Source organism: Gobius niger (genome assembly GCF_951799975.1).
Source record: "Gobius niger genome assembly, chromosome: 2".
Classification (NCBI taxonomy): domain Eukaryota; kingdom Metazoa; phylum Chordata; class Actinopteri; order Gobiiformes; family Gobiidae; genus Gobius; species Gobius niger.
The window spans coordinates 25,704,368-25,819,062 of NC_136853.1; the positions used below are offsets into that span (position 1 = coordinate 25,704,368).

Below are 114,695 nucleotides of genomic sequence, written 5' to 3' on the forward strand. Positions count from 1 at the left end.
CGGTTGAGGCATTGACTTGGTTCATATGGCTGGTAATAATGTATTAGTGGAGCTTGGTGGTGTGCATCCCTGCCTAACATTCACGGAGGTGGATCATGTAGGAGTTTGACGAGGTGTTGGAGGAAAATAAACAAGCTACGTCAGAAGAAATAAGCAGCACCAGATGTGTGCATAACCAGAAACATTATAATTGCTGGACTTTTTCACTGCTCACGTTATACTTTCATCACATTTTGTTAATGAATCTAATGAATATATTTTGCCTGTTTTGTTTTGTTTGTTGATCTAACAGTTGATCCCTTACAGAGTAGTGGGAGCTTTCTGAAGTTGGGCTGCCTGACGGATAATGTAACTGTGAAAGCCTTGAGTGTGTGAAAACGAATCCATCCTCACCCAACTGCCTGGCATAGTTCACAATCCACAGCATGTCTCTAGGCATTCCCCGCTCACATCCGAGTCCAGTCCATGTCCATGTGCTGGTCAGACTGGCATATTTGAGCTGGCCACTAGAGAAAGGGGACTTGTGGATGATAAAAGTACAAATACATCTGAAACCAAAAGGAAGTTTCGAATAAAAGTATTTAGCATAAAGTCAGTCATGTGTTATGGACCTCCTCAAATAGTTGAAGTGATGAAGCTTCTTGGATATGAGGCGTCCAACACTTCAACGAGTGTATAGATGATGACTCGAAAACCTTTGTCTATGTATTTTTTCTTTAATTGTGTGATGGTTGTGCTTTGAGTGCCACCAATAGCAACATTAGCTTACTGTTTTTAGGCCTAAATGTTCCTCATGTAACTTTTAGAAGATACATTTAAAACAAATTACAAAGATATAAATGATTTTTTAAAAGAAATGCTGCCAATGAACATTTCTGTCACCTCATAGGCCTTCCAGGTCACAGCCATCATTATGGGAGGGGTTAAAGGTGAGGGCCCCCACCTGGACGCCGCTGTCTCCCTCCCAGCTGACAGCTCATAAAAATCTGTCAAACTAGACAAATATTTCCCCAAATCAAAACCCAGAAAACTCAGTTTACCGGATTACTAATGTCAGTATTTATTTTGGATGAAGTCTTTATGATGGTGCTTGGAAAATATCTATCCTAGCACAGTGGTAAATGGCCCAATGTTGTCCCCCCCTTGGTGCCCTTGTCCCTCGGGTCAGGGGGGTAAGTGTTGTCACATGGTCAGCATAGCTCTCCTAATGACTGACAGGTGAGAGGCACAAGAGCTGAACTCTGACTCTGGTTACCAGTGAGCCACTCCTCTGGCGCTACACAATGTAAATGTAATGATATGTAGAAGATATGACAAACTTTATTTCTGTATTACATTTTACAAACAAAACATTTCCAAAGTGATGCACATTTATGTCAAATGTAAAAACAATGATTAAAGCACTGATTAAAACTACAATAAAACCAAATAAAAATGTGACATTAAGATAATAAATAGCCTTACATTTAAAAGAATGGAACAAATCAACACATTTCATCATTTCGTCATTTTAGATGATTGAGTGACAACAAAAGAAATAGGCCAATTTAAAAGCCCATATTTACATTGGTGTTTAGGCATGAGATTAGTTTAAAAGGAATTGAAGACATTTTGTAACTGTTCCTGATTCATACCTTTTATGTTTAAGAGCAGCCGCCTGGATCCGCTGCACGTTTCCCAGTGCATGATGGGAAAATGCCCTCCTGTCCGCAGCTCACAGGTGATTAGATATGAGTCTGCAGTTCTCTGCATGTGGAGAGGCTTCTCACCGATCATCCAGGGGATGCACTGCCCCAGCTGCAACAAGCCTATTTTGTGATGTGTATTGGCTTGAAAGTCTTTTTTTTAAAAACAAGTATCTATAAACTCTGCTCCCGGGGGAGATCTGTCAGGGCTTATATAAAGAGCAGAGCATGCAGTTATGGTGCAACAAGGCCCAGTCTCAATTCTATCCTTTAGCCCTCCCCCTCTGTTTTGCCCGTTCAGGAGAGAAGAAGAGTGTCACAGTTCTGTTTTGCAGCGAGGGGCAGAGTTAAGGGGAAGGGATTTATATTATATAGATTGGCTGCCTTCCGTCAGTCTAAACGTCAGTGCAGACTTAAAATGGAGGAGTAGGAGATGCTTGACAAAACTCGGAGCCCTGACATGATACACGCCTACTGCCTAATGAAACTCACGGCACGCCATGAGCGCTTGGCAGCACAAATGAACCAGCTGCTGAGAGACGGAAATCACCCTGTATGGTTAACCGAGGGGCGCACAATCCTGATCCTGAACGATCCCTCAAAGGGTACAGTCCCATCCAACTATCGGCCAATAACCGGCCTCTCCACAACGTGGAAGCTCATGTCCGGCATCATGGCAGCTAAGATAAGTAAGCACATGGATCAATACATGAGCACAGCTCAGAAGGGAATCGGTAAAGATACCAGAGGTGCCAAACACCAGCTCCTGGTAGACAGAACAGTTGCTCGAGACTGCAGAACCCAAAACGCTAACCTGAGCACTGCCTGGATTGATTACAAGAAAGCCTACGACTCAATGCCACACACTTGGATCATTGAATGCTTGAAGCTATACAACATCAACAGGACTCTAAGAGCCTTCATTGCAAACTCGTTGAGTTTGTGGAAAACCAGGCCAATGGCAAGCGCCTTGCACAAGTCTCCATCAAATGTGGCCTATACCAAGGAGACGCCCTGTCCCCACTGCTGTTCTGCATAGGTCTGAACAGCACAGACATTGGGATGTCATTCGGACTAGAGACGTGTGGTCGGATGGTGACTATGAGAGGGAGGGTAGTCTCACTCTTTGAAGGAACAATAGCAGACATTGAGGACAGTTATAATAACCTCAGAATACCACAAGCAAATGGCAACCTCAAAGAGGTGACAAGGAAAGCGGCCACGGCCAAACACCTCCAATGAGTAAGGCAGGTCCTAAGAAGCAGCTCAATGGCAAGAACAAGTCCCGGGCAATAAACAGCTACGCCCTGCCAGTAATCAGATACCCTGCAGGAATAATAAGCTGGCCAAAGGAAGAGGTACAGACCACGGATGTTAAGACGCGAACGCTCCTAACCATCCACTCCAAAACCCAGCACCCTGAGACTGAACGCTAGCCGTACAGTCTCGCTCACTAGGACTAGTGAGCATGAGAGCCACTATCCCGGATGAAACATCCAAGATTCATAAGTACATTAAGGACAAGGCTCCGACAGATGACGTGCTCAGTGAATGTGTCAGACAATGGGGAACAGAAGATGAGGTGCTGGAGGTCCCGTCATGGGAGGACAAGCCCCTACACGGCATGTACCACCGAAACATAACTGAAGTGGCGGATATACAGAAATCCTACCAATGGCTAGACAGAGCCGGACTAAAGGACAGCACAGAGGCTCATCATTGCTGCACAGGAGCAGGCCTTGAGCACCAGAGCAATAGAGGCCCAGATCTATCACACCAGACAAGACCCCAGGTGTTGACTGTGCAAAGAGGCCAATGAGACAATCCAGCACATAACTGGATGCTGGCAGGGAAAGCTTACATGGAGCGCCATAACCAAGTGGCTGGTATAGTGTACAGGGACATCTGTGCAGAGTATGGGCTGGAAACCCCATGGTCAAAGTGGGAAACACCTCCAAAGGTGGTAGAGAATGACCGAGCCAAGATCCTGTGGGACTTTCAGATACAGACGGATAGAATGGTAATGAACCAACCAGACATTGTGGTGGTGGACAAACAGCAGAGGAAAGCCGTTGTGGTCGACATAGCTGTACCAAGTGATTGCAACATCAGGAAAAAAAAGAAACTAGAGAAATACCAGGGGCTCAGAGAAGAGCTGGAGAAGGCCTGGAGGGTGAAGGCATCAGTGGTGCCCGTGGTCGTTGGGGCACTCGGGGCAGTGACCCCCAAACTGGAGGAGTGGCTCCAGCAGATCCCAGGAAATACATCAGACATCTCGGTCCAGAAAAGTGCAGTTCTAGCAACAGCAAAGATACTGCGCAGAACCCTCAAGCTCCCAGGCCTCTGGTAGAGGACCCGAGCAGGAGGAAAAAGAGACCGCCCGCGGTGGGTGAGGAAGAGTTTATAGTCGGTAAGATGGCTAACTAAACGGTGGTCTGTAATAAGAAGCCATTATGTGCACAGTTTGTTCAGCCCAAGCTAGCCCATGCTAATAGCTACTCCTACACTAAAGTGAATCAGCCAGACTCATGTATTTTTAGGTTTCTCATCAACAAAGATGATTGCAGCCAATACAAAGAGTGCATATAGCCTACATTTGTGTTCTTGTGCACACTGATAGAGTGGAAACCAAGGGAGGTGGAGGTTGTAACTGGGGAGGAACGAGACCAGTTTATTTCTGGACCATGTGTTGCTCTGGTCTAGGCTCCAACAGCTGAGCATGTGCCAAAGCAAGGGCAAATCATGTCTATCCCGGCACTAATGACTATGCAGGTCGAATGAACATCACTACAGCAGACAATCATAGACTAACCTTTAAATACAGTAGAACTTCACTTTGTTTATGAAACTACAAACTTTTAGGGCTGGGACGATCCACTTTTGTCACGTTCCGATATGCGTCACGATCCGATATGTATTGCAATACAGTAACTAATTATGATAAGTAAAAAAAAATTGTAGAAAGTCTATAAATGAAATTCAATTTGACCTCAAAAAGACTCAATGCGGGATGGGGGTGAGTGCATCAGAGGATCCTTTAAAATGATGATCAGGTGCTTTTTGAGGACTATACCCTCCAGAACATTTAAATGGAAGAAAAATGTAATGTCCGATGCACTCTGATAAAATTAAAAGTAAAATAAAGGACTTCTAACTTCTAATTAAAGTGTCAAGATTGAAAAGTGCATCTGATATTTTGTCACAGCCCTTCAAACTTCTCTACTATGTTCTCTATGACACTGTATGACTGGTTCAAGTTATGAACAAACAAATTGGGTTGGCTCACCACAGTCCACTTAATCATAAGTTCTCAGGGTGCGAGTGAGATGAAAAGTAAAGCGAGACATTTTTTGAACCATCTCACGAGCAAGTCATTCATCTTAATCACATTTGTGGCTGTGGAGAGCCAAATAACAGGGCAAGAAGGGGACCCGCCTATAGGCTTTGTGGTCTTCATACATCGTAGTAGAATAGAGCAAAAGAAACAAACTGCATATCTAAATGACTAATACAGTAAAACGACTACATGTACAATCTAAAATACTGTTGCTTTAATCTTTACATAATGGATACAGCGAAATTCAACATGTCTTTAACCTTTAACTGGAAACTTTGTCCATTTCACCATCTAAACTGCCTTCATTAAAATGCAAGCACCATTTTGTTTATCATTGTTTTGTATTCTTTCATGGGAAAAATTAACAATAGTAAAAACATTTAAACACAGACTCCAAGACATCATAAGTGAAACTCAAACTAGATTCATGTCAAACAAGTAAATAAATTCTAACATATGATTGCTAGAGCGCTGATCTTGTTTTGGAACTTTTCAAAGAATATCAACACTAGGCTATACAGCAGGGGTGGGGTATTCATTTTCATAAGGGGCCACATGAAAACGCTGAATTGTGTCGGAGGGCTGCACCAACAATAACTGCCCAGGGGCACACTGTCCATTTCCCACTTGACTACAATGTGTTGTTTATATCCTGATCTTTCATTGTGTCAGTGCCCTCTGCTGGACACCTGTGGAATTCTTTCCTTTTATTTTTATTTAAGCTACCCCCTAGTAGCTGGATTGAGCATTCTGGTAATTTCTTAAAATGTTTTTTTTTAACATACTTATGAACTTATGAATTGCCCTACAAGTCGAGGGCCGGACTGAACTGCTAGCATTATTTCCTACTTACATTACATTGCTTTGGCCCCAATGTCGTCAGCTCAAATGCTTTATAAAAACAAGATTCCCTTTCTGTTCTGGCCAACAGTTGAACTCCTGTCTATTAATATTAAAAACAGCTTAATTAAAGACATCGTTTATATTTTGATAAGGAATAATTAAATGATAAGATAATTAAACTCACTCATTAACCAATGACATGGCTCTATTTCTTTCAGAGAAACATAAGGTTGGAAGTCATGGTTCTCCGATGCTTCTGGGTTGCAACTGCAATTTTCATAATGTAATATTGTAAAATTATTCTAGTGTTATGTACCTGGACACTAGAATGCCCATGCCCACAGCCCTCTACAAAGTGTGAGAGGACTGCCCTGAGAGTTGATGGCCGGGAGGGACCATAAGAGGGACGGACTTTAGAGAGAGAGGGCTCCGTTCTTGAGGTTCATAAGTGTGTTCAGAATGAGCTGTGGCCGAAACAGCAGCTCCTGGACTTTTGGCAGCTTGTTAATAAAGCACCTCGATGTCACACGTCGGCTGGTTACTTGTATGTGCGGGCATTAGGCTACACAGTATGTATTTTTCAAATTATTATATCGATGGTATTTCTCAATCAATGTAACGCTGGTGAAGTACAAATAAAATAATACTAAATATAATAATAATAATAATAATAATAATAATAATAATAATTAAAGCCGCAAGCGGCATTTAGAGGCCCTCGCGAGCAGCGTTGGCCGGTTGGCGCACGCCGTCGCACGCTACCGCAACAACCGAGGGGCGCTGCCGCGCCCTACGTGGTTTTGCTATCGCTGCCACCCTCGGTCGAGTTTATAAAAGAGCAAAGGCAAGAAATGCGCCTTCGGCGCCAGATCACGTGATATTTCCCAAAATGGCCGACTTTGTGGGGGTTGCCTAGCAACCACATAATGTACTTTTTTGTTCGGAAAGTCATGACGAAGGTGTGTACCAATTTTGGTTTGGCTACGCCAAACTTTATTTCGGGTCGTTACCATGGCAACACGGTGGTAAAATGGGCGTGGCCATAATTTACTTTTTGATCGAGGTCACGTGACGGATGTCTGTGCCAAATTTTTTTTGTCTACGACAAAGTTTACTTTTTTTCTCCATTCATTTTTATTCGGCGCTCTGCAGGGGGCGCTATTGCGCCCATTTTCAAATTTCCTATATCAAAACATCCGGGGCCGAGGACTCGACCAACGATTCAAGTTACGGTAAAATCGGCCACAGTATTTGCGAGTTATGACTCTTCGAAGGTGACGGCGAACGCCGAAAATGAACGCCAAATTATTGGCGTTGCCATGACAAAACCGGAAATCCTATTAGAAAGTTTTTAATAACTTTTAATGCCCCACATGTGTAGATGATCTGGAGCGACCGGGGAGTCGCTGCGTTCAACGCCCTAGGACGAGTTCGTTCAAATGCGAGGGCACGAAATGGCGCCTTTGGCGCCAGGTCGCTCTTCTGGCCAAGATGGCCGCCATACAGATGGTTGCCTAGCAACCGCGTAATATGTTTTTTTGTTTGGCTTCACGTGACCAATCACTGTACCGAATTTTTGTCGTCTACGACGAACTTACGTTTTTGGGTTTCTCTATAGGCGCAATGTAATCCTGATTTCCAGGGGGCGCTGACGCGCCATCTTTTTGAATTTTGAAATTTGGGAATAGCAAATTTTGAACCATTAACATTTTTGAATTTTGGGCAAAAATTCAGGACTTTTCGTCAGAGGGAAATGGCACTTTGTGGGGGGAGAGGAAAAATAATAATAATAATAAGAAAAACCCTTACAATAACAATATAGCGCCGCCTCCGGCGGCCCATATTTATATCGTCGGAAAGGTCTCACGTCCAGTAACCCACCCGTAAGGTCCATTGTCAAATACGAGCGCGTTGCGCTCGTATTTTACCACTTCTTTGTCAATATTTCTTAATGCGTTTTTTTTTTCAGATTTTTATGCGAGCAACTACAAATATGCCGCTTTCGCGGCAAATACCTATATCATTGGATAGGCCTCATTGCCCTGAGTCTCTATAGTAGGGTTTTAGGGACTGTTTTAGGGCCATAGTCGATGACGAGCGCGTTGCGCTCGTCATCGACTACTTTCTTGTCAATGTTGCGCCTTCACTGGATTTTTCACCTTTTTTCACACGAGCAGTTACAAATGTGCCGCTTTCGCGGCACACGCCTATTTCACCGGACAGGGCGTGGTGCCGGGAGTCCCCCCATTACTGTCTAATGCATGGGGAGCGCTCCGCGCTCTGTTTCTTGAGCGCTGCGCGCTCTTTTCGGGACGTGCGCTACGCGCACGTCTTTCTTCAGTGCGCTCCGCGCACTGCCGTACAATTACAATAGGCCCGAGCCCTGCCAGGCCGCTCGGGCCTAATAATAATAATAATAAAATCCTGTATGTTGTTATGCAGATGATGTCACCATAGCGTTTTTTTTAATTCACACCAACCTAGTTTGATTTGCGCATAGACCAACAATAAACTGGTCCAACATGTTGCAAACTAAATCTGAATGTCTCCCTCTTGTGGATATCTAGAACATGGACATAAAACTAAAACTTCAATTTCATTATGAAGATTGCTTTATGTAAAAAAAACACAACAACAACAACAACAACAACAACAACAACCATAAAAACATTAATTTTCACAGATAATAGACCATCTTAGTCCATTGAACCAGAGATGATACACAAACAAGTACAGTTTAGACCCACTGGAGTCAGGAGGAATGCACATGTTTGAAGACAAGATTAAAAGAGCTGTAGTTAAGTTATGCAAATGTGTGTCAGTCTTTACAATTTATTTACATTTCTCAAATATTTATTGGCGATCCCGGAAAGATCCTCAGTGTTTATCAGTGAAGAATTAGGTTTCTCCGACCATGATTGCAAGAAACTCATCCTGATTAACTGATAGAGACAAAAAAAAAGGATTAGTAACGTGGACGAGCATTAAATGGGATTTGCTCCATCAACAATATCTTTAAAAGTTAAGTCTGTGATCATTTCATCTTATAAATATAAGGTGTGTTAATAGGGTAACTTACTTTCTCCATCTCCATCAGTGTCAAACTCATCAATCATGCTCCGCAGCTCTTCGTCACTAATGCTTTCCCCAAGTTCCCGTGCAACTCGTCTCAAGTTCCTCAGACTGATTTTCCCTGATTCATCATCATCAAACAATTTGAAAGCTTTTAAGATCTCTTCCTTTGGGTCTCTTTCCAGTATACGATCTGTTACTATAGGGACAAGTTTTATTTACAAATGTAATCCACTTTCAAAAATATCAAGACTTTTTGAGGAGAACAAAACTGAAATACTTGCCAACTTCATTAAAATCATCAAACGAGATCTTTCCATTCCCCTCCCTGTCATAGTCTTTTAATATTTTCAGCACATCCACTTTCTTTACTTCAAATCCAAGTGCTCGCATTGCAACCTGCAACAACAAGATGCATAACATTTTTTGGATAGATTACTGAAGCAGGTTATGTTGAATACAATAAGGACACAAGTGATAAAGTCAGGCGTACAAATGAATGTGAAGCAAAAATCTACATACTGAAATTCACAAAAGTAAGTGGACCCATAACATCTCTGCAAATATTTCATTATATCTTTTTATGAGACCATGTGCTACTCAAACCGCTGTCGAGGGACATGCTTCAGCAGGGGAGTCGCTTTCTTGGGGGTACGTTTGGGGCCGTTATCATATTCATATCATACAAAATATGTTCACCGTCAGACAGAGCCGGTATGAGCTCAGAGGAGTGGAGATGTTTGTAAAGAAAACATTTCAAACAAACACCATGAGATTTTGTGTTTCCATTAAAGGGGTCGATCTCTGGAATAACTGTACAGAGGATCTCAAATTATGTCCCTCTATCTTCCACCTAAAGAGAATGTATAAAAGTATTATACTTGAAAAATACCTTAATTCTGTTTACTAGTTTGTTTAAGACTGTCAACTTACTTTAAAATGTGTATATGTATATATGTATGTATGTGTGTATGTGTATATATATACACATATATATATATATATATATATAATAAAATCCTTTTGAATGTCTGTTATGTTGGAAAGTTAACAAAAACACGTGCTGTAAGTTTAAAAAGACAAGGGTAGGCAAAATAAGCATTAGCTTCAGCCTATACCTTTTCGGTCATTTTTGTATGTTATGTTATGAAGAAGTTTACTTAACTGAATGTAAATCTTATGTCATAATTTTGACCGAATAAACTGAAAACTGATATTGGAGTACGCCCCTGTAGCCCAGTTATCAAAGGGAGGGGATCACGCTCGGCACAGAACATGTTGGTATCCACGATTCTCAATAAGGGAACCATGAATGCCGAGGGGTGACGTGTCAGATTGGCCTGCATCCTACAGATGATGCACAAGAGCCATGTCCTGTGGTCTGATGAATCCAAGATAAGCTTTTGCGCTCAGATAATGTCAAGCATGTGTGGAGGCAACAGGTGAGGAGGAACAAAGGCAAAAGTTGCAACAAAGAGCTGCAGTTCATGAAGGGAACCATGAATGCCAACCTGATCACCTTCAATATGATAGTGACTCCAAATGCACAAGACGACGACTGCCCTGCCGAAGAAGCTGAGGATATGGGTGACAGACTGGCCAAGCATGTCCCCCCGATCTAAATCCTACCGAGTACCTGTGGGGCATTCGAAACAAGAGGCTGGAGGAGCACAAGGTCTCCGACATCCACCCGGCCCATGATATTGTTATGGAGCAGTGATCCAGTAGTGACCTGTGAAGCTCTCGTTAGTTAACTCTATGGCCAGGGTGTTTAAGACGGAGCTGGAACATTCTGGTGGCAACACAAACTATTGAAATTTTGATTCCAATTTGAACATTGTCTTTGAAAGGTGTACTCACTTTTGGTACTACTAGTTTTTACGTTAATGGCTGTGCCTGTGTGTTGAGATATTTTTTATGGGACATCCGGATCACACTGTTATTTCTGTTGTACCAAAGTGTCATTACTTCAGTGTTGGCCCATGAAAATAAATAATAAAGATTTGCAGAAATGTTGGGGGCTACCTTGTGCCTTTACTTTAATAATCAATTCATCAACAGACAATCTTTATTTTAATCAATAAATCGCTTGGCTGTGAAAGGTGTATGTAAATGTTTTATTTTTACATTATGAAGCAATGTTTGTAGGAGGCTATTAGTGCTAATTGTGTGTGTGTGGGTATGGGGGTGCGGGGGCAAGGTCTGTGGGTATGGGAATGCGGGTGTGTGTAGGTGTAAAGTGTGTGGGTTTTAGAAGGTATAGGACTGTGTGAGTGAGTGCAGGGGTGAATGTGCAGAACAAATGTTAAGGACTGATTGATGCTCTGCAGAGTGAGTGGTGTGTGGTGTAGCCGGGCCTGGTCCGGTTGGGGACAGAGGATGGAAATTAGCTTGAGCTATAATCCTGCATTTTAAGTATACTGTACTTTGTGTAAATGCATTGTCCCTTTTAAATAAATAAATACAAAATACAAATAATTCTGCTTTCTGTTTGGATGAGACACATATGAATCTGACAAGGTACAAACACTACATACCCAATCAAAATGGTAAACAAAAATACTACATTTTCATGACACTTTTGCCCTACGTGAGTCTGCTTTGATCAAAAAACGATTAATCAACTACTACAGAAGTTGTCAACTATTCAAATAATCGATTAATTGATTAGTTGTTTCAGCCCTACTACCTTGAGTTCATGGTAGTCAATTTCTTTGTCTTTGTCCGTGTCAAACAGCTCAAACGCCTCTTTGATTTCGTGTTTCTGCTCCTCAGAGAGCTCTCTCCTTTTCTTGCGTTTGGTTTTGTCCACAGCAAGCTCAGATCTGAAACAGAAGAAAAACGGTATTCAAGCAATGTAAAATACTGTACAGGCTTAAAATATGACAAGCATTAACTGCAACTCAAATCGTGTAACAGTTCCACACATTGATATTATTCGAAAAACATCAATAGCAATGCAATGAATCTATTTGATCCGAACACATTTGCCTCTGTTCCGCTTTGTAGAAACAAAAGGGGTAGTGTTATGTTAAAGCGTTAGCATAGAGACAGTACTAACCAACTGGCAAAAATTACAACAAAAAAGTAAAAATAGCTTCGTGCATTGAATCGATTCAAGTCAAAATTTAAGTGACGGGTTTACCTTAAGGACACACTCATTCTAGATAGGTTTGCCGACAGTATTTTACACAGAGCCGATCTACGGTGGCCAGAAATCCAAAACACACAACAAATCTTTTTATCCGCGCGCACAAAGATTTCCAATTGGCCAGCGCCGTTACCAGGCAGCAGTAACGGATCCGCTGATTGGTCATTCGTCTTACCGCGAATAAAACACCATTAAAATGTTTTGTTTTGTTTTTTATATTCTGGTCTATAAAAGAGCATACTTTCGCGTTTAGTATTCATGCTTACTATTCAATTATTTGTTTTTCCTCAAATACAGAACATCCAGTGCAGTGGCTTCTCGCGAGAGCAAATCAGCTAGTGACCTCTAGTGACCTCTAGTGGAGGCGAAGTGGCACTTCTGCTGCGACAGATGAGTTCTCAATAAATAAATAAATACATTTAATTAAATAACGCCTAACAAACAAAAACAAAACATCAATCCGTTCATCCGCCATATTGATGCCAAGTGTGGCACCTTATTGATTAGTCATTGATACCATGAACTAAATTGAAACAGTGGTTTCAGGATGCATGTGATGCTAGTTAAGTTGAACAAATTTAACTCAGCCAGCAAACCAATGAGGACAGCATTTGTAGCACCTGGGTGGCACTCTTGATTATGGGTTAAGTATTCTACTATTCTACTAGCCTACAACATATATTTTCTAGAATAAAAACATAAGTGATTTTTGAGTTGAAGTCAAATAACAAAATAAACCATTTGAATACAAATTAGGCTGTTTATGAGTTATCCTCCGCCTATTCTTGCTATGCTGTTATGACAGTTACTCTGTTTGCAGCCCAAATAAACCAAATAATCTAAAATAATAATAATAATAATAATAATCAAAAATGACATGTTTGGCTGCTTGTAATTGTTCTTCAATAGGGTGCTTTATAGTTTTGGGTTGTTCAATGGGGACTGAGGGCTATTGTCGCCTGAAAAGTGGGAACCCACTAACACTCAGTCGCTCCTTATCTACAAGTGTCTCCTGCCCTACGTCTGTGAGCTCTGATAGAGATTGGGACACAAGTCCTATCTTAGTCTCAGGGCACACCCAGGATTCCCACACGGTGATATTCTTTGTCAACAAAAATGTGACTTTAGACATTTATCTAAGCCATTGTAGGTCACCTAAATCTTTTAACCACACCTCAGTTTAAGGACTTCTCTTAATCACAAAAAGGTTTGGAAAGGTTGGACAGGACAGTACAGAAAGGAGGTGAAAAGTGGAGAGTTTTTGCACCACAGATGTGCATATTATGCAGCAGGGCAGGCTTTCAGATACGTGACCATCCAAAGTAATAGCCATGGATAACGCTTGTACAAGCTTCAGTTAACGGGTTTCTTCAGGGCATACCTGATGCTGGTAAGCTATCAGATACAGTATGCCCTGATTGAATGCCCAAGGACAGAAACAGTCTGCACCAACTAGAGCCAGGATTCGAACCGCCAACCTTATGGATCACAAGACAACACGCTCTACCATCCAAGCCACAAAGTCATAAATAATAATAAATGATTGCAAGCCAGTCATTTCACTAATCTGCCCTTTACCTCATATGCTCAGAGAATGGGGCGGCATAACAGAAAAATGTCCTGCTGTCCTGTGTTTGACCTCTAGCCTGTTTTAGATTTAATGTGACATTTGAGATCCTTCTCTCCCAACAGAGGTCTGGTTGAGTAGCTAGATGTAGGGGGGCCTAATGAGCAGGGCTTTGACCTGATCCAGAATCAGTGGCTCACACAGAGGCATCTTTCTGAAGAAACCACATGTGAGAGCCACTGCATAGGCTACTTGAGGGTATAAACACAAGGCTGGACATTTATGTGTCCACATCCGGGCGCTGGAGGGTGATGACGGGGCAGGGTGGGGTGAGACCAGACCTGCCTCAGAAAGCACCTTCTGTGTTGGACTTTTTTATACTTTTCACTACTTACCACAAACTGAAATGGTTGAAAACAGCAAACTTCTAGGTTTGGGCTCAGCTTTCTCTCTGGAATGTCTGTCAGTATTTATTTCCCTCGGTTGATGTCTCCTTGAATTGTGAATGGTTCTTCATAGAGTTTTGGGGTGTGGTGGTTACTCCAAGCATATTAAATCCTTAGTGTTAGGCAACTATGTGTTCATGTCATTAAACTAAATTCCCCCCCCCCAACCCCACCCCTTTTGCTTGTACAGAGACCCCCTGTTCCCACTCCTCGACCTCGGACACAGTCTCTCCTTTAGCTGGTGGAAAACAATAAAGGCAAAGGCATAAACAATTTTATAGACCGTTGCTGTCACAATGGAAGCTGTCGAAGCTGTAAACCCTTTTCCCTGCAGAGTCTGTTACATGACAGCAGTATATTCTATTAGGGCTTATTGTTGGAAGACCAATCGTCTTTTTGAGAACAACACCGTTTTGATTGCTGACCTTTTCAACTTTAAACAGCTCCAACTGTGTGATGGGGAAGCTCAGTGACCGCAACAATAGCGGAGTTAATGGGGCAGATTTCAGTGTGCACAATGAGGTATAACTTTACAGCCTCTCGGACTTCCTATGTGAACACAATTTGTTTTTCTATTGAACTTTCACTCTTTGACTTTTGACTGCATGCCAAGCAGTAGTAAAATGACCCTCAACACTTTTTACACATAATGACTCTATGGCATGAAGGTTGTTGTACATAATAGCCAGGGTTTGCTCTTATCCTGTATATTTAGAGGTACAGTTTGTATTATGTCCGCATTGCATTAAGCTATGTTTCCCCAACTTGTACTAAATTTGGTAAGTAACGGTAGTACAGTTATCCCAAATAGGGAAGGTGGTTAAAGAAACTCTTCATGTTGTGCAATAGAGGTTCAACCTTGATTAAAGTCCAGACGTCACTGGAGGGCGTGGATGTAAACTATGTTCCCCATCACAAACTTTTTTTTTTTGAGCAACTTCCATGCTTCTTAATCTGCCACAGTAATGCCCAACAGATGACTCTTACTTCAACTCTGGTCATTTCGTCAAAAGAGCCTGTGCGAATTGCGACGGTACTTTCTCTAAAGTCTGTGAAAAGTGGCCACTGTGAGGATCACCTGCCCAGACCCTCACCCTGGCATGCGGGCGCGCGCGCGAGGAGGAGCGTGAGTGCGCTGCAAACCGCATGTTGCAGTGAACTCATTTGTTGGACCTGTTACACGAGGGTGAACATCTCTGTCTGGTGGACCTGCGGAATCAGACCTTGTTGTGGGACGTTACCGCCGTATCCTAAGCTGAGGTAACGCATGCTCAAAGCGTCAAATAGGTCTTAGTTCCTGGGGGGGAAACAAAACAAAGCTATTGGCAAATTTAACTTAAGGAGCTTAGTCTAAATAACAAAGAATTTTGAGATGTGGTATTCAGGCAATTCAAAAAGCACAATGTTATTTACATTGATGCTCATGCATAATCGATATAAGTCTATTGCCTAATTATGATCAAACCACGTTACAGAGATTCGCAGGGATGTATTATAGCCTTATGTATTTATGTATTTATGTTTTCACCAGTTTACCAGCGGGTTTGTTACGTTTGTGAAACTTTACAAAGCGGTAGAGCAGCAGAGACCAAGTGATTTAGAGGTGACTGTGATTTAGAGGTGATTTAGAGCGAATTTTACTCCCCAAATCTCTTTCTGTGCATTGGCTTAGACATGGTGGCTCCACCCTGACCCCTGCCTATAGTGTCCTGTCCCCTTTCATCGGCCTGTGTCAACTCACTCAGATAAAGACTGGCTGTCTTTGTCAGAAAGCCATGCACAGTCATTTGGTTTTTGGATAAAGATGACTTTGTTGCATTTTGTGTCTCCTTGCAATGTAGTGTTTGGATTAATAATCACACCCCCTCTTACTCTTAGAGTCTAAATGATGGAGTTCAAACCTTAACCTCCTGGTCTTGTAATAAAAGGCAGATTTGCTTTACACCGCTTCACATCTGAAAACTCTTACATTACTGAAACATTGGTGAATATTGGTTATTTACCACCTGGTAATATCATTTTCCGTGACCTTTGATGATCCTTGACCGCTGGAATTCACCTCTGACACTTTAAGCAGCCATACAAAAGAGATAAAACCTTCAGCAGCGTCTTTAAAAGCATAAAGTCGCGCTGGCATGAAGAACCATCACTTTTAACGGTGTAGCTTCATAAAGGTCCGTGGCCGTTAACAGAGATAGGAAAGAGCATCATAAATTACCAACCACAGTGGGGGACTGGGGAGGCTCTGAGGTGAAGGAGGAGGATCATAAAGCAACATTCAGCTTAAACATGATGCTTATGCATGTTTTTAAGTGAGCCACAGACCATGAACTAAGGTTCTTTCTCAGTTTTAAAGTTCTCACTTTTTTCTATCTGTGAAAGTCGAAATATAGCAAGACTGACCATAATGTTTATGAAATAGAATTGGTACATTATATTCCCAACACAGTCCTATAAGGAGTCCTCGACTCTTTCATGAGCTTTTTGCAGTTGTTTGGTACTATCACTGTTGCTGTAGTGAAGCTGTGATGCATGTTTGTGTGTGACCTTTGACGATGCTCTGTTATGAAGGGATTAGCTTTGCAAGAGATCAGAAGGTAAATAAAAAGCACTTTCTTGTTACGCAAAGCTGAGGTCACGGCAATAAGAATAGTCACTGTGGAAGATGCAAAGATTATTCAAACATGTGCGAATGGCTCAGAACACAACTCTTAGGTATGGTGTTAATGAGGGAACAACGTTGTAACATATTAAAAATCTCTAAAAGGTAACTTTGCATACAACCCCCCTCGAAACAGGTACAGTCTGGTAGTCCCTGGATTTTGCACAGGAAATTGTAATGTGTTTTTTTCCACCCAGTTCGTGTCATAGCATCGTATGCTCTGACTGAGGCCCCTATGTAGCAGGTGGTGTTACAGTGACGTCTAAAGTTTAGTTTACAGCAGTGGGGAAAGACCAGTGTGTTGAACATTAGTACATGGAGTGGTTCTAGATAAATTGTAGTTGCTCTAAAACAGGGGTGTCGAACTCATTTGGGTCGTGGGCCGGATATACTGTCAGGACGGTGGCCTAATAAATAACACTTTTTGCACATGTTTCTCAAAGTGCTACATAAAGTCATTATTCAGTCACTCCACACTCAAAGGTGGTAAGTTACGATTGAAGCCACAGCCGCCCTGGGGCAGACAGATCATTTACCACATGGCTACAATATGCTGTTTATATCCTGATCTATCATGTCAGTGCCTTCTGCTGGACTTTTTTTTTTACATACTCATAAATTCACGATCTAGGGGCTGGATTAAGTCATCTCGAGGGCCGGATCTGGCTCGCGGGCCTTGTGTTTGACACATGTGCTCTAAAACATGTGAAGTGGATTCCATACATACTAACTCAAGAGCAGAGAATGCGACATTAGTCACAATATTTATCCTCTGTATCAAGTTACAGCCGTACCCAAGTTAATTTGAAACACACAGCATCCACAGATTTATGAAGACACCACACTACAAAGTCTCAGCTTTGGTCGACTTTTAAGGTTTCAGGCATCTCGTTTTTCTTCAGTAATTATACAGATTGTGTAAAAAGTTCACATAATGTTTTGTTCTATCCTGACCTTAGTGTAGCTTCTTTGTCCATCAAAAGAGCTCTTAAATCAGTCACTCATTGTTCTAGTGGTGGCTGTGTATTTTGAAGAAATGCATAAAGACCTGCTGATCCAGATATTGTAGGCTACTAAACAGTATGTAGATTTATTATGTGTTTTTAGAGAGAGAGAGAGATGTCCCAACTCTAACCTCAGAAATTACAATTATGAAATCGTTTCAGAGCGCTTGATGATTGTGTTGTTTTTCTTAGCAGGAACAACCAAACAGTATCATGACCCTACATTTTAAAACGTTTTGAGGCTCAAAGGTAGTATTCGAGTGTAAAATTAAATGTAGCTTGTAGTATTTGTACTTTTGTCTTTTTTTCAGTGTAATGTCCAAAATATGGCCCCTCATCTATACAGTATGATTTACTATGACTTTGTCTCACTTAAGAAAACACTTTTGGACTAAGTGATACAGACAAATCCCAGTGGAGAGACAGACAGAAGTGTTAGGGGAGAGATTTAGATTTCATTAAAAAAAAGAAGAAAAAAAGTCATATTGAAGTCATGTTTGAGAAATAAAAGCCATAACCTCTCTGGAATTTCTTTTTCCACTATACATAGTTTAATTATATTTCCTAACAGTAATGTTTATATTATTGAAATGGGCTGAAGTGGCAACATGTGCTTCATGGTAAACATTGTTCTAATGGAATACTTTACTGCAGAAATGTAAATACAGAACTAAGAGCTACTAAAAGTCTGACCAAACATGGAGAAAACTGTGTTCAAGCTAAACTAACTCTAAACCAGTAATGTCTCTGTGTTTTGCAGAACACTGGTATAACAGTGGAGTTCTGACTCCTGTGAATGGAGTTGTGTATGTGGGCACATAGGCGCACACCTGGCCTGAAGAGACCTCACCTTGTTTACCCTCTACAGAAGGAGCTGTTTCAGTCAGTATAAGGACACACACAGACCACAGTGTGCTGTAGTTTATCTGTGATCTTTTTCACAGATCACAGACCACACGACTAGACGGGACTCTAGTCGTGCTTTATAGTTGTCACATGCTAATGGTACGAAGCATCAGCACAGGCTGTTTTTGCACATACATCTCCATTCTTTCTTACTAATTTCACACACCAACGACTCCTGCCGAAAACGCCCAATAGCGGACAGTTTTCCCAATGGCCATTGCACACATGAGCCCCTGAATACACAAGTATTTAACAGGAGAGTGTGTAATGGGATGGCACAGTCGATGTGTGCTGCAGCATCTTTCTGCTGACTGCAGATCTCACAGTGGCAGCACATCAGCAGTATAAGAGTGAATGAAGACAAAGAGGGTGGGGGCATCTTGAACAGCACATCCAGACTGCTGCTAATAGACATATCTGAACATGAGGATGTCACAACAATGGACTGTACTTAATGAAACAATTGAATCCCTGTTTGGCTGTGTGTTTTAGAGCATTCTGTGGGATTAACATGGGCTGTACAAAGCCACCTTTACTACACTGAGCTAAGTAACCATTGGAGGAAAAAGTGCAGCACTCGTCTTATATATGAATAAGTGCAAATGAAGACATTTTGATACACCACAAGATATGAAAGTTTATGTTTCTTTTACCTCAAGTGAAGACCCTTGAGGTTAAAGTTTCTATTCTATACTTTTCTCTGGTAATATAGGATTTTTCATTATAGGATGTTTTGTGGTGCCCTGATCCAATAAAAGACACAAAAACCTCATTGAGCTGTAACCATGAGTTACAGTCATGACTGTAAATGTTTTGTGACATGACGATCGGTATTATCAGTAGAACCATGGTGGTGGTATCATTGGTGAATAACCAGTGGAAGGAGAATAGTGAAACCCCCTTATTGGCTGTGTGTGTGGTAGTGAGTGTGGCGGCAGAGGGATGTGTGTGTGTAGATGAATGCGCTCAGTGGGGAAATGCTGCACAGTGGCAGAGTCACTGTGAAGTTGGACTTTGAGCGCTCGGTGCCATGCTTTACAGAATGCTGTGTCCTTGTGCTGCTGGATGACACACTACCTGCTCAGTATGTATATATTGTTATACTTGTAATGTGCTGAACAGTAAAGGCTTTTGTTTTAGTTGGGTTCACTGCCTTAGATGTGCAGTGTGAGAGGATGCAGGCTGCACTCATATGCACTGAGTTCTTGCAGAAAGGAACAGCATTGCAGATAGAAACTGTCCTGAGGATAGAAAGGCATACTGCAGTATAATTTAACTAATTATTCTGTGTTTCTCTGCAGCTAACCAACTTCCACTTCAACAAAAGATGATTTTTGTGCTGATCTTTGCCCTGGTCTCTGAGGCTGTAGCTGACAGATCAGCCCTCCAGACTCTCAGACAGTTAGATGCACTGTATCCAGAACTGGAACACACCAGGACCATCTATGTTGTTGGTGAGTTATTTCATTACATGATGCAGCCTCTGTCCCCACAGTCACTCTGCTGTGTCCTCTGCTAATCACAGCATTGTGACACTACGTCCTGCCACCATCGTCTTAAGCTCAGAGAGGACGTATCTCACTCAACCATCTGCACTCACTGACCGAAATGTCTACAAATACAATGCTAATCTTGAATGCTTTTGCAGGACTCAACAACAGTAAGAGGCTTTTTATTGCCAAAGAAATGGTGATATGACCTATAGGCATATTAACTGCGGGACTCAGCTGAAAAAAAGCATGCTCTGCCCTCCAAGCACATGCAATCAATGTGCTATTAACAAATGGCTTATGCGGCAGCGTGGTCAGATACTATGTAAGAACACAGCTAATTTAAATAGTGTGTGGTGGTAAGGAAATTATGGACTCCTATGTATATTAGTCTTTTCTTAAAGCGCTGTTTGCTTTGTTTTAAGGACATTACACAATGTTAGATTTCATGTCAGAAGTTAAAAACAACAAGTTCAAAGATGTAAAGAAATGTTAATGTCTTACAGAAAATGGGCCCCGGCTCTCGGTGCTGGCAGAACCATCCAAAGTGATAACTCGAAGAGGTGGGAATGTTACTTTACCATGTAAGATTCACAGAGATGAAGGTCTAGCACCTAATCGAAAGATGAGGATCAAATGGACAAAGCTGACTTCTGACTATCTCAGAGAGGTTAGTTCCACCAACACTGACAACATAGTGAGTGCACTGGGTACTGGAAGTTTTCAGACGTGCTTTAATTCTTTCCATTTTGCTATGGTGCAACTGGAAACTAAATATGATTCTACAGTCAATACCTGTCATTGAAAATTACAAGCTTAAACCTTACACTCACGACAATGACTGTGATCGCTCCCATTTCACTCAGTCGTAGTTGTGATGGTTGTGATGGTTGTGAACCTTCACTGAAGCCACTTATGGTACATTGCACTGGCCCTGATTTGGAAAGGTACAGGCTTTGCATCAAAGCCCTTGATTCTCAATTGGAAGGATTCTGAAACAATGAGAGCTGGATATCCAACTGAAATGGCACAGAGAGGAGGAGTGATAAGAGAGCGAAGCAGGAGTCCAATGGTGATCCCGACTGAGAACAAAGTTATTGAAGGACACACATTAATAATGCTGCATTCCCCTTTAAAATCGGTTTGAGTGGCACCATTAAGTTATTATTTCATTTCGCCACTCAGTTTGGAATGATAGGGTTGACGTCATATTATTCTAAAGAATCTATGGTTTAATTCTAGGGCTGGGACGATCCAATACGTATCACAATACAAAGGGCCCGCTACGATACATATTGCGTTAATAATTTATAATTTGTAATTTAATAAGAAAGCACTAATGGAGTTTCCAAAATGTATACATTGAATATAAATCAGTCTGATATTGATTAAAACATTTTAAAAAGTACAAATGGCAGAAGCATTTTAAAAGTATTTTGTTTAAACCAATCAGCACCAACTCTGGTCTTACAGCCCGGTTCACTATGTTTAGATTTCCACTATTATGGGATTTTTGTGGTGAGTATGAAAACGATATATTTTTGAATGAGAAAAACAACATTCACATTTGCCCTTGTCATTTGGTAAAATTGTCCATTCGAGGAAATGGGGAATTCTGGTCATCGCTATGGCAACACTATGAAGCATATGACAAGGGTTTCATTTACTTTTTTGATTAGAACGACCACATTTTCTGCCAAATTTCGTAAATTTCCGGCAAACTACGTTTTTTACTAAATGTTATTACCGCACTTTAAAAAAAAAAAAATCACATATCAGAGCAACTCCCCAAAAACGTCGAAATTACATTGTGAACCTGACTATTAACAAAATTATCTTTGAGTCAAAAACGCTTTCTTCCTATAGCTGAGTTGAGTATCAAAAGTATTGCGATACATGGTTTCCGATGTGATACACGTGTCGCAATAAACGACATATTGTGATATATTGCAAAATGTTTTTTTTTGTCCCAGCCCTTGTGATTACTAAGGCAACTGTCTAAATCCACATGTTTTGACCACCGTTTTTCCATTCTGAGATATGTTCTGAGCTGAGCTTAGACGAGTTGATGCGTAGCTGTCTGTTTTTTCTGCGTGTGCTCAGTCATGCATTTAGCCTCTCCTCCTCGCCTTACAATATATAATGTAATATAGTATATCCTTGGATCGTGTAACTACTCACGTAACCGTATTTAAATATGGGGAAAACGTGGAAGCTTCTAACTTCCCCCGTTTGGCCCCATAGAGGAGAGGAGGAGAGGCTAAATGCTAACAACATCTTTGGTCTATTTGCGTGACTGAGCGCACGCACAAAGACCAGACAGGTACACGTCAACTCGTCTAAGCTCAGGTAAGAACATATCTCAGTATGGAAAAAACGGTTGCCTGTTCCTTTAAAGACAAGGCAGGTTTAGGGACCCTTATCGCCAATCGTTCAGGTATTTGTGCCTTCACTGTTTTGAGATTTCTTTCAAAAACAGTGAATCCCCCATGTCTAGAATGTGGACATAACCCTCTGTGATTATGGCTGCATTCAGGGAGCTTACGTACTGCGTTACTGGGAATGGTTCATCCTCCAGAGTTCAATAAAAAAAAGAAAAGCTGATTACATTTTGCTGTGGATCTGGATTACTCTCTGCACGAAGACGCACCTGGATAAGAGAATGTTTTACACGGCACTGTGGGATTATACTGTGGGATTGCTATGTTGTGGTGAAGGTCTGATCAACCAACCATGTGTCTTGGTTGATCTTGTCTCAGGTTGATGTCTTTGTCGCGATGGATTTTCACAAAAGAAGCTACGGTCGCTTTCATGGGCGTGTCCATTTACTCAACTCCTCTCCGTCTGACGCCTCTCTCGTCATCACAGAAATGACTCTTGAAGATTACGGGAAGTATAAATGTGAAGTTATTGATGGTTTGGAGGATGCAACAGTGGTAGTGGCTCTTGACCTGGAAGGTATTTAAGTTCCACGTAACCTAGGGAGATGTGAATGCTCCGATTTGATGTACATTTTTAAACCCGACTCGGTCCTTAGGTGTGGTGTTCCCCTACTTCCCCCGCCTCGGTCGCTACAACCTGAACTACTACGACGCGGAGAGGGCGTGCCGTGACCAGGACGCCATCGTGGCCTCCTTCGATCAGCTTTATGATGCTTGGAGAGGAGGGATGGACTGGTGCAATGCTGGATGGCTGAGCGACGGTTCAGTGCAGTATCCCATCTCTACACCCAGAGAACCTTGTGGAGGCAAGAACACTGTGCCGGGCATACGCAACTATGGACTGAGGGAGAAGGAGAAGAACCACTATGATGTCTTCTGCTTCACATCTCACTACAAAGGTAAGGCAGAGAAAATGACGTTTATTTGGAATTACCGCCCCTCCAGAGCGTTCCCTGCCTCATTCTAATGCTTTGCTCATTCAGGCCGTTTCTACTACCTGGTACAACGCTCCAAACTGACCTACGATGAGGCCGTCAGGGCTTGCCAAAAGGATGGTGCTGAGATTGCCAAAGTGGGCCAGATGTTTGCTGCCTGGAAGCTCCTGGGCTATGACCGCTGTGATGCAGGCTGGTTGGCTGATGGCAGTGTGCGGTACCCCATATCCCACCCCCGACGCCGCTGCAGTCCCACTGAGGCAGCGGTCCGCTTTAACGGCTTCCCCGACAAAAAGCACAAGCTCTATGGGGTTTACTGCTTCAAAGGCCCCAATTGAGACCGGAGCAAACTAGAGAAGAAGAGACTGAATGAATAATGAAGGCCATACGAACTTAAGTGTACCGTGATGCTTATTTTTGATTGAAATCGAGTTTCTGTTGCTTTGTAATCTGATGTTTTGAGGGATAGTTTACACATATTTAAGGTCTTATTTAATCTGTCTTTGATGGATGATAAGGGAACTTGGGCTTTGGAAAGTAATCACATCCATATCCACTGTTACTGGTAAACAGATACAGATATAAGGGAGCCTCACTGTAACCAGTCTTATGGTTGCACTAAAATTGGCACTTAACAGAACTTCAAGTACAACAAAGCCATGGTTTAGCTGCTGACAACATTAAAGGGAGGCCAAGATTACGGTCGAGCTCAGCGATCTTGAGGTCTGTATGAACAAGGTGCTACAGTTGGTACTTTGTATTGAATCTATACTCATGTATTTTTTTTTTTGTATACAAATGTGTTGGACCAAATATAAAAGTAAAATTTTTAAATTGACAAGCATTTAGCTGTTAGTATAGACACAGTGTCAATTACCTTTAATACTATTTTAATGTAGTTATATTAACATTATTGTTACGTCATCATGGTAAAACCTTTAATGTCTTTGTTTACATAAACACAAGTTTCACAGCCCTTGACAAAACTGCACAGAACACATGGAAGGACTAAAGGAAGCTTTTTGGTAGATGGAGTCGTTCTTGTTAAATAGCAATACAACATGCCTGGCAATCTTAGATTGTGTCGAACTAGTGTTAAGAAATGCTAAAACTAGAGAGTAAATGCAACACTGAAAATATAGGCTTGTGTGGCCGCATCTATGAATAGCCTTGTGCATGGAAAAGCACACAGCAATGTAGAGCTCCTGCTATTTTTGATAAAAATAAGTTTATTTTAGTGAAACATAAAAGCCAAGTGTAGCCTTTGACGATTTGCCGTGACCTTTATATGTATAAAATAACTGTAACAACCAATCACAGAGAAAACACTGTTTATGCCAATGTCTGAAATGCTGTGATCTTAGCAATGTATACCGATGGTCAACAAAAATAAGCCAATTAGAGTCCGGAATTTGGCTTCTAAAGTATAAGATTGGTGCTCTGCATTGTAGGAGGTTGCTAGTCCCTGCTGGCCCTGCAAGTGTTTAGATCATCTACTTTGGCTTTGATTAAGTTTTACTTGGCTTTATCCGAGAAACGCCAAGGATCAGGCGAACACAGTGGTAACGCTTTTCTTATCATTGTTATCATAGCACAAGTGCAGGACGAGGTCAGAAAATATAATGCAAGAGATAACATGGTGATCTAATTGAACAAACAAATCAAGATATTTTTATGATATAGGGGAAAGAACTGGCTGGCTCAAAATGAATGCTTTTGTATCTGATGTCAGTTCTTAAAACATGCAAGGATCTCATTGACAATAAAACATGAGCCATGATTCAGTCTGTGTTTTTTGGGCTTTCTCAGCTTGTTAGTGCGTTCATAAACTTGGAAAGAACAACAGTGAAGCCGCTCTGGTCTGAGGCAGGACTGTGTCTCTGACGCAGTAATGTGTGTCTTGCGTGTTTTCAAATGAAGAGCAGGGTCTTGCACAACTGTTTATTCCTTCAGAACACCCAGGCCATTCATGCTCCTATGCACACTACATTTGGACAAAAAATAGAAACAGATGACACGTTAATAAGTTGTTTTTGAGGTGAACGCTGACTCCGTGTTGAAGGAGCTTGTGAATCAGTTAAGTCAACAGTATTCTCCATTGTACAAGGGAAATGACATGAAGCTTTTCCATAAAAAAACAAAAACATTTATATAAAAAAATAGAAGGTTAGTGTTGTAAATTAACTTTTTTTTATTGCACACATATCAGTCAGTGACAAAAGACAAAGGTAAGTGGACGCAGAGTGACTCGAGCATGATTGTGTCAACATACAAGTTCATGCTCAGCAATAAAAATGTCACTCTTGCAAATTTGCACATTCATCAACAAAATATACAAATTTGTAAAAGCCGAGAAACTGTCACCAAACCTCAAGTGACGGATTTGTCTGTACATGGAATCATTTCACAGCCCACACAGTAGATCGTGTTGGTATTGTTACAACTGAACAGATTCCAGATCTGCAGGATGAAGGGAAAAAAGACACTTGTATGGGGTTTGTATCAAATGCAGATTCTGCACAATGATTCTGTAAACAGTAAAGAGTCTCACAGTCTCACATTCATAGTTTGAAGAATATAATAATTTAAATTAATATGGCCTCATATTTTATTAGAGATCTCCCGAACGCTGCCTGTAGAGAACACAGCACATACACACAATAATTACATAGACTCCCGTGCAGAGCGCTTACAAAACACAAGATAAAAACCATAGATTTGATTTGTATCACCTAAAAACAAAATACACTTCAGCTGCGCCGTTAATGTTGCCCTTTAATGTGGTCATTATAAAACTCCATTCTTTGTTTCATAACATTTTTGTGTAGGATTTTGTATAAAATTTGTATAAAAATTATATAAACTATAAAATAAAAAAAATAAAAAATCAACATAATAGAAAGTCCCGTGGTTAAAATTTATAGTTAATGCGTTTTGTATTCATCTATAAACAATACACAGCTATGACAGTTTTAATATTAGGACTCTATTTCAAAGAAGGCACTGAAGTTCACATCCTCAATGGAGGTGTTTTGCGCAGAAGTATGAGTGTAAAGTGAGATCGTTCACAAGCAAAATATCTCACAGATGTGCTTAAAAGAACCGGACTGAAGTAAAACAACCCATGTAGTGAAGCAATGACACGCAGACAGGAGAGCATCCCTGTGTCCATGCAAGCGCTAAACCAACTCCAACCTCAGTCAAGGTCCCATGTGCTCATTCTGCGGCTGGTTGTGAGGAGGCTGTTTGTTAAGAAGCTGCTGAAAGGGATTCCAGATTCGCTGAAAAATGCCATCGCTGCTCTGCTGATCCGGGCTGTGTTTCCCATGGGTCTTTGCGAGGTGGACGTGGCGGTTAAAGTGCTTGTTTGGTTGATGATGGTTTTCGGTGTTGCGGTTCCTGATAGTTAAAGCCCTGTGATACGTGGCAGCTAGAAAACAAAAGTGAAAATGAGATCAAAGTTATTCTGTGGAGTGTTCTGTCCGACTAAAAGATACTCACGGCTCATGCAGGTGACTCTCGGGGTGTCCCACTGTCCATTGGCCCGGCAGCGTATTGTGGGGGGGTGTCTCTGGATGAAGCCTTGGTTGCAGTGATACCGGACCAGTGTGTTGATCTCATAGCGGGGCTTCAGTGCTCCAAACACCCGGGCGTCCTTTACCACTGGAGGCTGGTCGCATGACACTGCAGTGGAGCAGATGGGCGTCATATTAAAATGTATTTTCATGTAATTAGGGATTTATGTTTGTACCTGTTCCCTTCTTGCATGTGAAAGTGAGGTGGTAGTTGCAGGGCACGTCGTTCCACTGCCCCCCTTCATGCCAAATCATCACCACACAGTCCTCTCCCGACTGGAAAAAGCTGTCTGGCTGGTTGGGCCTCCAGTGATCATATTGCTGTCAGAATAAACCATGTTATATGATTATACATAATGCGGATTCCTCAACAGGATTATTGGCAACTTTGGCACTGATTTTTGCACCACTTTAAACATCCTCCCAACAAGATACGGCTTCATTTTCAGACAGATTCATGTTACTCCTGCTTAAAGGAACAGACCACCATTTTTGAATACTAGATATGTTCTTACCTGAGCTTAGACGAGTTGATGTGTACCTGTCTGGTCTTTATGCGTGCGCTCAGTCATGCAAAAACACCAAACATATTGTTTGCATTTAACCTCTCCTCCTCTCCTCTATGGGGCCAAATGGGGGTGACGTTAGAAGCGACCAAGCTCTTCCATGTTCGACTTTACTGTGCGGACGTCGAAGTACTCCTAAGGTATTGTTACGCCTTACAATATAGTACAACTTTTTATCCGCTTAGAAAACCGACCTGTTTGATTTTGAGTAACTATACTTGGATTGTGTAACCCCTCACGTAATTGTATTTAAATAGGGAAAACGTGATTGCTTCTAACTTCACTCCCGTTTGGCCCCATAGAGGAGAGGAGGAGAGGCTAAATGCTAACAACATCTTTTGCGTGACTGAGCGCACGCATAAAGACCAGACAGTTACACATCAACTCGTCTAAGCTCAAGTAAGAACATATCTCAGTATGAAAAAACTGTCCTGTTCCTTTAATAATTGCTTTGACATTTGACATCCTGGTGAATAGAAAGTTGTAAATTAGCACCAATAATTGAGGCACGTATATTCATCACACTTAATATGCTTTGGAACATCGATGACAAACTCATTTGGTTTCATTCTTTCAGTGAGAACAAGTTTCTGCAACAAGGCTCGAATACAGCATTCATTAAAGAGTATAATCATATTATATATTCAGTGTTGTTTTATATGTTATTTTCACATGTTATCTTCACAAACTAGGAGTGATGAAATCTTTCATGATTTGTCATTGCTCTCATGGTTCTACATAATAAGCATCAAGGTTATGCAGCCTCCACCTATTCCCATGAGAGGGGACTCGGTTCAGGGATGGAGCACAGAACTGTGTAATTCACATTCATACCAGAGGGAGGTGCTACAGTCTCAAACTCCGAGCATTTGAAAACCACAAACAATATTTATGTGACTGGAGTGAAATAAAGTGTTTAACGATAAAATGTTTGCGGTTCAATATCTCCAGCTTATGCAGACAGACTCATACAGCAGGGGTGTGCCTCTGTTCTGTAAAATAACACAACTCCAGAGTCCCCACAGTCTCTGGTTTCTCACTGAATCCATCTCGAACAGCTGATGGTTCCCGAAGGGCGCAGTGAATACGTCATTGTGGAGACAAAGAGCAGAGGTGACTTCAGACTGTGCAGCATTAGCCACAGGACTGATTACGCCATCGAAGTTACAAGTTATCAAGGACTTTTAGGGATTTGAATGTGCAGCATGTTTGTAGTGGAAAGCTGAAGAATTCTCCCTTTTAGTATCAGTCATTATAACCACATACAGGACCGGCACCTAACAGTATAAAGGAGCATGAAGTGGTAAAGTTCATGCTGACAAAAAAAAGGTAATTAACCTCTTAACCCCCATCTTTACCCAAATCTAAAGGGTTATTGAAAAAAAGTGTCAAAATAGCAACAAAAACATGACGAAAACAAGGATGAAAATGCAACAAAAGAAGAACAGAAAAGTGACAAAAAGCAGTGACAATGTGGCAAAAATATGTGACGAAAAACATGAAAAAAGTGATGGAAAAAAATGTCCAAAAAATGATGACAACGCAGCAACAACGAGGTCTTAGCTTTCAAATGTGGCCTTACACTGGCCTATTGGTTGTAACCTTATGGATTTGGGTAAAGCTGAACTGGAGAAAAAGCACTTGGTTAAGGCGGGAAGATTTACTGCAAACAAATCAAACATCGGAAAGTGGTGTTTGGAGGTTCTCCCAAAGTCTCTCTCAGTTTCCTTTGTGTTCTCTAGTTCCTCTATCTTAAAACTTGTACAACAGGTTCGTCTCTGGATTAGGACTCTCTTGAAAAAGAGATTCTGAATCTGAGCGGGATTTTTCTGTTCCTCTTTAGAGGAATAAGTAAAAATACATTTTGGCGAATCAATCAAAAACGTAGTTTCGCGGGAATTCCATTTGGCCGTTCCAATCAAAAAAGTCATATTTTCATGGTGTTACCGTAGAACCAGAACTCCCCATTTACTCTTGGAAAAATGTTATAATTGCACAATTTTACCAAATGACCAGGGCAAATGGAAACACTGTTATTCTCATTGCTTATACCATAAGGTTTCCAAAAATATACAGTTTTCATACTCTCTACAAAAATCCCACGACAGTGGAAATCTAAACACAGTGAGTCGGACTAATATGTGAAATGTTGAATTAGCATAGCATTTAATTTATTTATTTTTACAGCAATTTATTTAACACAAACTGACTGTGATTGAAAATGATGGCAATGGTATTGGTGTAGTGATACCAGCACTGGTAGTAATGTGAAAATGTAGCTTACATTTCATTATATACATTGTTTTCCGTGAATATCTATTGCTGTGTGTAATAATGCCAGTGGTAAATCACCCTTAACATTTCATCAGTAATTGATATTATGGATAATTATCAGCTGTGTCTACTAATAAATAAGAGATGCTCTTTTACCATTGTTCTGCCATCAGTCCATCTGAAGTCTCTCTCAAACATTTTGTCATTGAGGCCGATCCACTGGTAATCACTGCCCAGTCCTGCAGGTGAAAACAACATGTGTCAAAACCCATCGCCTGCCCGCACCTTTAAAAACAACGCGCTATGAAATAAACCACTGCGATGGAAGGTGCACTGACTGACCAGAATTATGAACAACTTCAGACTAAGGTTTCATTTTGGTCAGACGTTTTCGCTAACAATGTAAACCAAGAGAGGAACTGGCTGCCAGCAAACAAGTTTAACTAGATTCATCCCCATAACATGACTGGAGCTTACGGTTTACAAACAGCTGCTCTTCGTGGGACAGGATGCTGGCGAGGTGGGCACCATGGATTCGACACTCTCTTTCAGCAGAGTCCCAGGTCCGGCGGTGAGTGAAGTATTTGTAGCAATGAGACTGGAATTTCTGCCAACCAAATCCACACTCCTCAGTGTCTACAGAACAGAGTGAAACAGGACAAATGTGGAACCATTTTACTGAAAATCCCTTTGATTGTTTTTTATCAGATGATGAAAAAATAATGTAACTGCGGCTAGAATGATAGTTTTACACAGTGAAGTGGCAATTTAATGAGGGTAAATTGAAAATAAAAGGTTTTTGTTCTAGAGTGTCCTATAGAACTTAGCCTGGCTAACACCAGACTAAAATCACAAGTTCGAAATAATTCGAGCGCACACTGCAGCCTGGTGTTAGCCAGGTTATATAGAACTCACATATCATGTCACTTCCTGATAAATAATAAAGTCAAACCTGAGAAAACTAAAAACTTTTAGCAAAATCTTACATCTAACTTTTGTCTTCTCCATGCTGCTAATTAATATGCAGGTATTTTTTTGTTTACATAATTAACATAAGCTGTACATAATGCATTTTAGTCACTTTTAAAATCCACTCATAGATGGTCATTATAACCATCTGTGTATGGTTAAACTAATGACTTTTTAAAAATGTTTCCTTGCACTTGACTTAATGTCTGTTTCACTTTTTGACTTGTGTCATTGCTGGTTTGTAAAGTCAATAATATTTGTGCAACTGTATGAGGAAACTGCTGTTATGATTTTAGGCTGTACAAAAACAACTTGTTTTTATTTTTTAATGAATATACTTCAACATAATGCATGTTTAAATGTTATAAAGCCTCATAAACAGTATTAGGCATCGTAAAACTAGCTGGCTTACATTCATATTCCACGTTGCTCTGTAACAGTCTGTTGACTCTATGTACATTGCTGTAATGTCCGTACATTACATCATACAATGACTCAAGCTATTTGACTGTGTTTATTTTATCAGGCAAAGCAAACAATGCCTGTGTTGTATGAGTGATGTGTTTGCTGAACTGGATGTGGATCTAGTAAAGCTTGTAATGGTCTGCATGACCCTTTACTGTGTCCAGTCCCAGTTGATGCTCGTGGCTCCCTGTGGCAACAATCACTAATTTAACAATATCTAATATAATGGCTTCAGTGGAGAAACTAGGGACTATATGCAGTATTGTTCAAGTGCCACACAGCTGCAAAAGCTTTCTGCTAAAAAATAATAAGGACAATGATCTATTTACTAGCAGTTTCCAGAGGCAGCAACAAGAAGAAGCTGTTCTTTATCTGACAGAGCATGGACTATGTTAGGCCTGGCAAACAGCTCTGATACTGTTTTGTGTACTGGTTTAACCAAATCAAAAATAGAAACAGGGCAGAGAATTATCTCAGAATAAGCATCTAACTAAAAATAGTTCAGATAACAATGACCGCAGTATCCCCAAATATGCTCTGTATACAGGAGTATATACTCAGCTTGTAAAACATTTAACAGACCCTGACTGTATGTTCTCACTCTTTAAAAATCTGACGGTAAAACCCTTTTCTATAAGCATCTCTGCAAGGGGGTAAACTTGGGTAACACTTTACATTAAGGGTGCTTTAATTAATGATGAATTCATGCTTTAATACTGTACATCATAAACCAGCGTGAGTTCGAGAGTTTCCAAGAATAAATATTCATGGCATTCAGGCAATGAACTAAGTAATGATAATGAGTAATAAACTAGCATAATCAAACACATCATTGAGTTTATCATGACTGTGCCCCAGTCATGATAAACGAGCAACTAACTAAATCAACAAGTTTAACACTGAAAATGAGTGCACTCATACAAAGCAGCAGCAAAGGAGTAAGTTTATCCAAAGCTTGGTCCTGATGATTGCCTGTTTGTTCTGCATCATAATCGGAATTAATTATTTATTACTCACGATCATTGATGATTTCATGGCCTTAATTAACTGTGTTAATTCATGAATATTTATTCATGAAAACTCATGTTGACACATGATGAAGTCATGCATAAAGTATGTTTAATTAATGCATGAAGTCATGATGAAATAAGTATTAATGAATGTACTTTTATTGTAAAGCGTTACTGAAACAAACAGCAATAATAAAAACATCGTCGTTAATATGACAGATCTATTGAATCAAATGCAGGAGTGCATGTGCTTTTCAACCCTCAACTCTATTGTGAAAAGTCGTGACCTAAACAAAAAATAATAATTTCCACTTATTTCAAAAACAATTTGATGTTTTGCTTTGTTTTAATATTTCACCTTCGTTAGGGTCACAACCACTGCTTCAACACTAAATACAAGAGGACCAAGCCGCATGCTACTACTATCATTAAAACCGTTTGCCTCTGTTATTCCATACCCTTCCATAGAGAAACACTGACCTCGCTCACACGTCTCCCCTGCATAGCTGGGCAGGCAGAGGCAGGTGAAGGAGTTGACCCCATCCAGACAGGTGGCTCCGTTCAAACAAGGGTTGGACTGGCACTCATCAACATCTGCACACACAGGCCTATATTAGTCCCCATTCATCTGTCAGTATCAGGTCAGTGTGACGTGCTCACTAAAGAACATGGGGTCTGTCTGTACCAGTTTCACAGTGCCGTCCATGGTATCCCGGCGCACACACACACAGGTTTTCTGACCCTTTTTTGTAGCAAGAGCCGCCATTGTGACAGACGCTTTCAGCACATGGCAGCAGATCTAAAGAGGACAGATTAAACACAGAACAATGTAATTATAGCTTTTATAATGAACCTGTCAATACATTATAATAGATGGAGGAACTCAAAGTATTGCAATCAACAATGTTGATTCTGTAATAGATCTTTAGCTTGAAGTTACATTTTAACTGTACTTAATGTATGTTTGTGATGACACTACAGTATTCAGGTGCAGTATGTTCATGAACAGACGATGGTACCTCTGACATTGACTGTACTGGCTTCCACAGAAAATGCTGGGAAGGTGACCGCCTCTGGTTGCTCTGTAGTTGGCGTTTGGGACGGTATCTTATGCTGGGACTCCAAGGGCGGCACTATTTCCCGGTCATAGTCGATCCATTCGTCTGGTAGAGGAGTGGCATGTGGATCAGGAATGAGAGCCCACTCAGGGACTGAATTGGTGCGTTGGTCAAAGGTGTACCATGGAGTCGTTGTGGAGTTTAAGACTTTGGTTGTACTTGAAGACATCAGTGTTTGGTCTTCATCTGTGATCCTTTTAGGTGCTGCTTCTAAATTAGCCGGAGTAGTGTCAGAATTGGTTGCAACAGCAGATCGAGTGACTAGATATTTTGAGGCAAGGGAAGGCACTGGGGTCAGTTTTTGCAATCGAGGCTCCACTGCTGTGGTTTGTTCCTCAGGAAAAGAGGCTGTAGACACCAAAGATGAATGTGTAGAGGCTTCCTTTGGTTCTGTAGTTGAAAATGGTCCTGATCCTGTTGTCATCACAGAAGAAAGTTGAACGAAAGGCACTTGGGTTACATCCCCCTGCATTTTGGGTTGCTGTGTAGAGAAAATGGGTGGAAAGGTGCTTGTGAAAATAGGAATCTCTTGGGGATAACCATCCTGACCAGAAGCCTCATCTTCTCCCGAGGAGGACCCTTCAAATTCCTCCGTTTGAATCTTGATGCTGGAGGTGGTAGTTGTCAAATCGGGGAGATAAGTGGACATTTCAGTCCCACCTATTTCTGCCTCCTCGGTCCGAGCATCGGATATACTGGCAGTGGGAAACGCACCACTCCCGGATCCTTCAAGAGAGGTTTCATCTGCACCCCTGCTGCCGGATGCTTCCATGTCTTCATACGTGGAGAGGCTTTCAGTGTCAGGGTGGCGGGATGAGACCAAACGTTGAGATGTGATTGGGGTTGCCGTGTAAGCCTGTGTCACTGTGTTGGTAGTCTCAGTAGGATGTTGTCTAGCATTTTTCTCATGCATCGTTGTTGGCTGCACAAACGTGTCTGTGGCATCAGCATCAGTAGAGTGAGGATCAGCATCAGTAGAGAGAGGATCAGCACCAGTAGAGTGAGGATCAGCATCAGTAGAGAGAGGATCAGCATCAGTAGAGTGAGGATCAGCATCAGTAGAGTGAGGATCAGCACCAGTAGAGTGAGGATCAGCACCAGTAGAGTGAGGATCAGCATCAGTAGAGTGAGGATCAGCACCAGAAGAGTGAGGATCAGCATCAGTAGAGAGATGGAGGACATGGTCAGTCGGTGCCTCCTCTGTGTGAAATTCGATGGCACCATAGTCGAAAAGCGCTACAGTCTCTCTCTCTTGTCCTTCTTCCGCATGGATAGGGGTGGCTGTTTCGAACTGGTCTCCCCGGGCCTCTTCAGGAAGGCCTGGTTCAAATGTCACCTGGTGGGATTAAAAGTAAGTTAGATCACCAAATCAAGTTACAAGCAATATTGCTGTTTCCAAGAAAAGTGTAAGTTTTAAGGAAAAATACTTAAAATACAGTGGGAAGAAAAGGTGAGTACGCCATTTCTCACATTTCTACCTAAATTGGTCATAAAATGTGGTCTGACCATCAAAAACAGTGTCTGCTTAAACTAATACCATCCAAACATTCACATTTGATCATATTTTTATTGGCCTTAACATGTAAACATTCACAGGACAGGGGACTGAACTGCAGCAGTTTTGTAAAGATGAATGGTCCAAGATTCATCCTGATCGTTGTGAGCGTCTAATCTGCAACTACAGAAAAGCAGTTATTGCTACAAAAGAAGGATCAGCAGCTGTTTAATACAGGGGTTTACTTACTTATTCCATGCATGTTGTGAATGTTTTTCTGCAAAATATCTTGATAAACTTGTGAATTATTTTTTCTATTGATGATGACACGCTGTCCAGGCCCTGAGGCAACAAAACAGACCCACACCATGAATCTCCTGCTCCAGACTTCACAGTGGGGATAGTGTTTTGATGTTGATGTGCTGTTCCATTTTTCCTCCATACATTACCATGTGTGTTTCTCCCAAACAATTCAACTTTGGTTTGCGAAAGAGCACTTGGATATACTGTGGACTGATTAACCCAAAGTTGAATAGTTGCAGATTGAAAATTAGACGCTCACAACCATTATGAATCTTGGACCATTCCTCTTTACAAAACTGCTGCAGTTCAGTGAGATTCTTGGGGTGTACTTACTTATTCCACCCTCTCCTGTGAATGTTTACATGTTATGGACAATAAAAATATGAAAAATGTAAATGTTTGGTTGGCATTAGTTTAAGCAGACACCGTTTACTCATTCTTATGATTTTAATGAAGATCAGACCACATTTTATGACCAATTTAGGTAGAAATGTGAGAATTCCAAATTGTGTACTTACTTTTTCTTCCCACTGTACGTGATGTGGTATACTTTCCACAAGTTATACATGTTACGGTACATTTAAAAAAAATAACTGCAGTGCCAACAAAAACATACTGTAACTGAAATTAGTGATTATTAAATGTGACAATGAATACCTCATGTTTTCCATTAACAAAACTTATTGTTGAGGGCAAGCTGATCGGAGATGCTTCAAAGGGGTCACTGAAACCACTGCCCAGCACAGCCTCACCGCTCTGGGACAGGTCAGGGATCTGGGGGAGAAGAAGCTGTGGTCCACCCTCCACACCCAAAGGCTGGTTCAGGAACTTCAGGACATCATCAACTACGGTCAAACAAGAGCAACATTTACCACAGGCACGGGCAACAACACAGTGCCACACAAAACCTTCTGATAAAAGTGTAAGTGTGTCTGCAGTTGATTAAAAAAGCCAAAGAGTGTATCTGGATGGGTCCCAGTCAGTGGTCTGTGTTGCTTATGATTAAGGTCAGTCGCTCAGTGCCAAAGGCTGCAGATAGACAATGAACACTTGTGTCTTCTCATTAGGACTTTACGGTACACATGGAAGCAATATCGTGGGAAGCGGAGTAAAAAACGTGAAAAAAAAGTTGGAGAGGGGCACATGGTAAACTAGACATATATTATGCAGTTAAACTACTTAGCTGCAGCATGTGGCTCAAAGTCAAACACGCCTGCAATTCTGACATTGATATGGCTTGTAACAGAAAGACGTTTCATCATAGAGCTCAGTGCTTCAAGTTTTCCTAATTTCCTCAAGACGTGGAAACAGTGAGTGGTGGGGCCCCGTAGATGATAAATCTATATGCAACATAATACGCCTTTAATATTTCAACAACAAACACAGACGATGGAGAAACAATGATGTTAAGAAAGTAAGTGAACGCATGTGAGAGGCTAATGTGAAAAAAGAAGTGCTGAGAAACTCAAAGAAAATGAAATACAGGCTTTAGACAGTTGTTTCAGAGCGATCCCTGGAGAGAGGGCAATTAAGGTCATCCAGTTGTGGGGTTGTTTTGGAATCACACAACCAAAAAGTGAGGAAAAGCTGTCATTTTACATGTTTGATTAATACACAAGCATGTTTTTTTTTTAAGGATACATAGTGATGGCTTTGTAAAATGTTTAACTTAGACTCAGTCGAGCAGAGATGACTTCAAAACCTTCCACATCTGGCTTTACTACCAGTGTGTTTGTGTGCGCTGATCACCACCGCGCTACACAATGCAACAAAAAGTAAGACAATCAGTTATTGTCCATGCAACAAACTGAATCCAGTCAGGTTCCCACTAAAACAGGACGGTAAACACAGGAGGAGATCTTGAAGGAGTTTAGATGGAGTATGTGCATTACAACTTGTGGCAGAGGAGATGAGTTATGAAAATAAAATGACGTTTGTTTGAGGTTCGAGATCAAACTTCAGCAGCCCACTATCTGGAAGTAATCTTATTCTGATCCCCCAAACATCTTCTGGGCATCAAAAAAAGATTCATCCAACCACGGACCAGAATGCATTTCCCTATCTCACTCAATTTAGAAATAAAAGCAAAGAGAACAAAAGGTAGAATAAAACAGTGAGGTGTGTGTTGTGTATGTATTATGGACACAATGGAAAAATATCCCAAATATCCCTGTGGGAGGGAGCAACTGAAGAGATTATAATCCAAATTCATCTCCAAAATAATGTATATGTGTCACATTTACTACTACATAATAACAGATGTGGTTTTCAATAATGTCATATAGTATTAAATGTCCGGTTGACAACATGATCACTTACCAGACTGGTTCTGACTGTGCACATTGACGACGAAAATGTGAAGTGGAGGTTTGTCTGACGACTCTCCATCTACAGCGACGGACGCGGACTGGTCAAACATCCCGGGCGTGATGGCCTCTTTGAACACGACTGCCGGCTGTCCCAGGTCCCCGCTGCCCACCGGGCCACGTGGATCTGCCGTGACCAGCTCTGGAGTTGCGCCTCTCACTTCCTGCGTGTGGTCCATTCCCATATTTGGATCGGTAGAACCCCACCCCTGTTCTGGAGCGACCACCACTTTATCATCAAAAAAACTGTTATCCTTCACTTGTTCCCCACTGGCACTGCCCTGGCCTACTCCCAGCCCTGAATGACTTCTGTCCTGGCCTGTCTGTGTGGTGTCTAGATGACTGGGCAGAGTGGGGGGAGTCTCTAATGGGGGCAATACATCTCCTCTGATAGGTATGGACTCCAGATAAGTCCCCTTTTCGAAATCCTCAATATCATAATCATCTGTAATAGGGGTGGTGGTCACATGGACTGTGGAGTGAGAAGTTGTGCGACTTGCTTCTGAGTAAGGTTTTGCAGTTGTGTAATCAGGACTGTGAGTGGTAGCTGTGTGGGGTACTGGCTCAGGCTCATTTGTTTGGACTTGGACCCTCTCAGAGTCTACAGGCGCTGTAGCACTGACGGCTGAACTGTCAAACTCCGGTGTGTATGAGGGGGGCACAGAAGGAGCTGCAGTGGTTGGCTCTGGTAGTTTAGCTGAGGGAAAGACATGAAAGAATATGTCAAATACACATGCTGTTTATGCCCATTGTTTGGTTAAAGCCATAAATATGACTCCATGAAAACAACAACAGCTTTTTTGTGGGACTATTATTATAGGTTTTATAAAGATGCTACGTGACTTGATAAAAATGGGCACAATTACCGTCAGTGTGTAAATCTAGTAAATCTATAGACAATAAATGTACTGTTTTTGGTAGCACTTTACTTTACAGCATGGTAATAGCATAGTAGCAAGATGGAAATAGCATAATAATAAATGCTAATTATGGTTCTATTCAATGATTTGTGGTAACTAATGACTACCGTATTTTCCGAACTATAAGTCGCACCAGCTGAAAAATGCATAATGAAGAAGAAAAAACATATATAAGTTGCTCCGTAGTATAAGTCGCACCAGCCTTGGCAACTACCTGGGTATGGAGGTGTAACTTCACCGTTTTACAAGCCTCTCCCGGCAGCACGTTGTTCAAGCTCTCGACTGCGAACTCGTTCCTCTAACTGTGGCCCTCTAGCTTTAAGCCCACGATTAGATTTTTGGGGTTTTCAACATTGCAGTATGAGCAACTTCCGCTTTTCTCCAGTCCCTCACAAGTTTCTCGCTCACTCCAAACTTTCTTTCTGCTGCTCGATTACCGCTTTTTAAATCTTCCGCGGTATAGGAGATAATGGTAAACAAGCCTGGAGCGCCCTCTAGGGGCTGTCAGTGTGGAAATAACAAACATGTGAAATTATAGATTTTAATATATAAGTTGCATCTGAGTATAAGTCGCACCCCCAGCCAAACTATGAAAAAAAGTGTGATTTATAGTCCGGAAAATACGGTAATGCTAATTCTTACCCTAACCCAGTAACCACTGCCAATTACCAGAAAACACCGACAGTATTTTCTTGGTACTAGTGTAAAAACATTGCTGCAAAATCCATTATCTCGTATTATTCCTAGTTACCGTGATGTTTCCGTCCAATTACCTTGTTATTACTGAGCTGTAAGGGAACGTGCAGCCACATTCTATTCCCCAACAATTGACTATTTCCAATTAAACTAAACCTGCATTATTTAGATATATTATATTATATATAGATATTTAAAGGACAAATACAGATATGCTGTTGGAGGTGAATGTTTTGAGAGCAAGCAGCAGCCTTTGAGCATCACTATCGTAACTCTTAAACAAAATAGTGTGCATCCCCCCCTCCTCCTCTGGGTCGTCCTGGATAAGTGCACAGACTGGGAGTGGGGTGTTCTCTTTTTTTCCACCTCTCTCGCCTTTGAGCATTTTTCCACAGTCACATAACAAAGGTGTTTATAGCCAAGTGGCCTACAGACCCTGGAGACTGCAGCTCTAGTCTGGCAGGGTCTTTTTAAATCCATGACGGAGAGAGGCTACAAGCTCATGGTTAAGTTTATGCCCAAATATGAAGTCATATGTTTGTTGAGCAATGGCCATCTGGCTGGGCTGGTGTCTGTCCACAAACAGTGATTTAAGAAGCATTGCTCTCACTCTCTCGCTCTCCTTGCCACCTCTCACAATTTGGCAAGACATGCTGAACAATTTAAGAACGAGCTTGGAGAAGAATGCTCTCTTAAATGTTCTATGCATCGGAGGTTATCTGATTTCATATTCTGCAGGTCCGCAAGCCTTTCCTAATCATGATGTTACATATGGGAGAAGTTTGCTCCGAGTTTCCTCCCTCTGTCTGTCGGTCGTTTTTGGGGATAGTCCAGCTGTGAAACATTAGAGACATGTACAGTGTTGTGCAGAATCCGTGTCAGACTGTGTTGGGGTTTTCCCCTTGTAAAAATCTGCCCCACCATATAAGGGGCACGAGAAGTTTATTCTTTTGTTGTTTGTGTTTTAAGTACTTTCAGTAAATTTGTCTCCTGTCATCCAGTGTCCTGTCACCTTTCTTTTTCTTCCTTATGTGCACTGTGCAATGTTTGTGGTAGTAATGCCTAATCCAGCAATTATAGCCATAGGCGGGTTGCACCAAGGCAAGTAAAAAGACACAGTGGGCTTGGAATGACAGAAACAACATACTTGCACTTTAAAGAAAAGAGTCAATCAAAAATAATACCCTTAATCTGCAAGTCTTACCTTTAAAACAGTAGGCCCCGTGTTTATCTGTGGGCTCGGGGAAGCCTGATTGGTTCTCATACTTGTAGAGAGTGCGCACCCCCAGCAGGCCCCGTCCACACTGGGGTCTGGGGACGTTGATGGGGTAGCGAACACTGCCGTCAGAGAGCCATCCGTTGTCACAGCGGTTAAGGCCCGCCCTCCAGGCTGCAAACAACTGACCAGGGGAGGCCAGAACGGTGCCGAGCTTCTCACATTCAGCCGCGGCCTGCTCAAACGTCACCTTCTCTCTCAGCGGTGGATAGAAAACTTCACCTTTAGGAATAATACATACAGCGTGTTCAGAAAGTTGTCAGGCCTTTTTTTTATTTCTATTTTGTTACGGAGCAGTGCCTAAATCGTCTGTAAAAATGCTACAGACGCTCAAAGTCGCTTTACTATTTCGTGCATTATTGATTCACTCCATACTCTGTGATGGTAAGCGATAATGAGCCTCATGATCACCGCTAGAAACAACAGAACTCTGTGGAGAAGTACTATTCTAAATTACACTGAAACAGGGTCAAATTGCAAATAGTTATTAGAACTTATGAGTTGTCGTAATGAAACCATTTGAGAACCTCTACCCCATACATAATCAATCAATAAATATAATCAATCAATCAGACCCAATCCATTGTTCGTCACAAACTTTTTGATCATTCTTGAAGGAACAGGACACCTGAGCTTAGACGAGTTGATATGCAAAAAGACCAGAGTTGTTAGCATTTAGCCTCTCCTCCTCTCCTCTATGGGGCCAAAGGGGAGTGAAGTTACGTGAGTAGTTACATGATCCAAGTCTAGTCACAAAATTAAACATGTTGATTTTCTAAGCGGATAAAAAGGGGAGCTATATTGTAAGGCGTAATAACACCTTAAGTTAACACCTTTACGTATTCCATTCATTATTCATGTGTATTATGATGGTTTTAAGAATAAAATATCTATTAGTACATTTTCAGTGACAGATTCCATAATAACATAAATACTTTCTGAAAACAACTGCAAGTGTTATGGAGAGAAAACTATGAAACACGTGACAGCTCTTAACTAAATACTTGATTCAACTCGTAAAACAACTGATGCTCAGATTTGCTTTGAGTAATTACAAAGTGTTAGAGACTGTACCGAGTAATTTGTCAACAAAGCAGTACACATCATATTCCTCCGTGGGTTCTCGGACTCCATATGTTCTCACTCCTGGTTTAGCCATCAGGTTGCCTGCACAGCCCGGTCGAGGCACCGTGATTGGATATCTGGAAGAACATGCACAGCTTACACCCTTTGTTCAATTACACATCCAGGAGAAGAAGCTTAGGACACACACCTCACGGACTGATCAGCGAGCCAGCCAGCATCACACTGGTCAAGACCATCTTCGTAAGCGGCAGAAAGTTGTTCAGGTGTGGCAATAGCAGCACCAGCTGAGAGGCACGCTTCAACAGCTCTAGGAAAATCCAGAGAGTAGCGACTGCTTTTAGCCCGGTAATGGAAAACAACACCTGCAAGAGTTGTAAAACCAATTAGATGCACTCTTTAAAAGTACAATAAAAATGACATTACATTTTTATCTTCTCTGGTAAAAGTTATCCACTGATTTCAAGCCTATGCCAGTGGTTATGTAAATGACCAGTAAGTAACAAAACCCCAACATAATGGACCACAAACCAAGTATTTTAGCTAAACATACTGCACTGTTTGGTAATTAGGTCCCAGATCCTCTTGTGTATGGGTGGATTATGTATCTGATGAGCGAGGATATCCTGGCAGAGCTACAAGAGGACGTGAATAGAGGACTGAGTGTGAAATGACCAGTTGTGTGTTGTTCATAGGGAACGTCTTTGTCTGCAGACCACAAAGCACCCTGTTCAGTATTAATGTGGAATCTGTAAAGTCTGAGACCCCGGGTTCACACAGTTAATGCTGTGTCACAAAGTACAGAGTCGACTGGGAGTTCTGTAAACTCGCTGGAACACTGACTTCCTAAATGTGAGCAGCATCAGTATAAAGACAAACACCACAGATAATGGTAAAGCTGATGAGGATGAAATGGCTCAAAAGGCCTGTGATAGAACTTTTACTAATGGGTCAAAAATATCACACACCGTGATCATCTCAATACATGTTTCGAGGCAGGAGGGTTCACAGTCACACCTCAGCATCGTTTTGAATTATTTCAAAGGGAGAAACAGTTGTCCATCAATATGTGGCCCAATACTGTAAATCCATTTCAACATGTGAACCCCTCCAAAGAACAAAAATGTACATCCTTGTCCTAAATACACAGAACAATAATTTAAATTAACTCAGGTATTAAAGGGACAAGACGGAATTTTAAAAAGTTGAAATTATGTATTTTCCAAACCCTGAAATGCTCCAGCAATGTCCTAATGTGTCGAAAAAAGTTGATATTTCGGGCCGAAATACAAAATAAATCATGCACCGTCATGCACAAGCTTAACATAGAGACTGCAGTTACGCGTAAGACCTGAGGTGGCAGTAGTTGTAACAAAATGACAACTTCCATCTAGTTCTTTTAAAGGGGCAAGATGGCCATTTTATATTCACTACTGCCATCTCAGGTCATACGTGTAACTGCACCGTCTATATTACCTATATTACCTAGACCTTGGAAGCTAAGCAGGGAAGGGCCTGGTCGGTACTTGGATGGGAGACCGTTTAGTAACACCAGGAAGCCTAGCGAATGTAGTGTGTGAGTGAGTGGTTGGTGGTGGTCGGAGGGGCCGATGGCGCAGACTGGTTGCCTCGCTTCCGTCAGTCTACCCCAGGGCAACTGTGGCTACAATAGTAGCTTACCACCACCGAGTATGGAGTGAATGAATAGTGCAATGTAAAGCGTCTTTGAGTGTCCAGAAAAGCGCTATATAAAACAGATGCATTATATTATAATTATTATTATATTAATTTGGACCCGAAGTAACAACTTTTTGAGTGACAGTGCAGGACAGCGCAGGATTTTCGAGGCAGTTGTGGTGAATGGGCTCATTCTACACATGAGGACATTGCTAGAACATGTAGGGGGAGGAAGTAATAGAGTGACCAGAGGCTCCATCAATCACAACTGTACCATTGCATACCGTAAAACTGCATTTGGTCAGTCTGCCATTTCGTTCTCTGGTCCGAAGCTGTGGAACTCACTACCCAGAGAACTTAAAACCATATCTGAGTTTAAAATGTTCACTTCTAGGGTTAAGTCCTGGCTAAAAACAAACCAAAGCTGCACCCATTTGTAAATAGCACTGAGTCTGTGTGAACGTAGGTGTGAGTGCATACAGTGTGTATGAGTGTGACTGACAAAGTTTTATACAAATGTTGTATTTATGTATTTTATTATTGTAAACTGTGTAGAAAGGCCCAACCAGGGACATGAGCTGCGAATTAGCACTAGCTACAAGCTCTTCATGCATCGCATCAGCTGCAAATATTAATTGTAACTATGTTGATTGTATCGTCCCTGATAAATAAATTTAAAAAAAAAGAAAAGAAAAGAAAATACATAATTTAACATTTTTATATAGGTCCCTTTAATATAAGTATTAAAAGTGCATATGACGCATTAGACAATGTTTTTGCTGAAACTTAACACAATCATATTTACCCAGCTTGCTTTAGTTTGGCGTTTTACTTCCTTATTGGACATACATGAAGGCAAACAATTTTAAACTGTTGCTGTGCAACCATGTGATGTAAATGGGAAATTAGTGAATCAAACTGCTCTGGAACTTTATCTATGCCACTTCCTGTCAGAGGCTTTAAAATTCTCTAAAAATAACTTCTCTGTCCAACATTTCTGCATTAAAATTGCAGCTTCACTGAAATTAGATGATGACGAAATTGCAACTAATGTTATCCGTCAATAAGTAATATTTTCAAAAGCATTAAACCTTTCATATGCCGTTTAAGTTAATACAAGTAATTACAAAGTTTTTTGCATATTAATCCCTATTTTCGGTTAGTTTGTTTAAACTCAATATGTGCTTTTATTAATATTGTTAATAAACAAGAAGCTCTTCACACCAGCGGCATATTTAACATAAAAATGTCCATTTCATTCCTCCAGAGTCTGATCCCGTCCAAACAAAGTGCTGTTACGGCCTCAAAATAAGCTGTACACACAAAATCAAGCACCATGCCGATTATTACCGTCTGCAATCAATCTGACCTCTATTTGATTAAAATGTGATTAACAGCACAGCCCTACTGTCAACTCACCAAGAGGCTGAATGACGAGTCGCTGAGCCTGTACATAGTAGTTCTAAATGCCGTATCATATACTTGCACAGGTAATTGTACTCTGGTGCGAAAAGTTCACTGGAATTTGGGCATAGAAAGCTGAATCCATTATAAATGTCTTCATTATTTATGTTAGTACCATTGCATTTGGTGAACTAAAGCAAATGCAAAGAAAGATCCCAACAGAGAAGGGCACAGGCATTCAGCTCTTCAATGTGCTGCATATTTGTCAACGTGTAAAGGCATTTGTGAAGATGTTGACCACAACAACTTTATAAGGTCATAAAATGTTAATGCTATACTCTTTACAGCTGAGTAAACATGACCATTTACAAAAGAAAAGCAGCCGAGTCCACAAATATCGGGTGTCTTTAAAACAGAAACACTAAATAGGGTTTACGAACTACAGTTTATTGTTTCCACAGCACACTGACAATACGAACAATAACACTGCTTTTATTGCTGGGTTTAATTGTTATACTACCAGTTAATTACACTGGACTGGGCATCTGAGACTTTCTGTGGTTCATCAAGTGACTTACACACCGTACATCTGAGAGTACGTGCTGCTGCCGGTTGTAGATCAAACAGAAGTGTGCACAAAGTGATCAGTGCAACTCACCAGTGACGTTGAGTCTGACAGTGCCCTGAATGTTGTCCATGTCAAGCATGAGCTCACAGCGGTACGTCCCCGCATCACTGGCTCGGAGTTTTTCCATCATCAAAGAGCCGTCCTTCAAGAGCAGTGGAGAGTCGGGCAGCTTCACTCTGTCGCTGTACTCTTGCCCCACTTTCTTCATCCCTCCAGTAGCGACCACAATCAGTTTGTCCCCATCGTCCTCCAGCTTTGTCCACTTAATCCTCAACGGATCCTCAGTGCTCGGGATGGGGCTGTATGTGGGAGTGCTAAGAGAGTCTGAGGTTATGGAGAAGAGACATGGCAGCACAGCGTGGCTTGCTAGTGACGCACTGACAGGTGAGGCTGCCTCCATCTTCATATGGTGAGAGGGAGCTAGAATACAATAACAAGTTAGTAAATAAATCAGTGACCTATATGTGTGATACTTACAGTAAACTGAAAATCACTGATTTTCTCCTTTTACAAAAACAAAAAAAGTTGAAGATGAAAATTCTTATATGGGTTTCAGTGGTAATAATTTTATAAAGTATGTTGTAAATATATCATGTGAAAACAAACAACAAATGCTGCAGTTATCACCGGGCTCTCGTCCGACACCCTTTTGGGTAGAGGTGCAACCAACTTTTTCCTTAAGTGCACCAGTGCATTCTGTAGATCTTTGTCATATGAGTAGTATGTATACAGAAGAAGCTGTTATAATGCACACATTTACATTGCATTATTCAGTCACCCTGTGGTGGCAAGCTGCCCCGGGGTGGACTGCTGGAAGTGAGGCTGTATTTCTGTGCCATTAGCCGAAACATGGGCGTGGTGGGTGAATGACATGACAGTCTGAGCCTGCAGGAGCCAAACCACCAGACTTCTGTTTATACGACTATCTGAGCCACTGTGTGTGCCTCTATATACAGTATTAATAAGTAATCTTGCAGCGAATCTATGGGGGAGCATGATAACTTAAATAACAATACAAGCCTATACACTTATTTTTAAAATTGCTTTATGACTATCATGATAATCGTTAATTTGAACAGTGTAAGTTATAGAAAACGTATTGAAATATTCTTTGGTAGCCATCACCAGGCCCAGTGTAGCGCACACTGACACAGACAGACAGACAGACAGACAGACAGACAGACAGACAGACAGACAGACAGACAGACAGACAGACAGACAGACAGACAGACAGACTCACCTTTAGGAAGGCCATAGCACAAACACACCAAGCAGAGCAGGTGTGTGATGTTCGGAATCATCTCAAAACTAAGGATAGAAACAACATAACTTAGGCGACTGAAGAGGCTCAGGGGAATAGGAAGGCCTTTTATTGGCTGAAGTGTCATTCATTTTCAGCATCGGACCAAAAGACTGATAAGACGAGCTAAGAGGAGCGCTCAGCTGTAGCGAGAGAAAGCCCAGCTGTGGAGATAGCGCTATCTAAACATCATGGTGATAAACTTGTGGACACTTAAGTGACCCCGTGAACTTATCAGTGTGGGAACATAGAGACCACAAAGTACCATTAGCAAACTTATTTAATGGCCTCCAGGAGCAAAAAATAAAGTCCATGTCTTACCTTTACGACTTTTCTTCTCAACTTCACTTTGCTCCCCCAGTTTAGTAGAAGAAATCTCTTAAACGGTAAAATCCTTAAAAAGGTGAATTAGCGCCTTCAGCAGTTGCACAAACAGCTGGTGGTTGTGCTGCTCCGAGTTGTCTGCCTCTCAGCTCTAGCTGCAAGTTCAAATGCACTTTACACCCCGTATTATCCCAACATTAGGACGAGGAGGGGCACTCTCGTCTTTGCACCCCATTACACCGCCCCGTGCAGCACCGAGGGAGACGCGTCATTACGCACACTCCCCTCTAGTCATTCTTGAGTAGAGGAAGAGCACCCACCCAGAAAGAAATGAGGAATCACCATGGATGTACAGTATTAGGCCATCAGAGGAGCTCAGACTCGTTTTGAACATTTATTTGAAATTAACACACATTGGGGAGATTTGCATTGAAAATCATTTTATTACAATGAGAAAAAGTCACAATGTATAATTTAAAAAAAAGTTAATGTTCTGTAATCTATAGGAACAGAAAACACATTTAAAAAGAACGGGCTGACAAGAGCCTGCTGGGCATATTTCATTAATACATTTCATTTTTAAAAGCATGTTTTACATAAATAAATCATAAAATCTTATCTCAACTACAAAAAATACAAGTTATCTATTTACGATTAAGACATAAGATCAAACAATTAAGCATTTCAATTTCCATTGAAGTTACTCTTCATGTGTTTTGGGCATACAGTAGTTTCATTAGCCCTGACTCACACAGCACATCGGACCACAGTGCATGAATCCACGTATTTGAAGTGCATCAGTGAGGGGTCAGAAGTCCTCAAACAGGTTCTCCGCGTCTGAAGTTGCTGCTGCAGCATCTGTTGAGCGATGGGGCGTCTGCTCCTTACTGAGAGCTGCAGGCGACACGCTCCTGTATCAAACACAGAGACACAGAGAGTGGGGTCACTGGGCTAATGAGGCTGGTTTACTGCAGTTTTCCTGTTGAGACGGAAGTCCACGAGGAGCCAGACTAGAACCACATGGGGATACACTTTTATACCTGTGTGTGCGTGTTTGTGCCCAGATCACGGCGTGGGTCTATGTAATTGTAGGTCAGCAGCGACCCCCACTTTAAGTGCTCTATATCCAAAGTCACTCTATGTGGGGGGGCTTTCTCTGGTCTAACACTGTATATTTCTCTTTAAGTTAAACACTGATATGTTTGTATTAACTTAAACACAGCACTTTACTTTACTTCACTTTACTTGAAATCTGGTTCGGACAGGGTCTTTGCTACACATTAAGACACCAAAACTACTTGACATATAGTGAATAAAATGTCCAACTAGTGTGTTGAGAGCAGAGGGGGAGCCGGTTGAGGCTCCAGGTAACAAGTTGAATACATGGTTCAGAGTGATGAAAGAGGTGTTCAACCCTGAGGGATGAAGTTATGACCATATGTACTTCTGTTCTGGTGACACGTTTCAAAGATGATCAAATGTTAAAAAGGGATAGACGGTTTCATCAAGGAAGAGCATCCATATATAGAGTTTGAACACACAGTTGGATTTAATGTTTGTGAAAGAAACTATGCAGCACTGTATAATTGGCACTGAGAACAAAAGTTAATTAGACAAAGAAAAGAACAGTCCTTGGTCTTGATCTGATTACTTGTAATAAGTCCTTGTTTGTCTCAAAGGGAAACCGAAAACCAAGAGGGTCATGTACCAATCGTCCGCTCATGTGCAAAACAAGCTGATCAGCAGCAGAGTCATTTGTACATTTTCAGTTTAGGGCCCTTTTTCTGTCACACAAGTGTACAAACATCTCAGTACAAAGAAATAAAACTGCACTAACACAAACCAAGTATTATTTACAAAACGGTAAATACTGCCTGAGCTGAGCAAACAGGGCAAATGAAAGTGTTATAAAATGAGTGGCAGCATTCCTGTATTGACACCGTTCCAGGATGTGCATCGTATTCTGAGCTAAACCCTTCCCTGAGGAGCCTTTTTTCACCTCCTCTTTTTTAGTACTCTTCTCTTTCCCTCTACTCTCCCTGCGGACGACCTGCACAGAAACACAAGAAGGTGAAAGAGTTAAGCAACTGCAAGGAAAATACAATGGTTGGGTGTAGTGCTGCCAGAAGCGCAGTACCCCCCACACAAGCACAGACAAAAGGCCCCTCTGCAGCAGCCGATTCAGGCCGCTGTTTGCCAGCTCAGAGGGGGTCTGCGTCTGGAGGCAGCTATTGCGCTGATCAAACACGCAGCCAGAGAGACGCAGCTGCTCCTCGACCCACCGCTCCTTCTCGGAGTGGGCTGAGTAGAGCTCAGTAGTAAAGTCCGAGAAGGAACAGGAATCACTGTCAACAACAGACAAACAGCCGGGGATGGACATCTGCACGTGGCACAGTTTACAGTGACCGGCACTTAGACGCAATCCAATTCATGTAAAGAGAGAGGCTTTCAACATAGGAACGTCGTCTAGATTGAACTGACTTAGTGATGCACTGAAACTAGGTGAAACACATTTTCTGATGTTTTTGATGTTCTCCTCATTGTAACTGCAAGTCAAGTCCAAATAGATGTGGATATATTTTCGACACACCCTCTCAAGCGTTTGAAGAGACGTAACTTCCCATCAATGGAAAGAGGAGATTTGGTAGCAGCTGGTGTGCCCGAAGCAAAGTGTTACTGTGTATGTGTGGAAAAAAAGAGTTAAGCACAACCAGCAGGACAGAGCTGTTTAGACCCAATCATGACGAGGGTGGGTACCGTTAAACAATACCAGTTTGGTATCGGAAGAAAAAGGTTTAGGTATTTCTGGAATCGAAAAAATAAAAGTTGAGAGCAGGTACTGAAAAGAAATAGAGAATCTTTGTTTGCAAGTTTTGATGATGAAATTTAAAAGAAAAAAAAATGTGAGAAAATTTGCGGCAAAATTGGGGGGGGGAATTTGAGTTTTTGTCTTTTTTTAAATGTGGATTAAATTGTGGAAAAAATGTGCATGTTTTTGGAAAATTGGAAGGAAAAAAAATGGGAAAATTTGGGGGAATATTTTGTAAAAAACTGAAAAAAAAGGGAAATTTGGGGGAAAAATGGTTAACCTCTTAACTCCTACCTGAACCGAGCACATTTTCTCCAGTTTGACATCAAAATCTTCAAAAAAATCTTCAAAATGGCGACGAAAACGAGGAAGTGACAAAAAAGCAACAAAAACATGGCATAAACATGACAAAAAAGCAACAAAAAAAGCGGACATGTGACACAAAAACGTCATCACTTTTGTAGGTCTTCTCTTTCAAATAAGACATTGCCTTGGTCTATAGAAAATGTGCTCAGTAAGAGGTTAAAAATGGGGGAAAAAATAAGAAAAACTTGAAGTGTTTTTTCTTCCCTTTTGTTGTTAAAGGAAGTTTCTTGTTTCTTTTTTCACTTCAAACAAATGATACAAATGCGAAAGAAATTCAATGGAAGGAAAAGGAATAAATTAACTGGTTTCTATATGACAGATTAGCTGGCATAGGTATCGGAAAAAGTATCGGAAAACCAAGTATTTTTAAAGCACCGGTATTGACCAGATGAAACGAGAAAAAAAGAGATTAATTAGTATAAACGTGTGAGTAGCCACCAGGGTTCCTCTCTTGTCAAGACGTTTTTCTGAACAGCAGCAGCCTCACAGCCAACCCAATCTGAAAATCCCACTCTATAAACTCACTAGTACCGAGCTCTGTCAATATCAACGGCACAAAATAAATGGCACGACTTTGTGTGTGTGGTTAAATGTTTAGTCTAGCACTGCCTCCCAAGACTCTCCAAGAATTTAAAGACCAAAGTCAAAGGCCATGTCAACATCTGGTCTTCAGAGGGCATGAAAAGACATCCCTCAAGTTATCTTTCTAATACTGAAGAACCAAAAAATGTTCATATTCAAACACCACTTTTATGTTTGTTGTCAAAACAAGAGTGTGAAATATAACAACATGCAATTACACTATATTGCTATTTTGCCCAATGGGAGCTTCAATTCAGCCAGAACTGTGCAAATGCCCAGGTCAGGTGGTTAAAATTGTAAAACGCTCCTGAAGTTTGGGCGTCAGGGCCGATCATAAAGAAAGGACTTGACAGGGAGGCTTAATGATATTTGATTTTCCCATTCAAGTGAATACCAGGCCGAGAGTCAGAAGGTGAAGCGGAGGAATTGGCAAACACGAAGGACAACCACAATAAACAGCTCTAGCTTGAGATGACAAGTGTATGCATTTGACTAAAAACATCTCAACAAACACAGATATAGTTGTTACTGTAAAGCAATATACAGATACCAGACGCACATGAATAATGACATGTTTTTGCCATATCCCCCACACCTGTTCTTCAGACCTGAAAACCAGGAGCGGGACATCACCAGCTCGTCTCCATGGAGATGTTGCTGCTTTGCTTCGACTACAGGAAGCCAAACATGAGGTTTAAGTGCAATATGTCCTCTTACGAATGCTTTAATTCGATAACCCTTTGCATGAATAGCATTGCTGGTGTTGAACTAAGAACTAGGCTGGTAATGCACGCCTTTTATATTATGTTATGATCATTTAATCAAAAATAGTACCTTCTCTTCTTATAGGTTTGTGGTTTCTGTGATCGGGACGCTGGTGCTTCCAGGTGACGAACGCGCCGTTTGCGACAGGGGGCCACGTCCGTGAGGTCACTGAGGCTGTCGTCCAGAGGGCTTGGGGATGTGCGTCCTGATGAGGCAAAAATGACGCCACATTTCAAATCATTGAACAACACGTTTGGCCTCATTTCCAGAGGATTTGCTCATTCATCATCAAACAGAGCAAAAGTTTCACTTCCCTCACTGACGACTGTTGTGCAACTCAGGATTTCTACTGTAGTAATGAATCAATTCATTTGAAATTGATTACACATTTTATCTGGAAATATCACAATTAGCAAATCACAAAAACGTCCGCTTTCACGATTTGTAATGTGATGATGTCATAATGTCATGTGAAGGGCAGGGGCCAATACAACTCTATGGGAGAAATACCGTTTTTGTAAGAAATGTCCAAAACCAAAATTAACAAATGTTTTTCCTCATCAGTATCAGTACATTTTTTTATCTGAAAGGCCAACATCACGCTCATGTTTTCGAATATTGTCAACACTTTTGGACACCTTTCAGAGAAAATAATTAGACGTTAGTTCATATGTGCTGACAGAGAAGAGAATGAACTTCGAGACAGTTTTTGCTTCATGTGGATTCTTCCAGTAATGACTGAGATATTAACCAAAAACTAAGACAAAAAAAATCAGCCACATGCCAGTTACCACAGTTACCATCATAGAATTTTCAGTTGTTCCACCTCCATTTTAAACTATACAGACGGCATCTCGTCATTGAAGGGGGCGTGGCCTGGCCAAGGGGTGAAATAGAATCTTTTGGGAAACAACATTTTTCACTATTTTTAGTCATTTTCTGGTGGAATATGAAGTTATTTATCACGTTATTTTTCCCCTTAACGGTTTTCAAACATGACCATATATGGGCGATTCCAGAGACGCCGTCTGTGAACCCATAGGTTGCTATTTAGATGAAGTAAATAGCAACCTAATTACTTCATACAATTTTCTTCTGCCAACAACAGAATATCTCGTCTCCGTGGGGTCTTTTTATGTGTAGCACATCATGTATCTTATGCATCTTAGACAAATTATGATATTCAGGAGATTTTTTTATATTTGTCTAGCCGTTCTAGTTCATAATTCAGTCTTCTCTCAAAATTGTGGAGGCTTATACCACAAATAAATGTATGATAAACCAACAAACAAACTGGTGCCAAGTAATAATAATAATTTCTTTTAGCAAATCCACAAGAATAAAGTTGAAAAAAAAAAAAAAGGATGCGAAAGCACAGGAGACATAAACTCTTACTTTAAATGAGTATTGAGTAAGAGCTGGCTTTAAATGATGTCTACGGGCAAACAGACGATTACGTAACCCACACAGGTTTTCAACAGTCCACTTTTTTCCATTCCTCTGCAGTCTGAGATACGACATCCGTCCATGGCTTCTTTCCTAAGCCTCAACTGTCCTTTCGTCACCTCCGCGTCCTCCTCTGTCCTTACAGGTTGTCAAGTCAGAGGAAAACACGAAAAGGTGACGGATGAAACGGCAAGTTCAAAGATGAAAGAGCAGCGCCACAAAGCAAATACTATAAAAAACACAACTTTATAAAGAATCTACAGATCCTTTTTTTTTTATGAGTCAATCCTACAGTTACACAGATGACATATATGACAGGGCGAAACTGTCGAAAATGTGATCAATTTAATCCGAGAACCTCAGTTTATGAACGTATCAAATGCTGCAACACACCGACAGTCCAGAACCGATATCCATCAATGTAAGGGCCGTAGATGCTCAGCCACATTACACAATAACATCAAGTAAGTTTGCGAAAGTCACGGTTCCCCTTCCCCTATTGCTCTCCAGGCTGTTGGCAAAACACTTTAGACGGGAGTTAATGTTGTAGCAACTAAAATATTTCCTCATCAGAGGCAGAGGGGGAAAGTCCAGCGAGTCGAGCACCTACAAGAAAACCCCTGAATGCCTAATTTAAGGTGTGGACAGTGGAAAATGGTGAACACGGTTTTAAATAGTCACATTTAGATGCTTTCATTTCTACACTGAGTCCATGCAGATTGGTTTAACATCAGTCACTTTCAGCATATTGGGAACCAACACATTACATAACGGTGATGAGGTCATCTTAAGTGACAGTGCACAGAAAACTACATGGATGTATGTTGTAAACGCAGTTGGTTACCACGGTAACAGCTATGACGTCAAGGTACTTTAGTTACGGTCGTGTTTCAGGTCAGGATCACAGGCAGCGTGGACACAGAGTAAAATGTACAAATATTGCTTTCAGATGTATTTTTGAAAACGTGAAGAAGACATTAACCTCTTACGTTAAACGAGTGAGTTTTCTCCAGTTTGGCTTTACCCAAATCTACAAGCTTCTCGACTGGAAAGCAACAGCGTGATGTCTAATTGAAAAGCAAAGGCCTACAAAACTGATCCTAACTTTTCTTGCCACCGCGTTTTTGTTGCTTGTTCATTTTTTGCTGTTGTGTTTTTTGTTGCTCTTCTGTTGCTTTGTCGTCACTTTTTTTTACGTTGCTTTTTCGTCAAGTTTTTCTCACTCGTTTGTTGCTTTTTTTTTGTCCCATTGTTGCATTTTCATCCACTGTCGAAAATGTCCTCGGTTCAGGTGGGGGTTAAGGGATGAAATGATGTAGAGCTGTACCATTTAGGGCTGCAGGGATTTGGAAAAATATCTAACTGTGATTTTTCTCAGTATTGTTTATTGTGATTTACAGTCAAACAAACCCAAAAGCCTTACCATTTGACGATGTGAGGAAGAGATACAAACTGCTAAACCAACACCAGAAACACGTGCATCTTGGAACATGTTTTTCCCATGGGACAGCCCGGACAGCCGATATCTTGTAGCTAGAGAGGGATATTGGACTGCCTAAATAATCGCATCTTCTTCATTTTGCGACTGAGATGAATTGTACAGCCCTGGCACAGCCCTTTTTGAAGCCTCACACTAAATTGATGTGGATTGTGTCTCACCCTCTGTTGGGCTCCTGGTCTCAGGCTTGGGCTCCGACGCCTCATTTTCGTCCTCAGTGCTTCCTCCATACTCATCCTCGTCAGCATTCTCTTGGAGTCCAGCTTGGTCAGGTTTTCCATAAGAAGTCCTGAGAAGAGAGAAGAGCTTGGTGGAGAGGAGAGGCTACATGCTAACAACATCTTTGGTCTTTTTGTGTGACTGAGCGCACGCATTAAGGCCAGACAGGTACACATCAACTCGTCTAAGCTCAGGTAAGAACATATCTGAGAAACGGTGGCCTGTTCCTTTAATATAGAGACTGCAGTTACGCTAAGCCCTGATACAACTTCCATCTAAAGCATGAAACCAGTGAATTCAAGATTTGTCAGATGTAAATTGAAAACAACTTGTACACCCTAAAGTTGAGTGCCATCTACCTTAAAGCAACAAGAAATAAGGAAATGACTTTTGGGGACATCATTTCACAGCCTAAAGTCATCCTGTCCGATCCCTGATTTAGAACTTTCTCTTCTATGTGCAAAATTTAAAGACATCACACAGTGGACTTCAGTAACCTTCCCAAAAAGAGGAAACGACTGTGGTGAAACGTACTGCTCATCCTGCAGATCGCTCAGAGTTTGCATCAGGCTTCGGATCTTGCCTTTCTTCTCATTGAGCACGAGGACAAATCGAGAGTACAGCTCTGATTCTAATTCTTTTTTATCCTTTGAGTACTGCTCCAGCCTAGAAGACAATCACAAGAAAATAACAAGATTATATGTAGTCGGTAGTAAATAAATACAGACATTTAAGGTTCAAGGTGCATATGACACATTAGACACAATTATTGCAAAAACATAGTTAACATAATTATACTGAAGATTTAGTTTGGCCATTTTTGTGTTTATGGTTCCACTTCCTTATTAGACACTGACAGGATGGGACATAGCTAGTGGTCAACACCAAAGCCCTATGCTCACTGTGAAGTCTGTAGCAGGAGAATCATGGTGTGGGGCTGTTTTGTTGCCTCAGGGCCTGGACAACGTGACATTATCAATAGAATAAAGATTTTTCAGAAAAAACCTGAGAAATTCACAACAGCGTGGAATAAGTAAGTGAACCCCTGTATTAAATAGCTGCTGACTCTTCTTTTGCAATAATAACTGCTTTTCTGTTGTTGCAGATTAGACGCTCACCACGATCAGGATGAATCTTGGACCATTCCTCTTTACAAAACTGCTGCAGTTCAGTGAGAATCATGGGTTCACTTACTTTTTCTTCCCTGTCCTGTGAATGTTTACATGTTATGGCCTTTAAAAATATGATAACATGTAATTGTTTGGGTGGTATTAATTGAATCATGTTTACTCATTCTTAAGATTTTAATGAAGATCAGACCACATTATGACCAATTTAGGCAGAAAAGTGTTCACATACATTTTCCTCCCACTGTAAATAAGTCATATATTCAAAAGCATAAAAAATCTGTCATATGCACTTAAAAACATGACACTGACTTGCTGATAGAGTGAAAATAGACTGTGTGAAAGAAGGTGAAAGTAACAGATAATTCATGAATGAACTGCATCCTGTTGTAGTAAGTCATTAGGAGGGAGCTCTGACTCACTCCGCACGAGGTCTGCTGAGTTACACACATACGCAGCTGTGACGTACATTCATTGCTCAGTTTATAGTAAGACAGAAACTTCTCAGAAATTGTGTGAGTTTGGTCATACAGTACAGACTGGTTTTGCTTTAATCAAGGATTTTGCCAAGTTGTGTTTGTATAAAGAGGGCAAACCATAATAACCAGGTGTCGACAGTACTTTGAATTATCCACAAGGTGATAGTTTTGTGTGATAGGTATTTACTGTGCAGTGATGCGCTGATGCTCGTTCCTCAATCGTTGGTTCTGCTGCTCTACTTTGTTGTTCTGCCGTTCCAGTGAGTTTCCTTTTGCCATGCTGTAGATTAGAAGGTCTCTCACTGCCTCCGCCGGATTTGAGAGCGGCGTCAGTGCAACAGACCCCAACCTGAACTGGACAAAACACAGGCAGCGTGGGCGGACGCTGAATAACTGGTCATTCTGTGCATGCTTCTTTAAATAACATTCACAACATGCTGCATACTTCTGTGCCGCGATTTTATTTAGATGGTTTCTCAGCAGGTCTGTTCTCCAGTCTCTCAGCCTCAAGAAGAATTTTCCATTTTCCCACACTCCCCATTGTATGTTGCAAGTGCCAGCTATTACTTCATCACTTTTAAGAAAATAAACAACAACAGGCGCAGCAGACTAAAATGCATCATGAAATTGAATTGCCTCCAGAGTAACTGTACTCAAGTAAATTCAAAAAAATATTACTCAAGTAGCTGTAAAAAGTACTATGTAATAAAAGTACAGCAGTTCCAGCTATGACTTTTAAGACTAACCTGGTGTTACCTGAGTCTACACTGCGTTCCAAATTATTATGCAAATTGGATTTTTGTGTCAAAAAGGTAAAAAAAATAATAATAATAATGAAACTCATGGATGGTATCGTGTCTTGGGGCTCTATGAATCACTGACATTAATCTCAGAGACCTGGGATGATTAGTGTTCAGGTTAAGCCCAGTTAAGGGAAAAACTGCTGAAAAGGGTGTTCCACTTTATTATGCAGATCATCATTTTCAAGCAATATGGTAAAGAAAAAGGGTCTCTCTGCTGATGAAAAGCGTGAAATAGTTAAATGCCTTGGTTTATGTATAAAAACCTTCGATATTTCATGAAAGATTAAGTGTAATCATCGTACTGATAAGAGATTTGTGGATGATTCAGAGCACACTCCGTTTTGTGCAGATAAAGGCACAATATGGACGGTTTCTGCCAGACAAACACATCAGATTAGGAGAACAGATGCCACAAAGCAGCAGACAGGTATTTGAAGCTGCTGGTGCCTCTGGAGTCTCCCGAACATCAAGGTGTAGGACCCTCCAGAGGCTGCAGTTGTGCATAAACCTTCTATCCGGGCCTCCCCTAAACGGTTAATTGAATGCTGATGAACAGAAATGGCTTCAGTGGCTCAGAAATACATGAGGACTCATTTTCAAACAGTCTTGTTCACTGATGAGCGCCGTGTAGCCCTGGATGGTCAAATCAATGGAGTAGTAGATAGTTGGCGAATGGCCACAATGTCCCAACAAGGCTGTGACGGCAGTAAGGAGGTGGCGGAGTCATGTTTTGGGCCAGAATCATGGTGAGAGAGCTGGTCAGCCCCATTAGGCCCTTTTAGGCTCCCTGAAGGTGTGAAAATGACCTTTGAAAAATATGTGGAGTTTCTGACTGACAACTGAAGAGCCGTGCTTTCCCTAACAAAATCCTCTTCATGCATGACAACGCACCATGTCCTGCTGTAAAGAAAACCTCTGCATCACTGGCTGCTATGGACATAAAAGGAGAGACACTCATGATGTGGACCCCCTCCCCCCCTGACCTCAACCCTGTTGAGAACCTTTGGAGCCTCAACAAAAAAAACTTCTATGAGGGTGGGAGGCAGTTTTCATCCAAACTGCAGCTCTGGGAGGCTATTCTAACATCCTGCAAAGAAATCCAAGCAGAAACTGTCCAAAAACTCACAATTTTAATCGATTTAAGAATTTTGAAGCTGCTATCACAGAAGGGCTCCTATGGTAAAATATAACTTGACCTGTTAATATTTCTTTGATTGAAATAGCTTCTGATTTCAGTAAATATGACCTCCTAATGCTACAAATACAACAAATGACCATTTTCAGCTAATTACAAGCTTTAAAATGTATTGAAACGATGAGTTGCATAATAATTTGGAACAGTGGATTTTGAGGTTTATACTATATTTATTTTTGAAAAAAATACTGTTATCACTAGGAATTTTTTTCCACCACATTTAAATGATCCTCTACCAGGTAAAGACTTGAAAATTATGCTGACTCTCATTTGAGTTGACGATTTAGAAAATCAGAGAAAAATGTCATTTGCATAATAATTTGGAACGCAGTGTATGTGTGTAATGTCCACTCCTCCCAGACATTAGAGACCGTCTGTACAGTATTTTTTTGTCAAACCACAGAAGTATGCGAAGGTTTCTCATGAAGTCATGAAGAGTCCATAGTTTCAGAAACAACCCATTTAAAAAACAAAACAAGAGATCTCATCTTTAAAATAAGGAGCACAATGACAAGCATGAATTAATTTGATCTTTTCCAGGTTATTATTTGGGGGGACACCTGGGGCACGTTTCCATGAGCTGCTGACTTAGACATTAACTTTGTTTGCTATTAAATTATTAATGTTTGGTGCAGCCCTGCCAGGTAGCTCCCGTTGTGATATTGGGTTAAAGGGGCTCGATGCAAGTTAGTCTTCTTTCACAAACATGTGATGATCTATCTGATTGTGGTCATGAGTTCTTGCACTACAGAGCTACATTTTCATCCAAATAAAAGAAGTTTGTGATCCATTCCATATGAATATGTCAGATGGTGAGACAGTAAGTACCATGTTATTGAAATGTCAAACTCTCAAATCCCTGGTATGCTGCTAATCACCACACCACCACAAGTAACAGCTGCACATCGATCTAAAAAGCAAGCTCCAGTTCGCTGCTATTAGACGGGAATGACCAGGTAGCAACCTCCAGCCTCTCATTATGACCGGTAACACTCTGACGTAAGAAACACTTTTTAACAAAAGCTTTCAAACAACTCTGAATGTTATTTTAGTTGCAGTAAGCTTGTAATTCTCCAACTTATCAAAAAACATTAGGCCCGACCGCCTTCAAGGCTGGGGCTCTTATAATCGTACAGCAGTGCAGCGTGTGACGCCATTATCGTTCCTCTCTTGTATATTCCTTGTCTCCAAAGACACCATTGACCTTTGAGGAATATGCTGTCCAAGATATAGTTCTAAAGATCCAGTTGTGAAAGGAGAGCAGGTCTTGAAAATTATCAACTCAGCCTTGCAGGCTAAAGCCCTTGCTACAATGAAGAAGCCGGCTCCACAATCTTCACACATGCTCTTCATGCAGCCAAGTAACAGAGGAAGTCTGTGTTGATCAAGGCATGCCACACAGATAGGGTTTTTGCTACTCTTCAAAAAGGTTTGGGTAGAAAGTGCCTGCGCATGGGGACAGGCAACAGTGTGCAATATGCAAACTGAAAGCCCTGGCAACTGGGGCTGGAAAAACATGGTGAGGTCTGGCAAGTTCTTTGGACCACCCTGACACCCATTGCCCAGACTTGTGAGCAGGTGAGAAGATGGAGCTGCAAGACTGAAAATAATGCCGAGGATGATGCAAATGCTATCGCTTCATCCTGAAGGCTACACAGTTGTGTACCAGCAAATGTAAGACTAAAAGAAGAACTACTTTAAAGGGACTGGATGCAAGTTGGTCATTCTATACTCACTGCTGCCACCTCAGGTCATATTCGTAACTGCAGCTTGTTCTATATTAAGCTTGTGCATGACGGCACTACGGACCCGAAGTAACAGCTTTTTGAGTGACAGTGCAGGATTTAAGAGGCAGTTGTGGTGAACAGGTCTGTGCTCATTCTACACATTAGGACATGGCTGGAACATGTAGGGGGAGGAAGATGCATAATTTCAACATTTTTAAGTCCCTTTAAGCTGTGCATCATCCAAAAAATGTATATATACACACTTATACATAAATAAAAAAGCATTTGAATGTCGTCCTCCATAGAAGGGTGGTGGTGGCAGGTCAAAAAAAGAGAATAATGGTAAATGGACTCAACTTTTATAGCACTTTTATCAGGCCCAAAGCACTTTACAATGAGGAACCACTCACCCATTCACTTTCTCATTCATACACCAATGTACAGACATTGGAGGCAAGTAGGGTGAAGTGGACACAACGACAGTGTGCATTGTTGTATTCAATCATCTTGCTTTTACTAATGAAGAATTTGATTTGTCATTGTCAAAAACATATATATTTTGTTGTCGAAATAGAATTATTCAATATTTATATAGTCCAAACCCAATTCAAAACCGCGTCAAATGAATAATGGTGGATATTGCACTTTCAAGAGATCATTTGTGCCAAATTTGGTGCTTATATCACAAAGCAAACGATTATGTAACTAATCTGCTTCACCAAGACTGATGATGATGAGCTTAATATGGTTAGATTCACTTACAGAGATGTCCTTTTGCACCTTTTCAAAGGTCAGAGAAACACTAGCGCCGCTGTTGATCAGGCTGAAGCTGTAGGTGGTAGAGCACTCTGTCCCACTCAGTGCCTGGTGCAGGTCCTGGAGGTACCTTTCATTCTCCATCTCCAGCTCTTTTGCCTCCTCACACAGGTCTTTCTGAGTAACTGTGACGACAAAGATGCTGCACTAAGAGGGAGATGATGTTGCAGAAAACTCAATGTCAAAGGAAGCTTCAGCAATAATGAGTTTGCAAAGCATTTCAACTTCGCAAATGTTAAGTCGTATGTCCCCAGCAAACATCAAGGTGCTGGAGACATACATCTTTGAGTTTGTCATTAAAATATGAGGAAAAAGGTGAAGACATGCTGGACAGTGTTGTACTACCTTCCCCTTTCCAAGCATCCTCTGTATCTGTGAGCAGCAGCTGGAACCCGGAGCCCAGGTCTGGCCCACTCCAGTCTAGTCGCAGGAAATAAGAAGACCCTGAGATACTGATCTGCCGGACTGAAGTGTGCATCCCTTCAGACACCAATACAAAACACAAGAACACAAAAACACACACCAGGATGAATACAGTGATTCGATTGAGGAAAAAAAACAATATGTGGCAAAGGTTTGGAAGTGAAAATCCTAATAACTTAAAGTGTGTTCACAAGTAAACTTCTGAATGTGTGTGGCTGTTGTTTTCTCTAACCAGGACAGTCATAAAATTAAAAATCGACACAGTGTTAGTGAAAACACTCACATACAGATGACCTGGACTGACCTCTCCAGAGACTTGAATAATTCAATTCTATGCTATCTCAGTCCTGAAATCATTATTATCACGCTTACACGCGCAGAGCCTCTTATTATTGCTTAAAGTACAGACCAAGCTGGTAACCCACACCTTCCCTGACTAATAACCAGCCTGCAGACCAGTGCCTCATGCTTACAAACCCAGCGCATGTTGAAGCAAAACGCAACATCCTTTTCAACATCTGCTTCACGTATGTACACGCGTAGAAATCAGACTGAATCTGTGTTTTTCGTGAGCTCAACAGCAGAGCCAGACAACCTTAAGTATGTGACATGGAGCAACTTTGTTTGTAAACCGCAAATCAAACCGCGTGGTCAGAAGCACAGACAAAAGCTGCACGTGCGTAGACTTAAAAACATAAAAACAATAAATAAATAAAATGCACTACCTGACACAGTGAAACAACTAAACCATTAAAAACTAAACACACACTGAACGACTTACCGAATCCGATTCACTGAACTTGCCGGATGTAAACGTCATCATTCAGCGACGGTCATGTGTTTATGTTTTTTTTTTCTATTATTATTTTTATCATTATTATCATTATTATCATTATTATTATTATTATTATTTTGATTAAACATAATTCAGAAACAGTCAAGAGGGTAATAATAATTAGTATTGAGGTATACAGAGATTATGTTTTAAAAGTTATACATACACACATCTGTGGGCGGGTGAGTGAGTGCTTTTAAAAGAAAAGAAAGACTGTGAGATAAATAGTCTCATAGATTAATGCACTTTAAGTAGACTAATTCAATATTCTTCAAGCCAGAGGCATGAAAGCACCACAACAGAACTTACCAGACGTCTGTGTAAACATTGAATGTGTTATTGTTTAATTAGCAAACAGGATTTGCTGGGTTGGTGGGGGAGAATAAGGGGAGAATAAAGTGACCAGATTTTCACTCTTAAGAGCACAAGTTTGGAATTTTTGCAGGGTGCAAATTTGGACTCTAGCCATACTGAATGATAAAACTGTTAATGTAGTAATGACATGCTACAATCAGAATTGGAGCATGTCATTACATCCACATGGCCCAAAACATTCATTTTCAAGGGATGTGTGCCATTTTAAGGATCGTATTGGCCAAAAAACTTTGGGGACACAGGACAAAGGCCTCAAAACTGGGACTGTCCCAAGTATGGGAATATGTCTGGTCACTCTATTGGAGAAGTTGAAAGGAAGAGAAAAGCATTTAAATTTTTCATTCAACTTAAATGTTATGCCAGATATTTCAATTCACAGTTGAATTTTGGACATTAACACAAGCTTATGCATTACAAGTTGTTGTGTTTAAATTACATTATGTTTTAGTTTTGTTGCCATTCAGCAATAGATGCCCGGCCTGCTGTGTCTGTGTGCTAGACTTAAAAATATGTATTCTAATACCTTTATCATTATTTAACAAAGTTACATTATTTGTGTATTACAAGCCGCCTCATAAACAGAAACTGTAGCTTGAAGCCTAGCCTGAGGATGTGGACAGACAGCACTGTCCAATTAGCCTCAATAGAGACAGAATCTAATAGGGCCTTTTGCTTTCTGATCTGCTCTGCTCAGTCATTAACTGTAGCCCCTCACTTTCATCTCCCTCTGAGTGCGACTTAGGGATCCTTCCTTCCGCCTGTGCCGTCTTGTAACAGCGCTAACACACACATTCAGGAACTTTTGGCAAAAAACAAGTAGGTTAATCACTTCCAGCTCAACCTATAAAGCAAGCAGTTGCTTCTTCAATTCCATTTGTTTGATTGCTATTTCATATGAAAGAATTATGGCTCCTTCATTTGTTGATGGATGGAAGAAAGTCAAATCCAGACAATGTTACACGAGTTTTCATATAGCTAATTTGTGTGCACTGTTCTGACTGCACTGAGATCTTTCATTAGGTCAACCCATTCCCATTAGAAAATGCTGTAGTTCCTCTTTGAAAGGAATCAGTCGAGAAAGACAGGTCTGTGCTGCTGTTGTTAAGACAGGCGTTCCCAAAGTGAGGGTTGGGAGGCCTTAGGTGGGGATCTTAAGATCGTGTCATGCTGAAAAATTCATTTTTTTTCTATCTAGGGGAGAGTTTGGTGAGTCACATAAGAGATTACGTTTCTTCGATTTACTTCCAACATTAGTGCCAATATACTAAGTATGCACAGTCTCCAGAACAAAGAGTAGATACCTCTAAAAATCATGAGGCTTTAATATAAAAAAATAATTGAAACAGAATAATACCAATTTTAATTATTGCAGGTTAGTCCAAGGAGAGGATTGGGTCGACACACTAAGATTTATCTATGACAGGATGACATTGAACAATTTTTCTTGTTTATTTGGTAAATGTTCACAGCAGGGCTGCAAAAAGAATATTTAATTTTTGATAAATTAATTTGATTTTAGAACATGCAAAACGATCAAATGTGGATTATAATTTTTTTTTTTCATTATGCAGATACTTTTTAAAATGAAATAGAAACAATCGCAGGTAATAGGTTCAGTCAAGTAAACATGTTTGTTTACCGATTTTTTTTTAAAGCTTTCGCGCTCATTTGTCAAGTAAAGTAAGTAAACTTAGTGTTTATGCAGCTGCCTGAAAGTTGAGTAAACCAGAGCAAAAACACACATACCAACTTTTGTAAACTTTTGGTTATCAAGTGTATTTTACACAAAAAAACAATTCTCAGAACATTTGAGAATAGTTTATATACAGCAGTTTAACTGCAATGATTCATGTTCAAATATTTTATTGTAGGTTGCATTTACATTTGGAAAAGCGGACGTACACTCGCTCAAAACTGTAATTTAGTTTAAATCTGAGTAAATTCAGAGTGCCTACCATGTATCATATGACCACAATACACACTTTACAGTGTCCAGAGAGTGACCTTTGATGGTCAAGTTGATTGTGGCTACGGGAGCAGTCTGTTCACATTAGAATACCACAATCTTGGTCTGCTTGGGCTGCGCTTTCTTCACTGGCACATGCACATCTTCATGGTCAGCACTCATGTTGTTGGATAACCACTTTAGTGTCATGGTGTTGGCTAAAATAAATAGATCAATCTAGTTAACAATAGTTTTATTCTGGTTGAAAGAGGATGCGATAATTGAAGTACTTACTTGATGCTTGGTGCTCTGGACAATCTTTCTGAAAATGTTCCACAGAGCCACAAATGCGACAGCATCCTCCTGCATAGACACAAATTAAAAGTGCTGTTTAACAAGATATTCATTCACAAACAAAACTAAATTTAATCTGATTACCGTCTGCATATAATCCTTTTGGATTGTCTGGGCAGGAGCGTGACAAGTGGCCAGTCTTTCCACAGATGAAGCACTTTGCAAACGGATATTCACCTACAAAACATACAAGTGCATAGGTTGGCATATCAGTTGGCTTAATATTGACATTAGCCAAAAAACCAAACAGAAGTAAACTCTATTCGGCAAGTAACCTTTTTGCTCACGCTGGCTACTTTGGCCATTTGAGCTTAATTTGATTTCGTACAAAAATTACAAACATTGTAAACCTATTATAGGTTTATTTATAAAAGATGAATATAACCTTTAATGGACTATTACTACCTTTTCTGAATACAATATTAACAGAAAAGATAACTTTCCGACTAGTAAAAATATTAAGTGGCTCGTGCCATTTGAAAAAAGACCAGTGAATAAACAAGTTGTCAACCTGCGAGTACAATGACTCCAATGTGCAGGTTTGAGAAATGCTCACCTAAAGCAGGGTCTACTTTCGCTTTGCACTTTTGGATTTCATGTTCAGTTGAGCCGCAGCGGTAGCAAATGCCTCTGCCCATCTCCTCATCTCTATCAGCCTCTGGACAATCTGCAAAGCCATGGCCTGGTTTTCTACAGTTAAAACAAAACTGAAAAAAAAAAAAAGATTTCAGGGTCATTTGCTAAAAGCCAAGTTAAGAAAAATACTTGTTAATATAATCAGATCCAGATGACTTTATGTATTGTACTATAATACTATTATAATCATTAGAAACAATTATATTTACCATTTTGTTTTTCTTGTCATCTTGTCGTTTAATCCTTCGATGTTCTCTCCTTTGGTCTTTTTTCAAAGCAGTTTCCACCTCCTCTGTGATCTCCACTTCATGAGGCCGCACTCCTTTATCAGTGTTGGGCTGCAGATGTCCACTCTGCTGGAGATACTCCATGAAGCCATTTACATCCTCACCGACATACTCCTTTTTACGATATACTTTCTTTGCAGCAGTGCCCTGGGGCTGAGTCCTCCTCAGGTGTTCTTTCTGACCTCCTTGCTCCAAGCTTGACGACTTTGTGGAGCCGTTAGTGTAATGTCTTCCCGCTACAGCTGCTCCTCGTCCTCCTTTTCTCAACTGGCTCCATGGTGTGGCCTCAGATGGCTTGTTCCTGTGGATGTTGTTAGCTCGGGCCCACCGTGTCATGGCTAAACTATCCAGATGGAAAAAATAAATAAAATCACGTCATTTTCACAGCAGTATCATAACACAATACATATTCCAATAACCATTTAATGAACAAGAGTTTATACAATAGAGTTCGGGAATGTGACGTCATATCGCTAAGCATTATGGGATTAGCAGCAATTGTAAACTAATGGAGATTTTAGAAGTTAAAATACTGGAGTTATTGTTCACATTAAAACACTTGGACACCACAGTGTGTTAGATGTATTTACCAGCAGAAACTCAGCAGCTAACGGAGCTGTTCCACGGCTATTTCCTCCACTTTATAAACTGTTTTAGCTAATGTTAGTCAATGGAAATGTATGCTAACAGCTGCAAAGATGGCCGATCTCCATGGTAACTGTAGACTTTCCCGAACTCTATACATGCATGACAAAAGGCATTCCTATTATTCTGATACATATGACCAAATTAGTTGGATCAACGGTGAGCATATATATTGCATTATTACGGCTTTGAACACACATTTGGTGATTTTTTAATAATTTAAAATAATCGACAGTATATTCTATGCAAATCACGTTGTAGTAAGTAATGCAGTCCACATTTCAGTGCGCGCGCCGAAAAACAGCTGTTGCCGTAGGGGGCACAGATTTAACACATTAACTTCCTTATCCCAAGTTATGATTTATAGTAAATTCTAATTGAGCACTGATCAAAATATATTGATCAGTGCTCAATATACCACTGACTTGCTAGCTGTGTGTACGTTTGGATCGAACGCCGCTGCTTCTCCTTTTTATTTCGCTCTCCACAGTAAAAAAAAAAAAAAAAGTGTTCCCAGCTACAAGCAAATAATTGTTTGCGTGGCTTGAACTACAGTAGCTACTAGCTACTGAGCCAATGAAGATTGATACCTCCGCTGATTCCGTCCATAACGATTTATTTCAAGTAAAACAGTTTGATTCTAGAGTGGTACAATAGTGCAGATGATTCATAGATACCTGAATAAAGTATACACAGTTTTAAAGTACATACCTGTAAGCTTTCTACAAAACCATGTAAGCCATGCGTTGTTTTCACGGAAGTTACGTTCTTCTTCTACGTCTGCCCCAAACCCGGAAGTGCTACAGTGACCCCTGCCGATGTGTTCTCGTAAATACGGTTAATATTTACTTCAAACTTACAAATCTTCATTTTGACGCGTAAAACATGTATTACTTGTTTTGTTTACTTTTGTTTACTGCTTACTACTTCACAATCTTTTCTTCTTTTTATCTAATTTATGGTATTTTCTTTGGAAATATTCAAATGTTCACTTTCTCATAAATCTGTCTTTTACGCTCAGTTACTCATAGGCTAAGTACTACTCAACATTTTCTCCAAATAGGCCTACTTTTTTGCTCTTACTTGAGTAATTATTTGGGCCTCCACTTTTTAAGTCTACTTGAGTAAAATCATTTTAAAGTACCGTTACTCTTACTTGAGTAAAGATTCTGGCTACTCTACCCACCTCTGTTGATACACGAGGTTCCGAGGTTAGATAATCCATCCATCCTTTGAGTAACGTGACCAAATATTTTTTTTTACACAAGTAGAGACAGAGGCAAGTTGTACTCAGTTACATTTACAAGTGGGCCTACATAAAAGCCTACATGAGTAACGTTTTGAAGTAGCCTACTTCATACTTGAGTAATATTATAAGAGCTTTAAAAATGTGACTTGTTCCACAGTGAGTAAATCTTTAAGATGCAAAAGCTTCACGTGACACAAATACATATATAAATGTAGTTTGTATTTCATCTAGGCCCTATATGTCTGTATATTTTTTCTATTTTTGCTTCAATTCACGTTTTGTTTCTCATGATTTAGGTTATGTCACTGAATCAAACAGTTCCTCAGTACACACAGGTGTAGCAGCCTAGCATTTTCCCCAAGTAGGATTACTTTTTTACTGTAGTCTACTTTTTAAAATAGAGGCTCTTTTTGTGTGAGAGAGGTTGTGCCTGTAGAGCATTTTCCATGCCAGACCTGTTTATGGAAGTCAGCCAATATAATATAGGCTAATGTAATATAATGTCATCATCAAGAGAGGAATAAGAACACAATTTGAATAAAATTCGATAGAAAATAATCATTTTTTAAAGGTGTGCTACACCAGCTTGTTCTTAATACATTATTTAGGGTGGAAGGGCATCAGACTCTTTCAGTTCGCAGTCGAGCGGCCGACGTGACACCTGTCAATCTCACACGACGCACAATTTGATTGGAGATCGATCCAAGGGCACCATCATAGCGTCGCCCAGTGGCCTTTAAAAGCCGGATAAGACGCTCGCTGAAACTTGACTTTATTAATCTCTTTCCTTGAACTGTGTTTATTTTAATATTTGTTTGTCAGTCGTGGCGCGAGTCTTTCAAAGTAAACGTGGTGAATCACGGCTGAAGATACTGCGCGTGACGCACAGGTGAAGCTCGTTAGCTGAGATTGTGAGAGAAACTGTCCTGCTTTGCCTGCTCCAGGACAGACTTTTCTAAAATGCACTTTTGGGTCGTGAGTCTACTTGTAATTCTTTGGTGGCCTTCTGATGGTAAGAAACAACCGCTCAAACAACCGCTTACGGTCTAGTCTATTTAATGACACATTTGTCTCTGTTACAGTCAAATCAGACCCTATAATCCAAGCGGATAGAAAAGGTATGTAATATGTATATTTTTAGTATTTTGTCTCTTGCATTAACACGCTTACATCTTGTAGGACTCCATCTGGATGCTCAGAATACCTCGCATTATTTAGAAGAAAACCCTGAGACCATTGAAGGTAAACTGTCATGCTACAGAATATAGGCAAATTGATAAATGCAATGATTTAATCTAATCAAACTTAACTTTTCAATCTATTGTAGATGACGGGGACATAATGCCACGAGTAAGTGTTTCTATGATGCCACATGTAGTGAGATATGAAATGAAAAAGAGGAGGTCCGAGGCACTTCCGGCTTATTAAAGTCCTCTGAATGGGATCTGGCACTAATGTGTTTCAACCTCATTCAGGTCTTCTTCGAGGTAGAGCCTCCGTCTGTCCCTCGATCTGCCCTGATGAAGACCTTTCATGAGCTTGAAACACATTGTCCTCTTCGCAATAAAGGGCTTCCTAAGTCAGAAGTGCCTCGGACTTCCTCTTTTTCCAAATGCAGCGTTACATAGATCCTTGAAGAGCACTTGACCTTTTGTTAGATGCACCGCCCACTGAAGCACTCTTTGTCTCAATAGTAGACTATCAAGAAGTACCCTAACTCTTCTCTTCTGTTGTGCAGATTGAGAGAAATGCAGTGGAGCGTATCTGGAAGACACACGTAATACCATATGTGATAGATGATGAGATCAGTAAGCACTGTGTTACACTTATAACAATAGATATAACTATAGCGTGTGCTCAATAACTGTAGCTTTTCTTTATTCACAGGTCATCGCACCCATGACATCCTTAAAGCAACAAAAATGATTTCCGATCCCACTTGTTTGACATTTCAGCAGCGCAAAACTGAGATGGACTACCTCTTTTTCAGAAATAGTAAAGGGTATATAATGGCTATCACATAGTCATGACTTTTATATTTGTTTGTATACTGTATTTTAGTGACTCATTTTGTTTAGGTGTGCATCTTATGTGGGCTGGATTGGTGGAAAGCAACCAGTTTACGTTGGGCCTTTATGCCGTGTGGGAAATATAGTGCATGAAATTTTACATGCTCTTGGCTTCCATCATGAGCACACTCGGCTGGACCGTGACGAGTACGTTGAAGTACTCAACGAAAACATTAGAAAAGGTAAGTTTATGGCTGCATTTGGTTCTCCTGACAGCTGTACTTTTTTTTTATTTTTTTTTATTTTTTTTATATATATAAGCTAATGTTTTCCCATCCTTTCCCAATCCATCCCTGTCATCCTTTATCTCCAAAAGGTTGTGCTTGTAATCTGACTTTTTCCCTCATTCCCAAACCAGATGAGGACATTAGGACATTTGTTTCTTTGTTGTGACTGATCCTCATACTCATTACAGTGCATTCTTAGGTCTACAGTGTACTAGAGTTGTTTTAGGTTGATTGCCTCTTGTGCTTTAGGAGCACAAAAGAACTTTGCAAAGCAATCTGGCTACACTGGAAATACCCCTTATGATGCTGAATCCATACTGCACTATGGGAGGTAATGTATGAATGGGTTTCTATCTGTAACTGTGATATTTCACATACTTATTTATTATTGTTAGCCAATATTTTTCATCCAATGGTAAACCCACCATCAAATCTTACCATCCAACACCGGACATGGGCCAGAGACGGAAGCTGACGACGTCGGACATTCAGAAAATACGGTCACTTTACAACTGTGGTATGTAATGCAAAGTTTTGGAGCAGGGCCTGACATGAACTTTTTTTTTTTTTTTTTTTTTTTTTTTGTCATTGTGAATATAGTCTTTCCAAAGTTACAAGACTCTGGTCACAGACTCATCATTGGATCAATTTAAGTTTTATCATGTTAAGTTTGGAATGTCTAGACAGGAATTTTTCAAATTAACAAATGTTTACGCACACCCTCATGTCTCATCTGTTCGGCTGTAATTATTTACAACTTGCAGATCAGCAGAAATTGGGACTAAATATGTTGCAAAATATAACTCTTCCTCGTATGTTCATTTTTTTTCCATTGCAGATTCATTAAAAAAAAGACTTTTGTCTGGAAGGAATGACGGTCAGACTGATGACGCTGTGCCAAACGCTACCCCGTCCCCGCCTGTCTCACCATAGTATTAACCTGAGCCTACCACCAGGCGGCGCTGAAACACAATGTAAAGACCTGGGATATTACCAACAAGCTTTTAAATAAAAGTCCGAATTCTTGATTGTGTTTTTTGCTGTGACACCAAGTAATCTGACACGTGGAAGTTTATAAAGTATACTATTTTTACACAAGTTAACATAAAAAGCAATTTCACCATAATCTCAGCAAAGGGTAAGTAAAATAGCGAGGCCACATGACATCCGCAGTATAAAATACAGGAGAAACTCGGAAAATTTGAATATCGTGAAAAGTTCATTTATTTTTGTAATACAACTTAAAATGTCAAGCTTTTGTTTTAATTTGGATGATTTTGGCTTGCAGCTTGTAAAAGATAAAAATATAATACAAAAGCCCAAATTCAAAATCTCATTGATTAGAATATTACATGAAATAAATGTTCGCCCTCTACCATGCATATGGTTTGGGCCCCTTTTACTTAATGCGGTTGCGATCAGCCATCAGTGGCACTGCTGAGGTGTTCTGGAAGACCGGGATGCTTCAACAGGAATATGACATTTGAAGCCCATGTCAAGGATCCGTCTGTGTGTGGCAGCTCTTGATGACTGACTCCAGCCTCAGTCCACTCCTTGTGTGAATGGCCTTTTCTTGACAATCCTCTCCATCCCTCTTTTTAATCCATGCACTAAAATGTTTTATGCTTTAAGAGTAGCAAAGACCATTCTTAAAACCCTCAGCCATTTGTGATTTATCAACAAACCAGAAATATAAGTTTTTTTTAATGCCAATTCTGTATTCTGCTGTAGCCACTCCTCCAGTTTGGGGGTTACTGCCCCGAGTGCCCCAACGACCACGGGCACCACTGATGCCTTCACCCTCCAGGTTTTCTCCAGCTCTTCTCTGAGCCCCTGGTATTTCTCTAGTTTCTCGTGTTCCTTTTTCCTGATGTTGAAGTCGCTTGGTATTGCTCTGTCAACCACAATGGCTTTCCTCTGCTCTTTGTCCACCACCACAATGTCTGGTTGGTTCATTACCATTCTGTCCATCTGTATCTGGAAGTCCCACAGGATCTTGGCTCGGTCATTCTCGACCACCTTTGGAGGTGTTTCCCACTTTGACCTTGGGGTTTCCAGCCCATACTCTGCACAGATGTTCCTGTACACTATGTTATGGCGCTCCATGTAAGCTTTCCCTGCAGCATCTTACACCCTGCAGTTATGTGCTGGATTGTCTCATTGGCCTCTTTGCACAGTCTACACCTGGGGTCTTGTCTGGTGTGATAGATCTGGGCCTCGATTGCTCTGGTGCTCAAGGCCTGCTCCTGTGCAGCAATGATGAGCCTCTGTGCTGTCCTTTAGTCCGGCTCTGTCTAGCCATTGGTAGGATTTCTTGATATCCACCACATCAGTTATGTTTCAGTGGTACATCCAGTGTAGGGGCTTGTCCTCCCATAACGGGACCTCCAGCACCTCATCTTCTGTTCCCCATTGTCTGAGACATTCACTGAGCACGTCATCTGTTAGAGCCTTATCCTTGATGGATCTTGGATGTTTCATCCTGGATAGTGGCTCTCACACTCATTAGTCCTCGGCCTCATGCTTTACGGCCAGCGTACAGTCTCAGGGTGCTGGATTTGGGGAACCCTCTGTTCATGGTTGGGAGCTTTCGCGTCTTAACATCTGTGGTCTGTATCTCATCTTTTGGCCAGCTTATTATTCCTGCAGGGTATCTGATTACTGGCAGGGCGTAACTGTTTATTGCCCAGAACTTGTTCTTGTCATTGAGCTGCTTCTTAGGACCTGCTTTACATGTTGGAGGTGTTTGGCCACTTCCTTTGTTACTTCTTCAAGGTTGCCATTTATTCCAATGGGTTTCAATACAAAAGATCAATGTTTCTCCCAGTCATCTCTGTAAATCATGTCCTAGACCCAGACCCCCTCCCCCCACACCCCCCCCCCCACCCTCCGAGGTCATGTTCTTAGTCTTTCACACTCGTAGCGATCTGCACTTAGCACACTCTTAACTTCACTGTTTATTTGATGGCCCATATCCAGTTTAAATGTCAGAGTAATTTTCCTCCACTTAACCCACTGACACAATACATTAAAATAACCAGTACATAAACACTGCAGCAGCAAAATGTGTATGAGCCTTTGGAAATTCTACTGACAAGGAATTATTTAAAGGATGGCAGTTTTTTGTGAACAGGTGACGCTTTGGGTAGATTGTTTAAAAAAGTGTATAATTTTATAAGTGGGCCATTACTTCGATGACGGATGCTGATATACGGTATATCCCTTGGACTAGGGAAACGGGGCCCAGGCTGATATATTAATTTATGCCTATATGGCCTAAGCCTATACCCCATCAGGACAGATTATACTATTGCTGCATGATACACACTTAATATTTCGACATTTTTCACTTATTACTGTTGCTGTGCCACATTTGAAACACATTGCAGCTCTTTGTGATGCATACACTAATATCATAGCAACACAAAGAAACCAAATATTTATGATTATTTTATTACAGACCAACATTTCAACCAATTTACTTTAAACCTTGTCTGCTGCACCATTGAAGGGGCAGTTTCATGAGAAGTTGGGCAAAGGGATGCCATTGTGCTGAATTAGGTACTGGGGCTGCGATCGGAGGAGGGAAGGGTTCCATATTCCAAAGGAAAGGACTTTAAAGTCACGCTGCCTAGTTCCAATTATAGTAGAGTAAAGTGGGGTAGGGGACTAAGGAAACTAAGGAAACTAAAAACCTTTCAGCTAAATTTGAGACACAGTATTATTATGTTCACTCTGTTCTGATGAAATGGCCTATGACGTAAGCTGGTTTTCATGCACCGCATCATGTATGTGAAAACATTATTGCACATATTTTCCACATTTTGACGTGACCCATTTAATGCACTGCAAAATCAGAAGAACGGAAAAGGGGGAAAGTAATTTAGTGAGTCAGATTAAAGTGAGGGGCAGTTTAGGTCCACAGCAGTCATGTGTAACGCACGTCCTCGTTGATCCTCTAGCGTCCGCAGTAACTCTTTTCTCTCTCGCTCTCTCCTGCACGCACATTTCCTCTCCCCTCTCATCTCACTGCCGACAGCAGAGACTGTCTCCAGAGTCCGAAGAGAATGACAAACCGGAAGAAGCACAGATGCGGATTTACACAAATATTGATTTTGATCATTTACAGCCTTGTGACCTGAAGAAGAAAAATAATTTGCTCTTTTTGCTTTAACTCTGATTTCATGCATGATACACTATTCCATTTTTTTTTTTTTTTGGCACCTCTTGTTCTGCTTATTTTAAGGAGAAAAGGGGAGACATTTATCTTTCATGGACAGTTGACCCTTGACTTTGATTTTTGAAATTAAATCACAATGGAAATGGAAAGTTGATGCCTGCTAATTTCACATTGCACAGTGAGTATTGGTGCTTTTCTTTTTTCAAACCCTGAATATACTGATGCTTGATTTTTTAATTATTTTTTTCTCTGATGTCATATTTCGAACAGAAGTTTTTTATCTGACTTTGCCTTTGGATATTTATACTGCATTCACAACTAGTGTTCTAATTCTCAACTTTTTTTTTTGTCCAAAGAAACCCGCTTGGTTTTCTGGATCACTACCTGTAAGGACCAGTGTTTTTGACCATGGCAGCTGTCCCAGACACGCCCTGCCTTTCTGAGCTCCGGGAGCTCCTCTTCAGGAACACAAGCGTCATCTCTGGCACCCAACCCTGTAACCAGAGCACAACGAAAAGCCCTCCCTACTCGCCACAGGCCACCGCTGCTTTTGCCATTTCCATCACTTTTATGATGATGGTAACTATTGTGGGTAACATTTTAGTCATTATTGCTGTGCTCACATCTCGGTCCTTAAAAGGAGCCCAGAACCTGTTCCTGGTGTCTCTGGCAGCTGCAGATATCTTGGTGGCGACTCTAATAATCCCATTCTCTTTGGCTAATGAGTTGCAGGGACGCTGGGCCTTCAGCTCACTTTGGTGCGAGATCTACTTGGCCTTAGACGTTCTCTTCTGCACATCCTCCATTGTGCATCTGTGCGCCATTGCACTTGACCGCTACTTGTCCATCTCTAAGCCTGTGTCCTATGGCACCAAACGTACCCCTAAGCGAATCAAGGCTGCAATCGTTATTGTTTGGCTCATATCTGCGGTAATATCATTTCCACCGTTGCTGACGCTGGACAAGAGTGAAGGAGGAGAAGAAGCGTGTGAACTAAACGGCGAGCGCTGGTATATACTTTACTCCACCATTGGTTCGTTCTTTGCGCCTTGTGTCATCATGATTCTGGTCTATATTAGAATCTACCAGATCGCCAAGAAGCACACTCGCTGTCCACCGGGCCAAAATCATGAGCCAATGCGAGAAAATGTGAGCATTGCAACCCCCGAACGTGTGCCGAAGACTGTAGATGAAGAAGATAAAGAGGAGGTAAATGTGAGCCAACAGCAGAATGTCCCGTGCAAGACGACTCATTTAAATTCTGTCCAGTCATCACAAACTAAAATGCTTGAGAAAAAAGCGAATTTGGATGCTCAGCACAATCCAAATGTAAGTAACGTCACAGACCAGGAATCCTCCTCCACTCCTTCAGCCCCACAGCGTGGCAGCCAAATCCTTGCAACTGTTCCACCCAAAGATACTGAGAGCGGGGCCCGACAGGCTGACAACATGTCCAGCTCTGGCTCTGAGGAGGAATTACAGATGGGAGTGAGAGGTAACGTAAAAGAAGTGATAAAAGAAACAAAGAAGAAGAAGGAGCAGACTCTGGTATTTTCCAAACACAGAGGCTTCAAAGTGCAGGTCTTGGACTTGGCGTGCCGATACAAACACACCATCGCCCCACAAGCTGGATCCAAACTGGCAGCGGAGGAAAGCCCTAAGATCCAAGGGACTTCGATGTCACGCCGCAAAGCTATGGTCAACAGAGAGAAGCGATTCACCTTCGTTCTCGCTGTGGTCATGGGAGTGTTTGTCATCTGTTGGTTCCCGTTCTTTTTCACGTATTCTCTGCAGGCTGTGTGTCCAGAGACGTGCAGTATCCCGAACCCATTGTTCAAGTTTTTCTTTTGGATAGGCTACTGCAACTCCTGCCTTAACCCTGTCATTTACACCATATTTAACAAAGACTTCAGACGGGCCTTTAAGAGGATACTGTGCAGAGACACAAAGGGCACGTTCTTCTAGAGGAAAGTGCATACAACAACTGTCACAACTAACTGGACACGTTACTCATAAAATAACCAAGATATGCTTTTGTCGTTGCTTCACAAACACATTTCAGAAAGCAGAGGTTAAGCTGCTGAATCAATTTCCTTTCATGTTATTTCAGGAGAGCTTGTAATTATATATACAACAACTGGAGAAAAAATGATTTGATTATGTTTTGAAAATGAAGCCAAATGGATACAGGGTCTGTGTTCAGTCACTTGAAGACTATAAAACTGTGCACTGTTTGTGTGGCAGGAGAAAACAGTGGCCTGCGGGGCTTATTGGAAGAGAGCAAATATCACTAAGTGTTCCTGGTGGCAGAGAAAACTGTCTCAGAAGAACACGAGACTGCATGGGGAAATGGGAGTTCAGCTCTGCTTTGTGTGCCTTCACCTGCAGCTGGAGACATGAAAGTTGATGGATTGAGTTTTAACTGTATTATCTAGTCTCTCTGAAGCCTGCGATGTTACATTTCTCTCTGGGTACCGCTCATTAAGGTGATAGCCGGAGGCCTTTGCATCAAAAGTAGAGCAAAAATGTAGGAAAAAAAGCCACTGTTGCAGGATTGGATTCTGTAGTATGTTCACACACTGAACACTCACTGCGCTGTGGCTGTTGTGCCTCCTCCCGGGCAAAACCAAATGTCTGAAGCGAGACGTGTCGGACAGCAGATTGCCTCTTGTGGATGTGCAATATTCAATAAATAAGGACAGTGACCTGTGCCATCTTCAATAATCCACTGAAACCTTGACATGATCCTGGCTGACAGGACACTACTGTTTCTGTTCGTAGTGTGTTTTGTGCCGTCCTGTGAGGCGACTCCCGCTGTGATATTAGGCTTCACAAAACCATTGGTTGATTGAACTGAATTATAGAACTGCCTCTCTGTATTATTCTTCATCGGTGTAAAACCTCTACCAGCCTTGTATGATTGACCTGATTTACTGAATCACACCAAAGTTACGTTCAAATTTTACACAATTCAACATCGCCTCAAATCTGTGCATCTTACTATTTTTTATCTGCTTTGTATTTACAGTTTTATGTACTGAAATGTGAACTGAACTGATACACAAGTACTGACAATATTTTTTATGTTTGATTCAGAATGGAGCACAAAATTCTGAAGCTGAAGTGCACTTTCTTTGTAAGATATGTAGATTTTAAGGTGGGAGACCGATGTGGCCATCTTATCTTTTGTATCTAAGTTAAAATGCATGTCGCTGAAATCTAATTGGATCTTAATGATTTTATTCAAGAATGCAAGCACAATTAAATGTTGCATGTTATTTGGAAACAAGTAAACGGCATTATCAACTTTCAGGGAGTTTTATCATAGTTTTTAAGCAAAACATGAAAGCATAGAGTCAAGCTTTCTTACACAACTGACCATTCAGCATTTTAAAGACGACACACACAGGAATATACAGTATGTTTGAAGATCTCGGTTATCAAGCCTTTTAACTTTTTGGTTAAACTTACTCACTGGTTTTGTGTGTTGTTCTTTTATTTTGAAACGTACAAACATAAGTCTGAATAAAGAAGACCGTGATTTGACAAAGCTGTGGTAGCGCTGTTCTCTTGTGAGGAGAGTGGGTGGGAGAGCACTTTAGAGCAAAGAATAATGGAATCATGTTATTTACTGCCTTCTGCAGGGATGTTTTCAAATATATATATAAAGCTTTAAAAAGAGTTGTGGACTCTTACAAATATGTAACTCTAATAACTGTGTCGAAGGCTTTTGATAAATGATGATAAATGAGTCAGTGATGTACATTTGTATGTTCATTTTTACTGACAGATTTATACCTTTGAGGCATTATTTCTAATGTCTTTTTTACGATGTGATATTAAGCTGCTGCCATGTCATTTCATTCATCAGTCACGGCGAACAGCAGGGGTTGACTTCGCTCTTCTTTAAGAGCTTTCACAAACTTCTTTCTTCACACACTCACATGCCACGGAGTATGTGAAACATTTACACCCAAAGAGCCAGCACCTGGTCCTGGGCCGTACACATCTGTGTTCGTATCATCTTATAATAGCTCAGTGTTTGAGCGTGAGAGTTTACAGCAAGCGAAGGAGAGGTGCTGTAAATAATTTACCACAATTACATATTAATGTGACCATTGAAGTGATAAATAGATATGTCAATAATGTAAGTACATAAACATGCAGAAACACTGATTTTCTTTTATGTGATGGTTCTTTGGACTTAAAGTAAGGGTTGCAGTTGCTCTGTGGTGTTTACCAGCTGATCGAAACCTCAGTGATTCATACTGTTGTCTTGTCTTTGGGCACGACACTTGTCAGCTCCACTCGTACTGAAGGAAATAAACACATGTTTCACACTCCACCTTGAAATCAAATCAAAGCTCTATTTGGAGCAAAACCGGATTGTCTAGAATAGTTTTTATTGGTCAGCGTCACGATAAAAGAAATACTAACATCCTAATAAGGATTCCAAACTGCAAAATTGCCCATTGACCGTAAGTTAGAATTTATGCTTTTGTAGGTCCTGGTTTGAAATGATCCATTGAAATGCTGGTCCTGAACTTTATATATACAGCCTATGGTCCTGAAGCGACACCACTTGAGAACTACAGAGAACAACTACAGAAGAACTTTAACAATCATTTCACTTTGTTTGTTATGATGAATGAGTCGCTGCAGCAGGTCTTAAGTTTGATTCCTTTGTGAAAGGTTTTCTGATGTGAACTCAGAAATATCTGCCATAATGTAGTTCAAGATATTTTTTTTCTCTTTTTTACCCCCTCAACCCTTACTGATACTGAAATGCCTGTGTTTACCTTAGCTTATCCTTTTTGCTGTTTCATCATGCAGCTTCTCCAGGTAGAAAAACAGACAGCATTCGAGGTTTTATTTGCCATATCTATACAAAGCAGATTTCTATTTTATTTGGCCAAAATGATGTGGCGATGTTGTGTGTAGCGTGTCAATTGCAAACGTGTGTTTGTGTAGGAATGATTGAGTTTGGTTAAAACAAATGTTATCCCATTTGAAAGTAGCCATTGTGCTGCAGGCTCTGCACTGACATGGTGAAATGTCAGAGCAGATCTCGGCAGAAACTAATGGGATGTGAGTGAAGGGACGTACGAAAACACGGCCAAACACGTCCAACCAAACACATGGGGTCATTCACCAAGCGTTTGCACACGCGCAAAAAACATTGTGCACTGAGGAAGAGCAAAAAGCAAGTGCAGCTGAGAGTTGTGCCTCTGTAGGCCAGAGAAAAAGCAAATGATATCGTATAGCTACTGTCGAATTTACAGCTACTTTTTTTGATCAAAATGTTTTCAAATGTTTGTATTTGGCTCATTTATATATAGCAATGATAGAAGATGATAATATATGATAATTGTGATGTTTTGACGGTGTACAGAGTTACATAAAGAAGTATCTACGATACTTGGGCCTTGGCCTCTGCCTATATTCCATTGAACTGGTTCACAGCAGCTCCATCAGGCGCCTGTCCCACGTCCTTTTAACGGATTATAGTCCTGATGAAGGTTAGTGCATGATGATACACGAGGAGGCAAGGAATCAGTATTTGAGCGAGACAGACACAAATCACAGGCAGCTAAGCTATTTCTTTAAAGGGACTAGATGCAAGTTGGTCATTTTTATACTCACTACTGCCACCTCAGGTCTTACGCGTAACTGCAGGTTCTATATTAAGCTTGTGCTGACGGCACTTCAGACCCGAAGTAACACCTTTTTGAGTGACAGTGCAGGACATGGCTGGAACATGTAAGGGGATGAAAATACTTAATTTTAACATTTTTAATCTCTGTATAGTCCTTTTAATGACAAATATGAAGAAGATTGATTTGTAATTAATTATTGATTAGTAATTATTGTTATCATTTTATCAGTAACAAGTAGGCATCTGTCATTTGTCCTTCATAACTTTTATATGTGGTTGTTCTCTCAAAAGTGCTCGGTCGTCTGAGAGCAACCAGGGCAACCAGGGCAAGTACAAACAAAAACGCCGAACAGACAATGAAACCAGTACGTTGATTAGTAACCCCCTGTGAATGTATTGAACACTGCCAATATCAGAGTGTCACCCTCATACTTAAGCCCTTCAGAGACTCAAGTGCACTGTCAGGCATAGTGAAAAAGTACCCAGGAAATGCATAGTGCTGGAGACTATTTTTGGTTGAACAATGAGGCCCTTACATGACGAGTGTTTTGAGAGAATGAGTGTTGTTTTGGAGTGGCACATTATTGATTTTCGGATGAGTTCCCGAGGGAATGTTTTCATGAGTGACTCTCGCTGAGGGCTCAAGGTTACAGCTGTTACTCATGCATTTATGCTGTTGTGAGTCGGGTAATCTTTCTGAAATTGTGCATTGTGCTTACGGTGCATGTGGTCATGCAAACACACTTTGCATATACTTAAACCCCATGGGTTTGGGCACTTTTCAACTTGAGTGGTTATAATGGCGCATGTCCAGAGCGCTTCCCGCAGCCATCTGTCCAAATAAACAACTCAAATTAACTTTCTATTTACATCACAAAAACATTTTCTTTAACCTTAAATGTACTGCTTGTTTTAATTAACATAAACATTTATTGTGAGAGCATTATTGACAAGCTTTTTCATCATTTATGCTACATGTTACCATTTTCAGATCCAGCTCTTTAGCCACTCCTTTTCTTTTTGAAGAAGGCAATCACATGTGATGGTGCTTCTCAACACTGCCTTCTCTCCATTCTCACTACTTTCATAAAACCCTGCTGCCCACTCAGAGGTACAGTGCCAGTCCACTTCGCTCAAGTCTTCTGGTCATTTTCTTGGCCCTGATTTTGTATTGGAAAGCTGCTTGTTTCTTTTGTGTTATAGTATTGCTCCAAAGAATTAGTTGTAATTATGATACAGTGTAGGACCAGGAACACAAAGTCCATAAAAGACTGTGATGAAATGGACTATTTAAGAGAAGGTCAGGTTTACTTTGTTGATCCCCTTAGGGAAATTCCTCCCAGAATGGCCCTGCCGGGTCTTGAACCTAGGACCTTCCATCTGTGAAGCACAAGTGCAAACCACTGTGTGCTACCCTGCCACATTGGTGTATATACTTTGAACTTTGAGGTTTCTTTAAAAATGAAACAATCTAAAAAAAAAATGTTTTCATTTATGACAAGCTATGTTTGCTTTTTCCATCTCTTCTTCATATCAGCAGGCATTACCCTTTTTTTTGATGAATTTTGATGTTTTTTCAAATGCAGCAGTAAATGACGGCACTCTGTGAAATGCATTCTTGATGGGTCTGATTTGCTCTTCTTGATGTGTTGCAATCTCCTGAACTTTGAAATCAGACTTGAATTTTGACTGAACAAATAATTTTATGCATTTTTTGTTGTTGAAGAAAATGTGTCATTATTCTGCCACCATCTACTTATTCTTACTGCTTCTTTTAGGACCAACCAATTATTTGACATAGTGTGGAGCCTGCAGACCCATAGTCTCTACTTCAACACAATGGCTCTTTATGTGAATCTTAGCTTTCATCAAGTGTTTTTCACATCTTCTGTCGTCTTGCCGGTTACCATCCTCTACCGGCTGGCCAGAGCTCCTGTGTGCGGCATCACAGCTCCCGTAAGTTTTCACCTTCAGCTGCACAGTGGCTCAGCACATCTGTCCACTGAAGCCTCCATTAGACGTAAAATCACGCCCAGCTCCATGCTGCTGCTGCACTCACACAGTTATCTCTGAGCAGGCTACTTGCATCATTTTTGTTGATTGCTGATTATTAATTATTTGTCTTGATATCTATTTTGCATGTCATGTTTATGTATGTTCAAGTTGACATTTTGTGTGTGATACACTGAGAGATGTGCTCTCTCGATGAGCCAGAAAAAGTGAAAATAGAAATATACCCACAGTGATTCCCATACACCTGCGCAGAGAACGTGGAGTGAAAGGCTGTTTGATGGGTCTTATCTTGGCAAGTGCGAGCTGATTCAGTTCAAGGTTCAAGATTTATGAAGTGGACCATCTATATAGCCTCTGCAAAAGAGATCAAGCCCGCATGCTCTATAAATATCTAGCTACAGTTTCTTGTAAAGTGCGTCTGAATTACTAATGCTTTCCTAAACGTGGTTACTGTTTAATGTCGTTTCATGCGATGTAAGACAACTACACACATTTAGTTCAGTAAGATTCACTGAGCCTTATAGCCAGGGTGTCTGGGCTATGAATGAACTGGCACAATGCCTTGTATGTATATGGAAGAAACAGAGTGGAATGTTCTTATACATAAAGCTGTAAACAAATATGCTGTTTCATGTAAAATGGCAGCAGTTAGAGCTGGATGTAGCAGGACATAAGGTGTGGAGGATATGCTGCGGGGCATCAAACAGACAGCTCTTAGATGTGTTCGGAAGTTGTGTTTGAGGTCAGAAGGATGGACTGAAATGACAAATGCAACTACCAAACAGGAGGCCTTTGGGAAGATGAAACTTAGGCTACAAACGTAGTGAAAAGGGACGCGAAATTTAATGGCATGTGAGAGAAGGTTAGCTGGAAGCAAAAAATGTTCTACATGCTGATTTCTAAAAGAAATGGTCACATTTATATGGTGCTTTTCTACTAGGGATGCACCGATACCACTTTTTCTAAAACTGATACAAGTATGAGTACTTGCCGATACCGAATACCAATACATGTACAAGGCATTTTTTTCATCATACTTACTTTTTCACAGCAGATTGGTTTGTAAGTAGTTAATTTACTCATCTACATTTACAGTAAAGTAGGCTACACTTTTACACTTTCTATCAAAATTGTACAAATGCCCTTTTTTTCATTTAATGTAATTTTAACATTTTTATTGTACTGTCCATCATAGACAGAACACCCCATGTCCAAAAGCTCCCCAATGCCTGTGCTTTATTCATTTGTGTATTTTTATATAAACATAGTATTGAGATGGTTACTTAGAGAGCTCAACAGTCCCCCCCACTCCCGGTCACGTGTCGAGGTCCAACATAAAAAATCCCATGTATTATTAACATTAAGAGTTTAAAAGATTTGTCTAAAACGTTATAAACTGCAAGATTATAAAAGTAATTTCATCATATTTTTAAGCTTTGTTTGTTTCTTTCTTGTAAAACACCCGCGCAAGTGTCGGTAGTTAGCACATAGCTGATTAGCCGCCGTCGTTCCATTAAACTCTTAATAATTGACTTTTTCGAAAAATCAACAGTAAAAATACATGGGATTTTTTGTGTGGACCCCGACACGTGACCAGGAGTGAGTGGGACTGTGGAGCTCTATTACTGCAGCTTTACTACAGCTCCGTGTAGATTTTCTCGTGTGTTCATAGCAACTTAGCGAGTAGCCAACAGCATTTTGATTGTTTTTGCTGCAGCTCATTTGTGCTCAATGTGGACATGCTGTATCTCTTTAAGTTGGATTTTCTGAGGACTTTTTAAGCGCTGGGTTAGTTTTTTCAGATGAATAAGCCCCTGGACATTAAACGGCGTAAGAATTTCCAAAACTGCTAGCTGCTAGTTAGTGGCTAATTTAGCAACATTAGCAACATTAGCCTTTATCTTGTAAACGCTGCAGCACTAACAACATTTAGCTCAAGCTAAATCCAGCTCAGACTCTGATTTAGGGAGTGTAGTAATAAAGTCAGTGCTATGTGGAATATTGTATTTCCACTAAAGAATTCTCCAGTTTGTTGCTATTTTCTCTCCTCAGTGGAGGGCTGCAAGTGGTGTCAGTTTCTGTTATCGGGACCTCATTAATGAGTACGAGTATGAGTACAAACATGTGGCATCGGCTACTACCTGCATACTCCTCCGTGTATGTGAGCTTGAGAGCTCATCGTCTCCTGAAGCCTCACAACAACAATAAACTCTTTGCCTATGATTGTAGTTTTTTGATAACTAAATATATAGTTCACTCCATTGTGTTTTTAAAGCAGTACTAAGTAACTCATGCCCCTAGAGGCCATAAGCGCCACTGCAGGTGTCGTAGCATGTTGCGTTTTTTTACTTATTAATTGTCTGTGAGAGTAAATACTACGCTGACAGAAAAGACAAAGGGAGTGAGGGATATTGTACATCCAATTACACAATGGATCAAATTTTTTTCACTCAAACTTGGCTGTAAACATTGTTTAAGTGGCGCTAGACCGCAGTTAGCTTTGCCGGTAAGTCTGTTAGCTTCTTCTTTGTGTGTATTGGTGGCTCCAACCCGGTGCAGGGAAGTTGCAATTGTATAAAATAAAGCCTGTTTTCTGGCTGGCCAGAGACACAGGGGGAGATGAAAGACCCTCCAATCATCCCATTAACACTTGTATTACCCCCAGAGGGACTACGAAAAGGATTTATTAAGGTAAACAAGTTACTTAGTGCTGCCTGAGGGAAAGCCCTCTGGCTTTATTTGGACAGCTCAGAGTGGGAGGGTGTAAAGAGCGGGAAGAGACATTCAGCAAATTGTTGGAGCAGAGGCTCAAACCCTGATCACTGATCAGGGTTTGAACACTGATCACAAAACTGGACTATCGGCTGCACCATTTCACTGAGGTTGTGGTCCTTGCTTTTAAAACTTCTAAAATGGTCACCTTTGTAAAAATGCCAAAATCTCTTGCAAAAAAAAAAAAGGCATATTTTTGTGGGAACATGGTTGCCGTCACATTTTTCAGGTGACCCTTACAGTACAGTTTGAGCTGTGAGGAACATGAGCTGAATTTCATCAGGTTTATACTGAACAGCATGCATCAAGGCACTTTTGGGGGATGGAATTGAGCTATTTTGTGTGAGTAATTGCCTTGGACCCATACAAAACCTCAACCACTCAGAATGGTAATTACCACAATGAATGTTTGTGAAACACACCGACGCAAATATTATCATGTCCCTCCGCAGGAACACTAAAAGCAACTGGAAATTCATTACCTAATGATGGCCATTCATCTGAGATAAAGGAACATATAAAAGTCATCCATTAATGTCAACCAACAGCAAGGAAATGAATGTGGTCAACACTTCCATCATGAAACAGAGAGCAGAAAAATGCCAGCTCTGAAAAAACACATATTCAACACAATAAAGTGTGTGTTTGTAAATGATCAGGAAATGTGACTTTTCTGTTACTGATATGTCATTTTGTGACAAGTTACTGTAAAACATGACACAAAGAAGACAGGCAGACAGACATTTAATTTAATTTAATTTATTGGTTTATCAGGACAAAGTACAATTACATTAAGCTCGTGAGCAAAGATGAGTGTACCAGACTGTAGCTTTTTCAAGCAAGTTTCCATCTGTTGTCTTAAAAGACAAAAGCAGATTATAAAATGCAATACTGTATATGTGGATAATCATTCAGTCATCACCATCACATCCATAACTGAGGGTAAAACACATCATTCCTTGGTTTCTTCATGCTTATAGAATAGAATACAATAATAAAATCGATGCATTTGTGATTCAGTCAAATTAGCATTTACGAATTGTAAATACTTCGTTGCGGCTCCGAATACTCCTGTTGTGTGCGTTTAAGCCACAGAGTGCCAACATTAGCGTCAGTAGCATCCATTAGCAGGAGATCCAGAGGAAGAGGCGTATGCGGGGATGAACGAGGTGAAACAAGGGGGAGTAAGCAATAAAAAAATAACTTTAAATTGAACCAAAAATAAGAGGGTGACAGGTGGGTAGTGTCATTTAATTGGATTTAATTGAGATCAGTAACATAACGTCTTTTGTCTTCTCGACTATAGCCAAGATCAAAACAAACTTAAAGCTGTCATGTTGTTGTCAAGAATAAATCATGCATACAGTGGGAAGAAAAGGTAAGTACACCGTTTGGAATTGCTTACATTTCTGCCTCTTACTTTTTCTTCCCACTGTAGAAGTATTACTTCACTCACATTATAAAAACACTTTCCACTTCAGGAAACTATCACTCACTCACCGTTTACACCGTTCCTATCCTTACTACTGAGAATTAGCCTGACGGTAACTCGCTTCAGACCAGCACATTCAGAGACTCTTATATTCGCCATACTGTCCTGACACTCTTCTAGACAATAAGGAGATAGTTTAAATGAGTGTGTGGTGGGGGGCACTACACACCATGCGTAGTCTGTGCATAGAAAATACGGCTCTGAGTGTAAAAGTCTTGTCTACGATTCAGCAAATTATGATACAATTATGAGAAACAAAACAAAAATGAAATGATGTAAAACATAAAATAAAACCTTGTATTTCCAAAGGGAAAACATGGGCCTGACCTCACAATCTACTGTTGCAGAACCCAAGCTAGCAGAGATTTTGTGAACATATTTTGAGTTGCTAAACTATCATAGCCTGGGAACCAGACTCACAGCTGTAGCACAAGTGAGTCTGGTGACGGGCAGCATCAATTTCATTTCCCACAGCGCATACGCAGCCAAACAGGAAGCGGAGGAAACCAATCAGCATTAGCGGTTTTGCGCTAATAATATGAATCACGAAACTCACTTACTGTCGATGTGTTTTTGGTCATTTACCGCTGATTGGAGAAACGCTCTTTCTCTCGCGCGCTCAGTTCGTAGGTTGGTATTGACGGGACGTCTGTGTCCCGTAGGTGACGCTGCTTGTGAACAACACGTGACGCAAATAAACAAATCTGATTGCACGGGCTCGTTTCATTTCTCTGATGCCGCCAACGGGGGTTCCAGACTGATCAAACATTAGAACCATGAAACAAAACAATAAACAAGACAATATACAGTTCAGGCAAATGAAGTGTCCAGGTTAACATAATGTCCAAATAAACATCGGCAGAAGGTGGTGACGAGCCTCATGGGCGTCTCCCATCCTTAGACTCTTCTGCACGGCGAGGAAAAACTAAAAAACCCAGCGGGAGAAAAAAGAAACCTCTGGGAGAACCACAGAAGGAGAGATCCAAGGGCGGACAGGCTATAGATAGACCCAGGGCTGATGGGAGTCCCTCAGCAGATGGGCCAAGACCACAGAGGAACGTCCAGTCCTTGTTGGAGATTCAGTTGTAGTTGTCAACTCACTGTTACACAGGAGTTCCTCCTCGGACAGGCCTGAAGACTGCAATACTAACGACCGGCCATCTGAAACAGAGGCACTCCCAAGAGGGAGTGGGACAGGAGACCCCATGTGAATAGTGATGAACAGAACAGACTTTAGATAAAAGAAATGTTGTATCATATTTAAGATTAATTAATTAATTAATTAAGAAGAACTAGAGCAGCCCAAAGTCTGGGACATCGCAGCCTCCTTATCGATCTGAAATTTTCGTGGACCCCCATAACAATAATTCTACAGCTAAAATTACATAAAAAGCAACATCTAGCAAAAACTGTAGGCTAAAAACGGGTTGAAGGAGTACATTTTGGCAAATAGATGTATTGTTATGTTTGAAATACATTTAAAATACAGTTAAAATCTTTTTTTATTTTTTCAATGTAGTTGCTTTGTAGACAAGCTTTGGGGGGGGGCTGTAGTGCCTCTGATATCCCCCAGGGGCCCTGGACCCCACTTTGGGAAGCACTGGATAGTGCCCAGTGTACCGTACTTCCCACAGTGTTGCTTCTACTTAGAGCTTTGCCCACCTGACCTGATCATGAGCTAATTCTAAGAGGTACATTTTAGAGACTGTTTGCTTCTTTAACATGAGCTGGGAGTTAGAATCGGTGCTTGGTAGCGAAAGCTTCTATCTCCTGGTGATTTTGGAGACACGGGGACCCACTAGCAGCCCTGAGCTTTGAGAGCTTTGAGTGCTCTGCTGGGCTGATATGGCACTATAGATCTTGAAGATAGATTGGAGCCATGCCCTTTATGGCCTTAAATCTTAGGAGCAGGAGTATAAATTTGATTCTAGACTCAACAGGAGACCAGTGGAGAGACTTTAGCACAGGAGTAATGTGTTCGTTAACACCACACTCTCCTAATCACAGAAAGAAATCATTCAGCATGATACAATATATACCTGATCAATTACATGGTCAATGTCCTTCTCAAACCTTCTCCCTGCGAGACCCAGGACATTATGACTTCAATGTAGGAAATCATAATATCTTTAAAGGGGGGGTATTATGCTAAATCGACTTTTTCAAGCTTTACATCATGTTATGATGTCATTCCCTCATTAAAAACATGCCTGAAGTGTTGCCTTAGCACATTCACGTATTTTCGAGTAGTCTGTAAAAACTCTGATGGCGGCCATTTTAGGGATAAAACGCCTGATTCCTTCAGGGAACGCCCTCGACCTCCAGGATACGCCTCCAACCTTTCGTCACCAGCCGAGTAACCAACCACTGCTCCTCAGCAGAACCCCCTCCCCGCAGTGTCTAGCCCTAAGATGTAAACAGAGTCATCATGGAGGTTTAGCTTCATGTGTTGTGAACCGGAGTTACAGCAGTTCTGAAACTTTTACAAAGACACACATCAGTGTTTCTGTTACCGAAACACCCAGGATTCAAACCGGTGACAAGAACACTTATTTCAGTGTCTGGTTCTGCGCTGGGCCTTGATGATGCACAGAGCCTCCGGAGAAAGCTAATGCTAAGCTAAACCTCGAGTCATCACGTGGAAACGAGAAATATGCACACATAAAGTCAATAAAACCACCACACACATAAAGAACCGTTTAACAATGATCACACACGGAGCCTGGCTTGTTGATTTGGAAGTTTATTGCTCACATTTCATCTACAATGGGTCATAGACGAGTGGCTTTCTCCCGGAGCTAACAAGCTAGCTGCGACAAGCTAACGGGAAAATTCACTGAATACAAGCAGCAGATTATGCACTAAAAACGCCACTAAAACAGGCAACTGGTCCCGGTACAAACAGTGGGGGGATCGTTCTTTCAGGGTTGTAGCGCCAAAACTGTGGAACAGCCTGCCCCTCAGTCTGCGTGTTCTCACAGAGCTGTCCCTCTTTAAGTCTAGATTGAAGACACATCTTTTCAAACTAGCTTTTAAGACTTAGATCGCACTTATTTGTTTGATTGATTGATTTTTTGATATTGTTTTATCTGTCTGTGAAGCACTTTGGTCTTCCTTGTGTTGTTGTAAGGTGCTATATAAGTAAACTTTGATTGATTGATTGATTGAACTGCTTGAAGCAGCCTTTATGATGATGACACACGGAGCCTGGCTTGTTGATTTTGTAGTTTACTGCTCACATTTCATCTACAGTGAGTCGTAGCCGAGTGGTTTCTCCCGGAGCTAAGGCACTATTAGCCGCGACAAGCTAACAACCTTCACCTTCACAACATTCATTGAAAACAGGCAGCATATTACGCACAAATAACGTCAATAAAGCAGCAACTACTTGAAGCAGCCTTTACGATGATCACACAATGAGCCTGGCTTTACACATGTGTGGTTTATTGCAGACTTTTCATCAACAATGAGCTGTAGTCGATTATAACAAGCTAACGGGTAACCTCGAAAAACCATTGTCCACCTGCACAGATAATGTCCGTCTTTTGAATCGTATGGCTCCTGCAGATCCTGGTGTCGTCCATGGGGGTATAGTTAGAGATCCATAGGGCATGGCAGTAGCAAAGAGATAGCCTCCAAACAGCAGTTATTTTTCAGGCAAGAGCCTCTTCCAAGCGTCCGGTGTGGAAGGTTCGTCTTCAAATCATATCCTGTGTGGCCATTGTTCCCAAAGTGATAAACAGTAGGTCCTTTCCAACAATAAAAATTAAAATGCATCGATCGTAGTTTCAATACTGTGGAGAAAGTGTTGTGATGCCACAGACAGCGTGTGGAGGGGGCGTGTTGGAAAGGGTCAGAGGTTCTTAAAGAAACAGAGGCCTATTTCAAGTCATTTGCTACCGCCATTTTGAAAGAGCAATTTTATACAAGGCAGTTATTCTAATTTACTGCATTGACAGACCAACAGAAGGTTTCGTCATCATTGTAGTGTGATATAGACTGGTGCTATGTGACTGAAAAAAGCATAATACCCCCTCTTTAAAAACATTTTCAGCAGCACTTTGCACTCATTCTGAAACAAAAAGACCACCATCACAGGTCAAAGGGAACAATTTGAGCTCTACATTCCTCTCCCTCACTCTTGGGCTGCTGAATACTAACCAGAAAAAATCTCTTGCTTCACTTCCATTTGCCTGCTCTTGTCCATATTTACCTTTATGGTCCATCAAGAGGATGAGAGTAGTTGCTAAGAAACACCTTGTGTGCACAGGAATAATAAGCGCTGTTAACGATTATTAGTGAGACATTTTTGCTTTATTGCATACACTTATGTTATTTCACTTCACTCCCCCGCCTACGACCTACATAGAGAAATATTCAGCCTATTTCAATTTCCATTTTTAAGTTTCATCTGCAGTTATAGTTATAGTTATAGAATCTGTGCTTGTATATCATCCAGAAAGAGCCTCAGACTTTCCTTGTCTTGTAGATATATTTCAGATCGCTCTTCTGTCTTCTGAGATCCTGTTCAGATGACGACAGTACTTAGGAAAATGCAGAGGTCATTTGATCTGCATTGATATGTCAACAATAAACTTGTGAAAGCTGACCTGCGTTTGTCAAGAAAACTATGTGCTGTGCATTTTCCTGACCTTTATGACTCAATATTATTCCCTCCTTTTGGCATATTATTTTTGTGTGTGCCCTCGTGTTTGATTGGTGGATTGCTTCAAGCTCTGTTGTTGGATTAGTCCTGAACCTGTTTGTTTTTACAGAGACTACCTGGAGACTCGTCTGATATCCGGGCGATGTATCGGAGACATCTCCGTGACTGGACCAGCTCTATACTCTTCATCGGGTGCTTCAGGGTTTGTGGGAGTTCGCCTAACCAGTCCACATGTCTTTTGTGGATCTGGAGAAAACGTTCAACCGTGTCCCTCGTGGTGCCCTGTGGGGGTTGCTCCGTTCTCCACTGGAAAAAGGTGGCTTCCCCTCTTCAAGTCGGTGGGAAGTGAGTGGAGTGAGGGACAGATGGAGCGCGAGATCGATGGATCTGGCTGATTACCAATTGATCTACGTACGGTCATGAGATTTGGGTAATGACCGAAAGGACAAGATCACGGATACAAATGGCTGAAATTAGTTTCCTTTGCAGAGTGGCTGGCCGCACCCTCCGAGATCAAGTGAGGAGATCAGTTACCCGGGAGAAGCTCGGAGTATAGTCGCTGCTCCCTCACGTCGAAAGGAGCAGCTGAGGTGTCTTGGGCATCTGTTTCGGATGCCTCCCTCGGGAGGTCTTCCAGGCATGTCCTAGTGGAACAAGGCCTCGTGGAAGACCCAGGACACGCTGGTGGGACTATGTCTCCGAGCTGTCCTGGTGTCGCCTCGGGTCACCACAGAACAGCTGGATGAGGTGTGCGCGGATCAGGAAGTCTGGGCATCTCTGCTGAGACTGCTGCCCCCGCGACCCGGCCCCGGATAAAGCGGAAGAAAATGGATAGATGGAGTTTGTACTTCATGAATGTACGGGTGAAGAGTGACACAGCTTTCAAACAAACTGACTGAGGGCCAGAGTTTAGTTTTTGAGTTTTAAAGGGAAAAGGATTTATTTGTATAGTTCACCGACATGACATGTTTCACAAGAGACATTATTTATTCATTCCATACTCAAGGATAGGCAGATACATTAAGCTACAGCTGCCTGTACTTTTGCGGCTGCCAATCTATGCCATTGGACACTGGACTCAGCTTTATTATTATGTTCTGGGCCTCAAGATCACAAAGTGTTTACTCTGCCTGAGTTTGTTGTTGCAAATAAGCACAAACACACACAGAAACTTGTTTTTGTTTGCAAAATTATACAATTTACAGGGAAGTGCATGCTTATTTATTTTTTTACAGTAATCATGAGTGGAGACTTGCTGGGCGTGAGTACACCAGAAACTTTGCACTACAGACGGTGCTGTGCTTGAAAGGAAGGGTCCCACAAGGTCTGGCGGGTCTTGAGGTTGGTGTCATGCCTGAGGCTACAGGGCGAGGGGAAAAGAAGAATGCATGGGTTCACATCAATAAGTGATTGATGGACAGAGCAGTGCAAAACAAAGAAAAGAGAACATGAGCAGTGTACTAACTTGAGTCTGAGATGTGGGTGTATCATCATTAGAGCAGCAGCGAGAGGTGAGGCTTATGGATGTGGGCTTGTTTAAAATAACTCAAAACCTTTTTCCTCTGTGACTGAAAAAGTTAACTGAAAAATATTTTCCATCAAAACATTCTGTGTTTACGAACTAGCAGGTGTAATGGCCCACCTACTTTAGTTTGTGTCTGTGGAGCAAAGACAAAACTTGAGCCTGATACAAATCTTGCAGGAATTAATTTACAGCACGTTTCTTTGCCTTCTGTGAAAAACATTGTCTTCTTTATATAAATACTAGTATAATTATATATTTAAACTTGTAAACTATGTATATTCTAATTAATCATGGAGCCAAATCTGACAGTACTGTCCACATTCCAAATTCCGAACTGGCATCCTGACAAAAGCAAATGGCAACATGCACTCTATGACTTTTCCGGGGGTATAGACATCACAGGCCTTAGATAGAGGGAAAAAGCCATTTGATATCAACGTGCTGAGGAAAAGCCTATTGTGCTTTCACTGTCCATCTGTGCTTCTTAAGAAATGAGAAAAATAAATGTAGAGACCTCAAAATGATTTCATTTTGTGCCCATCTGCTTCAGCAGCACAGCAGCATTGTGTCAGTACAAAAGGTTTTTGGGGTGTGCATGCTGTCCCTTGTGTCATTCAAACACCCTGTGAATGATTGCCACAGTACAGTCCTGTTTATGCATTGTCCTAAAATTCAATATCAAATTGTTTATCCAACATCTTAAGAACATGAACTATAATAAATCTATTGGGAGCCATGGAGAAACACACAGAGTGGAGAACACACAACACAGTCAGTAACAGCAGCGCTCTTCCTTGTTTGCGTCCATTAAAGGTAATTTTTAAATGGAAAGGGTGCATGAGGTTTCTCCATTTTATCTCAAAAATAAAAGGCATCTTCCTCGCTATCGTCACAATTGTTTCTTGTGCAATAATTAGTGCAATAATAGATTTGTTTTTACGTGTGAAGCTGCTCAGTAAGGAGTTTGTAAATGAGACCCACAAGAGACCAATAATAGGCTTTACTTTTTGTATATATATATTAAAAAAAAGAAAAACAAACAAGCAATCAGTCGATCAATCGATCAATCAACTGTGTTTGTTGTTTGTGTGTTGTTGTTTGTGTGTTTGTTTAGCCCAATATCACAACAGGAGTTGCCTCACAGGACGGCCCAAACAAGTATCCAGGTAAACATAAAGTTGAAATACAGTAAACGTCGGCAGTAGGTGGTGACGAACCTCATGGGCATCCCCTGTCCTTGCAGTAGATCCTCCTACACGGTGAGGAAAAACTCAAAATCCTAGTGGGAGAAACCTCAGGGAGAACCACAGAAAACCCACTCCCATGGATGGACAGGCTATAGATAGACCCAGCAGGGCTGATGGGAGTCCCTCTGCAGACGGGCCAAGATCACAGAAGAACGTCCAGTCCTTGTTGGAGCTTCATCGCATTCAAACTAGGGCTTTGCAACAATTTGGCTAATTTACAAATTTGGATTAGCATTTGGATTATATGCCTGAGCCCGACCAGAAATTCAGGCCGTGCCACCAGACTGCGACTTGGGGAGTGCACGTGCTGAGTGTGTTGGTCACGTTTCTAAGGCACAGCGAGGCCAGCGCTTCATGCTCTTTATCTCAGAACAGATTTAACTCACAGCGGGCTAAAAAAGTTGTTTGGTGTCCATTTAGTGCTCAACCTGTCTCGCTCTCATGTTACAACATGGACAGATACCTTATAGACAAGTGCGACCTATATGTGTACTTAGTCTTTTTCTTTTTTAATTTAGTTGGTGCGGCTTACATTCAGTTGTGTTCAATAGTCCGGAATTTACGGTATATAATACTGAACGCTCTTGATACTGCACATTTTCATTTATTCACGGAGGTTCACCTATTTGGTCCTTCTTTCCCTCTCCATTCATTTGCAGTCTGCTCATACACAAAGGCAAATTCCACTCCATAAAACTCTTGAGAGTGGCCCTTTTAGCCCTCCGCCGGTTTGTAGGTCAGCAATTAAAGTTTTACAAATTTACATACTTCTTTCTCTACTGTCATCACACTCCTGCAGTCACCACTTTCATTAATGTTGCCTTGGAGCTGGAGGAAGATGCACTGTGACGAGAGACAATAATGATCCCAAAGGGTGCACTCTGACAGTGCGAGGTTGCAGCACAAGTTAATAAGACATGATTAATATTAATGTACATTCTCCATCTTCCACAGTCACATCCACAAAAAGAGATATTCACAATGATATGAACTCATCAATCCCTGAGCACTTATCTCTGACAAATTTTGCCCTAACTGCTTTTTCCCCAAAGTTTGTCTGTGCTTCATGCAAAGGGCTTATTTGGTCGACAAGCAAATTCTAGATTGTGGTCCAAACGAATTCCTAACCTTACCAACACACTTTGAACATCCAAATTTTCCACCAAGATGAGTTCAAAAGCACGTTTCACTAGTATCAGGGAGCAATAACGCTAATGTGACAATGTGTATACGTTTGAATCCTCCTCCTGCTGGCTGGTGGCGCCGTGAGCAAAAGGGTAAACAAGCTTCCGTTCTATATTAAGCTCGTACATGACGGCACTTCAGACCCGAAGTAACACTTTTTTGAGTGATTTTCGAGGCAGTTGTGATAAACAGGTCTGAGCTCATTCTACACATTCGGACATGGCTGGAACATGTAGAGGGAGGAAAAAACTTAGTTTTAACATTTTTAAACTCCATAGTCCCTTTAAAGCAGCACTAAGTAACTTGTTTACCTTAATAAATCTTTTTCGTAGTCCCTTTCCAGGTAATACAAGTGTTGGAGGGTCTTTTCATCTCCCCCTGGTGTCTCTGGACAGAAAACCACGCTTGCACCTCCCCTGCCTCCGGGTCGGAGCAACCAGTACACACTAAGGGAATCACGCAGTAGCTAACAGGCTAACGGGCAAAACTAACTGCGAGCTAGCGCCACTTAAACAGTATTTACAGCCAAGTTTGAGTGAAAAAAATGATCTCCATTATGTAATTGGATGTACAATATCCCTCTGTCCCTTTAGGTGGTTTTCCACATGCAGGCGCGTATCAGCTGAATGGCTCTTTCACCCACTTTGTCGAGCTTTTCCATAACAAAGGCCAGTGTCAAACCAGTCTGACCAGGTACAGGTTTTGGGACCGACCTCTGGCAAAGCGTGCTCGTCCATGTCTGATGTGACGAGAGAGTGGACAGCCCTCACTATTAACATGCAGGTCATACGGATATAATATTTTACAACATCATACGGCTGTTCTAAAAGGGGATTTTGCCAATATTAGTTGTTTGCGCAGCTTTAGCTGATGTTAGCATAACATTTGCATGTAGCTTAGCCTCACAGTTATATTTAGGGGTTTCTTTTCTGTTTTAATACAGCTTGGCACCTCTGAATGATTCCATAAGTCCCACCAGAAAGCAGTATTTGTCCACATTTGTTCTCATCGCGGCTTACAAAACTTTTAATGATGATCTGTACAGTGTGTGTGTGGTGGAAACAGAAGTGTGTGCAGGGTAGAGTTGATACGTGCATGTAGATCGTGGCGTGCACGGTCGGGTCGTGCTATGCAGAACGACGGCTTTAGTCTTTTCTGTCAGTGTAGTATTTACTCTCACGGACAATTAATGAGTAAAAATATGCAACATGCTACGGGGCATGAGTTACTTAGTTCTACTTAAAAAAATGCTCCATATCCTGATCACATATTTAGATTATAAGCAGGTCCTCCTCCTCTTCCTTGATCCTCTCCCCACTGCACCCTCATTTTCCTTTTTTTTTGTTAAAATTAAGAACTCTTTGTTTTTCATCAATCCACCTAAACTGCAGGCTTCTGAATAACGGTTTGGTATATGGGGGCCCTTGACCGTCTGGGGCCTAGGCAGCTGCTTGCCATACCTCATGGCAAGCTACGCCTCTGTCTGGACCTCATTACAGATCCGTAGACCCATACCTATGTTTTTATTTACAAAGCAATATTGTCAAAACGCGTACCTCACCTCCATTCAAATTCAGTCTCATCATTATCTAACTCGATCAGTAGAAAGACTTACCTTAGTGGTACCACGAAAACACACTGAGCTAAGACTGACTTTCACAGCGCCTAACATTTGGAACACCCTTATGAAGCAGGTAAAACTTTGTCTATTTTTTCTGACTCTAATTGATGTAATTGCTAGTTTGATATGTGCATCTCTCTCTGGACTTTTAATCAGTTATGTGAATGTGATGTTTGCTTGGTTTGTGCTCAGGGCTCTCTTGTAAATGAGATTTCAATCTCAGTGGGACTTCCTGATAAAATAAAAATAAATAAATGAATATGTTTTTTATCATCAAGATAGAAGACATGGTTTAGAGCAGTGATTCTAATGTGGTATTGCTTTGGGACCCATCATTACCCCATAGGACGATAAAGCGCAGCCCAAATAAAAACGCCATTTCATCATATATAATATTGTATTTTCCATATATATTTTCTGTCGCTGTCGATATGTCTTTAAGGCTGAAATTATGATTAAAAAAAACATGCTGTTTCAGATGGAAAATATTTGGAGAGAAAAAATTCCCTGGAATAGACTCGCGTTGAGAATCACTGGTTTAAAGCAACAATCATAAATGTCAAACAAATGTCATATGATGGTTCATGCTTAACAGTCTTATTATTGCACATGGAAAGAGGCGGCCGGATTATGTTGTTTCCTTATTTCCAGGATAATTTCCAGGATGTGTTCAACTTTCCCCACTCTCTCTAATCTGCAACTGATCATTATACTACGTAGGGAGCGGGATCGAAAAACTAAAATTCTTTCGGCGCATCGTTTCAGTACTTTGTACCTACTCTACAGACCCAGTGCAGTAGGTCTAAAAAAAGCAACATGAAAGCGTACGCAGATAATACGCTCTATGCTAATGATGCGTGATCTCGGGACGCCGCCGTCCTTCCTCTCGCTATTTCCCCAATAAGGATTAGCAATGTCTCACGGACAGTGAGACACTGAAGTCACTGCCTACAAGGGCTGGGACGATCCACTTTTGTCATGATCCGATACATATCACGATACCCAGGGGCCGATCCGATACGTATTGCGATACAGTAAGTAATTATAACAAGTGATGTATTTACCTTGAAATGTGTCCAAAGTTTATAAACCAAATGCCATTTGACTTTAACTGAAGTGTTTAGATCAAAAAGTGCATTAACACAAAGTGTAACAAGGTGCTGTGTAACGGAAAACAACGGAGTGTATGATAAAAAATGCCTCCAAACACAAGTATTGAAAGTATTGCAATACTTGATAAAATATCAATACTTAGTATTGCAGCACAAAGTATTGCAATCTAAGTCCGATCCAATGTTTTGTCCCAGCCCTACTGGCTACTGCATGTGTTAAAAACATTACGTTGGATGTAAATTCTTGACTGCAGGAAAAGTTTTATTGAGGGAGGACCGTTTTTTGTTTGTTTTTTATCTCAGAGCTAACGGCGAGTATCAAAAACAACACCACAAAAGTTAAACAACTAAAAAGTACTTATCCTAAAGACAGGCTGATTATTATTTTTTTAATCTTTTAAAATCTTGATATTATTTAAGTTTTTATTTAGTGTTAGCTTTATGACAAAAACACACAGAAGTTTTTCCTCCAGTGAATTGTTTGCTCCTGACTCAATGTTTTTAACACTCATAACTAGTGACTATCCACTAGTAACTCAGGCCTGCCATATAATGTTGAGCTTATAACATTTTTTTTTTAATTACATTTTTTTTTGGCAAGGCAATGCTGCTAACTCATGGGGAAATAACGGAGACAGGAAGAGTAGCCCTCCTGAGGATTCACTTGGAAGTCACGTAACACCCGCGTGAATATAGCCTTGTCACCACTTCAGCGCAAATGGAGGCTGTTTTCTTAGTAAAAGCAAGGCTATAACTTACTCAAACTTTTGGAATTATTACAGATGGCAGGGCCAGTCTGCAGCCACTGCCGTCTCTAATAAGATTTGCCGCAGGTCTGAGCCAGGACTAATAGATTCACCTAACTCAAGAAGGAGCTTTTAAAGATGCGTGACAAGTAACAAATGTAAAGCTTCAATAATCCCCCCCCCCCCATTTAATGTTTAACTATCTACATTAAATTGTATTTTATCCTTTTTTAAACCTGGTTTTATCATTAGCTACACCACACCACAACATCCTCCAGGGAAGTTAAACCTGTGACACTTCATCTCCAAATGTGCTACAAATCACATAAGTAGCCTAACCCCGACCATGTCGTCCCTGTCCTGTCTTTGTTGAACAACATAAGGTCCTTTCCAGTGGGGTGCAAGTTTGCGTCGGCTTTTAGTCGGGTCATTTAACCAAACCAGATCTCCCACGTCGTAAGGACAGTGTCTTTGTTTTATGTCATAGTAAGTCCTCTGTTTGTCACTCGCTGTCACGCTATTGTTCCGAGTCTGGCGAAAAGCGGTGTCCAAATGTCTGTTAAAGGAAAGAACAAAGTCATCTAAGTTTGCGTACGCAACAACTCTCTGAAGTCCATCAACAGGTTGTGTTAGCACAGACCCAATAGCAACCTGGGACGCATCAGTGCGCCCTGCCGCTGCATCCGCTTACAATATTAGTTTCTCTGTAAACTGATTTTGATGCATAAACATGAAAACGTTTTACCTAACATAAGTGGAACGCAGAACTGAACCGGTTGTACCCAGGACTAAACCAGGACTGAATAAGAAACCAGAGTTTTTAGACAAAGAGAAGTGCACAACACGGCATCTTTACCTTTACCTTTAGACCCACAGAGGCTGAGAAACGTGACTGTTGTTTACAAGTACAACCAGCTGCAGCACCAGGAGAATATCAAAGATTGTGGAAAAGTGAGAGCTCACTATGGCATTTTTGGTTCAGAGATCCTTTAAAACACCTGCCCAAACTTTTTCATCAAGGGCCGCATGTTGAAGTGTAACGGGTGGTACCTCGGGGTGTCGCTCCTGCCCTCAGGCCGCGAGGTGTGAGGGTTGAATTTGTTTGGTGAGTGATTTTTAGAATGCTTATATGTCAGATGTATGGTAGCAACAATGCTTGGTTTTAATTCTGTATTTTAATGGTAGGATCGTCCAAGTCTACGACGCCAACTGTAAAGCCGATTGATGACAGTGGCGTGGGGGTTATTGAGCAGACTGTGTGGGGGGCGTTCACGGTGCACAGATAGCACTTTTAAATATTTTAGACATTCCTAACAATATTAAAGTTGTTTAAAGAAAGTTTGCTGTGCTTATAATGTTCTATTTTTGTGTCTGTTTTTACAGTGTTGCTACCTGCTGTCCTTTTAGAGCATGTTATTATTTTTGTTTGTTAGTCCGTCCTGGTTAACAACTTGTTGGTCCAAATGCACATGTAAAGGGCGGATTAACCTTTTCATTACTTTTTTTCCATTTACTTTGTTTATGTTGTTGGTCACTTCCCATCTAAACAATAGGCTACTGTGCCGTTTAGCTAAAGGAACCTATGTTACATGGGGCTGCTGCAGTGTTTGTTGCAGTGTAAGCCAACCTGCTGTTTTTGTTTAACCTAAAGATTGCAGTGTATTGTGGCTGGGTTTGCAAGTTTGCCCCCGCCGTACTCGGTGTATATAGGTTTCCAATGGATTTATTGGCTTGATTTCAGTACCTAAACAGATGGGAACAAAGCCTTCTGTCTCAATAATAAAAAACGTTAAATTTATATGAGACTCCGCCTTTTCATACCCTTGGCACTACAACAGAGGTTTATGCGATGTTGAGGGCCACAGATCGGTGGTCATTGCAGTGAAACATTAAACTGGATGCATTTAAGAGAGGTTTTAATTGTGTCCCACATCATTATTTAGACTTGGGAGCTTCATGCAGCTCTGTCTCCCAGAAAAATGTTGTTTCTGAGGCTATGATTATGCAGAAGGATCACATTTGGAGTAAAAAATACCACCTCTGGCGATGTGTGCCAATTCAACAAGAAGCTTGAGAGCCACCGAAAATCGGTCTGAGGGCTGAATTTGGCCCTTGATCTGGCCTGTCCCTGCAGCTCAGAAGGAAATAATGTCCTTTCTCTCTTTTTATCGCGTGGGAAGTGGAGATTCTGCTCAAAACATGAAGTTGGAGGCGACGTGGCATGTGTTGCTTTCTGTGTCGTTTTAGGACATCCTGAATGATTTTTATACCTATGTTATTTTAATTAAATTAAAATAACAGATATGGAAAAAAGTACTGTTAAGGCACCGGTGCTGAAAAGCAGGTATCATTAAAGCAGTGGTATCAGGGGAAAAAACAGTACCCAGCCCTAATCTCATAGTACAAAAAGAAACAGAAAAAAAAATCCAAACCAGTAAGACAAACCTCCTCTCTCCACAGTTATCTACAGCACCTTGTACAATGGTGTTCATCTCTGACAATAGATGGATGTCAGTAGAAAACCAGATCAATATCCGTGTTCCTCCAAGGAGTGAGATTAATGTGAGAGCAGGAGCTCCTTGGAGGCAGTTAAGTAGAACACTCCCCCCAAGGGGACTGTGCACGTCCTAATTAGCAGCTAATGGGAGACACCATGACATAACGCTTTTGTGCAGGTTCCACCTCTGTTTTTATTGGACAAGCTTTTAATATGCACAATATTATCAAGTAGGCCACAAAGAACACTTACACAATTAATCATGTCTGAGCTTCGGCAATAAGTAAAAACGTACTTCACTGTACTTGGTAAGGCAACACCTGACACACGCAAAGGAAAGAACAAACATATGCAGTCATTAGTGTTTTCTCGTAAAGAAAAACCTTTACAATGTGGAGATGAGATAATGTTTGATGTGACCTGTTTCAAAGATTGTGAAGACTCTGGGTGTCTACGGCAGCCTTCAGTAGGGCACTATATCCATAAATTATCAGTTCTTTAATAACATGGCACGGGTCACTTGTCAACAAGAACAGGACCGGAGTTCCTTTTCAGGTGACTCCCCAACAGGAACAACACAGCTGCTGTATAGTTTTCTGAATAATTTCCCGCTTTTCATGAAGGATTTTTGCCAATTTCATAAGTGATGTGGATGTGTGTCAAAATAAAAGACTTAAACTCCATGACCAATGACTTTTGGATGAAGCTTAAAGGCTCATTCATACTTGACATAACGCAAAAACTTTGTTCTTGCACCCTGAGCTGCCATTGTCATTGTACCATTGTATAACGAAAGTATGTAAATCAGATGGAGGGTTTGTCCTGAGCTGCTGTGACTCTTTGAACCGCCATTATGGGTCAACCTGACCATTGTGGGTTTTTATAGGTATAAGGGGAACCAGAGCACCCAAAGGAAACCAGACACAGGGAGCACATGCGACCTCCACACAGGACATTTTGTCTGGGGGCAGCTACAACTCAGCAACTGTGCCGTGAAACATATGTAACGAGGTAATTTTATTTATTGAATTTCATCAAAATGTATCCGATTATTAAAATCATAATCAGCTTTAACATCCCCTGTTATTTGGAGTGTATTTTACCTGGCAAAGGTGGTTTCCATGGCTACGCACTTTGCTCCTCCCCTTTGACTGCTGTGTGATTTGACAACTTTATATCAGTTTAATTTGTTTTATCTGTAACATAACACTGCTGAATCTATGTTTTAAGTGATTATTTGAATTTTGGAGGATTTATATTGTCATTTGGTCAAGTTCAGATGTTGTCAATCGTTGTCAGTTAGCTTGTCAGGGGAGTAACTGCCATAGCTCCATAGATAAAATGTACAGTTAATACTTTGTAAATAATATTCTTGTATCTGGTGTGGTGCGTTTAGGAGCAGAAGAGAGAATCAGACCACCTGTAATCACCTGTCCTGGTTATGTGTGATTCCAGGTATGTAATTAATGGGGAGTGTAATATTAGTAATTTTCAGTTATACCAGTTTCATTGTAGTTTGTGTTTGAATTTTGTGTAAATACTTAAATCACTATACGATCATGCCGCGCCCCTTTGACTGCTGTGTGATTTGACGACGGGGCAGAAGAGAGAATCACACCACCTGTAATCACCTGTCCCGGTTATGTGTGATTCCAGAGATTCATATAGAGTTCGGGAAAATTCACAGTTACCATGGAGATCAGCCATCTTTGCAGCTGTTAGCATCCATTTTCCATAGACTAACATTAGCTAAAAACAGTATAAAAAGTGGAGAAAAAAGCCGTGGAACAGCTCCGTTAGCTGCTGGTAAATACATCTAACTCACTGTGGTGTCCAAGTGTTTTAATGTGAACAATAACTCCAGTATTTTAACTTTTAAAATCTCCATTGGATTATAATTGGTGCTAATCCCATAATGCTTAGCGGTATGACATCATATTCCCAAACTCTATAAAGCCACAAAACCTGTTCGAGAGGTCTCATCATTGCAGCCTGGGTCAAACTTCGAGGGGTTACACATATCTGCACTTAGATAGGATAAGATAAACCTTGATCATCACCAAGGAGAAATTCACTTGTTACAGTCGGCGTTCAAGAAGATCACTCAGAGTTAATAAAGTGCAGCTGATACAGAGATTATTGCACATGTTACTTTACAGTCTTATTGTACAGTCTGACAGCAGTGGGGATGAAGGCTTTGTGGTAGTGCTCCGTCCTGCACTGAGGGTGTCTCAGTCTGCCACTGAGAGAGCTGCACAGCTCTTCTACAGTCCCGTGAAGTGGGTGGGAGCTGTTGTCCATGATGGAGGTGAGCTTGGCCTCCTGTCACTCACCTCCTCCACAGAGTCCAGGGGGCAGCCCAGGACGGAGCTGGCCCTCCTGACCAGCTTGTTCAGTCTGTTCTTGTCCCGCTCTGTGCTGCTCGGGGCCCAGCACACGGCAGCGTAGTGGAGAGCAGAGGCTACCACAGAGTCATAAATGTCCTGAGCAGAGGCCTGCTCACTCCGAACGACCTCAGTCTCCTCTGAAGGTGGAGGCGACTTTGGCCCTTCTTGTACAGGGAGTTGGTGTTGTGGGACCAGTCCAGTTTATTGTTGAGGTGAACACCAAGGTACTTGAAACTGTCCACCTCCTCAATGTCCTCCCCCTGGATGTTCAGCGGTGTGTGCGGTAGTGGCTTCCTCGTGTCTATGTCTATGATGACTGACCGGTACTCCAGGTCGTTCCCCTTTGACACACAGCCCACGATGGCGGAGTTGTCGGAGAACTTCTGGAGATGACAGCTGTCCGTGTTGTATGTGAAGTCCGATGTGTAGATGGTGAAGAGAAACGGTGAGAGGACGGTGCCCTGAGGGGCCCCGGTGCTGCAGACGACCACCTCAGACTCACAGCTGCGCAGCCGCACATACTGTGGTCGGTCCGTGAGGTAGTCCATGGTCCATGCAGTGAGATGTTCATCCACTCCCGCGTCCTCCAGCTTCCCCCGCAGCAGCGCCGGCCTGATGGTGTTGAAGGCACTGGAGAAGTCAAAGAACATGACCCTCGCAGCGTTCCCGGCGTGCTCCAGGTGCGTGAGCGCCCACTCCGACAGGTAGATGACAGCGTCCTCTACTCCGATGTTGGGTCTGTAGGCAAACTGCAGCGAGTCGAGGGTGGGGCTCACCACAGAGCGGAGGTGAGTGAGGATGAGCCGCTCCATTGTCTTCATCAGGTGGGAGGTCAGGGGACTGGTCTGTAGTGGGCCGGTTCCCTGGCGTGCGCTGTTTTAGGACGGGGACCTTCTCCAGGCTGAGGCTCAGGTTGAAGATGCGGCAGAGGACCTTGGAGAGCTGGTCTGCACAGGTCCTAGACATACTATTCTAAGCACAAATTAATCAAATTAAAATATAGGTTCTTTGAAAAAAATAAACTAAAAAAAGTTCACATTTCACATTAATGTTTCTCGAGTTTTTTTAAATGTCCACTGTTTTTTACACTCAAACAATTACTCAGTTTTCCACCAGGTACTTCTCTTACTTGAGTGATCGTTTTCAGTCATTACTTTATTACATCTGCTTAAAGTATAATTATAATAATATAACGTCACTATTACTTAATAAATAATTAATAAATATAAATAAATATTTTGACTGTTCCCATTCCTAAATACCAGTATCTAAACCAGGATACGGATGCAGTACACTGTAGCATTGTGTTGTAGCATCAACTTTCAGTTTTCCAACTTTTATTGCAAAGGTTGTCGACAACAGTATATGTTAAAAATTGACTCATAAAAGAATTGATGCTGAACTGACACTTTCAAAATAATCTAATGCGGCATTTTCTTTGAGTTAACGAATGAGGTAAAGCTACTGTAGGTGCTGTAGATGCAGGTGTTTTTTTTTTTTTGTACATTTTGCACTAAATTGCTGCAATTGTTGATTTTGTTCTATAGGCTTTTGCCATAGTTAACATTTGTTTTAATGTAGCATGTTATTTGCATAGATAGAATCAAATGCAAATGTAATTTGCAGTTATATGTGTTTCGTGCTTGACATCGCCATGTTTGGCCCGCAACTCACAGGCACAAAGAGACAGAGACAAAAAGTTTGGGCACCCCTGATCTCAACAATATACTTTTCGACACCATGCTGCATTAATGATTAGAACTGAATCTATATTTTCGAATTCCAATTTCAATATTTTTCAGAACCTTATCTTAACATTGTTTATTAATGTAGTACTAAGTAGCTAACTTGTTTAAAGCTAAGCTAACTGCAGGCTAGCGCCACTTAAACAGTATTTACAGCCAAGTTTGAGTGAGAAAAAGGATCTCCATTGTGTAATTGGATGTACAATATCCCTCTCTCCCTTTGTCTTTTCTGTCAGCGTAGTATTTACTCTCACAGACAATTATTGAGTAAAAAAACATAACATGCTACGACACCTGCAGTGGTGCTTATGGCCTCTAGGGGCATCAGTTACTTAATAGACAAATTTGAGCTTGAATCAAAAGCACTATATGTTCAAAGATTTGTGAAGTGCCCTCAAATTTGTTTTGCATCAGAATATGAGTCACAAACACACGCACCACAGATTTGTACAGAATTATGCATGATGAGAATGAGGCAGACTTGGCATTGTTTCTGCATCAGGCTGGAACTCCCTGTTGCTGGCCACAGAGCAGAGAGTGGGAGGACTCTACACTGTTTTATAAAACCTGGTTTGTCAGACAGAATTAGTCAGACACTCATGTTGTGCTGGGGTTAAAATATGCCTTTGTTTTATTTCTGTTTTCCTGGTGTTAAGAGGGGCCTTATCATTACTGCTTCTGGAACAACATGAATGGCATTACACAAGCATGAGAGTTTTCCTGTTTTGTACAAAGTATGAAGTTTGAAGTACTTAAAGGGACTATACAGAGTTTCAAAATGTTAATTATCTTCCTCCCCCTACACGTTCCAGCCATGTCCTACAGTGCAGAATGAGCCCAGACCTATTCACCACAACTGCCTCTACAATTCACTGTCACTCAAAAAGGTGCTAATTCGGGTCTGAAGTCATGCACGGGCTTAAAATAGAACCTGCAGTTACGCATACGACCTGAGGTGGCAGATGTGAGTATACAATTACCAACTTGCATCCAACCCCTTTAAGCAATGCACAAAAGCTATTTATGCCATACTTGAGTCTGCATATTTATGACTTTGTAGTTGTGTAGTTATTTTGTAAGGACACTTCATGTATGGCTGGGTAAAAAATCTATTAGATTAAGAGAGCATTTTCTCCAGTTCAGCTTTACCCACATTTTAAAGGTTACAGCTTATAGGCCAGAGGAAAGCCTCATTTGAAAGCTACAAAACTCAAGGCAAGGCAAGTTTATTTGTAGCGCACAATTTATACACAAGGCAATTCAAAGCACTTCACAGTTGCATAAAATTACAAGAAAACATCCATCCATCCATCCATCCATCCATCCATTTTCTTCCGCTTTATCCGGGGCCGGGTCGCGGGGGCAGCAGTCTCAGCAGAGATGCCCAAACTTCCCGATCCACACACACCTCCTCCAGATGTTCTGGGGGGACCCCGAGGCGACACCAGGCCAGCTCGGAGACATAGTCCCACCACCGTGTCCTGGGTCTTCCACGAGGCCTTGTCCCACTAGGACATGCCTGGAACACCTCCCGCGGTGTAACATAAACATAAAATCAATAAAACATCAACATAAATCATCTTATCATCATCGTATCATCTTATCTTTTTCCTCGAGTTGGTGCTGTGTTGTCGTCACTATTTTTATAATGTGTGTTCAAATTGCGTTTTTGTCACTTATTCATCACTTTCTTTTTGTCACTTTGACCTCTTGAATCATAATGTACTTTTACAGAAATTATCCAGGTCGGACTTTGACAAAACAACATTACAGTGGTTCAAGACATATTTGGAACATACAGTGCCTCTCGTAAGTGTTCATACACCTTGAACTTTTGCACATTTTGTCATGTTTACAGCCCTAAACATAAAGATTTTATTTTGATTTTTTTTACTGAACGTTCACACACAAGTAACCGACAACTGTGAAGTGGAAGCGAAATGATACATGATTCTGTTATTTTTTTTAAAATGGAAAAGTGAAAAGTGGGGCGTGCATAAGTATTCATACAGCATTTTCTGAGTGCATTAAATTGCCTTTATAACATTCCTAATGACGGCAGAATGTTCACACCTTGGCCTAACCATTAGCTGTTCTTTTAGGCCCTCAGAGCTGTGGTCGGAGTGTATCGGTCACTAAACAACATCATGAAGGCCAAGGAGCACCAGAGAGGTCAGGGATAAAGCTGTGGAGAAGTTTAAAGCAGCATTAAGTTATACAAAGATTTCCCAAGATTTAAACATCTCCCAGAGCTCTGTTCAATCCATCATTTGGAAATGGAAAGAGTAAAGCACCACTGCAGACTTACCAAGACACGGCTGTTCACGTAAACTAACAAACTGAACAAGGAGAGCACTGGTAAGAAATACAACCAAGTGCCCCAAGATAACTGGAGGAGCTGTGAAGTCCTGCCGCTGAGCTGGGGGAATCTGTACATGGGACAACTATAAGTCTTACTCTACACAAATCTGGCCTTCATGGACGAGTGGAAGAAGAAAGCCATTATTGAAAGGAGGCCATAAGAAATCCCGTTTGAAGTTTGCTAGAAGTCACCTGGAGGACACAGCTCCATGTGGAAGAAGGAGCTTTGGTCAGATGAGAGAAAAATGTAACTTTTTGGCCCAGATGCAAAACGTTGTGTATGGAGCAAACCTTACACTGCTCATCGTCCTGAGTGCACCATCCCCAGTGTCAAATATACGGGGGGGAGCATCATGCTGTGGGGCTGCTTTTCCTCAGCGGGGACTGGGGAGATTGTAAGAATAGTTGGGAACATGGATGGAGCCAAATATGGGGACATTTTGGAGGAAGACCTGCTGGAGTTCACCTTCCAGCAGGACAATGACCCTAAACACAAAGATAAATCTACAATGGAATGGTTCAATAAAAACATATTGATGTGTTAGAATGGCCCAGTCAAAGTCCTGACCTAAATCCTATTGAAAATCTGTGGATTAATCTGAAAACTGCTGTTCACAAACACTCTCCTTCTAATATGACAGAGCTTGAGTTGTTTTGTAAAGAGGAATGGGCTAAAATGTCAGTCTCTACATGTGCAAATCTTGTAGAGTCTAACCCCAAAAGACTTGCTGCTGTTATTGCAGCAAAAGGGGGTTCCACAAAGTATTAATGCATGCTGTATGAATACTTATGCAAGCCCCACTTTTCACTTTTCTATTTTTTGAAAAATAACAGAATCATGTATCATTTTGCTTTCACTTCACAGTTGTCGGTTGCTTGTGTGTGAACGTTCAGTAAAAAAATAAAAATAAAATCTTTATGTTTAGGGTTGTAAACATGACAAAATGTGCAAAAGTTCAAGGTATATGAATACTTTCGAGAGGCACTGTAGACAACAATGTGTAATAATCAACAATGAAAAGTCATCCTTCGAAACATTGAAAACAGGTGTCCCACAGGGATCAATACTTGGGCCTCTTCTTTTTACACTGTACATTAACGATGCAGTTGTTTATGTGAGTGGCAAAAGTATTGAACTCATTACTACACAGCTTCATCAACACCTTCACTCTGTGTCAGTATGGTTTCAAAACTCAGGACTAACGCTAAATGTGAGTAAGAAAGTGTCAGTTTGTTTTGCTTCCAGATCACATCCCCTGGAAGAACTGCATCTGGCAATTAATAGTCAAAACATTACCCAGGTCAAACAAGTCAAATATCTGGGCCTAATCTTGGACTCTCATTTATCGTTTGAAAGTCAGATCAAAAAGATCACAAGAACAGCCTGGGTAAACTTGTACAGCTTTAGAATCATACGGGACTGTTTATCGTTTCATGTGTCAAATGCATTTATGCATGCAATGATTTCCTCTCATCTCAGTTACTGTTTAAACTCCTGGTCACAGGCAACAGCCATAACAATTAGGCCCTTAAGACTGATTTAGAACAGAGCGTTAAAATGCCAGATAAAACATTTGTCAGAATGCACCATTGTGTAGTATTGCAGAGATTAAACTTCCTTAAAAAATGTAACCAAAGTGTCAAAACAGCAACAAAAATGAGATGAACACAAGGATGAAAATGCAATAAAAGAGCAACAAAAGAGTAAAAGAAGAGTGACAAAAATGCATGGTATGGGTCCAGGGTGGGTGGGAGAAAAGACTTGATGTGGTCCATGACGAGTCACTCAAAGCACTTCAAAAGAATGTACCATAGAAAGCATACTAACATACTGCTGCACAAGGTACACAACCTCCACAGTAGCAGAAAAGAAGGCCCTGCAGCGGCTGGTAAGGACAGCAGAGAGGATTGTGGGCTCATCTCTGCCACCCTTGACTGACATCACTGTCTTAGTGAGATGTAAGCTGTAAGTGAGCAGGAAAAATTAAAGCCCCAGTAAAAAAGGCCTAAATATTATTTAAAGCTTTTGTTAGTATTGGCGAGTCTGCCACAAAGCTTCCATGGACGGACAACCACACCTTGGGCTTCACACGCAGCCCGACAAGCACGAATTCAGAGATGCGCCGACGACCTTTGTACTTAATTAAAGAAACTATTGATTATCATTATGGACTATATTCAAGCAAGCGACGCCTGACCTCAAACTGAACCATATACCATTCATTTTACCATTAATGACAGTGCAGCAGGACACATGCGTTCCTGTCATGCACATTTTCAGTGTTTTTAGGACTCTTTTCTATTGAAAGGACAGTTTTTGTTTGTTTTGTCATGAACAAGGGCGTAGCACCAAATTCTGGGCCCTGGGTACAAACTATCTTGGTGGACCCCCCCCCCATATGAAATTCACAGTTCATATTCTATGTTCTTTGTCCACATTTTTAAAGAGGTGTCAGGGCCCTGAGATATAATCAATCATTATTGTTCTGTATTGTTCATTAAAATTCTGTGTAGCAACCATTGTATTTTAGCCCGGTTGTGTTCAGTTCTTATAGTATCAATTATGAGGAAACTTAGAAAGTACAATACAGAACACTTTTTGCAGCATTTTTGAGGGCCCCTACCCTGCTCTGGGCCCTGGGTACTCAGTACTCTTTACCCCCCAGTCCGACGCCCCTGGTCATGATAGTAATTTCTTTGAATATGGATTAGGCACTTATGAGCTTTCTTGCTTAGGCCTACTCCTTTTGAGTTGCTATTACTATGTAATGATGTGATTATGTAAAAGACGAATGTAAATTGCTCAAATGAATAAACTACGCTAAACTAAACAAAACTAACCCTCTGTCTCTCTCCTCAAGTGTCTGCACTGCACATTCAGTTTTTTAAAGCTCTACATACCTGCCTAACAATTTTTGAGACATCCTACCATGACAAACCAAATGCATTGGCGGTTTTTCGTAATCTTCCCTCGTACGTAAATTGTACACCGTGCAAGCAACTTTTTTAACCAGACTGACCGGTGATCGCAGGACAGTAGCCTCTCCTGTGTGAGGGCGTAATAACTCTGACAACGACAGGAGGGAGACCGTGACATTTGAAAATAGTCTCGCCATTTCTTCGGGGAGGATGACTTCTTAAAGTTATCTCACCAGCTGGCAGTTCGCTCTGGTTTGACCCAAAACCGCCATTGGCGTCTTCGGAGAGGAACATGCCTTGGACGTGGGATGGTTATCTGCTGGAAAATAGCCAACCTGTAAGTGCTCCTTCGCCTGTGCTCTTCAATGTGAAGCTGCACTTGAGCTTGTAAAAACAAGCAAGCAAAAAGCACCTAAACAATGTTTTGATGGCATCCACAACTTTTGTTTTGAAGACCAACATCTTTGAACCATATTTTCCAGACGATTTTTGAAGATGCAAACAACAACGATGTCTGTAAATAGTAATTTAAAAAAAAATCTATTTTATACTGTTTCTTGCACAACAACCACCAAAGCATAAACTGTCTCTTCTTTCTCCACCCTCCCCTATTAACTTGTGCATTTAGTCTAATGAAGCAATACAGTTTTGGTCTTGAATGAATGGGAATCGGTTGCCTAAAATCTGTATGACCCGCCTTAACCGAGTGCATTTTCTCCAGTGCGGTTTTAAAAGCTTACAGCCTATAGGCCAGTGTAACGCCTCATTTGAAAGCTAAGACCTACAAAACTGATGAAAATAATTTAATTTATCAGAAACTGTCACAGTGGCCATGGAGAAGTTGCAGTTATGCATTAGTTGCGAGGAAATTGTAGCTTACTGGAACAGTTGCGCTGCAGTTGCAGGATTCTTGAAGGGACTGAACTGATGAAAGTTTGCTATGCGCCGTGTTTGGGAAATGCACTTGTTCTTATTTGACTGAGTTGTACATGAGGCGCAGCAATGCAAAAAGGAAATATGGGGCTATGACCACTGCTCTCCTCATTCATCAGGAGGTAAACGCAGCACAGTGGCACACCTTTTAGGCTAAATACTGTATAGCCTTTTCTAACTTTTTAGTATAACAAGCAGCCACTCATAGGAAGTGACCTCCCGCTCTCCTGGTGCAGCTGAATTGTTTGCCTTTTTCAGCGAACCACGTTGTTTTTCTGGATACTTTTGTACGTCTTTACCGTGTTTTTGTGGAGGTTTGGTGGATTTGTTTACTTTGAGAGTCCAAAATGGTCCTGAAGAAAGCAGCTTTTTGAAGGTAAACAAACAGCTAGCTTATCAGCTAAACCCATTTGAGATCTACAAACATCTTCTTCTGAGACACTGAACAGTGAAGAGGCACCAAGAGCCCCCACACCTGCAGCACGGAGGAGGCGTCACAAGAGGAGCTACAGGAAACAACAAAAGGGACCAACGAGGAGATGGTGATAGACTGTGGAGGGAGCTGTGCAGGAGGAAGAGGAAGGACGAGGTGGAGCTGACCAGTGCAGGACACTACGCTCTGAGACGGGGACAAGCCCAGGAGGCGGTGCACCGTTTCAGATGATCAGAGGAGACAGAGGGCAGCTACAGTTTCTCCATCCTCCAAGGTCATGCGGGTGGAGTGGCTGAAGGACAACGAGATCATGGACCCGGCCGAGGACAGGAACTTCTACATCACCGTGGACCACAACCTGATCATCAAGCAGGCGCGTCTGTCCCACACGGCCAACTACACCTGTGTGGCCAAGAACATCGTGGCCAAGCGGAAGAGCTCCACCGACGTGGTCATCGTCTATGGATTTCCCATCAACCAGTGCTCCTCCTGTGACCAAAACAGTGAAGATGGCGGCCGCGACACAACGATCTTTCACCAAAGAAAAAAAAAAATTAAAAAAGAGTGGTGCGCACTGAATGGGTGCTGCTGCCGGATGCTCTCTCATCGAATGCAATTTCTCCATCTGTGAGATCAATAAAGTACCATCTTATCTTATCTTATCTCATCAGCTTAGGGGAGATGGAGGAAAGCACGAAAAACTCGCTTCGACCAAGACTGTCTTTGTGCCAGGTACAAGATCTGGGACTGTTGAGCTCTATTCATTTATATGCATGGACTTGTGTGCATGAAATTACTCAAATCTTCGTAAAACATTTTTACTAACAATTTGCAAATTCTGTAGGGGGCGCTATTGCGCCTAATTGAATTTCACCAAATAAAAGCATTTACTTTAACAACTTACAACAAAATGATAATAATCGGACTTCATATGTGCGAACGGAGCAATTTTTTGTACACAACATGTAATCATGCAATACATGTTTATTATGTGTAATCACTAATTTAGCCGATTCAGGATCGACCTGGTAGGGTAAGCCTTGTATGATTATTAATAAACAAAATAAATAAATAAATGAACATCACAACATCAAATGTTGTGGAATATAGATTTTAGATGTTTCTTTCCCGTGTAAATAAAAATCAAAAAAGGAAAAAAGAGTGGGATCCAAACCGGAAGCATGTGTCCATGACGTCACAGTCATGAAAACAAAAACAACTTTTAGTCTTGCTACATCTTCCTCGCTGCGCTCGGTGTTTTCCTGCTGGTCCATTCTTTGTCGCCTTATGTTTTGAAATATCGACCCATGAAGTCTTTTATTACATGGTAAAGTTGTCTTTGTTTTACTTGTGTTATTTAGATGAACGTAAAGTGAGAGCCACTGTTGCGATAATGTGCTAGCGTTAGCTCATTATCGCTATGGCTAAGCGTGATACAAATAAGTATTATCATCGATTGGCGCAAAGTGCAGTTTTTGATGGCTGGCGCATTATGCTATGTTTTGTACAGCAGTTTCTAACCTTTTATCTTGGTGTCAGATACCGAAAAACGTTTTGAGATATGGCTATGGCTCAGCAAAGAGGAGTAAACAGCCTGCAGTTCAACCAGGACCAGAGTACGAAAATAAGTTCCTACTACTTGGGCTGCTATATTGTGAAAAACAAAAAACTATAATGTTAATGTTACTTTTATATTTAATATTTGCAAGGTTGTTTCTGTTGCGCAATGGAAACCGGAGTACGGATTTACAATGTGGAGCCTTTGATGGAGAAGGGTCATCTGGGTAAATTCACTGTCCTTAGTCAGTGATGTCATTGTCTTAAATGACTCTGATGGTGAAATGTGTGTTTTCAGATCATGAACAGGTGGGCAGTGTTGCCTTGTGTTCAATGCTACATCGCTCCAACTTACTTGCTGTAGTCGGAGGAGGAGTCAGTCCTAAATTCTCAGAAATATCAGGTAATCTTTTCTAGTGGTTTTGTAAAATGGTGCACACATGATTGTTACTGGTTAGATGGTTGTATGTAAATGTGTTTGCTTTAGTTCTTATTTGGGATGATGCGAGAGAATCACGAGATCCTAAAAACAAACTTGTGCTGGATTTTACTTTTACTAAAGCTGTATTAGCTGTTCGAATGAGACATGACAAGTAAGTTATCAATATAAGATATATTGCACACTGTACTCTGTTTTTTATATATATTATTTTCTTTTTCAGGATTATTATTGTGCTAAAAAACAGGATCTATGTATACAGCTTTCCAGACAACCCAGTCAAGCTATTTGAATTTGACACCAGAGATAACCCTAAAGGTCAGGAAATACACTAGTGTCTAATTGCTGCTGTTACACTAATAATTTGAAATCTTCTTTCAGGTTTGTGCGATTTATGTCCTAGTACAGAGAAACAGCTTTTGGTTTTCCCTGGACATAAATGTGGCAGCCTGCAATTAGTTGTAAGTTTGTCATTGAACAGAAGGAAACCGAAACAAACTGAAATATGTGACTGAAATAACTTTATTTTCAAGGATCTGTCCAACACAAAGCCTGGTACATCGTCAGCTCCATTCACAATAAACGCTCACCAAAGTGAGATTGCCTGTGTCGCTCTAAATCAACCGGGAAGTGTGGCAGCATCAGCGTCTCGTAAAGGAACTCTGATTCGACTGTTTGACACAACGTCTCGAGACAAACTTGTGGAGCTGCGCAGAGGAACTGACCCAGCCACACTCTACTGGTAGCTCTTGAAGTGAAAAGTGCCATGTTTCTGTGTTTTGTAAGTTCAATTTCTTTATGTTTTGTTATTTATGTTTTGTAGCATCAACTTCAGTCATGACTCGTCATTTCTCTGTGCCTCAAGTGATAAAGGAACAGTGCACATCTTTGCACTTAAAGACACTAAACTTAACAGACGTTCTGCGTGAGTTAAATCCCTTCGACTAACAACATTACTCTTATGCTTGGTTAAGTTTTAATACGTTTCTTTGTTCTTATAGATTAGCGCGGGTTGGAAAGGTTGGCCCCGTCATTGGTCAGTATGTAGACAGCCAGTGGTCACTGGCCAGCTTCACTGTGCCCGCTGAATGTGCCTGCATTTGCGCTTTTGGGAAAAACACATCCAAGAATGTGAACTCTGTCATAGGTAAACTCAAGTTTTCAAATGTAAACATTAAACTAATCACAAAATAAATGTATATTTCATCACCTACAGCTATTTGTGTTGACGGCACCTTCCACAAATATGTGTTCACTCCGGACGGAAACTGCAACAGAGAAGCCTTTGACGTTTATCTCGATATTTGTGATGAAGATGACTTCTAATTATTATTATTAGAAATA

At 41.1% G+C, this 114,695-nt stretch overlaps 7 protein-coding genes and 1 long non-coding RNA gene across 9 annotated transcripts in view; 4 read left to right on the plus strand and 4 right to left on the minus strand.

Moving 5' to 3' along the window:
• Positions 1-8,666: 8,666 nt before the first annotated feature.
• On the minus strand, positions 8,667-12,233 carry cetn3 (centrin 3). The gene is made up of 5 exons (XM_079551618.1): positions 12,083-12,233; positions 11,627-11,762; positions 9,222-9,336; positions 8,945-9,136; positions 8,667-8,807 (listed from the first exon to the last, which is right to left on the minus strand). The coding sequence occupies exons 1-5, from the start codon at positions 12,097-12,099 to the stop codon at positions 8,764-8,766; spliced, it is 504 nt and encodes a 167-aa protein (XP_079407744.1). The 5' UTR covers positions 12,100-12,233; the 3' UTR covers positions 8,667-8,763.
• Positions 12,234-15,224: 2,991 nt separating this feature from the next.
• Positions 15,225-25,307, plus strand: LOC306959793 (hyaluronan and proteoglycan link protein 1-like). Of its 2 annotated transcripts, none has more exons than XM_079552008.1 (6): positions 15,225-15,361; positions 19,975-20,127; positions 20,670-20,833; positions 22,923-23,121; positions 23,201-23,503; positions 23,588-25,307. In XM_079552008.1, exons 2-6 carry the CDS (start codon positions 20,001-20,003, stop codon positions 23,875-23,877), a joined length of 1,083 nt encoding a protein of 360 aa, XP_079408134.1. In that variant the 5' UTR covers positions 15,225-15,361; positions 19,975-20,000; the 3' UTR covers positions 23,878-25,307. The 2 variants fall into 2 exon arrangements, with proteins under 2 accessions (XP_079408134.1, XP_079408133.1); XM_079552007.1 differs by lacking the exon at positions 15,225-15,361 and adding an exon at positions 19,644-19,757 and having other exon boundaries at positions 23,588-25,306.
• Positions 25,308-25,466: 159 nt separating this feature from the next.
• Positions 25,467-45,803, minus strand: vcanb (versican b). The gene is made up of 14 exons (XM_079551412.1): positions 45,395-45,803; positions 41,846-42,020; positions 41,647-41,774; positions 40,501-40,794; positions 37,634-38,377; positions 35,972-36,159; positions 33,418-34,852; positions 33,084-33,197; positions 32,879-32,992; positions 30,432-30,590; positions 30,111-30,193; positions 27,291-27,435; positions 27,041-27,223; positions 25,467-26,969 (listed from the first exon to the last, which is right to left on the minus strand). Exons 1-14 carry the CDS (start codon positions 45,768-45,770, stop codon positions 26,740-26,742), a joined length of 4,368 nt encoding a protein of 1,455 aa, XP_079407538.1. The 5' UTR covers positions 45,771-45,803; the 3' UTR covers positions 25,467-26,739.
• Positions 45,804-47,442: 1,639 nt separating this feature from the next.
• On the minus strand, positions 47,443-61,333 carry LOC306960208 (DNA repair protein XRCC4-like). Its single transcript, XM_079552566.1, has 7 exons — positions 61,166-61,333; positions 60,767-60,945; positions 56,467-56,633; positions 55,208-55,339; positions 54,616-54,743; positions 51,580-51,715; positions 47,443-47,899 (listed from the first exon to the last, which is right to left on the minus strand). Exons 1-7 carry the CDS (start codon positions 61,296-61,298, stop codon positions 47,797-47,799), a joined length of 978 nt encoding a protein of 325 aa, XP_079408692.1. The 5' UTR covers positions 61,299-61,333; the 3' UTR covers positions 47,443-47,796.
• A 3,047-nt stretch (positions 61,334-64,380) lies between these two features.
• On the minus strand, positions 64,381-66,014 carry zcchc9 (zinc finger, CCHC domain containing 9). Its single transcript, XM_079551896.1, has 5 exons — positions 65,598-66,014; positions 65,309-65,459; positions 64,837-64,929; positions 64,693-64,761; positions 64,381-64,616 (listed from the first exon to the last, which is right to left on the minus strand). Exons 1-5 carry the CDS (start codon positions 66,009-66,011, stop codon positions 64,504-64,506), a joined length of 840 nt encoding a protein of 279 aa, XP_079408022.1. The 5' UTR covers positions 66,012-66,014; the 3' UTR covers positions 64,381-64,503.
• A 2,418-nt stretch (positions 66,015-68,432) lies between these two features.
• Positions 68,433-68,917, plus strand: LOC306959688. Its single transcript, XR_013792636.1, has 3 exons — positions 68,433-68,687; positions 68,749-68,811; positions 68,897-68,917. It is a non-coding gene; the product is annotated as an uncharacterized lncRNA (long non-coding RNA).
• A 4,787-nt stretch (positions 68,918-73,704) lies between these two features.
• Positions 73,705-77,356, plus strand: LOC306959745 (alpha-2B adrenergic receptor). Its single transcript, XM_079551943.1, has 2 exons — positions 73,705-74,223; positions 74,402-77,356. The coding sequence occupies exon 2, from the start codon at positions 74,454-74,456 to the stop codon at positions 76,008-76,010; it is 1,557 nt and encodes a 518-aa protein (XP_079408069.1). The 5' UTR covers positions 73,705-74,223; positions 74,402-74,453; the 3' UTR covers positions 76,011-77,356.
• Positions 77,357-112,544: 35,188 nt separating this feature from the next.
• wdr45 (WD repeat domain 45) overlaps positions 112,545-114,695 on the plus strand; it is a 2,774-nt gene continuing 623 nt past the window's right edge. Inside the window, exons 1-11 of the mRNA XM_079552565.1 lie at positions 112,545-112,682; positions 112,895-112,971; positions 113,065-113,139; positions 113,211-113,315; positions 113,400-113,505; positions 113,575-113,669; positions 113,733-113,812; positions 113,885-114,093; positions 114,175-114,276; positions 114,353-114,498; positions 114,568-114,695. The exon at positions 114,568-114,695 is cut by the window's right edge and continues 623 nt beyond it. Coding sequence (XP_079408691.1) covers positions 112,917-112,971; positions 113,065-113,139; positions 113,211-113,315; positions 113,400-113,505; positions 113,575-113,669; positions 113,733-113,812; positions 113,885-114,093; positions 114,175-114,276; positions 114,353-114,498; positions 114,568-114,677 — 1,083 coding nt within the window. The 5' untranslated portion in view covers positions 112,545-112,682; positions 112,895-112,916 and the 3' untranslated portion in view covers positions 114,678-114,695. The remainder of the gene's footprint in view (positions 112,683-112,894; positions 112,972-113,064; positions 113,140-113,210; positions 113,316-113,399; positions 113,506-113,574; positions 113,670-113,732; positions 113,813-113,884; positions 114,094-114,174; positions 114,277-114,352; positions 114,499-114,567) is intronic.

Bases quoted from the DNA above. Each gene is read 5' to 3' on its own strand.
- LOC306959745 (XM_079551943.1), top strand. From the start codon at position 74,454: ATGGCAGCTGTCCCAGACACGCCCTGCCTTTCTGAGCTCCGGGAGCTC.
- LOC306960208 (XM_079552566.1), bottom strand. From the start codon at position 61,298: ATGCACACTTCAGTCCGGCAGATCAGTATCTCAGGGTCTTCTTATTTC. The intron at 56,634-60,766 runs GTAAGTGAATCT...TGTTTTGTCCAG, and splicing joins AGGTGCAAAAGGACATCTCT to TTCAGGTTGGGGTCTGTTGC. The intron at 55,340-56,466 runs GTAAATACCTAT...ATTGTCTTCTAG, and splicing joins CATCAGCGCATCACTGCACA to GCTGGAGCAGTACTCAAAGG.
- LOC306959793 (XM_079552007.1), top strand. The intron at 20,128-20,669 runs GTGAGTTATTTC...AATGTCTTACAG, and splicing joins CAGGACCATCTATGTTGTTG to AAAATGGGCCCCGGCTCTCG. The intron at 23,504-23,587 runs GTAAGGCAGAGA...TTGCTCATTCAG, and splicing joins CTTCACATCTCACTACAAAG to GCCGTTTCTACTACCTGGTA.
- cetn3 (XM_079551618.1), bottom strand. The intron at 9,337-11,626 runs GTAGTAGGGCTG...TTGTTGTTGCAG, and splicing joins TTGACTACCATGAACTCAAG to GTTGCAATGCGAGCACTTGG. The intron at 9,137-9,221 runs GCAAGTATTTCA...TTGTCCCTATAG, and splicing joins TGATGATTTTAATGAAGTTG to TAACAGATCGTATACTGGAA.
- zcchc9 (XM_079551896.1), bottom strand. From the start codon at position 66,011: ATGACACGGTGGGCCCGAGCTAACAACATCCACAGGAACAAGCCATCT. The intron at 65,460-65,597 runs GTAAATATAATT...TTTTTTTTTCAG, and splicing joins ATGACAAGAAAAACAAAATG to TTTTGTTTTAACTGTAGAAA. The intron at 64,762-64,836 runs GTAATCAGATTA...GTGTCTATGCAG, and splicing joins AAAAGGATTATATGCAGACG to GAGGATGCTGTCGCATTTGT.
- vcanb (XM_079551412.1), bottom strand. From the start codon at position 45,770: ATGAAGATGGAGGCAGCCTCACCTGTCAGTGCGTCACTAGCAAGCCAC. The intron at 42,021-45,394 runs GTGAGTTGCACT...CAACTCTTGCAG, and splicing joins TGTCAGACTCAACGTCACTG to GTGTTGTTTTCCATTACCGG. The intron at 41,775-41,845 runs GTGTGTGTCCTA...ATGTTCTTCCAG, and splicing joins CTCGCTGATCAGTCCGTGAG to ATATCCAATCACGGTGCCTC.